The sequence below is a fragment of the Sceloporus occidentalis genome, unplaced genomic scaffold (genome assembly GCF_023333645.1).
Source record: "Sceloporus occidentalis isolate IW3139 unplaced genomic scaffold, rSceOcc1.0.p SCAF_21, whole genome shotgun sequence".
NCBI lineage: Eukaryota > Metazoa > Chordata > Lepidosauria > Squamata > Phrynosomatidae > Sceloporus > Sceloporus occidentalis.
In genome coordinates, this window is record NW_028317001.1 from 673,538 (window position 1) to 817,716 (window position 144,179).

Here is a 144,179-nt window from a genome sequence, read left to right on the forward strand (position 1 = left end):
CTGCGACAAGCCTCCTACAGGCCCTCACTGCTTTCCTGGAGCAACAGCGCAAGGCACCTCAACGTCCACCAAAATCACCATCACCACCTGCCCGGCCTCCCGCCGGTGAGCCAGCGGAATTATCGGCTTCACCCCCTCCTCCAGCTTTGGACAGCCAGGCAATGGCAAGTTTTTCGCGCATCGTTTCCGAGTTCATGCAGCGGATGGACCAGCGCGAGCGAGGAAGACAACGTAGATGAACTCGTGAAGAGACATCTAGAGCCAGTACGGCTAGATCGAGCTCTTCATCCAGCAGCAGCTCCTCGGGTTCTAGCTCCTCCTCTTCATCCTCGACATCCTCGTCCAGTTCCAGATCATCCCATAGATCTTCAGGACATAAGAAGAGGTCCAAAAGAAAGAAGCGCAACAAGAAGAGCCGTAGGCGCGACAACAGAGTGGCCAATACAGGGGGTGGTGAGTCCTCCATACCACGGGGAAGACAGGACTATTGGGTTGCAGGTGCTGATATCCCAGGCATGCCGGCCTGGGCTGCCAGACGCAGGTCGAGCCGTCAGGGGATAGAAGGGGTCTGGGTCGACGGTCAAGCTCCTCCCTTCCCACTCCCAGCCAGGGGCGATACCTATCCAGGCCTTCACCTTCCCAAGTCCACCAGAAAGCGGATTCTTAAGGGGAAATATGTTGATGTTTTCTCCCTTTTGGAGCCCCTGGGTGAGGAGGCCGCCTCCCCATCACGGAAAAAAGGTGACAAGAAGCGTAGGCCGCGCCAAGCGGAGCGCAATTTCTCCAATTGGACCGAGGGTTTTTGCACTTTTCTAGGGGTTGTTTCCATGGCTTACCCAGACAGGGCTTGGCATCTAGTTAACCACATGTCCAATGTTCACAAAGCCAGAGCTATAGCTGGCGAGGCAGCCGCCATCGCCTATGATGCTGCCTTCCATAAGCGGGCCTCTGAGAGCAGCATGGATAGGTGGGACCAAACCAACAGCGATGTCTGGCTACTTCGGGTGGGCCCTCACATCAAGGGAAAGTCCGATCCCAAATACTCCAGGTGGGCGTCCAAAAAAGACTCCCGCAGGCTTCTCTGCTGGGAGTTCAATCTAGGTAGATGTGTCAGGTCGGTGTGCAAGTATGACCACTGCTGTGAGGTATGCATGGGCCCTCATGCCAAGCTAGCTTGCACCCACACCTCGGGTGCCCACCAGCCCTTTCGTCAGGGACGCCCCACCCCTGCAGCCTCTGGTAAATGAGACGTTCCCCCCACAACCACCACCGGGGGGTTGGGGGGTCCAAAATGAGCTCCCCAGGGCTGTTCTGTCTCCTTACTCCCTTGCTCCTACACCTGTCCGCCCGGCTGCCTTAATCAAGCTCCTTCAGGGATACCCCCTCTGGGAGTCAGCCAAGTTCCTGGCTGATGGTTTCTCTCTAGGGTTCAGGATTCCTGCCCAGGGCCCCCAGGAGGCTTCTGATGCCCGCAACCTCAAGTCCACCAGGGACATGCCTGAGGTTCTCAAAGCCAAACTGGACAAGGAAATCAAAGCGGGCAGGGTGGCGGGCCCCTTCCCCTCCCCACCCTTCCCTAACCTCAGGGTCTCCCCACTGGGAGTGGTGCCCAAAAAGACTGCCGGTGAATTTCGCCTAATTCACCACCTCTCCTACCCACCAGGTAGGTCCGTCAACGATGCCATCCCGCCCGAGCTGTGCTCGGTCCGCTATGCATCATTCGATCATGCAGTTAGGCTCATCAGATCATGTGGCCGGGGAGCTCTTATGGCTAAGTGTGACATCCAGTCAGCCTTCCGGCTACTCCCTGTCCACCCAGATGATCACTGCCTGCTTGGGTTCCGATTCGAAAACCAATGGTATTTTGATAAGGCAATGCCCATGGGCTGTTCCATCAGCTGTGCGGCATTCGAGACCTTCAGCTCCTTTCTCGAGTGGGAGGTCAAGAGACGGGCCACCTCCCCTTTGGTCACCCACTACTTGGATGACTTCCTTTTCGCAGGCAGGGCGGGTGACACCGGCTGTGCCAAGCTTCTCGCCACCTTCCAGGCCCTCACTGATGAACTAGGGGTCCCTTTGGCATCAGAAAAGACTGAAGGCCCCACCACTTCCCTCTCCTTCCTGGGCATACAGCTAGATTCATTGGCCGGTGTTTCCTGATTGCCCGAGGACAAGCTCCTCAAGCTCCATACACTAATCAAGGCCACCCTGTCGGCCCCTAAGGCGACCCTCAAAGAGATTCAGACCATCCTTGGTCACCTCAATTTCGCCTGTAGGGTGGTCTCACCTGGTAGGGCTTTCTGTGCCAGGCTTGCCAGGGCCACGGCAGGTGTTCGGGCCCCTCACCACCACATCCGCCTTTCCAAGGGTATCAAACAAGACCTCCTCATGTGGGATAGATTTCTTGATCTCTTTAACGGGATTTCCCTTTGGCAGCGCCCATGGGCCCTGGGTCCAGGCCTCCAAATCCATTCCGATGCAGCAGGCAGCCAGGGTTTCGGGGTCTATTTCGAAGGCCACTGGTGCCCCAGCGCTGGCCAGATCACTGGTTGACCAGTGACATCCTGAGGGACCTTACCTTCCTTGAATTCTTTCCCATCTTAGTGGCAGTTCGTTTATGGGGCAGCGAGTTAGCCAATAAAGAGGTTACCTTCTGGTGCGACAACCAGGCGGTTGTCAGGGTCATCAACACCCAAACCTGCAAGTCTGAAAGGGTCATGCTCCTGTTACGCCCTTTTGTGCTCCTTTGTCTCAACAAGAACATCACTTTCAAAGCCTGATTTGTGCCTGGTCTCGATAATAATTTGGCAGATGCCTTGTCTCGTTTTCAAGAGGCCAGGTTCCGGCGGTTGGCACCGGGAGCACACCCCTCTCCCACTCCCTTCCCACAGGAACTATGGAACATTGGAAGTTTGTTGTGACTCAGGGCGTCCTGGCTTCGGTGGCCCCTGCCACCCTCCGAGCCTACGACGGAGCCATCTCCAAGCTACATGCCTTTTTCGGGGCTTCAGGCCTCAGCCCCCACTGGCCTATCCAGACTGAGACAGTCTTACAGTTCCTGGTGTGGCCCCGGGAGACAGGGATCGCTCCTCGCACCATGGCAGTCCACCTGGCGGGGATCTCCTTCTTTTCTAAGGCGAGCGGCGTCCAAGACCCCTGCTCGTCGTTCCTGGTGCGCAGGGCCCTTGAAGGGTGGCGGAGAACGGCCCCCCGGAGGTCTGATGGCAGGAGGCCCATCTGCTTCGAGATCCCCTGCTCCATTTCCACTCACATGAAACATGTCTGCCACTCAAAAGCCGAAGCCAGCCTTTTCCAGACGACATTTGTCACGGCTTTCTTTGGGGCTTTCAGGGTCAGCGAGCTAGTTTCCTCGGCCAAGGTGGGCGGGTCTAATAGATGCTTACAGGTTGGGGACATGGTCTTGGCATCCAAGGCCGTTTTCATAACCCTCCGAATGTCTAAGGGTGACCAGCTGGGAAAAGGGGCCACCATCACCCTATATAAGCTGCGGGGCCACCGCCTGTGCCCTGTGAAAAATCTCCGCAGATACCTGTCATCCCGCACGAACGTGAGGGGCCCACTATTCACCCACGAGGATGGCTCTCCTCTCACTAGGTACCAGTTAGTGTCGGTGCTCCGGATGGCCCTGCGACGAGCTGGTTTACCCGCCATGGAGTTCAGCAGCCACTCTTTCCGCATCGGGGCTGCTACTTCTGCTGCACAGTGCGGGATGACTCAGGACTCTATCAAGAAGCTGGGGAGATGGAGGTCCAGGGCGTTCAAGGGGTACATCCGCCCATGCTTGGACCAGTTTCATGGACTCTTGGGGGGCTCAAATTTAGGTCGAGGGTTGGCGGAAGGCGGCCCTCTCTAGGGTTTGGCCTTCGTGGCGGAAGCATAGGTCTCGGATCTGGTGGGTGTGGTTTACTGTGCTGCGGAGCACAGGATCGGGAGTCATCTCGGGACCAGGGGGTGCTGAGGGAGAGCGATGTCGCCAATGCGGGGGCGACATCGATTCAGCATCCCCCGGTGACAAGAGTGGAAAATGCGCATGGGCGCATAGCCGAAGGGGCGCAAATTCGCGCACCTGGTCGGTTACCCCTCTGTCGTCCCGATGCCTGGTCGTGTCCAGGCATATTCAGTTCATTGACCAACGCGGGTTGGTGGATGACAGATCCGGACCTTATGCTTTTCGGGCCAACCCTCCTTTCAGTTTTGTATAGTTAATAAAGTTGTGGCCAATTTCTGCCAATTGCTTGTCTTAGTGGTCTTTATTTCAGTTGTGGTTGTCTTGGTGGTCCCTATTTTATACAGCCCTGCCCAACTCCACAGCAATGGGCCATTCTCAATCCAGGTAAAGAGCACCTTAACTGATAATAGTCCCATTTCAATCTTTAAGGCAAGGAACTTTAGGCTGAGATCACAATGAGCCAGTCTCAGTTATTCAGGTAAGATGCATGAGCCAGAAGTCACAATGGGCCAGTCGCAATCCTTCAGGTAAGGAGCATCAGACTGAGGTCACAATGGGCCAGTCTCAAAATGGCCGCTGGACCACAAAATGGCTGCCAGAACACAAAATGGCTGCCCCAGCCTCAGCTCTTTGCAGTTGGCAGTTTGAGGCCTTCAAGAAACCCATAATAGAGGATGTAACTGTTAAGGAAAAAGCCACATGGGATATACAGCAAGTGAAATAAAACATGTATGTGAGAGTCAGAGTGACTCAGCAGAATCCAATGGAGAACCACACAGGTGTGAATGGTAATACAATTAACAAGTACTGAGTGCCAAGGACAAGAAATGCATAGTGAATAATTGGACACACCTGACAATTGTAAAGTGGTCAAGGCTGAGATGATGAAATCATTAATTGTAGGATGAACAAAGAGAACCAATGGGAATGATGTACACGCCTACTGGGTGGAAACAGACCACAGTGGGTGGTACCATGCTTTGACTATATTAATGACTATGAATCCCAGTGTGTTTTGTGGGTAGTAGTTGGGTAGTAGAGTGAGGAGTTGAGTATTGTTGTGGAGCTGTGTATATAGTAGAATAAAGTAGATCTTTTATATAAGACTACTGAGTTGTCTGGTGTCTTGGGTGAAGCTACAAGAACCCGCAAGACCCTGGTGAAGAAGGGTGAGGACTTCTGTGGAAGCAAGAGTGAGAAGGCTTGGAGAGTTTGTCGGGGTCTTCAGCCTGTTCTCTGCAACTCTTGCAAAGATATAACAACTGGCCAAAACTGGTCAGTGTGGTGCACAACCAGGTGGTGAGTTCCAGGCCAGAGGTGAAGAGCCACAACTCCCATCATCCCTGACAAGGGTTATGGGCCCAGTCACTGCAGCACCCAGCATCCAGAGATGCTGAAAGTTCCAGAGAGTGGAAGACAGATCAGAGCAAGCTGTTTACGCTGCACTGATAAGCTCCGTGAGTAACTCCTCCTGTGTTTTGATTAAGCCCGTAAGGGGTCAGCTGTGCAGACTCAGAAGGACTGTGTCAATTGAGTCACTGCACAAATTAAAATGGAGATTTTGAAGTTTAGTATATTGAATAGAAGCAACTACTCCACCTGGAAGATTTATGCCCAGTCTCTGCTTGTGAAAGAAAGTTTGTGGGCAAGTGTTCAAGCTGGGTTGCCAGCTGATGCTAACGCAGCTACGAAAGAGAAAGATAGTAAAGCCTTTCCTAATGCTGGAAGAAGACTTAATTAACGATGTTAGAGATAAGGAAACCGCCAAAGATGTGTGGGACACTCTGCAGAAACTACACACTCCTTCGACTGCCTTTGCAAAAATGCTATGGTCAAAAAGAATTTATAGGCAGAAAATGGAAAAGGGCCAATGTGTAATACAGCATTTGAAAAAGATGCAAGATTTATTTGTCCAGGCTGAGCTAAGAGGTGTGGAAATTAATAGACAACAGCAGTGTTATATCTTGATAGAGTCCCTAGACCCTACTTGGGGCAACATCACTAATGCTTTGCAGAACTTACCGGCTGAAGAATTAACGAGAGACTTAGTTGTGGCCAGAATTCTGGAAGAAAACCAGAGGAGACAGTCTGAGAGAAATGACGCAGCAACTTCCAAGACTGTGCCAAGAGAGCAAGCCAAGCCTGATGTGCGTGGGCTGGACCAGGCAGCTTCTTCGAGGGAGCAATGGAGGTGTTTTTACTGTAAAAAGATAGGACATTTGCAGAGGCAATGCAAGCTTTTGGCAGCTGATAGAAGCAAGCAAGAGAGCAGGTGGCAACCTCGGCACGACCAGAGGAAGAAGCAGTCCAAGCCACCATTTTTGAAGGACAATAGAAATAATAATAAGGTGTTTGCCACCATGGTCAAAGAAAAACAAAAAGCAAACTCTAAATGGCTTGTAGATTCAGGAGCTTCGACCTCCATGTGTAATAACATTAACTTAATTAGTGAAAGGAAGCCAGCCAATGTAAATGCAGTAGTTTTGGCTGATGGGAATGAGCTTAGTACTGTAAATCAAATGGGAACAGTTTACATTCCAGGGTTGAAAGAAAACTTTAATGATGTTTTGTATGTTAAAGAATTAGAAAACAACTTGTTATCAGTGAGTAGATTAACAGACAGAGACTACATAGTCACATTTGAAAAGAACTTGTGTAAAATAACTTTGAATGGGGAACTGTGTGGCATAGGCTTAAAGAAAGATAAGCTTTATTTTCTGGAAGAGAATGTTGATAAGTACAAGATAGAGAATGCTAATACTATAGATAATGTTCCGTTGCACAAAGACTGCATACATGAGCTGCACAGAAAATTTGGCCATGCAAGTTTCAAGTGTTTAAAGAATTTAATAAGCATGTGTCCAGATCTGAAAGTGGCAGAATATAAAAATCATTTAGACTGTACTGTATGTAACCAAGTCAAGGTCAGAGCATATCCAGTTGCTAAGAAGTCTAAAAGGATTGCTCAAAGACCATTTCAATATGTACATGCTGATGTAGCCCAAGCTAATTGTTTGTCACTAGGGGGAAGCAAATATTTCCTGGTTATTGTTGATAGATTTTCAAGATTTGCATATGTAAGAATACTGAAAAATAAGTCAGAAGCTGGGCAAAATTTAAAAGCATGGGTCAGGATGATAGAAAGAAGGTTTGATAGCCAAGTTGGGACTATTATCACAGATAGAGGTGGCGAATTTTTAAATAACCAACTGTACAATTGGTTCCAGAAGGTGGGGATAAGACATGAAACCACAAATCCTGCTTGTCCAAGTGAGGATGGTTTAGCAGAGAGAAAAATCCAAGACATAAAAAGGATTTCTGCTTGCCTGATGGCAGATGCAGGAGTTGGAGAAAGCTTCTGGGGTGAAGCAACCCTGGCTGCCATACATATAAGCAATAGACTGTACCATTCTGAGATTGAAGACATTCCCTACAGAGTTTTGTATGGGAGAGTGCCAAATTTCAAGTATTTAAGAGTTTTTGGTCAATTTGCACATGTGTACATTCCTGCCTGTTTCAGAAGGAAAGGAGAAGCTAAAAGCAAAAGGCTAATGTTCCTAGGTTATTCAGGGAACAGTTACAAATTTCTCATGAGAGGAAAAGAGATACAGTACTCCAGGTCTGCAAATTTTGAGAGACATGCTGGCTGGGACAAGCTGCATGCCAACAAAGAAGTGTTCTTGAGGTTAGGCAGCTCAAGTGAGCAGCAAGCCCAGACTGAACCAACTTCAGGAAACGGAGGGGTTTCAGTCAAGCCAGAAGCCTCTACTAGCAGTAGTGGTAGTACCTCAGATGAGGAGTCACAAACAAGACCAGTTACCACTAGAATGACAGAGGACAAGAGGTTTAGCAAAAAGACAACATCTACTAGTGCAGACAGTGATGAGGAAAGAGGCAGATCGACAGAATTCGTACCCAGGCGAAGTCACAGAATTAGAAAGTCACCAGATAGATTTGTTGTGACACAGGCAAGAGCTTGTACAGTAGTAGAAGAGCCTGAGAGTTTTGAAGAGATAGAAACCTTTTCTAGGGAAGAACAAGAAAAATGGTGTGAAGCAATGGATAGTGAGTTTAGTTGCTTGGTGAACAAAAATGTGTTTGAAGTTGTAGATAGACCCAAAGATAAGAAAGTGATTGGTTGTAAATGGGTATATAAGATAAAGGAAATGCCTGATGGAAGCATCAAATACAAAGCAAGATTAGTAGCTAAGGGTTTTGCACAACAACAGCATGAGAATTATGACAAGACTTATTCTCCAACAGCAAAGCCAGAAAGTTTGAGAATGGTGTTGGCTGTAGCAGCTAGGAGGAATTTAGTTGTGGAACATTTTGATTTTGAAGAGATATTTATGGAACAGCCACAAGGTTTTGAAGAGAATGGAAGTCAGAAAGTTTATAGATTGAAGAAGGCATTGTATGGTTTAAAACAGAGTGCCAGAGCTTGGAATTTGTGTATTAATGACGAGTTAGTTAAGTTAGGATACAAAAGAAGCGTGGCAGATGCTTGTGTTTATACAAAAGGAGACATAGTGCTAGTGGTTTATGTGGATGACTTGTGCGTGGCAGCAAAGTCAAAACAGGACATAGAGTCAGTAAAGAGAGAATTGTCAGAAAAGTTTGTTTTAAAAGATTTAGGTTTGTTGAAGTCTTATTTAGGCATTAATGTTGAGTGGACACAAGATGGACATTGTTTGTTAAGCCAGAGAAAGAAGATAGAAAACTTGATAGAAAAGTGTGGACTACAGAATGCTAAGACAGTTAGAGCTCCAATGACAACTGGTTTCGTTTCTGAACCAACAACCAGAGATTTTGAAGACAAGACATTTTTCAGGAGCGTAATAGGATCTTTACAATTCATTTCTTGCCACACTAGACCAGACATTGCGTATGCTGTGAACGTTTTATCTAGAAGAGTTTGTGATCCTAAAATTGAGGATTGGACAGCTGTGAAACACTTGTTAAGATACTTGAAGGGGACTCTAGACAAGAAGTTAATCATTAGAAGCAGTAATGCAGATTTAGATTGTTTTGTAGACAGTTCATTTGCTTCAGAATTAGGAGACAAGAAGTCAGTCACAGGAATGATAATCAAATATAGTGAAAGTCCCATAGTGTGGAGAAGTAGGAAACAAACAAACGTGGCATTAAGCACAACTGAAGCAGAGTTTGCAGCTTTGAATGAAATTGTGAACGAGGTACAATGGGTTGAACAACTGTTAATTGACCTAAACGAAAATTTCAGAGTACCAGTAGAAATTCAAGAAGAATCACAATCGTGCATATCAATGGCTGAAACAGAAAGTTTGAAGAACAGAACCAAATATGTGGGAGTAAGATACCAAAATGTAAGAGACATGGTACAAAAAGGAGAAATAGAGTTAAGGTACATAGAGACACAATATAACATTGCAGATTTGTTTACAAAGGCACTAACAGTGGAGAAACATGAAAGGCTGACACAAATGGTCGGAATGACAATGTAAGTCACATACAATATTTTATTTCGGAGGGGATTGTTAAGGGAAAAGCCACATGGGATATACAGTAAGTGAAATAAAACATGTATGTGAGAGTCAGAGTGACTCAGCAGAAGCCAATGGAGAACCACACAGGTGTGAATGGTAATACAATTAACAAGTACTGAGTGCAAAGGACAAGAAATGCATAGTGAATAATTGGACACACCTGACAATTGTAAAGTGGTCAAGGCTGAGATGATGAAATCATTAATTGTAGGATGAACAAAGAGAACCAATGGGAATGATGTACACGCCTACTGGGTGGAAACAGACCACAGTGGGTGGTACCATGCTTTGACTATATTAATGACTATGGATCCCATTGTATTGTGTGGGTAGTAGAGTGAGGAGTTGAGTATTGTTGTGGAGCTGTGTATATAGTAGAATAAAGTAGATCTTTTATATAAGACTACTGAGTTGTCTGGTGTCTTGGGTGAAGCTACAAGAACCAGCAGGACCCTGGTGAAGAAGGGTGAAGACTTCTGTGGAAGCAAGAGTGAGAAGGCTTGGAGAGTTTGTCGGGGTCTTCAGCCTGTTCTCTGCAACTCTTGCAAAGATTTAACAACTGGCCAAAACTGGTCAGCGTGGTGCACAACCAGGTGGTGAGTTCCAGGCCAGAGGTGAAGAGCCACAACTCCCATCATCCCTGACAGTAACATCCCTAAAGTCAGAAGTGACCCCAAACAGGATTTCCCAGCCTTAAGAATACCCAAAAGTTTTCCTGATGCTCTAATATAGAGACTCCCTGAGATAGTCAGTATTCGCAAGCAAAGGAGGGCCAAGAGAGCCCTGGAGAGCCTTGCCTTGGGGTGGCTCTGGATCTCTGGTGCCGCAAGAAACTACAAATCCCAGGATTCCACAGGAAGGAGCCAGGAGAGTTAACACAGTTTCGAACTGGAATATTTCTGCAGTGCAGATACAGCCTGAGCTGGTTGTAAAAGGGTCGAAGCACCCAAGTCTGGTTTTTACCCTCTTAATCATGGTTTTACTTTCAAGAAATAACCTCTTTTTTCTGTCTAATCCTTACTTTTGTTGTTGTTTCTTTGTGTCTATATTTGTTTGTTTTATTCTTGGTAATGTGAGATGGTCTGTTTTGTCAACTTCATGAGTAAAAATCTCTTAGTAAGTAAGAAAACTGGGGAGGCTTTTAAAACCTCCCAAAGGAGCTGCTTTTGGCCTTTTTTCTAAGAGGGGGCAGTCTTCCTCTTAGAAGCCAAAGCCCAATGTTTGTGAAGAAGAAGAATCAGGCTTGTATTAATACTATCCTCCCCATTTCTGATCCCTTTTAAAACCCATGTTCCCCAGAAGGAGCAGAGCTGTGTAATATGAAAACCCTCTCTGAAAAGAGACACAAAAGACACACAAAGGGACACACTTCCTTCCTTTTGACCCAAGGAGCCTGGCTTCCTTATCACTCTAAAGCTTCAGGGAGAGAAAGACAAGCCAATGGTCAGAGGAGGTTCTGGAACATTATTCCCCACAGTCACAAGCAGCACACAAAATGGCTGCCAGAAAACAAAATGGCTGCCAGAAAACAAAATGGCTGCCAGAAAACAAAATGGCCACCAGAAAACAAAATGGCTGCCAGAATGCAAAATGTGAGTCTGGGGCAGGCAGGGGCAGGGTCTTCTAGCTGCTCTGCCCCCATTGGCCAGGCTCGAGAAGAGGCGGAGCTTCAGCTTCTCTATTTAGCTCTATGCGTGGAAGAGTGAGCGAGGAGAGGAGCAGAGTGTCCTAGAGAGAAAGAGAGAGACAGACAGACAGGGAGGGTCAGCAGAGAGACAAGGCCTGGAACCACTAGGCTTCACTGCTGCACTGAGGGCTGGCTGGGCCTGGCTTGGGTCTACTGCTGCTGATGCTTTCCTTTGGCCACTGCCACTAAGGTGGGGAGGAAGGAGGCCCAGCAGTCCTTCTAGGCATGGGCCACTCTCTCTGAAGGTGGGAGAGTGGGACTCCCCAAAAGGGATTTTAATGCTTTTAATGGTGGCTCTCATGCTATGATGATGATGATGATGATGATGATGATGATGATGATTGATGATGATATTATCAGACCTGCGGGGCAGAGGATGGAGCTGCTGCCACACCTTAATCATCATTAATGCCACCTTCCTGGGCGTTCTTGATGTGCCCCACCGTAATGGCCATGGCTCTGTCTTATGGAACTCTAGGAATGTTCTTTTGGCTTGGCATTTTAAGTGTTGTTAAGGTTTGGAAATCCTGTTTGGGGTCCCTTCCGACTTTGGGGCCCTTTCATCCTCTATTATGGCTTCCCTGAAGGCCTCAAACTGACCACTGCCAAGCACTGAGCCAGAGGCGGCCATTTTGTGTTCCGGAGGCCATTTTGTGTCCCGGCGGCCATTTTGTGTTCTGGAGGCCATTTTGTGTTCCGGAGGCCATTTTGTGTTCCGGAGGCCATTTTGTGTTCTGGAGGCCATTTTGTGTTCCGGAGGCCATTTTGTGTCCCGGCGGCCATTTTGTGTTCTGGAGGCCATTTTGTGTTCCGGAGGCCATTTTGTGTCCCGGAGGCCATTTTGTGTTCCGGAGGCCATTTTGTGTTCCGGAGGCCATTTTGTGTTCCGGAGGCCATTTTGTGTCCCGGAGGCTATTTTGTGTTCCGGAGGCCATTTTGTGTTCTGGAGGCCATTTTGTGTTCCGGACGCCATTTTGTGCTGCTTGTGACTCAGTTGAGCAGAGGCCTCTCTTTCTCTCCTGAGGCTCCAGAGCCAGGAGGAAGCCAGGCTTTTTGGGCCAAAAGGAAGGAAGTGTGTCCCTTTGTGTGTCTTTTGTGTCTCTTTTCAGAGAGGGTTTTCATATTACACAGCTCTGCTCCTTCTGGGGAACATGGGTTTTAAAAGGCATCAGAAATGGGGAGGATAGTTTTAATACAAGCCTTATTATCATTATTCTTCACAAACATTGGGCTTTGACTACTATCCCTGTTTTTAATAACTGTTTCAATAACTGTCCAATAATTTTAAATAACTATCCAGTAATTTAATGGCATTTTGTTTTGGATGGGAGTGTTAGGGTTAGGGTTTGGCAGATCATGAAACATGTTTTTATTGTATTGTATGGATATTTTTATTGTAAGCTGCTAAAAGGTGGCCATTCTTGTGTAGTAATTGTCTTGTGATTAACTCCCACAACAGCCTTGTAAGGTAGGCTTCGTAGGCTCCTAGGGCTGGAAGGGAGCCCCAAGGGCCAAACAGTCAGCCCCATTCTGCCCTCCAAGTCCTCCGAAAAGATGGCCATCCAGCCAGAGACTCCCCCAATGCTCTTTGAGGCAGCGTCTCCCATAGATTTGCTCACAGGTCATGGAGGTCCACAGTCCCATGGGAACCAGTTCTTTCCACCCCACTTTGGGAAAGGAGACCCCCTCAGCCCCCTGGACTCACTCCTTCCACTCATTCCTAGAATGGCTGGGACTCAGAGGGGTTCCTAGGCATTGCCACCTTCTGCTCTCCATGGCCATTGGCACTGACCTTTCCCCATTGCCTTTCCTCCCTCAGCCCTGTGGACCTCCTCCTCCTTCGCACTCAGAGCAACCCTTCTCTACGGTTGAGGAGACAGCCTCTGACCCAGGGAAGCTCTGGCAATAAAGGACTGCAGGAGAGGGCTGCAGGAATCAGGGTCTTTGCAGTGAAGGTAGGCCTTTATTCCTGGAGCTGAAAGAGGACCTTTGTTTAAATGTTTCAGTCCAGGATTGTGTGGAAGGGTTGCAGTTGAGAGAGTGAGCCATGCTTTGCAGGTATAAAGCCCCAAATTCAGTCTCTGGCAGCATTGTCCTCCCAGAAGGTGGAAGTTGGATTTCCAGACCCCAGACGCACAGTGCGCCAGTGAGTCCTTTGTGTGGGGACTGTGTGTGTACATGTTGTTTACTAGAGCTTTGTGAGATATTTCTTTCACTGGGTTTATAAAATGAATTTCCATAGGTCTTCACATCCCCAAAACTAGCATAGACCAGGATGCATTCTTCCCTCATAAACCTATACAGAAGAAGCATAAATTAGATATCTAAAACAAAGGAGTTTTGAACCAGCAAACAAGCCAGGAAGATGGCTTGCCAATAAAATAAGGAAGTTGAAACAACGAAAGACGATTACGGAAATAAATAAAGATTCGACATTAACATCTGGCCAAAATAAAATTAAAAAGGTCTTCCAAAAATTCTATGCTAAATTATATAAAGGATCTCAAACGTCTAGAGCCAAAATAGAGGAGTTTTTGGGAAAAGTTAACTCAAAGCCACTTTCAGACCAACAAAGAACTATATTAAATGGACCGATGACAACAGCAGAAATCATGGAAGTAATAAGAAAAAGGGAAAAAAGGGAAAACACCAGGAATGATGGCTTCATCGCCATTTATCATAAAGTATTTGAGGATCGACTGTTAACACCACTCAAATTAACGATAAATGCCATCAAAGGAAAGCATTATCCTGAAACATGGAAACAAGCTAATATAACTTTGCGGTTAAAAGAAGATATAGATGCAACTGAGGTAAAGAGCTAGAGGCTAATTTCCTTATTAAATATGGATTATAAATTATTTTCTATGATTTTGGCCGATAGACTCAAAAAAGTTCTTAAAGACTGGATTCATAAGCACCAATCAGGATTTCTTCCTCACAGAGAAATCAGTGATAACATACGAAACACCTTAAATATAATTGAATATTTAGAAAGGCACAACGGAAAAAAATTTGCACTTTGTCGATTTAGAAAAGGCCTTCGATAACATAGGATGGGATATGTTTATTTGCGACACTTGAAATAATCGAAATAGTAGCTTCTTATTTAAGATAGGGGCAATGTATAAAGATCAAAGAGCCAAACTGTTAACTATAAAAAGAAGAAGAAGAATTTAAGATTTCTAAAGGTACACGGCAAGCTTTCCCACTATCACCCCTTTTGTTCATTCTGATCCTTGAAGTGTGAATAATAGGATAAGATTAGAAAATAAGATCAATGGAATAAAAATTAACATACATTGAGTTTAAAATGAGAGTCTTTGCAGACAACATTTTGTATTCCCTGGAGAACCCAGAAAAGAGCATAAGGGAATTGATGGATGTAATACTGGAATTGGAATATGTTTCGGGACTAAAAGTAAACAGAGACAAAACAACAACAAAAAATAAGGAGGAAAGGAAGAACAAATCCTGGAAGAAATTAGTGGATTTAAAGTGGGAAAGAAAGTTAAATATCTAGGAATAAATTTCACCAATAAAAACGCAGATCAGTTTCACAATAACTATGAGACAATAAGGAAGGAAATCAGAAAAGACCTAGAAATATGGGGGAAATTACACTTATCTCTATTAGGAAAAATATCACTGATCCAAATGAGTTTCCTTCCTGAAATACTGCTTCTGCTTCAAGCGATACCCATCATCCAGAATGAAAAACCATTGACTCTATGGCAAAAGGAATAAAAAAAGAGCCAGGATAAAAACAAAACTACTTTGTGATGACAAAAGTAGAGGAGGGCTGGGTTTACCAAACTGAAAACTTTATGATGCTGCTTGTTGTTTAGTTTGGATTAGAGAATGGTTTATGTTAGAGAATGAACAATTGTTATGTCTGGAGGGTGAACATTTAAGATTTGGGTGGAATGGATCCCGAATTTACGGCAAAGAGAAAGTTCATAAAGAAAGCACAAATCATTTCCTAAGAAAAGCTGTATTGAAGATCTGGGGGGAAAACAAGTGTAGAATATGTCCAAAAATACCTTCATGGTGTTCGTCACATGAGGCACTTTTTGGGAGGAACAGTATCCAGAAAACTCTATGGTTAAGATACAAGGATGTACTGAAAGAATCGCAAGGAAAACTAGAGATCAAACTTAAAGAATCTGGCCTAGATTTTTCAATGGTGTCTTTATCGTCGAATGAGGGAGAGGTTTAAAATAGATGTGAAATGAGAAGGAATACAAAATGAAAAGTGGGAATTGTGGAAGCCATGCTCCATGTTCATTCCATGCCTGATGAGAGTGTTGGAGAAGCATGCAGCTGTGTTCTCTAGCCAGAAGCAAAAGGAAGGCATTCTCCTCTGAGGGCCACTGAGGAGGTCAGGAGGTTTCAGCAGATGATGCGCTCATTTCACATCTAGCGACAGGGACATAGCCAGGGTCCTCTCCAATTCCCATCCCCTGACCCCCCTCCACTCTCACAAGGCATGGAGTGTCAGGACCATGGTGAACAGGTCTGAGGAAATGACAGGCATGTGGCCACTAGGTGGAGCTGTTGTGGAAGTCATTGACAGCTCTAGTGGCAGCATTTAAACAGTGCATCATTGGAATGTTGATGCAACTGTCAACTGTCATTCTCAACTGTCACTGAGGAAGAGTCAGACAGTGTGAGCCTCAGAGTGGGTTGTTACTGGTGTGGATGGTGGATGGTGTCGATGTATATAGTGTTGTACACAGTGGAACTTCTTATATGAATAAAAGCCTGATCTGAGAGAAGATTACAGTGTCTCTGCTCATTGAGAAAGCGACAGGTGTTTCTTCAGCTCACAAGCTACTGACTACAGTCAAGGTGGAGAATCTGGTGCCATACGTTAACGTGTTGCCTCACGTGCTGCGCAACATAGCAACGTCAAAAGCGTTTTAACATGGAGTATCTGTTGTGTAGGGGAGCTGCAGTTAATCTATGCTAGGTCCAGAGGGCTTTGTTTGGTGAAGAGGGAGGAAGGGGATACCCACCTCTGCATTGGCCCAAAGGCATATGTCACCTGCGTATCTCACTAGCAGCATGCTGTTCTCTTTGTCTTGACAAATCAAGCCTAACCCTAGTCTCTTTTCTCAGGAACTTCATCTCAGTCTCCTTCTTCACAGCCTTGGGCCATATTTTGCTGAAAGAGACACGGGTGCAGGGCCACCAGGACAACCTAATGGCCAACACAGAGGCCAAGCAGAGGGAGTTGGGCTCCAAGAGAAAGAGGCTGTCGAAGTACAACAACTCTTTGGTGAGTTGACATCCTGACTATTAGTTTCCTTTGTGTCACTGCTGGGGCTGTTCATGAAAGCGAGCGGAGAACATATTGTTCCAATTTGGCAGAGAAAGTCCTGGTTAATCCTCTGTCACCCCACTTTTTCAGGGGCTTTCAAAAATGTCCTGGTTTCTCTCTCCTCCTCCCACTTTGCCCCTTCTCCTCAGCTGCCTTGGGTTGCTGCAAAGTGACTTCCAAGGAATTTGCACCCCATCAACTCAAAAATGGGGACAGGAGAGGAGATAAGTTGCCAGGGTCTTCCCTTGCCAGGAGGCTGAAGCAAAAGCAAACTGCTGTGCCCTTCCTAGCTTGTGTGATCTTCCTCCTAAACAACCTTGGCCATCCTCAGCACCTTCTGGTGTTGCTTGTCCACATGTGCCTTGCTTTTCCTGTCTGTGAAATGTTGGGGATATGGGAGACCATCTCTGGATCTAAATTGGGGGTGGCCCAGTGGCCTTCAAGTCCAGAATGCTCCCCAGAACTGTTTTTTAAAATGACATTTGCCTCTGAAATGTGGCAAGAAATGGCTAAATGCACCATAATTCTTTTGTGGCTAAATGTACTCTATGTGTTGGGATAGTCAGTATCCTAATCCATCCTCAATATCCCAGCCATGGCCTAAATTATATTGTTTATTACATTGCATGTTATATTGAAAGGATTCAAGACAAACTGATCTGAAAGGCAGTAGCTTTTTGCTTGCTAACAGAATTTAAAGTTTATTTCTGAAGTGATGAAATAACATTTGGGAAGCACCATGTGCTTTCCTCCCCTTTTCTTTGTCACTCTCTGGATGAGGGCTATTTTCTATTTCAGGTGACCTTTGCCGATGTGGCAGTATATTTCTCCAAGGATGAATGGAATCTGTTGACGGCGAAACAGAAACTTTTGTACAATTCTGTAATGATGGACAATTATGAAAATGTGGCTTCTGTAGGTAAGGAACATGAATCCATGGCTCTTTCTATGAAGACTGAGGGTCCTTTCATACTATATTATCATGTCACTAAGGTTCCACTAGAATTATAAAGTCATAGAGTTGGAATAGACCACAAGGGCCATCCAGTTCAATCCCCTTCTGCCATGCAGGAATACACATCCAGCCTCTCTTTAAAGACCTCCAAAGAAGAGGACTCCACCAAACTCTAAGGGAATATATTCCAATGTCAAAGTGCTCTTACTGTCACAAAGTTCCTCCTAAGGTTTAGGTGGAACCTCTTTCAATGTGTCTGGCATCCATTGCGGTGTCTTCTTTTCTCGGTGTCAGCAAAAAGCAAGCCTGCTCCTTGCGCAACAGGACACCCTTTCAAATGTTTAAACATGGAGATCATATCCACTCTTTATCTTCTTTTCTCCAGGCTAAACATAACCAGCTCTCTAAGCTGCTCCTCATAGAGCTTGATGGTTTCCAGACCCTTCACCACTTTGGTGGCACTCCTTTGGACATGCCCCAATTTGTGAACATCCTTTTTGAATTGTGAGGCCCAGAACTGGACACAGGATTATTCCAAATGAGCCTTGACCAAAGCAGAATAGAGTGGCACTATTACTTCTCTTGATCTAGAAACTATTCTTGTATAGAGGCAGCCTAGAATCACATTGGCCTTTGTAGCTGCCTCATCACACTGTTGGCCCATGTTCAACTTGCGGTCTACTAGGAGTCCTAGATCCCTTTCAAGCCTAGATTAATTGTGATAGCAACATCCTGTAGAATATTTGAATCTGTAGTTCAGTGAGGCACTATTGCTCTCCAGGTTCTAAGGATTCTAATAATCCCATCCTAAACCGCCAATTCTAGGATTTTATGGGAAGAAGCCATGGAGATTAATGCTTTTCTCACCCAAATGGTACTCAGCACATCCCTGAGCAAGTTTCCTACCTCTTTTGGCCCCTCTTCCATCCTTTTAAGGCTCTGGAGAGTCTTCTTAGGAGAAAGCCCTCCCTTGGGCCTGCAATGGTTCAGAGAGGGCCCAACAGTGGCAAAATGGCCTCTTCATCCCCAAAAGGATGTTTTGGGATGTTGAGGGGCAAAATATTATTTCATCTCCCCCCGCCCCCCGTAATACAATGTGGGGTTGCCCCTGAGATCTCCTCCAACCCCATCAGTAGTCCATGCCTGTCTTATAGATGTTTTAAGGCTGTTTTAAGGCTGCTCCCTGGCATTTCACCCTCACCAAAATTGGAGTCCAGGTCCCAGCCCTCTTGCTCTGCCTTTGCCAATGAATTATTTGTATATTGATTATCCTGCCTTTCTCAACAAATGGGCCTAAAAGGGATGTCATACTGAGGAGGGAGCTGACTTGTTTTCAGCTGCTCCAGAGACTAGGACCCAGAGCAGTGGATGCAAGCCGCAGGAAAAAGAGATTCCACCTCAACATTTGAAAAAACCTCTTGAGAGTAAGGGCTGTTCGACAGTGGAACACACTCCTTCCTCGGAGTGTAGTGGAGCCTCCTTCCTTGGAGGTCTTTAAACAGAGGCTGGATGGTCTGGGATGCTTCGATTGAGAGTTCCTGCATGGCAGGCGGTTGGACTGGATGGCCCTTGCGGTTTCTTCCAGCTCTATGACTCTATGATCCCTTTTATGCATCACACTCTGTGGGTTTGTGTCTGTAACGGAGAGACGGAGGGAAAGTGAAAAATAGAAAGGCAGGGAAGAGAGGCTGAAAATGAGATGCTGAAGCAGTGCAGATGGGCAAGAGGGAAGTTTGGAGAGCGGAGGGAGAAAGGGAAGGGGATCTGGCAGATGGGAGCCAGGAGGGGAAGGCTGGAGCAAAGCCAGGATCTCCTAGCTCTGTGCGGAGAGGAAGGGACCTCTGGGAAGGGCCAGGAGAGGGGCCTTGGGGATTGGGAGGCAGCCACCAACCTGACAGATTTTAAGAACCGAACCTGTGAGAACCAGCTAAGGTCCTTGTTTTCAAACATATTAAGGGGTTGCATTTAGAAATTATGAGCAATGTCTATGAAGAGAGGAAAGGGCAACACAAAAATGCCTTTTTGTCTAATGTTTCTTTTCCAACCTGAGCTTGCTTAGCTCCATGGGTGATTCCAGAGGCCCTTTGTTACCCGAAATGCTGGAGTCTGGGGAGGACACTCCCAAGTGCTATGCTTTCAGGGGAATTTCATACTTAGCTCAAAGGAGAGATTGGGGCAACAGTGGCCTCGGGACTCATCCCATTCCTGATTCCCCCCCCCCCCCGGTGTTAGGGGGATCCCATCTATTCTCGAGCCCTATTTAAATGAATGGGGCTCCACACGGGCGGCATTAACCCTTATGGGGCATGCCGCCCCTTTTCCCAGTGTGGCTTTTAGTGTATGCTGAAATCCACGTAAGGCGTGCCCGCGTATGACACAGGTGCACTGTACACGCATGCACACACATATAGGTGTCCACACAAACACACAAGAACTAGGTAACAAAGGTGGGAGTGGTGAATAGATGTTAGGATTTGCTAATGGTAATACGTAACCTAGACGGAACTTGATTCCAATTGCTGAGGGTCCACAATGGGGAGAGAAGTCAGTAACTCCCATGGCAAGTGGAGCTGGCGAGTGTAGTGAGGCGTTTAGCAATGTAAACCAACAGAGTGTCTGTCTGCAACTGGACTGCAATATTTATACTGAAATGGTTGCTAGTGGGCAGAAGCCGAGTTTTCTATAAGGTTTAAATCGTTTTAGAAAGTTTCCTGGGTGGGGAAAATATGGTCCAAAATCAAATTGAATGCAATGGGTGCTTGGTGCAAATACCTCAGACATAAGGGATTACCACACCGGTCCTCAGGTCCTTGTTGCTCTGAATTCCAGTTCCGTTCACAAGCCAATATACAGCGCAATGTGAGCATGATGCTCCCAGATGCAGCTCAACAATAACATAGCACAGAATGAAAACAACTTTCCAGATACAGGTATTGGCAATGCACTGGCCACATTTCACACTTAAAAATAAGTCACAGACACAGTTGATTTCATCCGAATCTTTGGAGGTTCTCTATCTTGAGTTGCAATATAATCAAAATATTTGCAAGCTCTCCTCTCTGACTTCCATCATGTTCACCATCTCTTCTATACACAACTCCAATCCAATCCTATCCACAGCAATCCACATGTGTCCTGTATTGTGTATTGGTTGTGATCCATCTCCTGGTGCCACACAGCATGAAGCGTCCTCTGCAGTTGGCTTGCATCATGCCATGTGCTCAGACTCAGGACTCTCTGGCCGTCTCACAGGATATGATGCCACTTTTCAATCAAAATATTTTACACATGTTTAAAGGAATCTTTTTTCAACAGTCTGTATGACTATCTGCTTCAACTGATTACCTCAAGGTAGTTCCCCCACAATCTCTTCTTTGCCAGCTCCTGTGGACAAGGATATAATCGTTTCATGGATTTGGGGCATCTGCAACAGGGTCCTGCTCAGGTCACCCACCCCAACTTTATTAATTTAATATCAAATAGGGAGGTGTGAACGTAGGGCTAAATCTTGGGCTAACACTTTCCTCTCTTAACTCTGATATTCAGTATTGTTTTCCTTCTTTACAGAAGAACTTGTCAGTCATGAGAGAGTCCACACATCACAGAAGCCATACAACTGCCAGCATTGTGGGAAACATTTTGCATACAAGTCGATCCTTCTCATGCATCGGAGAGTCCACACCGGAGAGAAGCCATACAAATGCCAACACTGTGGGAAATGTTTTTGTTTGAAGTCAGTCCTAGTGAGACATCAGAGAATCCACACAGGAGAGAAGCCATACAAATGCCAGCATTGTGGGAAATGTTTTTCTCAGCAGTCCTACCTACTGACACACAAAAGAATCCACACAGGAGAGAAGCCATACAACTGCCAGCATTGTGGGAAATGTTTTTCTTGGCAGTCAAACCTACTGACACACAAAAGAATCCACACAGGAGAGAAGCCATACAAATGCCAGCATTGTGGAACATGTTTTTCTTCTAAGAGAGACTTAGCAAGACACCAGAGAGTCCACACCGGAGAGAAGCCATACAAATGCCAGCATTGTGGGAAATGTTTTTGTTTGAAGTCAGTCCTAGTGAGACATCAGAGAATCCACACCGGAGAGAAGCCATACAACTGCCAGCATTGTGGGAAATGTTTTTCTTGGCAGTCAAACCTACTGACACACAAAAGAATCCACACAGGAGAGAAGCCATACAAATGCCAGCATTGTGGAACATGTTTTTCTTCAAAGAGAGACTTAGCAAGACACCAAAGAGTCCACACCGGAGAGAAGCCATACAAATGCCAACACTGTGGGAAATGTTTTTGTTTGAAGTCAGTCCTAGTGAGACATCAGAGAATCCACACAGGAGAGAAGCCATACAAATGCCAGCATTGTGGGAAATGTTTTTCTCAGCAGTCTTACCTAGTGACACACAAAAGAATCCACACAGGAGAGAAGCCATACAAATGCCAGCATTGTGGAACATGTTTTTCTCGGCAGTCTTACCTACTGACACACCAGAGAGTCCACACAAGAGAGAAGCCATACAAATGCCAGCATTGTGGGAAATGTTTTTATTTGAAGGGAGACTTAGTGAGACATCAGAGAATCCACACCGGAGAGAAGCCATACTAATGCCAACACTGTGGGAAATGTTTTTCTCAGCAGTCCTACCTAGTGACACACAAAAGAATCCACACAGGAGAGAAGCCATACAAATGCCATCATTGTGGAACATGTTTTTCTCGGCAGTGAAACCTACTGTCACACCAGGGAATCCACACAGGAGAGAAGCCACACAAATGCCAGCAGTGTGGGAAATGTTTTTCTTTGAAGGTAAACTTAGTGAGACACCAGCGAATCCACACAAGAGAGAAGCCATACAAATGCCAGCATTGTGGGAAATGTTTTTCTCGGAGGTCAGGCCTATTCAGTCACCAGAGAGGCAGCACAGGAGAGAAGCCACACAAAGCCAAGAAGTGAATGAACATTATTTTTGTAAAGGTGGAATACAAAAATATTTTTTCCATCCAGCGGTGCTAAAAAGCCCATATGAATTTATTTGCACAGTTTCTCTGTCCATATGTCTGTTTATGTTTTAAAGTTATGTTTAGTAAAGTTTAGGTTTTAATTGCTACTAGTATAGATAATTGCTTTGGGTTATAAATTTGGCGGGGGATTATGGGTCGTGGTTTAGGTTAGTTAGATGGGGGGCTGGGGTTTGTTGCGGCTGGCTAGAATAGCAATGATAGCATTCGGAATTTGTGGGATGTTGGCTGAAGAAAGTTGGGGACCTGTAGTAACAGAAAGGGATCCAGTTTCTTCGAATGTCTGGGGCAGGGAGAGATTGTGCGTGTGAGAGGGATGGCAAAGTGGGGGATAGATGGTGGGAATTGTAGGTGGGGGCTAGGTTTGGTAGAAGGTGGAGTTTTAGGTTTGGGGGTTTCAATATATTCTTTGGCTTGGGGAGGGCAGTTCTAGCTTAAACACTGAATTTCTGACTATGTGTTTTAATAAAGTTCTTTGCTATTTCAACAGACTGGACTCTTTGATGCGCAGAAGTTGTGAATTTGCACAAAACGGACCCTTTCTTCTCTCCTCATTCCTCAGCTCCATTCCCAGCCATAAGAACAGCAAAGGCAAACACACACACGAGATACGAGCCGACTTGGATGCCAGCATAATATAATAAGAAAAGATGTATTTCTAGCCCGCTCTATGAAGGAGAATCTGTGCTGGTTTCAACAATAAAATACATCGAGGTTACAATAAAATCCAAAAGAAATCAATCCCCCCCGATCCCAGTACTAAAACTGGATTAAACAATGAGAGTATAAATGTTGGGAGAAAATGCAGAGGTGAACTCAGAGCAATCTTGGAAGCTTGTGAGTAGATAGACAAACTGGCAGACTGGAGCTTTGCCAGGAAACACAGCTGCTAGATTAAAGCACCGTAGGCTGGCTTTTCTCCAAGAGGCACTGTTTATTTTTGGTTGCAAAACATACACGAGAGCTAGACCAACCCCATCCACCAATTACAAAACCCACACTGTACAATGATGATCTGAGCTTATATACACTTTTGCCATGTGGCAATCTAGCTCAACCCCTTCCTGTACAATTTCCTGTGTTACCTGGATTACTGTCCATCATTCCAGATGTCACCGCATATTTACACAAGTGCTATGTGCTGCTCTCTGGCACACTCCGCCACAATCTTGGACAATCCCCTGCTGTCTGGAGCCACAGCTGCAACCAATTCCTGGTTAAGAGCAGCGAGTGTCCATTAGCTTCTCTGCCACATCTGAACATTTTCAATGCTGCTCCATACCTCAACAATAAACACAGTAAAGACATTCCAGTGACTCTGTGAATAAGATCATACTGGATCATTGTGAATCTGTGAGTACTGAGGATGGGGACAAGCTCCTTGGAAGTGTGAAGAAGACAACTTGCCCTCTCAACCCTTGCCTTCCGGGCAAGGAAGCGGGAACTGCGACGGCTAGAGTACCGTTGGCGGAAACACCTTTGCTTAGACGACAAGGCTCTCCTAGACCAACTGTTAGAGGACTACGGAGAGGCAATACGAGCAGCAAAGAATTCGTTCTATGGTGCTCGTATTGCGTCCGCAGAGTCGCGTCCGGCAGAGTTGTTCAGGGTGGTCAGGGAGCTAACTCAGCTCCCTCCCGCCGTGAACCAGATCCTTGAACCTTCTAAGGCCTGCTGTGACCGATTTAACGACTTCTTTGCGGATAAAACCTCTCGGATAAGCGAAGGTCTTGATGCCGACATTCAAGCAGAACCTAGAGTAGAGGTATCCAGAGCCTCCGTGGACTTTATTAAACTGGATCAGTTTGAGTTGGTAAGTACCGATGATGTGGACAAGATCCTCGGAAGTGTCCGGAAGACAACCTGCTCTCTCGATCCCTGTCCCTCGTGGCTTGCGGCCCAGGGGGGACCGGCGGTAACCTTGTTGTTACGCCGGATTATTAATACATCTTTGAGGGAGGGCCAATTTCCATCAGAACTTAAATTGGCCATTATAAAACCTATCTTAAAAAATCCCTCCCTCGACCCCCTGGTTCATAATAATTATCGGCCAGTTTCGCTGCTGCCATTTTTGGGAAAGGTGATCGAGAGGGCGGTTGCAATCCAACTTCAGGCGATCTTGGATGAAACGGATTATCTGGACCCATTTCAAACTGGCTTCCGGGCGGGCTACGGGGTTGAGACGGCCATGGTTGCCTTGGTCGATGATCTCCGTCTGGGCATTGACAGGGGAAGCGTGTCCCTGTTGGTGCTCTTGGACATCTCAGCGGCTTTCGATACCATAGACCATGGTATCCTTCTGGGACGCCTGGCAGAGGTGGGAGTCGGGGGCACTGCGCTCCAGTGGTTCCGCTCCTACCTCACTGGGAGGTCCCAGATGGTGCAGCTGGGAGACGTGTGCTCCGATGAGAGGCCCCTTAAAACCGGGGTCCCTCAAGGAGCCATTCTGTCTCCCATGCTATTTAACATTTACATGAAACTGCTGGGAGAGATCATCCGGAGACATGGGGCGCGGGGTTATCAGTACGCTGATGACACCCAAATCATTTTCTCTATGTCTCCGACTGATGCAGTGACTGGGGATGGGGTCTCTCCTCTCGTGGCGTGCCTGGAGTCAGTAATGGGCTGGATGAGGGAAAACCGACTCAAGCTGAATCCAGAGAAAACGGAGGTACTAGTGATAGGTTCTCCTGGTCCAGGAATGGCGGTGGTTCCACCTGTCCTGAACGGGGTCACGCTCCCTGTGAAGGACTCCGTGCGCAGTCTGGGGGTGCTTCTTGATTCGTCGCTTCACCTGACTGCTCAGGTGAATGCGACGGTCAAGAACACCTGTTATCAGCTGCGGCTTATTCGCCAGCTGCGCCCATACCTGGCCCAGAGGGACCTAGAAACCGTTGTACATGCTCTGGTAACCTCGAGATTGGACTTCTGCAATGTACTCTACATGGGGCAACCCTTATACCAAACCCGGAAACTACAGATGGTGCAAAATATGGCAGCCAGGCTGGTCACTGGTATTTCCAGGACCAGCCATATAACACCGGTGCTGAAAGATCTTCACTGGCTGCCTATTTGTTTCCGGGCCCAATATAAGGCGTTGGTGATTACCTATAAAGCCCTAAATGGCTTGGGTCCAGGATACTTGAAGGACCGCCTCTCCCCATATATTCCGTCCCGCACCCTCAGAACATCCGGGCAGCTATTACTGAAGGTGCCTGGGGCTAGGCTTACTTCCGTCGCAAGGCGGACATTTTCCATCGCCGCCCCGGCCCTTTGGAACACGCTGCCCGTCGAGCTCCGCTCGATTACCTCCCTGGCCCAATTTAAAAGGGAGTTGAAAACCTTTTTCTTCCAGCTAGCATTCCCCGCATAAAAATCCTGTGGACCTCCCTCCTCTTCCGTGGCTATGAGGATGGGCTACTGGGGCTTTAGCTGGTTTTATTTTAATTTTATTCTTGTATATTGTATGGTACCGTTTTTAACCATTGTATGTGTACTGTAATTTTATGTAAACCGCCCTGATCTATGGAAGGTGCGGTATATAAATAAAAGCTTTATTATTATTTATTATTTCATGGCTGGTCATCCAAGGAGGAGATGCTTTGAGGACTCACCTGAGATATATCATAGATGCATCTCTTAGGGAGGGCTATTTTCCATCTTGCTTAAAAGAAGCAGTGATACGGCTGCTTCTGAAAAAGCCCTCCCCAGATCCCTTGGACATGAAGAATTACAGAGCGGTCTCCCGTCTTCCATTTCTCTTCAACTCCAAACAGTCTTGGATGAAACAGATTACCTAGATCCATTTCAACCTGGCTTCAGGATGGGATCCAGAGTCAAGATTGCTATGGTTACCTTAGATGATCTCCGCTTGAGTATCGACAGGGGAAGTGTGACCCTGTTGATGCTTTTGGGCCTCTCAGTGGCTTTTGATACTATTGACCATGGCATCCTTCTGGAACTCCTGAGGGAATTGGGGATCGGGGGCACTGCATTGCAATGCTTCCGGTCCTATTTCTCCAGCAGATTCCAGATGGAGATGCTTGGGGACAGTTGCTCCTCTAGTAGGGATCTTAAATGCAGCGTTCTCCAGGGTGCCATCCTATCCCCAATGCTAGTCAACATCTACATCAAACCGCCAAGAGAGTTCATCCGGAGGCATGGGACGGGTGCTATCTGTATGCTCATGACATCCAGAGATATCTCAGTGTCAAGTAAAGAAGGCATCTCCCTCTGAATGAATGTCACAAAAACCCACTGAGTGACCTTTGGCAAGTCACACTCTTTCAGAGGATGGCCATGGGAAACCCACTCTGAAGGAACCTGCCAAGAAAACCCCTTCAGAGACTCCCATAAGGTCACCATAAGACCTGAAACAACTGGAAGGCAGACACCAAGAACGACATTGGGAAATAAGGGCAAGCCTTGCCTTGGGCAAGTGCAATGACTGGGCTCCAGTCAATGGAGGTCTTCTTCAGGCAGTAAAGGGAGGTTTATGCAAATGCATTGTGACATCACTGCTACGGAAGGCTCTCTTGACCAATCAGAAAGCAAGATAAAGGTTTTTCTGGAAGCTTCCGTGAGAAGGAGATATAAGGCCTGAGAGACCAAGAGACAGTTGGGGGAATTGTGTCGGTCGGAGATCGAGAGTTAAAGAGCGGATCTTGGAAGTTAGTCTCAGAATTGGAAGCTTAGGTTTATTTGTTTTTTTAATAGCTTGTATGAATTGAGCATTATATACTTTCAAATATTGTACCTGCAAGATTCTTAATATCTTGTATGACTTATATTTCAGTTATATTTTGTTGTTTATAATACATACCTCCTTAGAGTATCTACTACTCGGCACTCCTTTTACACGTGTCTTGGCTCGGTTGATGCTTGGAAGATCAGTAAAGAAGTAGAAATAAGGTTCCTTAACCGGTCCCAGTGGAGGTTAAGGGAAACCCTTTGATAATTCACTGGGAGGTGGCAGCATGATTTAAGGAATTAAAGTGCCTTCTGGGCTAAGAGCCATAATGTCTAAATGTCTAATTAACAATTTGTAAGCCACTCTGATAGCCTTTTGGCTGAAGAGAGGGGTGTAAAATATTACTATTATTATTATTATTATTATTATTATTATTATTACAGGGCCGCGGTTTGGCTGCTTGGACCACGGAGATCATCACAGTGAGTCAATTGGAAAAGCACATCTCACTCCAGAAAATAATGGTACTTGAGGAGTTTGCACTCTACGTTTTTCTGTAATAATAGCTACAAACCTGATAATAGCATATGGGACATTTAGATTTTTAAGAGCAACTACTGCAGGTTTAAATGCTGCTTTAAAACCTCTTTCCATCTGCCAGATTTGCGCTTGTTTTGGGGGGAAATGAGAAAGTGTTGGGAGGGAGGGACTGGCAACAGAATTAGGAGATGCATTGCAGGCTATGGGCAATTTGCGGCCAAGTAAGGTCCAAAACACACGGCAGCAATAGTCCAGCTTGAGTGCGCTTTAACTGCCCTGGCCCAGTGTTAGGGAATCCTGGGAATTGGAGTTTATTGTGGCACCAGAGCTCTCTGAAAGAGAAGGCTCAATGTTTCACAAAACTACATTTCCCAGAATTCCCTAGCACTGCTCCAGGGCAGTTAAAGTGGTCCCAGTCCTGCAGCTGGACTGGCCTCCCTGAGCGGTCAAGACCTGAGCTGGTTGTGGATGATGGGCCCTCTTAATATTAATATTAATATCTCTCACTATTGATTGTAATTAAGGAGGGGATCAGGTTCCTCCTTTCAATAGCATCAGGAAAATGTTTAGGTGTTGTTAAGGTTTGGAAATCCTGTTTGGGGACTTTTGTGTCCTCACAGCCATCGGGTGCCATCAGGAAAACCTTCCTGTGTTGTTTAGGTTCAGAAATCCTGTATGGGGTCCCTTCCGACTTTGGGGCCCTTTCATCTGCCATTTTGGGTTCCCTGAAGGCCTCAAACTGCCATCTGCCAAGCACCGAGGCAGAGGCAGCCATTTTGTGTTCAGGCGGCCATTTTGTGTTCTGGCAGCCATTTTGTGCTGCTTGTGACTGTGGGGAATAAGGTTCCAGAACCTTCTCTGAGGCCTCAGTTGAACAGAGGCTTCTCTTCCTCTCCTGAGGCTCCAGAGAGAGAAGGAGGCCAGGCTCCTTGGGCCAAAAGGAAGGAAGTGTGTCTCTTTGTGTGTCTTTTCTGAGAGGGTTTTCTTACACAGCTCTGCTCCTTCTGGGGAACGTGGGTTTTAAAAGGGATCAGAAATTATCCCTTCTAAGATTGTCCCCCAAAAAGGCCAAAAGTAGCTCCTTTGGGAGGTTTTAAAAGTCTCCCCAGTTTTCTTATCAATAGATTTTCAAGGAAGAAGGAAGGAGGCAGACCAGACCATCTCATATTACCAAGAATGATACATACAAACAAACAAACAAATAACAACAAGAAGAATAAGGATTAGACAGAAAAACAAACTTCTTATATTTAAAAAAGCAAAAACATTTTTAACAGGATAAAAATTCAACTTGGGTCCTTTTGCAACTGAAACAGTCTGTATCTGCACTACAGAAATACTTCAGTTCGAAACTGCTTTAACTCTCCTGGCTCCATCCTATGGAATCCTGGGATTTGTAGTTTGTTGTGGCATGAGAGCTCTCTGGCAGAGAAGCCTAAGCGTCCAAAGGTAAAATCCCAGGATTCCATAGCACTGAGTGGTTAAAGCGGTGTCAAAGTGCCTTATTTCTATAGTGCGGATGCAGCCTTCTTGGGAAAGGGGCTGATGCTGGGGAAAAGAGGAGGAATGCATTAGGAAAGGGGGACGGACGGAGGGCCACCTGCAGCTGGACTGGCCTCCCTGAGCGGTCAAGACCTGAGCTGGTTGTGGACGATGGGCATTCTTAATATCAATATGTTTCACTATTGATTGTAATTAAGGAGGGGATCAGGTTCCTCCTTTCAATAGCACCAGTAAAATGTTTAGGTGTTGTTAAGGTTTGGAAATCCTGTTTGGGGACTTTTGTGTCCTCACAGCCATCGGGTGCCATCAGGAAAACCTTTCTGTGTTGTTTAGGTTCAGAAATCCTGTTTGGGGTCCCTTCCGACTTTGGGGCCATTTTGTCCTCCATTTTGGGTTCCCTGAAGGCCTTAAACGGACAACTGCCAAGCACTGAGGCAGAGGCGGCCATTTTGTGTTCAGGCAGCCATTTTGTGTTCTGGCAGCCATTTTGTGCTTCTTGTGATTGTGGGGAATAAGGTTCCGGAACCTTCTCAGAGGCCTCAGTTGAACAGAGGTATCTCTTTCTCTCCTGAGGCTCCAGAGAGAGAAGGAGGCCAGGCTCCTTGGGCCAAAAGGAAGAAAGTGTGTCCCTTTGTGCCTCTGGCCCTCCATTTTGGTGTGAAGGAAGGAAGGAGGGAAGGGAGGGAGGGAGAGGGAAGGAAGGGAGGGAGGAAGGAAGGAAGGAAGGAAGGGAGGGAGGGAGGGAGAAGGAAGGAAGGGGGGAAGGAAAGAAGGGAGGGAGAAGGAAGGGAGGGAGGGAGGGAGGGAGGGAGGGAGGGAGGGAGGGAGGAAGGAAGGAAGGAAGGAAGGAAGGAAGGAAGGGAGGGAGGGAGGGAGGAAGGGAGGGAGGGAGGAAGGGAGGGAGGGAGGGAGGGAGAAGGAAGGAAGGGAGGAAGGAAGGAAGAGAGGGAGAAGGGAGGAAGGAAGGAAGAGAGGGAGAAGGGAGGGAGGGAGGGAGGGAGGGAGGGAGGGAGGAAGGGGCCTGTGGGGGTCTGAGGAAGGCTAGGCAGGGACTCAGGGCCAGTGGGGAGGCTGGGCTTTGGGGGATGGGAGAGAGAGGTGGGAAAGAGACCCTCCTTTTTTGCCCTAGCTGGGGAGGGTCCCACTGGTCCTTGCCTCCCTCTTTGGGAAAGGAGACCCCCTCAGCCCCCTGGACTCACTCCTGCCACTCATTCCTAGAATGGCTGGGACTCAGAGGGGTTCCTAGGCATTGCCACCTTCTGCTCTCTATGGCCATTGGCACTGACCTTTCCCCATTGCCTTCCCTCCCTCAGTCCTGTGGACCTCCTCCTCCTTCGCACTCAGAGCAACCCTTCTCTACGGTTGAGGAGACAGCCTCTGACCCAGGGGAGCTCCGGCAATAAAGGGCTGCAGAAGAGGGCTGCAGGAATCAGGGTCTTTGCAGTGAAGGTAGGCCTTTATTCCTGGAGCTGAAAGAGGACCTTTGTTTAAACGTTTCAGTCCAGGATTGTGTGGAAGGGTTGCAGTTGAGAGAGTGAGCCATGCTTTGCAGGTATAAAGCCCCAAATTCAGTCTCTGGCAGCATTGTCCTCCCAGAAGGTGGAAGTTGGATTTCCAGACCCCAGACGCACAGTGCGCCAGTGAGTCCTTTGTGTGGGGACTGTGTGTGTACATGTTGTTTACTAGAGCTTTGTGAGATATTTGTTTCACTGGGTTTATAAAATGAATTTCCATAGGTCTTCACATCCCCAAAATTAGCATAGACCAGGATGCAATCTTCCCTCATAAACCTATACAGAAGAAGCATAAATTAGATATCTAAAACAAAGGAGTTTTGAACCAGCAAACAAGCCAGGAAGATGGCTTGCCAATAAAATAAGGAAGTTGAAACAACGAAAGACGATTACGGAAATAAACAAAGATTCGACATTAACATCTGGCCAAAATAAAATTAAGAAGGTCTTCCAAAAATTCTATGCTAAATTATATAAAGGATCTCAAACGTCTAGAGCAAAAATAGAGGAGTTTTTGGGAAAAGCTAACTTAAAGCCACTTTCAGACCAACAAAGAACTATATTAAATGGACCGATGACAACAGCAGAAATCATGGAAGTAATAAGAAAAAGGGAAAAAAGGGAAAACACCAGGAATGATGGCTTCATCGCCAGTTATCATAAAGTATTTGAGGATCGACTGTTAACACCGCTCAAATTAACGATAAATGCCATCAAAGGAAAGCATTATCCTGAAACATGGAAACAAGCTAATATAACTTTGCGGTTAAAAGAAGATATAGATGCAACTGAGGTAAAGAGCTATAGGCTAATTTCCTTATTAAATATGGATTATAAATTATTTTCTATGATAGACTCAAAAAGGTTCTTAAAGACTGGATTCACAAGGACTAATCGGGATTTCTCCCCCACAGACAACTCAGTGATAACATACGAAACGTCTTAAATATAATTGAATATTTAGAAAGGCACAACGGAAAAAAATTTGCACTTTGTCGATTTAGAAAAGGCCTTCGATAACATAGGATGGGATATGTCATTTGCGACACTTGAAATAATCGAAATAGTAGCTTCTTATTTAAGATAGGGGCAATGTATAAAGATCAAAGAGCCAAACTGTTAGCTATAAAAAGAAGAAGAAGAATTTAAGATTTCTAAAGGTACACAGCAAGCTTTCCCACTATCACCCCTTTTGTTCATTCTGATCCTTGAAGCGTGAATAATAGGATAAGATTAGAAAATAAGATCAATAGAATAAAAATTAACATACATTGAGGTTAAAATGAGAGTCTTTGCAGACAACATTTTGTATTCCCTGGAGAACCCAGAAAAGAGCATAAGGGAATTGATGGATGTAATAGTGGAATTGGAATATGTTTCGGGACTAAAAGTAAACAGAGACAAAACAACAACAAAAAATATGGAGGAAAGGAAGAACAAATCCTGGAAGAAATTAGTGGATTTAAAGTGGGAAAGAAAGTTAAATATCTAAGAATAAATTTCACCAATAAAAACGCAGATCAGTTTCACAATAACTATGAGACAGTAAGGAAGGAAATCAGAAAAGACCTAGAAATATGGGGGAAATTACACTTATCTCTATTAGGAAAAATATCTCTGATCCAAATGAGTTTCCTTCCTGAAATACTGCTTCTGCTTCAAGCGATACCCATCATCCAGAATGAAAAACCATTGACTCTATGGCAAAAGGAATAAAAAAAGAGCCAGGATAAAAACGAAACTACTTTGTGATGACAAAAGTAGAGGAGGGCTGGGTTTACCAAAAAGAAAACTTTATGATGCTGCTTGTTGTTTAGTTTGGATTAGAGAATGGTTTATGTTAGAGAATGAACAATTGTTATGTCTGGAGGGTGAACATTTAAGATTTGGGTGGAATGGATCCCGAATTTACGGCAAAGAGAAAGTTCATAAAGAAAGCACAAATCATTTCGTAAGAAAAGCTCTGTTGAAGATCTGGGGGGAAAACAAGTGTAGAATATGTCCAAAAATACCTTCATGGTGTTCGCCGCATGAGGCTCTTTTTGGGAGGAACAGTATCCAGAAAACTCTATGGTTAAGATACAAGGATGTACTGAAAGAATCGCAAGGAAAACTAGAGATCAAACTTAAAGAATCTGGCCTAGATTTTTCAATGGTGTCTTTATCGTCAAATGAGGGAGAGGTTTAAAATAGATGTGAAATTAGAAGGAATACAAAATGAAAAGTGGGAATTGTGGAAGCCATGCTCCATGTTCATTCCATGCCTGATGAGAGTGTTGGAGAAGCATGCAGCTGTGTTTCCCTAGCCAGAAGCAAAAGGAAGGCATTCTCCTCTGAGGGCCACTGGGGAGGTCAGGAGGTTTCAGCAGATGATGCGCTCATTTCACATCTAGCGACAGGGACATAGCCAGGGTCCTCTCCAATTCCCATCCCCTGACCCCCCTCCACTCTCACAAGGCATGGAGTGTCAGGACCATGGTGAACAGGTCTGAGGAAATGACAGGCATGTGGCCACTAGGTGGAGCTGTTGTGGAAGTCATTGACAGCTCTAGTGGCAGCATTTAAACAGTGCATCATTGGAATGTTGATGCAACTGTCAACTGTCATTCTCAACTGTCACTGAGGAAGAGTCAGACAGTGTGAGCCTCAGAGTGGGTTGTTACTGGTGTGGATGGTGGATGGTGTCGATGTATCTAGTGTTGTACACAGTGGAACTTGTTATATGAATAAAAGCCTGATCTGAGAGAAGATTACAGTGTCTCTGCTCATTGAGAAAGCGACAGGTGTTTCTTCAGCTCACAAGCTACTGACTACAGTCAAGGTGGAGAATCTGGCGCCACACGTTAACGTGTTGCCTCACGTGCTGCGCAACACAGCAATGTCAAAAGCGTTTAACATGGAGTATCTGTTGTGTAGGGGAGCTGCAGTGAATCTATGCTAGGTCCAGAGGGCTTTGTTTGGTGAAGAGGGAGGAAGGGGATACCCACCTCTGCATTGGCCCAAAGGCATATGTCACCTGCGTATCTCACTAGCAGCATGCTGTTCTCTGTGTCTTGACAAATCAAGCCTAACCCTAGTCTCTTTTCTCAGGAACTTCATCTCAGTCTCCTTCTACACAGCCTTGGGCCATATTTTGCTGAAAGAGACACAGGTGCAGGGCCACCAGGACAACCTAATGGCCAACACAGAGGCCAAGCAGAGGGAGTTGGGCTCCAAGAGGAAGAGGCTGTCGAAGTACAACAACTCTTTGGTGAGTTGACATCCTGACTATTAGTTTCCTTTGTGTCACTGCTGGGGCTGTTCATGAAAGCGAGCGGAGAACATATTGTTCCAATTTGGCAGAGAAAGTCCTGGTTAATCGTCTGTCACCCCACTTTTTCAGGGGCTTTCAAAAATGTCCCGGTTTCTCTCTCCTCCTCCCACTTTGCCCCTTCTCCTCAGCTGCCTTGGGTTGCTGCAAAGTGACTTCCAAGGAATTTGCACCCCATCAACTCAAAAATGGGGACAGGAGAGGAGATAAGTTGCAAGGGTCTTCCCTTGCCAGGAGGCTGAAGCAAAAGCAAACTGCTGTGCCCTTCCTAGCTTGTGTGATCTTCCTCCTAAACAACCTTGGCCATCCTCAGCACCTTCTGGTGTTGCTTGTCCACATGTGCCTTGCTTTTCCTGTCTGTGAAATGTTGGGGATATGGGAGACCATCTCTGGATCTAAATTGGGGGTGGCCCAGTGGCCTTCAAGTCCAGAATGCTCCCCAGAACTGTTTTTTAAAATGACATTTGCCTCTGAAATGTGGCAAGAAATGGCTAAATGCACCATAATTCTTTTGTGGCTAAATGTACTCTATGTGTTGGGATAGTCAGTATCCTAATCCATCCTCAATATCCCAGCCATGGCCTAAATTATATTGTTTATTACATTGTATGTTATATTGAAAGGATTCAAGACAAACTGATCTGAAAGGCAGTAGCTTTTTGCTTGCTAACAGAATTTAAAGTTTATTTCTGAAGTGATGAAATAACATTTGGGAAGCACCATGTGCTTTCCTCCCCTTTTCTTTGTCACTCTCTGGATGAGGGCTATTTTCTATTTCAGGTGACCTTTGCCGATGTGGCAGTATATTTCTCCAAGGATGAATGGAATCTGTTGACGGCGAAACAGAAACTTTTGTACAATTCTGTAATGATGGACAATTATGAAAATGTGGCTTCTGTAGGTAAGGAACCTGAATCCATGGCTCTTTCTATAAAGACTGAGGGCCCTTTCATTATTATCATGTTGCTATGGTTCCACTAGAATTATAGAGTCATAGAGTTGGAATAGACCACAAGGGCCATCCAGTTCAACCCCCTTCTGCCATGCAGGAATACTCATTCAAATCACCCCCAAGAGATGGCCATCCAGTCTCTCTTTAAAGACCTCCAAAGAAGAGGACTCCACCAAACTCTAAGGGAATATATTCCAATGTCAAAGTGCTCTTACTGTCACAAAGTTCCTCCTAATGTTTAGGTGGAACCTCTTTCAATGTGTCTGGCATTCATTGCGGTGTCTCCTTTTCTCGGTGTCAGCAAAAAGGAAGCCTGCTCCTTGCGCAACAGGACACCCTTTCAAATGTTTAAACATGGAGATCATATCCACTCTTTATCTTCTTTTCTCCAGGCTAAACATAACCAGCTCTCTAAGCTGCTCCTCATAGAGCTTGATGGTTTCCAGACCCTTCACCACTTTGGTTGCACTCCTTTGGACATGCTCCAATTTGTCAACATCCTTTTCGAATTGTGAGGCCCAGAACTGGACACAGGATTATTCCAAATGAGCCTTGACCAAAGCAGAATAGAGTGGCACTATTACATCCCTTGTTCTAGAAACTATTCTTGTATAGAGGCAGCCTAGAATCACATTGGCCTTTTTAGCTGCCTCATCACACTGTTGGCCCATGTTCAACTTGCGGTCTACTAGGAGTCCTAGATCCCTTTCAAGCCTAGATTAATTGTGATAGCAACATCCTGTAGAATATTTGAATCTGTAGTTCAGTGAGGCACTATTTCTCTCCAGGATCTAAGGATTCTAATAACCCCATCCTAAACTGCCAATGCTAGGATTTTATGGGAAGAAGCCATGGAGATTAATGCTTTTCTCACCCAAATGGTACTCAGCACATCCCTGAGTAAGTTTCCTACCTCTTTTGGCCCCTCTTCCATCCTTTTAAGGCTCTGGAGAGTCTTCTTAGGGGAAAGCCCCCCTTGGGCCTGCAATGGTTCAGAGAGGGCCCAACAGTGGCAAAATGGCCTCCACTTCCCCAAAGGGATGTTTTGGGATGTTGAGGGGCAAAATATTATTTCATCTCCCCCCCCCCCGGCAATACAATGTGGGGTTGCCCCTGAGATCTCCTCCAACCCCATCAGTAGTCCATGCCTGTCTTATAGATGTTTTAAGGCTGTTTTAAGTCTGCTCCCTGGCATTTCACCGTCACCAAAATTGGAGTCCAGGTTCCAGCCCCCTTGCTCTGCCTTTGCCAATGAATTATTTGTATATTGATTATCATGCCTTTCTCAACAAATGGGCCTAAAAGGGATGTCATACTGAGGAGGGAGCTGACTTGTTTTCAGCTGCTCCAGAGACTAGGAACCGGAGCAGTGGATGCAAGCCGCAGGAAAAGAGATTCCACCTCAACATTTCAAAAAACCTCTTGAGAGTAAGGGCTGTTCGACAGTGGAACACACTCCTTCCTCGGAGTGTAGTGGAGCCTCCTTCCTTGGAGGTCTTTAAACAGAGGCTGGATGGTCTGGGATGCTTCGATTGAGAGTTCCTGCATGGCAGGCGGTTGGACTGGATGGCCCTTGCGGTTTCTTCCAGCTCTATGACTCTATGATCCCTTTTATGCATCACACTCTGTGGGTTTGTGTCTGTAACAGAGAGACGGAGGGAAAGTGAAAAATAGAAAGGCAGGGAAGAGAGGCTGAAAATGAGATGCTGAAGCAGTGCAGATGGGCAAGAGGGAAGGTTGGAGAGCGGAGGGAGAAAGGGAAGGGGATCTGGCAGATGGGAGCCAGGAGGGGAAGGCTGGAGCAAAGCCAGGATCTCCTAGCTCTCTGCGGAGAGGAAGGGACCTCTGGGAAGGGCCAGGAGAGGGGCCTTGGGGATTGGGAGGCAGCCACCAACCTGACAGATTTTAAGAACCGAACCTGTGAGAAGCAGCTCAGGTCCTTGTTTTCAAACATATTAAGGGGTTCCATTTAGAAATTATGAGCAATGTCAAGAGAGGAAAGGGCAACACAAAAATGCCTTTTTGCCTAATGTTTCTTTTCCAACCTGAGCTTGCTTAGCTCCATGGGTGATTCCAGAGGCCCTTTGTTACCCAAAATGCTGGAGGCTGGGGAGGACACTCCCAAGTGCTATGCTTTCAGGGGAATTTCATACTTAGCTCAAAGGAGAGATTGGGGCAACAGTGGCCTCGGGACCCATCCCTTTCCTGATGTCCCCCCTCCCTCCCGGTGTTAGGGGGATCGCATCTATTCTCGAGCCCTATATAAATGAATGGGGCTCCGCACAGGCGCCATTAACCCTTATGGGGCATGCCGCCCCTTTTCCCAGTGTGGCTTTTAGTGTATGCTGAAATCCGCGTAAGGCGTGCCCGCGTATGACGCAGGTGCACTGTACACGCATGCACACACATATAGGTGTTCACACAAACACACAGGAACTAGGTAACAAAGGTGGGAGTGGTGAATAGATGTTAGGCTTTGCTAATGGTAATACATAACCTAGACGGAACTTGATTCCAATTGCTGAGGGTCCACAATGGGGAGAGAAGTCAGTAACTCCCATGGCAAGTGGAGCTGGCGAGTGTAGTGAGGCGTTTAGCAATGTAAACCAACAGAGTGTCTGTCTGCAACTGGACTGCAATATTTATACTGAAATGGTTGCTAGTGGGCATAACCCGAGTTTTCTATAAGGTTTAAATGGTTTTAGAAAGTTTCCTGGGTGGGGAAAATATGGTCCAAAATCAAATTGAATGCAATGGGTGCTTGGTGCCAATACCTCAGACAAAAGGGATTACCACACCAGTCCTCAGGTCCTTGTTGGCTCTGAATTCCAGTCCCATTCACAAGCCAATGTACAGCGCAATGTGAGCACGATGCTCCCAGATGCAGCTCAACAATAACACAGCACAGTATGGAAACAACTTTCCAGATACAGGTATTGGCAATGCACTGGCCACATTTCACACTTAAAAATAAGTCACAGACACAGTTGATTTCATCCGAATCTTTGGAGGTTCTCTATCTTGAGTTGCAATATAATCAAAATATTTGCAAGCTCTCCTCTCTGACTTCCATCATGTTCACCATCTCTTCTATACACAACTCCAATCCAATCCTATCCACAGCAATCCACATGTGTCCTGTATTGTGTATTGGTTGTGATCCATCTCCTGGTGCCACACAGCATGAAGCGTCCTCTGCAGTTGGCTTGCATCATGCCATGTGCTCAGACTCAGGACTCTCTGGCCGTCTCACAGGATATGATGCCACTTTTCAATCAAAATATTTTACACATGTTTAAAGGAATCTTTTTTCAACAGTCTGTATGACTATCTGCTTCAACTGATTACCTCAAGGTAGTTCCCCCACAATCTCTTCTTTGCCAGCTCCTGTGGACAAGGATATAATCGTTTCATGGATTTGGGGCATCTGCAACAGGGTCCTGCTCAGGTCACCCACCCCAACTTTATTAATTTAATGTCAAATAGGGAGGTGTGAACGTAGGGCTAAATCTTGGGCTAACACTTTCCTCTCTTAACTCTGATATTCAGTATTATTTTCCTTCTTTACAGAAGAACTTGTCAGTCATGAGAGAGTCCACACATCAGAGAAGCCATACAACTGCCAGCATTGTGGGAAATGTTTTTGTTTGAAGTCAGTCCTAGTGGCACATCAGAGAGTCCACACAGGAGAGAAGCCGTACAAATGCCAGCATTGTGGGAAATGTTTTTGTTTGAAGTCAGTCCTAGTGGCACATCAGAGAGTCCACACAGGAGAGAAGCCATACAAATGCCAGCATTGTGGGAAATGTTTTTGTTTGAAGTCAGTCCTAGTGGCACATCAGAGAGTCCACACAGGAGAGAAGCCGTACAAATGCCAGCATTGTGGGAAATGTTTTTCTTGGCAGTCAAACCTACTGACACACCAGAGAGTCCACACAGGAGAGAAGCCATACAAATGCCAACATTGTGGGAAATGTTTTTCTCAGCAGTCCTACCTAGTGACACACAAAAGAATCCACACAGGAGAGAAGCCATATAAATGCCAGCAGTGTGGAACATGTTTTTCTTCAAAGAGAGACTTAGCAAGACACCATAGAGTCCACACGGGAGAGAAGCCATACAAATGCCAGCATTGTGGAACATGTTTTTCTCGGCAGTCAAACCTACTGACACACCAGAGAGTCCACACAGGAGAGAAGCCATACAAATGCCAGCATTGTGGGAAATGTTTTTCTCAGCAGGCCTACCTAGTGACACACAAAAGAATCCACACAGGAGAGAAGCCATACAAATGCCAGCATTGTGGGAAATGCTTTTCTTTGAAGGTAAACTTAGTGAGACACCACAGAGTCCACACAGGAGAGAAGCCATACAAATGCCAGCAGTGTGGAAAATGCTTTTCTCGGAGGTCAGGCCTATTCAGTCACCAGAGAGGCAGCACAGGAGAGAAGCCACACAAACCCAAGAAGTGAATGAACATTATTTTTGTAAAGGTGGAATACAAAAACATTTTTTCCATCCAGCGGTGCTAAAAAGCCCATATGAATTAATTTGCACAGTTTCTCTGTCCATATGTCTGTTTATGTTTTAAAGTTATGTTTAGTAAAGTTTAGGTTTTAATTGCTACTAGTATAGATAATTGCTTTGGGTTATAAATTTGGCGGGGGATTATGGGTCGTGGTTTAGGTTAGTTAGATGGGGGGCTGGGGTTTGTTGCGGCTGGCTAGAATAGCAATGATAGCATTCGGAATTTGTGGGATGTTGGCTGAAGAAAGTTGGGGACCTGTAGTAACAGAAAGGGATCCAGTTTCTTCGAATGTCTGGGGCAGGGAGAGATTGTGCGTGTGAGAGGGATGGCAAAGTGGGGGATAGATGGTGGGAATTGTAGGTGGGGGCAAGGTTTGGTAGAAGGTGGAGTTTTAGGTTTGGGGGTTTCAATATATTCTTTGGCTTGGGGAGGGCAGTTCTAGCTTAAACACTGAATTTCTGACTATGTGTTTTAATAAAGTTCTTTGCTATTTCAACAGACTGGACTCTTTGATGCGCAGAAGTTGTGAATTTGCACAAAACGGATCCTTTCTTCTCTCCTCATTCCTCAGCTCCATTCCCAGCCATAAGAACAGCAAAGGCAAACACACACACGAGATACGAGCCGACTTGGATGCCAGCATAATATAATAAGAAAAGATTTATTTCTAGCCCGCTCTATGAAGGAGAATCTGTGCTGGTTTCAACAATAAAATACATCGAGGTGACAATAAAATCCAAAAGAAATCAATCCCCCCCGATCCCAGTACTAAAACTGGATTAAACAATGAGAGTATAAATGTTGGGAGAAAATGCAGAGGTGAACTCAGAGCAATCTTGGAAGCTTGTGAGTAGATAGACAAACTGGCAGACTGGAGCTTTGCCAGGAAACACAACTGCTAGATTAAAGCACCGTAGGCTGGCTTTTCTCCAAGAGGCACTGTTTATTTTTGGTTGCAAAACATACACGAGAGCTAGACCAACCCCATCCACCAATTACAAAACCCACACTGTACAATGATGATCTGAGCTGATATACACTTTTGCCATGTGGCAATCTAGCTCAACCCCTTCCTGTACAATTTCCTGTGTTACCTGTCCATCATTCCAGATGTCACCGCATATTTACACAAGTGCTATGTGCTGCTCTCTGGCACACTCCGCCACAATCTTGGACAATCCCCTGCTGTCTGGAGCCACAGCTGCAACCAATTCCTGGTTAAGAGCAGCGAGTGTCCATTAGCTTCTCTGCCACATCTGAACATTTTCAATGCTGCTCCATACCTCAACAATAAAAACAGTAAAGACATTCCAGTGACTTTGTGAATAAGATCATACTGGATCATTGTGAATCTGTGAGTACTGAGGATGGGGACAAGCTCCTTGGAAGTGTGAAGAAGACAACTTGCCCTCTCAACCCTTGCCTTTCATGGCTGGTCATCCAAGGAGGAGATGCTTTGAGGACTCACCTGAGATATATCATAGATGCATCTCTTAGGGAGGGCTATTTTCCATCTTGCTTAAAAGAAGCAGTGATACGGCTGCTTCTGAAAAAGCCCTCCCCAGATCCCTTGGACATGAAGAATTACAGAGCGGTCTCCCGTCTTCCATTTCTCTTCAACTCCAAACAGTCTTGGATGAAACAGATTACCTAGATCCATTTCAACCTGGCTTCAGGATGGGATACAGAGTCAAGATTGCTATGGTTACCTTAGATGATCTCCGCTTGAGTATCGACAGGGGAAGTGTGACCCTGTTGATGCTTTTCGGCCTCTCAGTGGCTTTTGATACTATTGACCATGTCATCCCTCTGGAACTCCTGAGGGAATTGGGGATCGGGGGCACTGCATTGCAATGCTTCCGGTCCTATTTCTCCAGCAGATTCCAGATGGAGATGCTTGGGGACAGTTGCTCCTCTATGAGGGATCTTAAATGCAGCGTTCTCCAGGGTGCCATCCTATCCCCAATGCTAGTCAACATCTACATCAAACCGCCAAGAGAGTTCATCCGGAGGTATGGGGCGGGTGCTATCTGTATGCTCATGACATCCAGAGATATCTCAGTGTCAAGTAAAGAAGGCATCTCCCTCTGAATGAATGTCTTGAAGCAGTAATGGGCTGGATGAGGAAAAACAGATTGAAACTGAATTCAGATTAAACGGAGGTGTGTATTGTTGGAGGTCCTATTCTCGGTATGGAGGTCTGTTAACCGGTCCTGGATGGAGTCACACTTCCCCTAAAGGACTGTCTTTGCAGTTTAGGGGTGCTCTTGAATCCGTTGCTCCAGATGTCAGCTCAGATAGATAGGATGGCCAAGAGTGCCTGTTATCAGCTTTGGTTGATACGCCAACTGCGTCCCTTCTTGGAACCTGAAGACCTAAACACTATGGTGCATGCGCTGGTAACCTCACGTCTTGACTTCTGTAATGTGCTCTACATAGGGCTACCCTTGTATTAAGTCCGGAAAGTTCAACTAATCCAAAATATGGCTGCCAGAGTGGTCACTGGAAGATCTAGATGTGACCATATAACACCTATACTAAACCATGCCCTATGAGGAACTACCCAGGGAGCTGGGTATGTTTAATCTGGAGAAGGGAAGGTTAAGAGGTGATATGATAGCCCTGTTTAACTATTTGAAGGGGTGTCACATTGAGGAGGGAGCAAGCTTGTTTTCTGCTGCTCCAGAAAACAGGACTTGGAGCAGTGGATGGAAGTTCTAGGAATAGAGATTCTTCTTCGTGGTCTCTGCGAATCATACAAATGGGTTGTACTGCGCCTGCGCAGTGCCTTCGGAAACTTCTGGAATCACTAGGCAAAGTACACTTTGCAACATGTTGAAACTTTTTGGCGGTAACCCCGCCCATCCCCTATAAAGCCTCCGTTCCCGCTCTTTTCCCCAGTTCCTTTTTTCCGCCGCGTTAGCTGCCACTAGGAACTTCGCTCTCTCTCTCGCATAAGGAATCACTGGAAAATTGACCTCGGACCGTTTTTTGACTCTTCTCTGCCTTGCCCTTTCACTGATTTTGGCTATTAAGACCCCGGACTGTTTTTGACCTCGCGCTTGTATCTCCCTCGGCTTGTTTCCTCGCTCGTTACCAACCGGACCGTCTGACTTCGCTCTTCGGATCATGCCATCGGTGCCCTTTAAGAAGTGCTCCGTGTGTGGGGGTAAGATTCCCGGCCAGGATCCCCATTCATCCTGTCTTCTGTGTTTGGGGGAGACTCACGTCCCAGCCTCTTGCGCTTTGTGCAAGTCTCTAACTCCCCAAGCGAGGAAGAATCGGGAGACCAGATTGAAGGCTGCGATTTATACCAAAGTCTTCACTTCGGGGGCAATGTCTTCTGTGGGAGCTTCGTCTTCGACCGCGACTCCCCTGCCGACCCTTGCTGAGACTCCGACTCAGCCGCCACCGGTTGATCCGCCGGCCCTCGCCGTGGATGTTCCATCTGAGTCCCAGGGGCCGTCCGAACAGGTCCCCACGCCTCCTAAGAAGGACAAAAAACATAAGAAGGTCCCTAAGGAGAGCCGGACCGTCGACAAGGACTCGAGCTCCCATAAGGGCTCTGCCTCGAGGTCCTCTGTCCCGAAGGCACCCACTTCTACCACTCCAAAGTCGGGTTCCGCTTCGAGGCCTTCGTCTACCAAGACCTTGACGTCTTCGGGAGCGACTAAGTCTCCAGCTCAAACGGCAGTCCAGGTTTCCTCTAAGAGGCCCCGTTCTTCATCCTTGGATGACGACCATCGAGCACCATTCGTTGGAACGAGACCCGGAGGGCACTCCTGAGGTTCGCTCCGAAGTCCGCTCCGACACCGTACGCAGGCGCTCAGATGCCGACCGTAGGCTGTCGGATACTGTCTCCCGACCATCAGATCCGCGCCTGGCGGCCAAGAGGGCAAGGACCTCGACCTCCAAGACACGTGACACGGATACCAGCCGTGCAGATCGTCCCCTCGATCTAGCCTTGGGAACCCGACCTCTACCCACTTTCCGTCACACTTGTGAGGAGGCTGTCCAACTCCTCTTGGAACCTGCTTCTCCTGCTGGCTCCAGGGATGACCGTCGCTCTCCGACTCCGATGCCTACCCGCACACGTCGGGTTGTGTCTCCGTCCCCATCCAGAGACCCTGAGCCTGAGTATTACTATGACTCTGAAACGGGCAGGTACTATAAACTAGTCCGTCAGGGTGATGTCGAGTCCTTCCTCGAGCACCGAGATCGGAGGCCCAGACCGAGAGCCTCTTCTAGACCCTCCAGGGTATCGGCGTTTTCACCCCGTCGCGTGGAAGCCACTACTGACCCGGACGTCGTGAACCTCGAGTCGGATGAGGAGGCATCTTCCCAGGTCCGTTATCGTCCAAGACACGAGTCACTCTCTTCCCGGGACGATGTCTATCAGTCGGTCAACCAGGATTTTGCCCAGCCAGGTGCAGTTTCCCCGTCCGATGACGTCGGAACCTTTGCAGAACACGTTATTAAAATGAGCAATGCTCTGGACATTAAAATCTCTCAGACCGAGGAGGAAGCGTCGGACCCGATCGAGAGACGAGTCCATGGTAGACTGCCTACCCCACCAGCAATACCTCTTCTTCCCTCCTTAGAGAAGTTGGCCAGGCGCTCTTGGGAGGCCCCTGCATCCACGGCATCTAAAAACAGAAAGATCGAGTCCCTCTATAGGATCTCACCGTCCAACCCGTCTTGGCTGTTTGGCCACCCCAAGCAAAATTCAGCCATTGTTGAGGGCTCGCAACGTGCGTCCACCCCGAAGGCTTCCCTAATGCCCTCGGACAAGGAGGCCAAGAAGATCGACGCCTTCGCTAAAAAGGCTTACTTCTCTTCGGCGTTGGGCATGAGAGTGGCAAATTACAACGCATGCATGGGCGCGTACATCCATTGGCTCATGGAGAAAGTCTCCCCTCTCATACCAGACTTACCTGACGACTCCCAGGCTATCCTATCGGAGGTTCGTGACGAGGCCCACTCGATTGGGGGGTGGCTCATCACCTCAGCCAGACATGCCACTGACTGTTCCGCTAAGTCTATGGCGGCTGCCATAGTGCTCCGCAGACATGCCTGGCTACGGTCTTCAGACCTAAACCAAAATGCTCGCTCCACCATCGAGGACATGCCCTTCGACGAGGACGGCCTCTTCCATCGCGAGACCGATGAGAAGCTTAATTTCAAGTATAGGATGAGAACCGCGGCTAAGAAGCACGGTATGTCTTCTTCCCCCCAGTCATCTTCTCGCAAGCGCTTCACTGCTGTACGCCAGTGGTATGGCCAGGGCCAGAGGCCCTACCAACAGGATCGGCCTTTCCAGCGCCAGGATCAGGCCAGACAGCGCTTTCCGTCCCAGTCTTCCTCATCCTCGGGCCGTCGGTCGGGGCCCAAATACAAAAAGAATTATAGGAGGCAAGATTCGGACCCAAGTAAGAAGAGAAACTGAGGGGACGCAGCGTACTCTGTCGTTTCTCCTGTCCCTTCCTTCCTGGACAGACTGAGGCCTTTTTCTAACACCTGGGCCGCAATCACCACCAATTCTTGGGCCCTCACCATCGCTGTAGGGCTTATGCCCTTGAATTTGAAGAGCTCCCACCAACTGGAGCTATCCTGTCCACACCCCCCTCAGACACCCTTCTCGACGAAGTACGCACCCTTCTCGCCAAAGGCGCCATCTCCACTGTCAATCCCGTCGACACCCCTAGATGTTTCTTCTCCCGTTATTTTACGGTCCCGAAGCCTGACGGAGGAGTCAGGCCTATATTGGACCTTAGACAATTGAATGCTTACCTGTCTTATCGCCGTTTTCGGATGGTAACGCTTGCTTCTATTCTACCTCTGTTGCAGCAGGACCTGTGGTTTGCAACGATCGACTTAAAGGACGCTTATTTCCATGTCAGCATCCGGGAGTCCCACCGCAGGTTCCTGGCGTTTGCCGTCGGGACGGATGCCTACAGATACAACGTCCTTCCCTTCGGCCTATCTACAGCTCCTCGCATCTTCACCAAGTGCATGGCGCCCGTGATAGCTCATCTACATCGCCGCGGCATGAGGGTCTTCCCGTATCTGGACGATTGGCTCTTCGTGGCCCCTTCACGTCAAGAGCTGCAACGGCACACCTCAGAGACACTCGAGCTCTTACGGGACCTGGGACTGGTGGTCAATCTCGAAAAATCCCAACTGCTCCCCACCAAGCAGATAAGGTTCATCGGGTCCATCCTCGACTCAGACAGTTGTACGGCATACCTGCCCCCGGACCGTTTCCAGGCCTTGTGCCGAGCCGTCAGCAGGTGCACCACCCGAAGGCGGGTTATGGCCAGGGACGTCCAGGTGGCTTTGGGCCACATGGCATCAACAACATTCGTCACTCCATGGGCAAGACTTCGTTCTCGACCGCTCCAGTCGTGGTTCCTGTCGGTCTTCGACCTGGAAAGAGACCCCCCTTCTCGCAGACTCACCGTACCAAGACCAGTCATACGCTCCCTCCGTTGGTAGCTCGACTGCCAGAACGTCTGCGTCGGCATGCCCTTTTCGCCGCCCCAGCCAGAGTTGGTGTTGACCACGGATGCATCAGAAGAAGGATGGGGCGCCCACACCCTAGACCTGTGGGCCAAGGGCATCTGGTCCCTAGACGAGAGGGCACTCCACATCAACGCGCTAGAACTGCTGGCGGTGGAAAAGGCCCTAAAAGCTTTCGAGTCCTCACTGTTGGGGAAGGTCATCCAGCTCAGGACAGACAACACCACGGTGATGTACTACCTGAACAAACAAGGAGGCACCAGGTCGCGCACCCTCCTAGACATCACACTCCGACTTTGGGACTGGTGCATCGCCCGGGACATTTTGCTTCAAGCAGTACACTTACCTGGCACCCAGAACTCGCATGCGGACCTACTAAGCAGGTCCCCCTCGTCATGCCACGAGTGGAGACTCCACCCAGAGACTGTACACGACCTCTTTGCCCGATGGGGAACCCCACAGATAGACCTGTTTGCAACCGTGTACAACTCCCATTGTCCCCAGTTCTGCTCCCGGACGCCGGACGACGACTCCCTCGGGGATGCGTTCGGGTTCCGATGGTCGGGGATAGCACTCTACGCCTTTCCCCCCTTCCCGTTGATCACCAGGACGGTCTCCAAGATGGTCTCAGATGCAGCCGACGCGATCCTGATCACGCCTTGGTGGCCGGGACAGCCCTGGTTCCCTTGCCTTCTTCACCTCTCTCGAGCCAACTTTCTCCGGCTCGAGTCCAGGCCAGATCTCCTCACGGTTCAGGGAGGACGGGTTCGACATCCGGACATCGAGACCCTTCCCCTGGTGGCATGGAGAATCCATCCCTAGCCCAGCTACCGGCCTCGGTACGGAATGTCATCTTGGCTGCCCGAAAACCGGCCACCCAAAAGTCCTATAGACTTAAGTGGAACAGATTTCTTCGGTTCCTGTCTGACAGACACCTCTCCCAAGACCAGGTGACTACACCGGTGGTCCTGGAATTCCTGATGTCCCTGATTGATGCGGGCCTCTGTATCACATCTGTTAAGTGCTACCTGTCCGCTATCTGCTCTTCCTTCCAGTTTGACGGCAAGCCTTCTTTTTTCAAGGACCCCCTGGTCAAGGGATTCCTGAGGGGATGCAATAACTTACACCCTCAGGTATCTTTGCCGACTCCGGCTTGGAGCCTCGAGACGGTGTTGGGGGCCTTACAGTCTAAACCATTTGAGCCTCTAGCCACCACTGACATTAGACTTTTAACCTGGAAAACGGTATTTCTGGTGGCTATCACTTCTGCCCGCCGTGCGGGCGAGCTTTGTGCCTTACGCCAAGACCAGCCCTTCCTTAGATTTCACTTGGACAAGGTAGTTCTCAGGACAGATATTACCTTCTTACCCAAGGTTGTTTCCACCTTTCATATGTGCCAGGATATTGTTCTACCCACCCTGGCACCGAGCCCAACTACCGATACCAAGAGGACCCTGCACTCCCTGGACGTCCGTAGGGCCCTAGCCTTTTACCTGGACAGAACTAGGGACTCGAGCCGCTCTGAGAGACTGTTCCAGTGCTACTCGGGGCCGAAGAGAGGACTGCCCGTGTCGGCTCAGAGACTCTCTAAGTGGGTTTCTAGTACTATTGCCCTATCTTATGAGCTCTTGGGCAAACCTTTGCCGACCAGGATTTGCTCCCATGCCACAAGGGCAGTAGTGGCCTCTTCTGCCTTCCTGTCTGGTATTCCTTTGGACGACATTTGTAGGGCTGCTGTATGGTCACAACCTTTGACTTTTATTAAACACTACAGGTTGGACACTAGGGCAAAAAGGGATGCAGCTTTCGGGAGGGCTGTGTTGGTATCAGGACTACATTGATTTGTTTAGCTGTCTACTGTGCTCCATGCAGACGGCACAAACCTAGCCATTCTCGAAGGACTCAATGCTTGGGTTGCATGCCCTCGTTTGGGCTTGTTTCATAAGGTGGGATTTCTTTGCAAGTATATAAACAAACCATCAACTTTTATGCTTGTGTTCAGTTATCCTTTATTGACCATTAATTTATTGGTTCACTGAGGTATCATGACACTCCCGCCTCCGCTGACCTTAGCTTGCCAGTCTCAACCCATTTGTATGATTCGCAGAGACCACGAAGAAGAAGGACAGGTTGCTTACCTGTAACGGTATTTCTTCGAGTGGTCATCTGCAAATACATACAAATCCCGCCCATCCTCCCCTCAGTGTCCTGCTCTGATTGGCTCTTTTTTTGTCGCCTACATGGCGGAAAATTGCGGAACTAGGGAAAAGAGCGGGAACGGAGGCTTTATAGGGGATGGGCGGGGTTACCGCCAAAAAGTTTCAACATGTTGCAAAGTGTACTTTGCCTAGTGATTCCAGAGGTTTCCGAAGGCACTGCGCAGGCGCAGTACAACCCATTTGTATGTATTCGCAGATGACCACTCGAAGAAATACCGTTACAGGTAAGCAACCTGTACTTCCACCTCAACATTAGGAGGAACTTCCTGACAGTAAGGGCTGTTCGACAGTGGAACAAACTCCCTCGGAGTGTACTGGAGTCTCCTTCCTTAGAAGTCTTTAAACAGAGGCTGGATGGCCATCTGTCAGGGATGCTTTGATTGAGAGTTCCTGCATGGCGGGGTAGGACTGGATGGCCCTAGTGGTCTCTTCCAACTCTATGATTCCAGGATTCTATGATTCTGAGATCACAATGGGACAGCCTCAATGCTTCAGGTAAGGAGCACCAGACTGAAATCAAAATGTGCAGACTCAATGCATGAGGGAAGGAGCATCAGCCTTAGGTCACAATGGGCCATTCTCAATCCAGGTAAAGAGCACCTTAACTGATAATAGTCCCATTTCAATCTTTAAGGCAAGGAACTTTAGGCTGAGATCACAATGAGCCAGTCTCAGTTATTCAGGTAAGATGCATGAGCCAGAAGTCACAATGGGCCAGTCGCAATCCTTCAGGTAAGGAGCATCAGACTGAGGTCACAATGGGCCAGTCTCAAAATGGCCGCTGGACCACAAAATGGCTGCCAGAACACAAAATGGCTGCCCCAGCCTCAGCTCTTTGCAGTTGGCAGTTTGAGGCCTTCAAGAAACCCATAATAGAGGATGTAACATCCCTAAAGTCAGAAGTGACCCCAAACAGGATTTCCCAGCCTTAAGAATACCCAAAAGTTTTCCTGATGCTCTAATATAGAGACTCCCTGAGATAGTCAGTATTCGCAAGCAAAGGAGGGGCAAGAGAGCCCTGGAGAGCCTTGCCTTGGGGTGGCTCTGGATCTCTGGTGCCGCAAGAAACTACAAATCCCAGGATTCCACAGGAAGGAGCCAGGAGAGTTAACACAGTTTCGAACTGGAATATTTCTGCAGTGCAGATACAGCCTGAGCTGGTTGTAAAAGGGTCGAAGCACCCAAGTCTGGTTTTTACCCTCTTAATCATGGTTTTACTTTCAAAAAATAAGCTCTTTTTTCTGTCTAATCCTTACTTTTGTTGTTGTTTCTTTGTGTCTATATTTGTTTGTTTTATTCTTGGTAATGTGAGATGGTCTGCTTTGTCAACTTCCTTCATGAGTAAAAATCTCTTAGTAAGTAAGGAAACTGGGGAGGCTTTTAAAACCTCCCAAAGGAGCTGCTTTTGGCCTTTTTTCTAAGAGGGGGCAGTCTTCCTCTTAGAAGCCAAAGCCCAATGTTTGTGAAGAAGAAGAATAAGGCTTGTATTAAAACTATCCTCCCCATTTCTGATCCCTTTTAAAACCCATGTTCCCCAGAAGGAGCAGAGCTGTGTAATATGAAAACCCTCTCTGAAAAGAGACACAAAAGACAACAAAGGGACACACTTCCTTCCTTTTGACCCAAGGAGCCTGACTTCTTTATCACTCTAAAGCTTCAGGGAGAGAAAGAGAAGCCAATGGTCAGAGGAGGTTCTGGAACATTATTCCCCACAGTCACAAGCAGCACACAAAATGGCTGCCAGAAAACAAAATGGCTGCCAGAAAACAAAATGGCCACCAGAAAACAAAATGGCTGCCAGAAAACAAAATGGCCACCAGAAAACAAAATGGCCGCTGGAATGCAAAATGTGAGTCTGGGGCAGGCAGGGGCAGGGTCTTTTAGCTGCTCTGCCCCCATTGGCCAGCCTCGAGAAGAGGCGGAGCTTCAGCTTCTCTATTTAGCTCTATGCGTGGAAGAGTGAGCGAGGAGAGGAGCAGAGTGTCCTAGAGAGAAAGAGAGAGACAGACAGACAGGGAGGGTCAGCAGAGAGACAAGGCCTGGAACCACTAGGCTTCACTGCTGCACTGAGGGCTGGCTGGGCCTGGCTTGGGTCTACTGCTGCTGATGCTTTCCTTTGGCCACTGCCACTAAGGTGGGGAGGAAGGAGGCCCAGCAGTCCTTCTAGGCATGGGCCACTCTCTCTGAAGGTGGGAGAGTGGGACTCCCCAAAAGGGATTTTAATGCTTTTAATGGTGGCTCTCATGCTGTAGTGATGATGATGATGATGATGATGATGATGATGATGATGATGATGATGATGATTGATGATGATATTATCAGACCTTCGGGGCAGAGGATGGAGCTGCTGCCACACCTTAATCATCATTAATGCCACCTTCCTGGGCGTTCTTGATGTGCCCCACCGTAATGGCCATGGCTCTGTCTTATGGAACTCTAGGAATGTTCTTTTGGCTTTGCATTTTAAGTGTTGTTAAGGTTTGGAAATCCTGTTTGGGGTCCCTTCCGACTTTGGGGCCCTTTCATCCTCCATTATGGCTTCCCTGAAGGCCTCAAACTGACAACTGCCAAGCATTGAGCCAGAGGCGGCCATTTTGTGTCCCGGCGGCCATTTTGTGTTCCAGAGGCCATTTTGTGTTCTGGAGGCCATTTTGTGTTCCGGAGACCATTTTGTGTCCCGGCGGCCATTTTGTGTTCCGGAGGCCATTTTGTGTTCCGGAGGCCATTTTGTGCTGCTTGTGACTCAGTTGAGCAGAGGCCTCTCTTTCTCTCCTGAGGCTCCAGAGCCAGGAGGAGGCCAGGCTTTTGGGGCCAAAAGGAAGGAAGTGTGTCCCTTTGTGTGTCTTTTGTGTCTCTTTTCAGAGAGGGTTTTCATATTACACAGCTCTGCTCCTTCTGGGGAACATGGGTTTTAAAAGGGATCAGAAATGGGGAGGATAGTTTTAATACAAGCCTTATTATCATTATTCTTCACAAACATTGGGCTTTGACTACTATCCCTGTTTTTAATAACTGTTTCAATAACTGTCCAATAATTTTAAATAACTATCCAGTAATTTAATGGCATTTTGTTTTGGATGGGAGTGTTAGGGTTAGGGTTTGGCAGATCATGAAACATGTTTTTATTGTATTGTATGGATATTTTTATTGTAAGCTGCTAAAAGGTGGCCATTCTTGTGTAGTAATTGTCTTGTGATTAACTCCCACAACAGCCTTGTAAGGTAGGCTTCGTAGGCTCCTAGGGCTGGAAGGGAGCCCCAAGGGCCAAACAGTCAGCCGCATTCTGCCCTCCAAGTCCTCCGAAGAGATGGCCATCCAGCCAGAGACTCCTCCAATGTTCTTTGAGGCAGCGTCTCCCATAGATTTGCTCACAGGTCATGGAGGTCCACAGTCCCATGGGAACCAGTTCTTTCCACCCCACTTTGGGAAAGGAGACCCCCTCAGCCCCCTGGACTCACTCCTGCCACTCATTCCTAGAATGGCTGGGACTCAGAGGGGTTCCTAGGCATTGCCACCTTCTGCTCTCCATGGCCATTGGCACTGACCTTTCCCCATTGCCTTTCCTCCCTCAGCCCTGTGGACCTCCTCCTCCTTCGCACTCAGAGCAACCCTTCTCTACGGTTGAGGAGACAGCCTCTGACCCAGGGAAGCTCCGGCAATAAAGGACTGCAGGAGAGGGCTGCAGGAATCAGGGTCTTTGCAGTGAAGGTAGGCCTTTATTCCTGGAGCTGAAAGAGGACCTTTGCTTAAATGTTTCAGTCCAGGATTGTGTGGAAGGGTTGCAGTTGAGAGAGTGAGCCATGCTTTGCAGGTATAAAGCCCCAAATGCAGTCTCTGGCAGCATTGTCCTCCCAGAAGGTAGAAGTTGGATTTCCAGACCCCAGACGCACAGTGCGCCAGTGAGTCCTTTGTGTGGGGACTGTGTGTGTACATGTTGTTTACTATAGCTTTGTGAGATATTTGTTTCACTAGGTTTATAAAATGAATTTCCATAGGTCTTCACATCCCCAAAATTAGCATAGTCCAGGATGCAGTCTTCCCTCATAAACCTATACAGAAGAAGCATAAATTAGATATCTAAAACAAAGGAGTTTTGAACCAGCAAACAAGCCAGGAAGATGGCTTGCCAATAAAATAAGAAAGTTGAAACAACGGAACACGATTACGGAAATAAACAAAGATTCGACATTAACATCTGGCCAAAATAAAATTAAGAAGGTCTTCCAAAAATTCTATGCTAAATTATATAAAGGATCTCAAACATCTAGAGCCAAAATAGAGGAGTTTTTGGGAAAAGCTAACTTAAAGCCACTTTCAGACCAACAAAGAACTATATTAAATGGACCGATGACAACAGCAGAAATCATGGAAGTAATAAGAAAAAGGGGGAAAAGGGAAAACACCAGGAATGATGGCTTCATCGCCAGTTATCATAAAGTATTTGAGGATCGACTGTTAACACCACTCAAATTAACGATAAATGCCATCAAAGGAAACCATTATCCTGAAACATGGAAACAAGCTAATATAACTTTGCGGTTAAAAGAAGATATAGATCCAACTGAGGTAAAGAGCTATAGGCTAATTTCCTTTTTAAATATGGATTATAAATTATTTTCTATGATTTTGGCCGATAGACTCAAAAAAGTTCTTAAAGACTGGATTCATAAGCACCAATCAGGGTTTCTTCCTCACAGAGAAATCAGTGATAACATACGAAACACCTTAAATATAATTGAATATTTAGAAAGGCAGAACGGAAAAAACCTTGCACTTATCTTTCTTGATTTAGAAAAGGCCTTCGATAACATAGGATGGGATATGTCATTTGCGACACTTGAAAAAATCGAAATAGGAGCTTCTTATTTAAGATGGATAAAGGCAACGTATAAAGATCAAAGAGCCAAACTAATTGTTAATTATGAAGAAACAGAAGAATTTAAGTTTTCCAGCGATGGAGGTGGAAACATCCTCTAACGTGGGTTGATTCCATCTCTTGCTCCGAAATAGGCAGGAAAAACAGACTTGAAGGAGCCGATGGCACCAGAGGGAGCAACCCCCTCCATCCCTCAGTCTTTTTCCTGCCTCGCTCCGAGTAGGCTGTGTTTTTCCTTTTCTCCTCCTTCTTTGTCTTAAAGACTTTAATATTTCTTCTAATATTTCTTCTATTCTTCTTATATTCATGATCTGTTCTCTCCTGCAAAAAACAGCAATGTTTTTCTTTAGTCTTTCTCTATCCCTTTGCCTCTCTAACGGCTGAAACAAAGCCAGGCAGGGAGAGACAGTTCAGAAGCTGCTGTGCTGTGAGGAAACAAGGCCCAACTCCAGCATTAAAGAAGAAAAAGACAGCCCAGCCATATCTGGCCGAAGGGGCTGAAGGGCCAGAGAGCCCAGGTGTGGCTGGAGGAGGGAGATCCCTCGGTCCTGGACCAGATGCGCTCCGCTGCAATCTCCAACCCCAGGAAGGCGTCTGTGCAGTGAGATGGACATCGCAAAAGGAATTGGCGTGGTGGAGGAGGGAATATTCCCTGTCCTTAACCAAAAGGTGCCACACCGCAGTCACCATCCCTAGAAGGAGTTTGGGCGGTGAGATGGACAACCTGAAAAGACCTTGGCGCGGCTGGAGGAGGAAGAACCACCTGTCCTTGGCCAGATTGCGCCCCACTGCAGACATCAAACCTGGGAAGAGGTTTGGGCAGTGAGAGAGAGACAATAAAAACAGACTTCAAGAGGTGAGTGATGATCCTACTTCTAATCCTAGGTTTGTGGGTTTAGATTTACTCCAGAAGTTTGTTTCTGGCTTACATTGCCAGTTTTCAAAGAGATTTCAGTTATCTCATAAATATGACTGGAGAGTTTGTTTCTGGCTTGCATTGCCAGTTTTAAAAGAGTTTCTGGCTTGCATTGCCAGTTTAAAACAGACCTCACCACAAAAATACAAATGGAGAGTTTGTCTCTGGCTTGCATTGCCAGTTTAAAAGAGACCTCAGTTGCACAGAAGTGCAAATGGAGAGTTTCCTTCCAAAACCAACTTCCGCCGCCTCCTCCTCTCCTTCCTCCATGATCCACTTGGACTAAGGGATCAGAGAGGGTTAACAAAAGGATCTGCCAGGTGTATCATCCCCTAGTTGGATTTTTCAGTCACTCCTTTGGAGAAATTTGCCTAAACAATGTATTTATTGTGCTCCCCTTTTTAAAAGAAGAGGCAAAGCTACAACTTAAGGTGCGGCAGCCATTTTGTTTAAGGACACCAAGTCAAGTCAAAAGAAGAAAGGCCTGCTGCTTCTGCTCCAGTCTGCCTCTCTTAAAACAAAATATTAACTGGAGTTCATTCCTCACAAGAGGAATCTGATCTTAAATATATATATATACCTATATATGTATGTTATATGAAATACAAATAAAAATGAGGGCCCTTCAGTAGCTCCTGAAATCTCTTAGACTTTTGGGGTCTGATGATCTTTTATTATTGCTATATTTGTTTTTATGTTATTATTGTATAAGACAATTAATATATTACAATTTAATGACACCTCGGTGCAATTAAAGCTGTAAGATCCTGATCTTTCTCAAGGGAAGAATGTTTTCCCCGTCCAAACCTGGGCCTTCAACACCAAATACTCCATTTTCATACAGATTTTATGAAGGTCATAAGGCCTCCATAGATTGTTATTGTGAGACCAAATCCAATAGCTCTGTGTGTATATATAGTTACAGCTCACCTCGTTATGGGAATCAGCAGATCCCACTTGTGATTGCCATAGTTTATGCTCAATGAAAGTTGTTTCTCCTGTTTTCATTTTTTCTAGAGCTATGTGTGGCCTACAGCACTTGTTAAAAACAAACAAACAAAAAACACTTGAGGTCAAAATAAAGTTCTGCCAGAACATTAAAAAATGGTTTAGGTTAGTGGCTATTTCAGGAGACACTAGCCTAAATGGGATTTGATACAATCCAAGACCACAATTGGTTTAGTTCCAGTACAACAACAGATTTGATCAAAGAAATTGACACATAGATGTCCATTACAAACAAAATCTGACATTTCCACCTCTTACTGGAAACCAATTGTTTAGAATAAAGTCTCTTGGCTGAGACTAAGGATAACAAAAAGACCTTACCATCTTTTATTAAAAAAAAAAAAAGGTTCTTTCCTATGATATTATTATTATTATTATTATTATTATGATACATTCCTCAAATGAATAATGAAAACAAGGCCCTGACTTTGCTATATTGTCTAGATATGATAATGGAGAGCCCTTAGAGATCAAGATCGCTCCATCTTCTGACTGAGCATTTTGCAGTGTTACTACACAATGGTTAAGATTTTTAAATAACATTTTCGAGGCCACCCATCCACTCCAATTATTCTACAAGAAACGGTCTTGATTTGCCATAAGGCAAAGGTGACTTTTCTTAGACCAGGGCCTTCAATCCTAGAGACACTCTTCAGAGCTGTCTTCACAAAGCTATCAGATAAGAGTGAGATAAGCCTGCCACATTACACCTAAATTCTGTGTCTGTTAATAAGCTTTATCATTTACCTTGACAGGTAATGGCAAAACTACAATTCTAACCAATGGATGACTCATTATAAGCCCTGGGTTTCTCCCGTTTATACTCAAGCCTTACGAGACACACATTCCCTCTCTCTTTCACACACATACATATACAATATACATGTATATATACATACACTAATAAAATGACAGAAAAACGATCATATACAGCATCCTCCTTGGCAATTAGGGCTGCTTCAACTATGTCATTTTCTCAAGGGCTGACCTTATGTGGGCTAAAGATTTTATGAGATACCTCATAATCAGATAAACATAAAATTATATCAAGACAACCTACAAAATACTCAGAATGGCTGCTTTCTCAGCTGATGCCAGGCCAGATATAATACAATTTGACATAAGGCCACAGGCAGCCTCTATATTGGTCAAGAGGCAGATTTTAAATAAAATCAAACAAATAAACTAAACCACAGACATGTGGATGCCTGTTCTAAACAAAATTTGATAATTGATTGGTGATATACTCTTTCAACAATCACTGGATCCAATATTGATAAAAAAATTAATGAAAAGGGAAAATCATTTGCTTTTTCACATAATAATAAAAAATGAGGTCCCTTCATCAGGGACAATCCTCCTTTCCCCCCCATAGATACTTATTTTACAAGAGACAATAGGTTTGGCAGACAGTAGTCTGAGCTTAGTTACCAACCTTACCATCTGTCCCAGGAACTGCTTCACCTGAACCTACAACAACAATGTTCAGTGACAATTCTTGTCAAACAATGACACAAATAGCCCCAGTCCTGGCTGACTGGTGCTAAACGATAGGAGGAAGACTGCAGTCTTTCTTTCATCTTTCATAACAAATTCAGCCAGACCTATGGGTCCTCCCAACTCTAAAAATTTGCTCACATATACATATACCACTCTCATCACTATTTCATTGCTTCCTCAAGATACAGGAAAGCAAAGAGTCATTGGCTGATACCAAAAGCCACAAGACATCTGATCAATATTGGGACAATTAAAAAACTATAAAAACAAAGAGGCTTGTTCCAATCTTCTTTAATTCTACATTTAAAACAATCAAAAACAAAATTTAGAGTGTGGTGCTAGACCTAAAATGGGTCAATTGGTTTATTAAAAACAAACAAACAAACAAAAAACAGGGTCAGACTGGAGATTCTCCAGAAAACCCTGGAGGCACTTCAGCTCCATGATTTTGTGTGTCCCTGTTCTTAGTTGTAGTTGTTTCTGCATCCCAATCCACCTACCTCATCACAATTATCTACACACTGCTTACCAGGGAAAGCTTTTTCCATACAAGGCTCTACCATTCAGTCTGTTGTTTTATTCGGTGACACTCACTACACTGATAGGGACACATTAAAACAGTGAGATCTTCTTGTATACCATAACTTCACAATGTCCTGATCAGATCTGTTTCTCTTCCATAAGATGTAACAGATGTCGAGTTGTGCTTTCCTTCCTATCCAGAAAAGGTTTTCTGCTAACTCATAAAAAGGACAACCTAATTCCATTTCAGAAGCTACAACACTTTGGAGTGGTTGTAGATGCATTGCTGACCAGAGTCTACCTGACCAAACAAAGGGTAAGATCCATGAAGAACACCTTCAAGCAGGTAGGTTGTTCTCAGTTATCTGACCTAGTGTTACTGGCTCACCTACAGTGCCTGATCTGCTTCAATTAATAGTTTGTCATAAACACGAGGAGCCTAGAGTGGTTCCTCTAGCTATTTCAACAATAAATGGCACAGATAAATCACTTGTTCTGACATATACCAAATAAGTTCAAATCCCTTTGAACGGTGGTTGTGCTGCCAATCGAGAAGGATTGTCTGATTTGGCCCCTTAGGGCGATACAAATCATTTTGTTACTCCCAATAAGCAAAATGAATACGACCAACAATCTCTACTCCCCAATATAAATTGGCTTCAATTAAAACCAATAGTGTTTGTTTTCAACCCAACTACTAACAGCTCAATTCTAATTCAAATTGACAAGTTTATATTAAGGGTTCATATACACCAAATGACTGACCCAATCCAGGTCACTGATGACAAAATCAACATTTCTAATAACTTGATTCAAAAAGTGATTTCAACATCTTTTTGTCACAATTAAATTGTGGCTTGTCTTGGATGCATTGTAACATGCTACAAGAAGATTGAGATATCTCTGTTGTGATCAGTGCAGCTACTTCCTCTGCACTACCAACAATCACATCCATCTAAGATAAATGTAGGACATGACATGGCCTTCATCTTCCACATTTACATGCCACCTCTGTTGAGTTGACTTGAATCAAGAAGAGGCTTCCTTTGGAAGACACATCTGGTGGTTCTCACATAAGTGATATGCCTCAGTTCACCCACCCATTGGTTTGGGGAGCTTTGGTAAGTCCCACGTTACAGGATGTTTCCACCTCCATCGCTGGAAAAAGGAACATTGGGTCTTACCTGTGAGATGTTCGTTTTCAGCGATGTAGGTGGAAATATCCTCCCCACCCAGAACTGAGGAGGCTGTTTTCCCTTGACTTTGCAAGGGTGGTTGTTAGTTATTTATTTTTAGTTTGACTTTATGATAGTTTCCATTGATTATACTTAGATTTCCATTAAATGCTCTCTGAGTTTGTTTTCTATCCTCGGCTGTAATATTGACTGAGGGATGGAGGGGGTTGCTCCCTCTGGTGGCGACTCCTTCAAGTCTGTTTTTCCTGCCTATTTCGGAGCAAGAGATAGATTCAACCCACGTTATAGGATGTTTCCACCTACATCGCTGAAAACGAACATCTCACAGGTAAGACCCAATGTTCCTATTGCTAAAGGTACAAGGCAAGCTTTCCCACTATCACCCCTTTTGTTCATTCTGATCCTTGAAGCGTGAATAATGGGATAAGATTAGAAAATAAGATCAATGGAATAAAAATTAACATACATTGAGTTTAAAATGAGAGTCTTTGCAGACAACATTTTGTATTCCCTGGAGAACCCAGAAAAGAGCATAAGGGAATTGATGGATGTAATAGTGGAATTGGAATATGTTTTGGGACTAAAAGTAAACAGAGACAAAACAACAACAAAAAATATGGAGGAAAGGAAGAACAAATCCTGGAAGAAATTAGTGGATTTAAAGTGGGAAAGAAAGTTAAATATCTAGGAATAAATTTCACCAATAAAAACGCAGATCAGTTTCACAATAACTATGAGACAATAAGGAAGGAAATCAGAGAAGACCTAGAAATATGGGGGAAATTACACTTATCTCTATTAGGAAAAATATCACTGATCCAAATGAGTTTCCTTCCTGAAATACTGTTTCTGCTTCAAGCGATACCCATCATCCAGAATGAAAAACCATTGACTCTATGGCAAAAGGAATAAAAAAAGAGCCAGGATAAAAACGAAAATACTTTGTGATGACAAAAGTAGAGGAGGGCTGGGTTTACCAAACTGAAAACTTTATGATGCTGCTTGTTGTTTAGTTTGGATTAGAGAATGGTTTATGTTAGAAAATGAACAATTGTTATGTCTGGAGGGTGAACATTTAAGATTTGGGTGGAATGGATCCCGAATTTACGGCAAAGAGAAAGTTCATAAATAAAGCACAAATCATTTCGTAAGAAAAGCTCTGTTGAAGATCTGGGGGGAAAAGAAGTGTAGAATATGTCCAAAAATACCTTCATGGTGTTCGTCACATGAGGCACTTTTTGGGAGGAACAGTATCCAGAAAACTCTGTGGTTAAGATACAAGGATGTACTGAAAGAATCGCAAGGAAAACTAGAGATCAAACTTAAAGAATCTGGCCAAGATTTTTCAATGGTGTCTTTATCGTCGAATGAGGGAGAGGTTTAAAATAGATGTGAAATTAGAAGGAATACAAAATGAAAAGTGGGAATTGTGGAAGCCATGCTCCATGTTCATTCCATGCCTGATGAGAGTGTTGGAGAAGCATGCAGCTGTGTTTCTCTAGCCAGAAGCAAAAGGAAGGCATTCTCCTCTGAGGGCCACTGGGGAGGTCAGGAGGTTTCAGCAGATGATGCGCTCATTTCACATCTAGCGACAGGGACATAGCCAGGGTCCTCTCCAATTCCCATCCCCTGACCCCCCTCCACTCTCACAAGGCATGGAGTGTCAGGACCATGGTGAACAGGTCTGAGGAAATGACAGGCATGTGGCCACTAGGTGGAGCTGTTGTGGAAGTCATTGACAGCTCTAGTGGCAGCATTTAAACAGTGCATCATTGGAATGTTGATGCAACTGTCAACTGTCATTCTCAACTGTCACTGAGGAAGAGTCAGACAGTGTGAGCCTCAGAGTGGGTTGTTACTGGTGTGGATGGTGGATGTTGTCGATGTATATAGTGTTGTACACAGTGGAACTTCTTATATGAATAAAAGCCTGATCTGAGAGAAGATTACAGTGTCTCTGCTCATTGAGAAAGCGACAGGTGTTTCTTCAGCTCACAAGCTACTGACTACAGTCAAGGTGGAGAATCTGGTGCCATACGTTAACGTGTTGCCTCACGTGCTGCGCAACACAGCAATGTCAAAAGAGTTTAACATGGAGTATCTGTTGTGTAGGGGAGCTGCAGTGAATCTATGCTAGGTCCAGAGGGCTTTGTTTGGTGCAGAGGGAGGAAGGGGATACCCACCTCTGCATTGGCCCAAAGGCATATGTCACCTGCGTATCTCACTAGCAGCATGCTGTTCTCTGTGTCTTGACAAATCAAGCCTAACCCTAGTCTCTTTTCTCAGGAACTTCATCTCAGTCTCCTTCTACACAGCCTTGGGCCATATTTTGCTGAAAGAGACACAGGTGCAGGGCCACCAGGACAACCTAATGGCCAACACAGAGGCCAAGCAGAGGGAGTTGGGCTCCAAGAGAAAGAGGCTGTCGAAGTACAACAACTCTTTGGTGAGTTGACATCCTGACTATTAGTTTCCTTTGTGTCACTGCTGGGGCTGTTCATGAAAGTGAGCGGAGAACATATTGTTCCAATTTGGCAGAGAAAGTCCTGGTTAATCCTCTGTCACCCCACTTTTTCAGGGGCTTTCAAAAATGTACCTGTTTCTCTCTCCTCCTCCCACTTTGCCCCTTCTCCTCAGCTGCCTTGGGTTGCTGCAAAGTGACTTCCAAGGAGTTTGCACCCCATCAACTCAAAAATGGGGACAGGAGAGGAGATAAGTTGCAAGGGTCTTCCCTTGCCAGGAGGCTGAAGCAAAAGCAAACTGCTGTGCCCTTCCTAGCTTGTGTGATCTTCCTCCTAAACAACCTTGGCCATCCTCACCACCTTCTGGTGTTGCTTGTCCACATGTGCCTTGCTTTTCCTGTCTGTGAAATGTTGGGGATATGGGAGACCATCTCTGGATCTAAATTGGGGGTGGCCCAGTGGCCTTCAAGTCCAGAATGCTCCCCAGAACTGTTTTTTAAAATGACATTTGCCTCTGAAATGTGGCAAGAAATGGCTAAATGCACCATAATTCTTTTGTGGCTAAATGTACTCTATGTGTTGGGATAGTCAGTATCCTAATCCATCCTCAATATCCCAGCCATGGCCTAAATTATATTGTTTATTACATTGTATGTTATATTGAAAGGATTCAAGACAAACTGATCTGAAAGGCAGTAGCTTTTTGCTTGCTAACAGAATTTAAAGTTTATTTCTGAAGTGATGAAATAACATTTGGGAAGCACCATGTGCTTTCCTCCCCTTTTCTTTGTCACTCTCTGGATGAGGGCTATTTTCTATTTCAGGTGACCTTTGCCGATGTGGCAGTATATTTCTCCAAGGATGAATGGAATCTGTTGACGGCGAAACAGAAACTTTTGTACAATTCTGTAATGATGGACAATTATGAAAATGTGGCTTCTGTAGGTAAGGAACCTGAATCCATGGCTCTTTCTATAAAGACTGAGGGTCCTTTCATACTATATTATCATGTTGCTAAGGTTCCACTAGAATTATAGAGTCATAGAGTTGGAATAGACCACAAGGGCCATCCAGTTCAATCCCCTTCTGCCGTGCAGGAATACACATCCAGCCTCTCTTTAAAGACCTCCAAAGAAGAGGACTCCACCAAACTCTAAGGGAATATATTCCAATGTCAAAGTGCTCTTACTGTCACAAAGTTCCTGCTAATGTTTAGGTGGAACCTCTTTCAATGTGTCTGGCATCCATTGCGGTGTCTCCTTTTATCGGTGTCAGCAAAAAGCAAGCCTGCTCCTTGCGCAACAGGACACCCTTTCAAATGTTTAAACATGGATATCATATCCACTCTTTATCTTCTTTTCTCCAGGCTAAACATAACCAGCTCTCTAAGCTGCTCCTCATAGAGCTTGATGGTTTCCAGACCCTTCACCACTTTGGTTGCACTGCTTTGGACATGCCCCAATTTGTGAACATCCTTTTTGAATTGTGGGGCCCAGAACTGGACACAGGATTATTCCAAATGAGCCCTGACCAAAGCAGAATAGAGTGGCACTATTACTTCTCTTGATCTAGAAACTATTCTTGTATTGATGCAGCCTAGAATCACATTGGCCTTTGTAGCTGCCTCATCACACTGTTGGCCCATATTCAACTTGCGGTCTACTAGGAGTCCTAGATCCCTTTCAAGCCTAGATTAATTGTGATAGCAACATCCTGTAGAATATTTGAATCTGTAGTTCAGTGAGGCACTATTGCTCTCCAGGCTCTAAGGATTCTAATAACCCCATCCTAAACTGCCAATTCTAGGATTTTATGGGAAGAAGCCATGGAGATTAATGCTTTTCTCACCCAAATGGTACTCAGCACATCCCTGAGCAAGTTTCCTACCTCTTTTGGCCCCTCTTCCATCCTTTTAAGGCTCTGGAGAGTCTTCTTAAGGGAAAGCCCCCCTTGGGCCTGCAATGGCTCAGAGAGGGCCCAACAGTGGCAAAATGGCCTCCACTTCCCCAAAGGGATGTTTTGGGATGTTGAGGGGCAAAATATTATTTCTTCTCCCACCCCCCACCCCCCGGCAATACAATGTGGGGTTGCCCCTGAGATCTCCTCCAACCCCATCAGTAGTCCATGCCTGTCTTATAGATGTTTTAAGGCTGTTTTAAGGCTGCTCCCTGGCACTTCACCCTCACCAAAATTGGAGTCCAGTTCCCAGCCCCCTTGCTCTGCCTTTGCCAATGAATTATTTGTATATTGATTATCCTGCCTTTCTCAACAAATGGGCCTAAAAGGGATGTCATACTGAGGAGGGAGCTGACTTGTTTTCAGCTGCTCCAGAGACTAGGACCCGGAGCAGTGGATGCAAGCTACAGGAAAAGAGATTCCACCTCAACATTTGAAAAAACCTCTTGAGAGTAAGGGCTGTTCGACAGTGGAACACACTCCTTCCTCGGAGTGTAGTGGAGCCTCCTTCCTTGGAGGTCTTTAAACAGAGGCTGGATGGTCTGGGATGCTTCAATAGAGAGTTCCTGCATGGCAGGCGGTTGGACTGGATGGCCCTTGCGGTTTCTTCCAGCTCTATGACTCTATGATCCCTTTTATGCATCACACTCTGTGGGTTTGTGTCTGTAACAGAGAGACGGAGGGAAAGTGAAAAATAGAAAGGCAGGGAAGAGAGGCTGAAAATGAGATGCTGAAGCAGTGCAGATGGGCAAGAGGGAAGGTTGGAGAGCGGAGGGAGAAAGGGAAGGGGATCTGGCAGATGGGAGCCAGGAGGGGAAGGCTGGAGCAAAGCCAGGATCTCCTAGCTCTGTGCGGAGAGGAAGGGACCTCTGGGAAGGGCCAGGAGAGGGGCCTTGGGGATTGGGAGGCAGCCACCAACCTGACAGATTTTAAGAACCGAACCTGTGAGAACCAGCTCAGGTCCTTGTTTTCAAACATATTAAGGGGTCGCATTTAGAAATTATGAGCAATGTCTATGAAGAAAGAGCAACACAAAAATGCCTTTTTGTCTAATGTTTCTTTTCCAACCTGAGCTTGCTTAGCTCCATGGGTGATTCCAGAGGCCCTTTGTTACCCGAAATGCTGGAGGCTGGGGAGGACACTCCCAAGTGCTATGCTTTCAGGGGAATTTCATACTTAGCTCAAAGGAGAGATTGGGGCAACAGTGGCCTCGGGACTCATCCCATTCCTGATCTCCCCCCCCCCCCCCCAGTGTTAGGGGGATCCCATCTATTCTCGAGCCCTATTTAAATGAATGGGGCTCCGCACAGGCGGCATTAACCCTTATGGGGCATGCCGCTCCTTTTCCCAGTGTGGCTTTTAGTGTATGCTGAAATCCACGTAAGGCGTGCCCGCGTATGACACAGGTGCACTGTACACGCATGCACACACATATAGGTGTTCACACAAACACACAGGAACTAGGTAACAAAGGTGGGAGTGGTGAATAGATGTTAGGCTTTGCTAATGGTAATACATAACTTAGACGGAACTTGATTCCAATTGCTGAGGGTCCACAATGGGGAGAGAAGTCAGTAACTCCCATGGCAAGTGGAGCTGGCGAGTGTAGTGAGGCCTTTAGCAATGTAAACCAACAGAGTGTCTGTCTGCAACTGGACTGCAATATTTATACTGAAATTGTTGCTAGTGGGCAGAACCCGAGTTTTCTATAAAGTTTAAATCGTTTTAGAAAGTTTCCTGGGTGGGGAAAATATGGTCCAAAATTAAATTGAATGCAATGGGTGCTTGGTGCAAATACCTCAGACATAAGGGATTACCACACCGATCCTCAGGTCCTTGTTGGCTCTGAATTCCAGTCCCGTTCACAAGCCAATGTACAGCGCAATGTGAGCACGATGCTCCCAGATGCAGCTCAACAATAACACAGCACAGTATGGAAACAACTTTCCAGATACAGGTATTGGCAATGCACTGGCCACATTTCACAATTAAAAATAAGTCACAGACACAGTTGATTTCATCCGAATCTTTGGAGGTTCTCTATCTTGAGTTGCAATATAATCAAAATATTTGCAAGCTCTCCTCTCTGATTTCCATCATGTTCACCATCTCTTCTATACACAACTCCAATCCAATCCTATCCACAGCAATCCACATGTGTCCTGTATTGTGTATTGGTTGTGATCCATCTCCTGGTGCCACACAGCATGAAGCGTCCTCTGCAGTTGGCTTGCATCATGCCATGTGCTCTGACTCAGGACTCTCTGGCCGTCTCACAGGATATGATGCCACTTTTCAATCGAAATATTTTACACATGTTTAAAGGAATCTTTTTTCAACAGTCTGTATGACTATCTGCTTGAACTGATTACCTCAAGGTAGTTCCCCCACAATCTCTTCTTTGCCAGCTCCTGTGAGTAAGGATATAATCGTTTCATGGATTTGGGGCATCTGCAACAGGGTCCTGCTCAGGTCACCCACCCCAACTTTATTAATTTAATATCAAATAGGGAGGTGTGAACGTAGGGCTAAATCTTGGGCTAACACTTTCCTCTCTTAACTCTGATATTCAGTATTATTTTCCTTCTTTACAGAAGAACTTGTCAGTCATGAGAGAGTCCACACATCAGAGAAGCCATACAACTGCCAGCATTGTGGGAAACATTTTGCATACAAGTCGATCCTTCTCATGCATCGGAGAGTCCACACCGGAGAGAAGCCATACAAATGCCAGCATTGTGGGAAATGTTTTTGTTTGAAGTCAGTCCTAGTGGCACATCAGAGAGTCCACAAAGGAGAGAAGCCATACAAATGCCAGCATTGTGGGAAATGTTTTTCTTGGCAGTCAAACCTACTGACACACAAAAGAATCCACACAGGAGAGAAGCCATACAAATGCCAGCATTGTGGGAAATGTTTTTCTCAGCAGTCCCACCTAGTGACACACAAAAGAATCCACACAGGAGAGAAGCCATACAAATGCCAGCATTGTGGAACATGTTTTTCTCGGCTGTCAAACCTACTGACACACCAGCGAATCCACACAGGAGAGAAGCCATACAAATGCCAGCATTGTGGAACATGTTTTTCTTCCAAGAGAGACTTAGCAAGACACCAGAGAGTCCACACAGGAGAGAAGCCATACAAATGCCAGCATTGTGGGAAATGTTTTTGTTTGAAGTCAGTCCTAGTGAGACACCAGAGAGTCCACACAGGAGAGAAGCCTCACAAATGCCAGCAGTGTGGAAAATGCTTTTCTCGGAGGTCAGGCCTATCCAGTCACCAGAGAGGCAGCACAGGAGAGAAGCCACACAAACCCAAGAAGTGAATGAACATTATTTTTGTAAAGGTGGAATACAAAAATATTTTTTCCATCCAGCGGTGCTAAAAAGCCCATATGAATTTATTTGCACAGTTTCTCTGTCCATATGTCTGTTTATGTTTTAAAGTTATGTTTAGTAAAGTTTAGGTTTTAATTGCTACTAGTATAGATAATTGCTTTGGGTTATAAATTTGGCGGGGGATTATGGGTCGTGGTTTAGGTTAGTTAGATGGGGGGCTGGGGTTTGTTGCGGCTGGCTAGAATAGCAATGATAGCATTCGGAATTTGTGGGATGTTGGCTGAAGAAAGTTGGGGACCTGTAGTAACAGAAAGGGATCCAGTTTCTTCGAATGTCTGGGGCAGGGAGAGATTGTGCGTGTGAGAGGGATGGCAAAGTGGGGGATAGATGGTGGGAATTGTAGGTGGGGGCTAGGTTTGGTAGAAGGTGGAGTTTTAGGTTTGGGGGTTTCAATATATTCTTTGGCTTGGGGAGGGCAGTTCTAGCTTAAACACTGAATTTCTGACTATGTGTTTTAATAAAGTTCTTTGCTATTTCAACAGACTGGACTCTTTGATGCGCAGAAGTTGTGAATTTGCACAAAACGGACCCTTTCTTCTCTCCTCATTCCTCAGCTCCATTCCCAGCCATAAGAACAGCAAAGGCAAACACACACACGAGATACGAGCCGACTTGGATGCCAGCATAATATAATAAGAAAAGATTTATTTCTAGCCCGCTCTATGAAGGAGAATCTGTGCTGGTTTCAACAATAAAATACATCGAGGTTACAATAAAATCCAAAAGAAATCAATCCCCCCCCGATCCCAGTACTAAAACTGGACTAAACAATGAGAGTATAAATGTTGGGAGAAAATGCAGAGGTGAACTCAGAGCAATCTTGGAAGCTTGTGAGTAGATAGACAAACTGGCAGACTGGAGCTTTGCCAGGAAACACAACTGCTAGATTAAAGCACCGTAGGCTGGCTTTTCTCCAAGAGGCACTGTTTATTTTTGGTTGCAAAACATACACGAGAGCTAGACCAACCCCATCCACCAATTACAAAACCCACACTGTACAATGATGATCTGAGCTTATATACACTTTTGCCATGTGGCAATCTAGCTCAACCCCTTCCTGTACAATTTCCTGTGTTACCTGGATTACTGTCCATCATTCCAGATGTCACCGCATATTTACACAAGTGCTATGTGCTGCTCTCTGGCACACTCCGCCACAATCTTGGACAATCCCCTGCTGTCTGGAGCCACAGCTGCAACCAATTCCTGGTTAAGAGCAGCGAGTGTCCATTAGCTTCTCTGCCACATCTGAACATTTTCAATGCTGCTCCATACCTCAACAATAAAAACAGTAAAGACATTCCAGTGACTCTGTGAATAAGATCATACTGGATCATTTTGAATCAGTGAGTACTGAAGATGGGGACAAGCTCCTTGGAAGTGTGAAGAAGACAACTTGCCCTCTCAACCCTTGCCTTTCATGGCTGGTCATCCAAGGAGGAGATGCTTTGAGGACTCACCTGAGATATATCATAGATGCATCTCTTAGGGAGGGCTATTTTCCATCTTGCTTAAAAGAAGCAGTGATACGGCTGCTTCTGAAAAAGCCCTCCCCAGATCCCTTGGACATGAAGAATTACAGAGCGGTCTCCCGTCTTCCATTTCTCTTCAACTCCAAACAGTCTTGGATGAAACAGATTACCTAGATCCATTTCAACCTGGCTTCAGGATGGGATACAGAGTCAACCTTGCTATGGTTACCTTAGATGATCTCCGCTTGACTATCGACAGGGGAAGTGTGACCCTGTTGATGCTTTTGGGCCTCTCAGTGGCTTTTGATACTATTGACCATGGCATCCTTCTGGAACTCCTGAGGGAATTGGGGATCGGGGGCACTGCATTGCAATGCTTCTGGTCCTATTTCTCCAGCAGATTCCAGATGGAGATGCTTGGGGACAGTTGCTCCTCTATGAGGGATCTTAAATGCAGCGTTCTCCAGGGTGCCATCCTATCCCCAATGCTAGTCAACATCTACATCAAACTGCCAAGAGAGTTCATCCGGAGGCATGGGGCGGGTGCTTTCTGTATGCTCATGACATCCAGAGGTATCTTAGTGTCAACTAAAGAAGTCATCTCCCTCTGAATGAATGTCTTGAAGCAGTAATGGGCTGGATGAGGAAAAACAGCTTGAAACTGAATTCAGATTCAACGGAGGTGTGTATTGTTGGAGGTCCTATTCTCGGTATGGAGGTCTGTTAACCAGTCCTGGATGGAGTCACACTTCCCCTAAAGGACTGTGTTTGCAGTTTAGGGGTGCTCTTGAATCCGTTGCTCCAGATGTCAGCTCAGATAGATAGGATGGCCAAGAGTGCCTGTTATCAGCTTTGGTTGATACGCCAACTGCGTCCCTTCTTGGAACCTGAAGACCTAAACACTATGGTGCATGCGCTGGTAACCTCACGTCTTGACTTCTGTAATGTGCTCTACATAGGGCTACCCTTGTATTAAGTCCGGAAAGTTCAACTAATCCAAAATATGGCAGCCAGAGTGGTCACTGGAAGATCTAGATGTGACCATATAACACCTATACTAAACCATGCCCTATGAGGAACTACCCAGGGAGCTGGGTATGTTTAATCTGGAGAAGGGAAGGTTTAGAGGTGATATCATAGCCCTGTTTAACTATTTGAAGGGGTGTCACATTGAGGAGGGAGCAAGCTTGTTTTCAGCTGCTCCAGAAAACAGGACTTGGAGCAGTGGATGGAAGCTCTAGGAATAGAGATTCCACCTCAGCGTTAGGAGGAACCTCCTGACAGTAAGGGCTGTTCGACAGTGGAACAAACTCCCTCGGAGGGTGATAGAGTCTCCTTCCTTAGAAGTCTTCAAACAGAGGCTGGATGGCCATCTGTCAGGGATGCTTTGATTGAGAGTTCCTGCATGGCGGGGTAGGACTGGATGGCCCTAGTGGTCTCTTCCAACTCTATGATTCCAGGATTCTATGATTCTGAGATCACAATGGGACAGCCTCAATGCTTCAGGTAAGGAGCACCAGACTGAAATCAAAATGTGCAGACTCAATGCATGAGGGAAGGAGCATCAGCCTTAGGTCACAATGGGCCATTCTCAATCCAGGTAAAGAGCACCTTAACTGATAATAGTCCCATTTCAATCTTTAAGGCAAGGAACTTTAGGCTGAGATCACAATGAGCCAGTCTCAGTTATTCAGGTAAGATGCATGAGCCAGAAGTCACAATGGGCCAGTCGCAATCCTTCAGGTAAGGAGCATCAGACTTAGGTCACAATGGGCCAGTCTCAAAATGGCCGCTGGACCACAAAATGGCTGCCAGAACACAAAATGGCTGCCCCAGCCTCAGCTCTTTGCAGTTGGCAGTTTGAGGCCTTCAAGAAACCCATAATAGAGGATGTAACATCCCTAAAGTCAGAAGTGACCCCAAACAGGATTTCCCAGCCTTAAGAATACCCAAAAGTTTTCCTGATGCTCTAATATAGAGACTCCCTGAGATAGTCAGTATTCGCAAGCAAAGGAGGGCCAAGAGAGCCCTGGAGAGCCTTGCCTTGGGGTGGCTCTGGATCTCTGGTGCCGCAAGAAACTACAAATCCCAGGATTCCACGGGAAGGAGCCAGGAGAGTTAACACAGTTTCGAACTGGAATATTTCTGCAGTGCAGATACAGCCTGAGCTGGTTGTAAAAGGGTCGAAGCACCCAAGTCTGGTTTTTACCCTCTTAATCATGGTTTTACTTTCAAAAAATAAGCTCTTTTTTCTGTCTAATCCTTACTTTTGTTGTTGTTTCTTTGTGTCTATATTTGTTTGTTTTATTCTTGGTAATGTGAGATGGTCTGCTTTGTCAACTTCCTTCATGAGTAAAAATCTCTTAGTAAGTAAGAAAACTGGGGAGGCTTTTAAAACCTCCCAAAGGAGCTGCTTTTGGCCTTTTTTCTAAGAGGGGGCAGTCTTCCTCTTAGAAGCCAAAGCCCAATGTTTGTGAAGAAGAAGAATAAGGCTTGTATTAAAACTATCCTCCCCATTTCTGATCCCTTTTAAAACCCATGTTCCCCAGAAGGAGCAGAGCTGTGTAATATGAAAACCCTCTCTGAAAAGAGACACAAAAGACACACAAAGGGACACACTTCCTTCCTTTTGACCCAAGGAGCCTGGCTTCTTTATCACTCTAAAGCTTCAGGGAGAGAAAGAGAAGCCAATGGTCACAGGAGGTTCTGGAACATTATTCCCCACAGTCACAAGCAGCACACAAAATGGCTGCCAGAAAACAAAATGGCTGCCAGAAAACAAAATGGCCACCAGAAAACAAAATGGCCACCAGAAAACAAAATGGCTGCCAGAATGCAAAATGTGAGTCTGGGGCAGGCAGGGGCAGGGTCTTCTAGCTGCTCTGCCCCCATTGGCCAGCCTCGAGAAGAGGCGGAGCTTCAGCTTCTCTATTTAGCTCTATGCGTGGAAGAGTGAGCGAGGAGAGGAGCAGAGTGTCCTAGAGAGAAAGAGAGAGACAGACAGACAGGGAGGGTCAGCAGAGAGACAAGGCCTGGAACCACTAGGCTTCACTGCTGCACTGAGGGCTGGCTGGGCCTGGCTTGGGTCTACTGCTGCTGATGCTTTCCTTTGGCCACTGCCACTAAGGTGGGGAGGAAGGAGGCCCAGCAGTCCTTCTAGGCATGGGCCACTCTCTCTGAAGGTGGGAGAGTGGGACTCCCCAAAAGGGATTTTAATGCTTTTAATGGTGGCTCTCATGCTGTAGTGATGATGATGATGATGATGATGATGATGATGATGATGATGATGATATCAGACCTGCGGGGCAGAGGATGGAGCTGCTGCCACACCTTAATCCTGGGCGTTCTTGATGTGCCCCACCGTAATGGCCATGGCTCTGTCTTATGGAACTCTAGGAATGTTCTTTTGGCTTGGCATTTTAAGTGTTGTTAAGGTTTGGAAATCCTGTTTGGGGTCCCTTCCGACTTTGGGGCCCTTTCATCCTCCATTATTGCTTCCCTGAAGGCCTCAAACTGACAACTGCCAAGCACTGAGCCAGAGGCGGCCATTTTGTGTTCCGGCGGCCATTTTGTGTTCCGGCGGCCATTTTGTGTTCCGGAGGCCATTTTGTGTTCCGGAGGCCATTTTGTGTTCTGGAGGCCATTTTGTGTTCCGGAGGCCATTTTGTGTTCCGGAGGCAATTTTGTGCTGCTTGTGACTCAGTTGAGCAGAGGCCTCTCTTTCTCTCCTGAGGCTCCAGAGCCAGGAGGAGGCCAGGCTTTTTGGGCCAAAAGGAAGGAAGTGTGTCCCTTTGTGTGTCTTTTGTGTCTCTTTTCAGAGAGGGTTTTCATATTACACAGCTCTGCTCCTTCTGGGGAACTTGGGTTTTAAAAGGGATCAGAAATGGGGAGGATAGTTTTAATACAAGCCTTATTATCATTATTCTTCACAAACATTGGGCTTTGACTACTATCCCTGTTTTTAATAACTGTTTCAATAACTGTCCCATAATTTTAAATAACTATCCAGTAATTTAATGGCATTTTGTTTTGGATGGGAGTGTTAGGGTTAGGGTTTGGCAGATCATGAAACATGTTTTTATTGTATTGTATGAATATTTTTATTGTAAGCTGCTAAAAGGTGGCCATTCTTGTGTAGTAATTGTCTTGTGATTAACTCCCACAACAGCCTTGTAAGGTAGGCTTCGTAGGCTCCTAGGGCTGGAAGGGAGCCCCAAGGGCCAAACAGTCAGCCCCATTCTGCCCTCCAAGTCCTCCGAAGAGATGGCCATCCAGCCAGAGACTCCTCCAATGCTCTTTGAGGCAGCGTCTCCCATACATTTGCTCACAGGTCATGGAGGTCCACAGTCCCATGGGAACCAGTTCTTTCCACCCCACTTTGGGAAAGGAGACCCCCTCAGCCCCCTGGACTCACTCCTGCCACTCATTCCTAGAATGGCTGGGACTCAGAGGGGTTCCTAGGCATTGCCACTTTCTGCTCTCCATGGCCATTGGCACTGACCTTTCCCCATTGCCTTTCCTCCCTCAGCCCTGTGGACCTCCTCCTCCTTCGCACTCAGAGCAACCCTTCTCTATGGTTGAGGAGACAGCCTCTGACCCAGGGAAGCTCCGGCAATAAAGGACTGCAGGAGAGGGCTGCAGGAATCAGGGTCTTTGCAGTGAAGGTAGGCCTTTATTCCTGGAGCTGAAAGAGGACCTTTGTTTAAATGTTTCAGTCCAGGATTGTGTGGAAGGGTTGCAGTTGAGAGAGTGAGCCATGCTTTTCAGGTATAAAGCCCCAAATGCAGTCTCTGGCAGCATTGTCCTCCCAGAAGGTAGAAGTTGGATTTCCAGACCCCAGACGCACAGTGCGCCAGTGAATCCTTTGTGTGGGGACTGTTTGTGTACATGTTGTTTACGAGAGCTTTGTGAGATATTTGTTTCACTGGGTTTATAAAATGAATTTCCATATGTCTTCACATCTCAAAAATTAGCATAGACCAGGATGCAGTCTTCCCTCATAAACCTATACAGAAGAAGCATAAATTAGATATCTAAAACAAAGGAGTTTTGAACCAGCAAACAAGCCAGGAAGATGGCTTGCCAATAAAATAAGGAAGTTGAAACAACGAAACACGATTACAGAAATAAACAAAGATTCGACATTAACATCTGGCCAAAATAAAATTAAGAAGGTCTTCCAAAAATTCTATGCTAAATTATATAAAGGATCTCAAACGTCTAGAGCCAAAATAGAGGAGTTTTGGGGAAAAGCTAACTTAAAGCCACTTTCAGACCAACAAAGAACTATATTAAATGGACCGATGACAACAGCAGAAATCATGGAAGTAATAAGAAAAAGGGAAAAAAGGGAAAACACCAGGAATGATGGCTTCATCGCCAGTTATCATAAAGTATTTGAGGATCGACTGTTAACACCACTGAAATTAACGATAAATGCCATCAAAGGAAACCATTATCCTGAAACATGGAAACAAGCTAATATAACTTTGCGGTTAAAAGAAGATATAGATGCAACTGAGGTAAAGAGCTATAGGCTAATTTCCTTATTAATGTACTGTTGTACACGCTCTGGTAACTTCGAGATTGGACTTCTGCAACGCACTCTACATGGGGCAACCCTTATACCAAACTCGGAAACTGCAGATGGTGCAGAACATGGCAGCCCGGCTGGTCACTGGTGCTCCCAGGACCAGCCATATAACACCGGTCTTAAAGGACCTCCATTGGCTGCCCATCTGTTTCCGAGCTCAATATAAGGCGTTGGTAATTACCTATAAAGCCCTAAATGGCTTGGGCCCAGGATACCTAAAGGACCGCCTCTCCCCGTATATTCCGCCTCGCACCCTCAGATCGACTGGGCAGCAGCTACTGAAGGTGCCTGGGGCTAGGTTAGCCTCCACTTTGCGGAGGACGTTCTCCACAGCTGCCCCAGCCCTTTGGAATGCGCTGCCCATTGAGCTCCGCTCGTCTACCACCCTGGCCCAATTTAGGAAGGACTTAAAAACCTTCCTTTTTCAACAGGCATTCCCCAAATAGATATCCTCTGGGCCTCCCTCCTCTTTTCGTGGCCAAGAGGTTGGGTCATGGGGCTTTTTTAATTTTTTAATTTTTTTTTCCTCTACTGTAGGATTGTGTATTGGATGTTTTTATTGTATTCTTATTGTAATTTTTATTGAAATTGTTTGCTTTTACTGTTGTGAGCCGCCCTGATCGAAGGAAGGGCGGCATACAAATAAAATTTATTATTATTATTATTATTACTATTATTATTATTAAATATGGATTATAAATGATTTTCTATGATTTTGGCCGATAGACTCAAAAAAGTTCTTAAAGACTGGATTCATAAGCACCAATCAGGATTTCTTCCTCACAGAAAAATCAGTGATAACATACGAAACACCTTAAATCTAATTGAATATTTTGAAAGGCAGAACGGAAAACACCTTGCACTTATCTTTCTTGATTTAGAAAAGGCCTTCGATAACATAGGATGGGATATGTTTATTTGCGACACTTGAAATAATCGAAATAGTAGCTTCTTATTCAAGATGGATAAAGGCAACGTATAAAGATCGAAGAGCCAAACTAATTGTTAACTATAAAGAAACAGAAGAATTTAAGATTTCTAAAGGTACAAGGCAAGCTTTCCCACTATCACCCCTTTTGTTCATTCTGATCCTTGAAGTGTGAATAATAGGATAAGATTAGAAAATAAGATCAATAGAATAAAAATTAACATACATTGAGTTTAAAATGAGAGTCTTTGCAGACAACATTTTGTATTCCCTGGAGAACCCAGAAAAGAGCATAAGGGAATTGATGGATGTAATACTGGAATTGGAATATGTTTCGGGACTAAAAGTAAACAGAGACAAAACAACAACAAAAAATATGGAGGAAAGGAAGAATAAATCCTGGAAGAAATTATTGGATTTAAAGTGGGAAAGAAAGTTAAATATCTAGGAATAAATTTCACGTATAAAAACGCAGATCAGTTTCACAATAACTATGAGACAGTAAGGAAGGAAATCAGAAAAGACCTAGAAAAATGGGGGAAATTACACTTATCTCTATTAGGGAAAATATCTCTGATCCAAATGAGTTTCCTTCCTGAAATACTGCTTCTGCTTCAAGCGATACCCATCATCCAGAATGAAAAACCATTGACTCTATGGCAAAAGGAATAAAAAAAGAGCCAGGATAAAAACGAAAATACTTTGTGATGACAAAAGTAGAGGAGGGCAGGGTTTACCAAAAAGAAAACTTTATGATGCTGCTTGTTGTTTAGTTTGGATTAGAGAATGGTTTATGTTAGAGAATGAACAATTGTTATGTCTGGAGGGTGAACATTTAAGATTTGGGTGGAATGGATCCCGAATTTACGGCAAAGAGAAAGTTCATAAAGAAAGCACAAATCATTTCGTAAGAAAAGCTCTGTTGAAGATCTGGGGGGAAAAAAAGTGTAGAATATGTCCAAAAATACCTTCATGGTGTTCGTCACATGAGGCACTTTTTGGGAGGAACAGTATCCAGAAAACTGAATGGTTAAGATACAAGGATGTACTGAAAGAATCGCAAGGAAAACTAGAGATCAAACTTAAAGAATCTGGCCTAGATTTTTCAATGGTGTCTTTATCGTCGAATGAGGGAGAGGTTTAAAATAGATGTGAAATGAGAAGGAATACAAAATGAAAAGTGGGAATTGTGGAAGCCATGCTCCATGTTCATTCCATGCCTGATGAGAGTGTTGGAGAAGCATGCAGCTGTGTTTCTCTAGCCAGAAGCAAAAGGAAGGCATTCTCCTCTGAGGGCCACTGGGAAGGTCAGGAGGTTTCAGCAGATGATGCGCTCATTTCACATCTAGCGACAGGGACATAGCCAGGGTCCTCTCCAATTCCCATCCCCTGACCCCCCTCCACTCTCACAAGGCATGGAGTGTCAGGACCATGGTGAACAGGTCTGAGGAAATGACAGGCATGTGGCCACTAGGTGGAGCTGTTGTGGAAGTCATTGACAGCTCTAGTGGCAGCATTTAAACAGTGCATCATTGGAATGTTGATGCAACTGTCAACTGTCATTCTCAACTGTCACTGAGGAAGAGTCAGACAGTGTGAGCCTCAGAGTGGGTTGTTACTGGTGTGGATGGTGGGTGGTGTCGATGTATATAGTGTTGTACACAGTGGAACTTCTTATATGAATAAAAGCCTGATCTGAGAGAAGATTACAGTGTCTCTGCTCATTGAGAAAGCGACAGGTGTTTCTTCAGCTCACAAGCTACTGACTACAGTCAAGGTGGAGAATCTGGCGCCATACGTTAACGTGTTGCCTCACGTGCTGCGCAACACAGCAATGTCAAAAGCGTTTAACATGGAGTATCTGTTGTGTAGGGGAGCTGCAGTGAATCTATGCTAGGTCCAGAGGGCTTTATTTGGTGAAGAGGGAGGAAGGGGATACCCACCTCTGCATTGGCCCAAAGGCATATGTCACCTGCGTATCTCACTAGCAGCATGCTGTTCTCTGTGTCTTGAAAAATCAAGCCTAACCCTAGTCTCTTTTCCCAGGAACTTCATCTCAGTCTCCTTCTACACAGCCTTGGGCCATATTTTGCTGAAAGAGACACAGGTGCAGGGCCACCAGGACAACCTAATGGCCAACACAGAGGCCAAGCAGAGGGAGTTGGGCTCCAAGAGAAAGAGGCTGTCGAAGTACAACAACTCTTTGGTGAGTTGACATCCTGACTATTAGTTCCCTTTGTGTCACTGCTGGGGCTGTTCATGAAAGCGAGCGGAGAACATATTGTTCCAATTTGGCAGAGAAAGTCCTGGTTAATCCTCTGTCACCCCACTTTTTCAGGGGCTTTCAAAAATGTCCCGGTTTCTCTCTCCTCCTCCCACTTTGCCCCTTCTCCTCAGCTGCCTTGGGTTGCTGCAAAGTGACTTCCAAGGAATTTGCACCCCATCAACTCAAAAATGGGGACAGGAGAAGAGATAAGTTGCCAGGGTCTTCCCTTGCCAGGAGGCTGAAGCAAAAGCAAACTGCTGTGCCCTTCCTAGCTTGTGTGATCTTCCTCCTAAACAACCTTGGCCATCCTCAGCACCTTCTGGTGTTGCTTGTCCACATGTGCCTTGCTTTTCCTGTCTGTGAAATGTTGGGGATATGGGAGACCATCTCTGGATCTAAATTGGGGGTGGCCCAGTGGCCTTCAAGTCCAGAATGCTCCCCAGAACTGTTTTTTAAAATGACATTTGCCTCTGAAATGTGGCAAGAAATGGCTAAATGCACCATAATTCTTTTGTGGCTACATGTACTCTATGTGTTGGGATAGTCAGTATCCTAATCCATCCTCAATATCCCAGCCATGGCCTAAATTATATTGTTTATTACATTGTATGTTATATTGAAAGGATTCAATACAAACTGATCTGAAAGGCAGTAGCTTTTTGCTTGCTAACAGAATTTAAAGTTTATTTCTGAAGTGATGAAATAACATTTGGGAAGCACCATGTGCTTTCCTCCCCTTTTCTTTGTCACTCTTTGGATGAGGGCTATTTTCTATTTCAGGTGACCTTTGCCGATGTGGCAGTATATTTCTCCAAGGATGAATGGAATCTGTTGACGGCGAAACAGAAACTTTTGTACAATTCTGTAATGATGGACAATTATGAAAATGTGGCTTCTGTAGGTAAGGAACCTGAATCCATGGCTCTTTCTATAAAGACTGAGGGTCCTTTCATACTATATTATCATGTTGCTAAGGTTCCACTAGAATTATAGAGTCATAGAGTTGGAATAGACCACAAGGGCCATCCAGTTCAACCCCCTTCTGCCATGCAGGAATACACATTCAAATCACGCCCAAGAGATGGCCATCCAGTCTCTCTTTAAAGACCTCCAAAGAAGAGGACTCCACCAAACTCTAAGGGAGTATATTCCACTGTCAAAGTGCTCTTACTGTCACAAAGTTCCTCCTAAGGTTTAGGTGGAACCTCTTTCCCTGTGCCTTGCATCCATTGCAGTGTCTCCTTTTCTCTGTTGCAGCAAAAGCAAGCCTGCTCCTTGCGCAACATGACACCCTTTCAAATGTTTAAACATGGATATCATATCCACTCTTTATCTTCTTTTCTCCAGGCTAAACATAACCAGCTCTCTAAGCTGCTCCTCATAGAGCTTGATGGTTTCCAGACCCTTCACCACTTTGGTTGCACTCCTTTGGACATGCTCCAATTTGTCAACATCCTTTTTGAATTGTGAGGCCCAGAACTGGACACCGGATTATTCCAAATGAGCCTTGACCAAAGAAGAATAGAGAGGCACTATTACTTCCCTTGTTCTAGAAACTATTCTTGTATTGATGCAGCCTAGAATCACACTGGCCTTTGTAGCTGCCTCATCACACTGTTGGCCCATGTTCAACTTGCGGTCTACTAGGAGTCCTAGATCCCTTTCAAGCCTAGATTAATTGTGATAGCAACATCCTGTAGAATATTTGAATCTGTAGTTCAGTGAGGCACTATTTCTCTCCAGGTTCTAAGGATTCTAATAACCCCATCCTAAACTGCCAATGCTAGGTTTTTATGGGAAGAAGCCATGGAGATTAATGCTTTTCTCACCCAAATGGTACTCAGCACATCCCTGAGCAAGTTTCCTACCTCCTTTGGCCCCTCTTCCATCCTTTTAAGGCTCTGGAGAGTCTTCTTAGGGGAAAGCCCCCCTTGGGCCTGCAATGGCTCAGAGAGGGCCCAACAGTGGCAAAATGGCCTCCACTTCCCCAAAGGGATGTTTTGGGATGTTGAGGGGCAAAATATTATTTCATCTCCCACCCCCCCACCCCCCGGCAATACAATGTGGGGTTGCCCCTGAGATCTCCTCCAACCCCATCAGTAGTCCATGCCTGTCTTATAGATGTTTTAAGGCTGTTCTAAGGCTGCTCCCTGGCATTTCACCCTCACCAAAAATGCCTTTTTGCCTAATGTTTCTTTTCCAACCTGAGCTTGCTTAGCTCCATGGGTGATTCCAGAGGCCCTTTGTTACCCGAAATGCTGGAGGCTGGGGAGGACACTCCCAAGTGCTATGCTTTCAGGGGAATTTCATACTTAGCTCAAAGGAGAGATTGGGGCAACAGTGGCCTCGGGACTCATCCCATTCCTGATCTCCCCCCCCCCCGGTGTTAGGGGGATCCCATCTATTCTCGAGCCCTATTTAAATGAATGGGGCTCCGCACAGGCGGCATTAACCCTTATGGGGCACATCGCCCCTTTTCCCAGTGTGGCTTTTAGTGTATGCTGAAATCCACGTAAGGCGTGCCCGCGTATGACACAGGTGCACTGTACACGCATGCACACACATATAGGTGTTCACACAAACACACAGGAACTAGGTAACAAAGGTGGGAGTGGTGAATAGATGTTAGGATTTGCTAATGGTAATACGTAACCTAGACGGAACTTGATTCCAATTGCTGAGGGTCCTCAATGGGGAGAGAAGTCAATAACTCCCATGGCAAGTGGAGCTGGCGAGTGTAGTGAGGCATTTAGCAATGTTAACCAACAGAGTTTCTGTCTGCAACTGGACTGCAATATTTATACTGAAATGGTTGCTAGTGGGCAGAACCCGAGTTTTCTATAAGGTTTAAATCGTTTTAGAAAGTTTCCTGGGTGGGGAAAATATGGTCCAAAATCAAATTGAATGCATGGGTGCTTGGTGCAAATACCTCAGACATAAGGGATTACCACACCGATCCTCAGGTCCTTGTTGCTCTGAATTCCAGTCCCGTTCACAAGCCAATGTACAACGCAGTGTGAGCATGATGCTCCCAGATGCAGCTCAACAATAACATAGCACAGTATGGAAACAACTTTCCAGATACAGGTATTGGCAATGCACTGGCCACATTTCACACTTAAAAATAAGTCACAGACACAGTTGATTTCATCCGAATCTTTGGAGGTTCTCTATCTTGAGTTGCAATATAATCAAAATATTTGCAAGCTCTCCTCTCTGACTTCCATCATGTTCACCATCTCTTCTATACACAACTCCAATCCAATCCTATCCACAGCAATCCACATGTGTCCTGTATTGTGTATTGGTTGTGATCCATCTCCTGGTGCCACACAGCATGAAGCGTCCTCTGCAGTTGGCTTGCATCATGCCATGTGCTCAGACTCCGGACTCTCTGGCCGTCTCACAGGATATGATGCCACTTTTCAATCCAAATATTTTACACATGTTTAAAGGAATCTTTTTTCAACAGTCTGTATGACTATCTGCTTCTACTGATTACCTCAAGGTAGTTCCCCCACAATCTCTTCTTTGCCAGCTCCTGTGGATAAGGATATAATCGTTTCATGGATTTGGGGCATCTGCAACAGGGTCCTGCTCAGGTCACCCACCCCAACTTTATTAATTTAATATCAAATAGGGAGGTGTGAACGTAGGGCTAAATCTTGGGCTAACACTTTCCTCTCTTAACTCTGATATTCAGTATTATTTTCCTTCTTTACAGAAGAACTTGTCAGTCATGAAAGCGTCCACACATCAGAGAAGCCATACAACTGCCAGCATTGTGGGAAATGTTTTTGTTTGAAGTCAGTCCTAGTGAGACATCAGAGAGTCCACACAGGAGAGAAGCCATACAAATGCCAGCATTGTGGGAAATGTTTTTCTTGGCAGTCAAACCTACTGACACACCAGAGAATCCACACAGGAGAGAAGCCATACAAATGCCAGCATTGTGGGAACTGTTTTTGTTTGAAGTCAGTCCTAGTGGCACATCAGAGGGTCCACACAGGAGAGAAGCCATACAAATGCCAGCATTGTGGGAAATGTTTTTCTCAGCAGTCCTACCTAGTGACACACAAAAGAATCCACACAGGAGAGAAGCCATACAAATGCCAGCATTGTGGGAAATGTTTTTATTGTAAGTCAAACCTATTGTCACACCAGCGAATCCACACAGGAGAGAAGCCATACAAATGCCAGCAGTGTGGAAAATGCTTTTCTCGGAGGTCAGGCCTATTCAGTCACCAGAGAGGCAGCACAGGAGAGAAGCCATACAAATGCCAGCATTGTGGGAAATGTTTTTATTTGAAGGGAAACTTAGTGAGACACCAGAGAATCCACACCGGAGAGAAGCCATACAAATGCCAGCATTGTGGGAAATGTTGTTATTTGAAGGGAGACTTAGTGAGACACCAGAGAATCCACACAGGAGAGAAGCCATACAAATGCCAGCAGTGTGGAAAATGCTTTTCTTTGAAGGTAAACTTAGTGAGACACCAGAGAGTCCACACAGGAGAGAAGCCATACAAATGCCAGCATTGTGGAACATGTTTTTCTCGGCAGTCAAACCTACTGACACACCAGCGAATCCACACAGGAGAGAAGCCATACAAATGCCAGCAGTGTGGAAAATGCTTTTCTTGGAGGTCAGGCCTATTCAGTCACCAGAGAGGCAGCACAGGAGAGAAGCCAGACAAACCCAAGAAGTGAATGAACATTATTTTTGTAAAGGTGGATTACAAAAATATTTTTTCCATCCAGCGGTGCTAAAAAGCCCATATGAATTTATTTGCACAGTTTCTCTGTCCATATGTCTGTTTATGTTTTAAAGTTATGTTTAGTAAAGTTTAGGTTTTAATTGCTACTAGTATAGATAATTGCTTTGGGTTATAAATTTGGCGGGGGATTATGGGTCGTGGTTTAGGTTAGTTAGATGGGGGGCTGGGGTTTGTTGCGGCTGGCTAGAATAGCAATGATAGCATTGGGAATTTGTGGGATGTTGGCTGAAGAAAGTTGGGGACCTGTAGTAACAGAAAGGGATCCAGTTTCTTCGAATGTCTGGGGCAGGGAGAGATTGTGCGTGTGAGAGGGATGGCAAAGTGGGGGATAGATGGTGGGAATTGTAGGTGGGGGCTAGGTTTGGTAGAAGGTGGAGTTTTAGGTTTGGGGGTTTCAATATATTCTTTGGCTTGGGGAGGGCAGTTCTAGCTTAAACACTGAATTTCTGACTATGTGTTTTAATAAAGTTCTTTGCTATTTCAACAGACTGGACTCTTTGATGCGGAGAAGTTGTGAATTTGCACAAAACGGACCCTTTCTTCTCTCCTCATTCCTCAGCTCCATTCCCAGCCATAAGAACAGCAAAGGCAAACACACACACGAGATACGAGCCGACTTGGATGCCAGCATAATATAATAAGAAAAGATTCATTTCTAGTCTGCTCTATGAAGGAGAATCTGTGCTGGTTTCAACAATAAAATACATCGAGGTGACAATAAAATCCAAAAGAAATCAATCCCCCCCGATCCCAGTACTAAAACTGGATTAAACAATGAGAGTATAAATGTTGGGAGAAAATGCAGAGGTGAACTCAGAGCAATCTTGGAAGCTTGTGAGTAGATAGACAAACTGGCAGACTGGAGCTTTGCCAGGAAACACAACTGCTAGATTAAAGCACCGTAGGCTGGCTTTTCTCCAAGAGGCACTGTTTATTTTTGGTTGCAAAACATACACGAGAGCTAGACCAACCCCATCCACCAATTACAAAACCCACACTGTACAATGATGATCTGAGCTTATATACACTTTTGCCATGTGGCAATCTAGCTCAACCCCTTCCTGTACAATTTCCTGTGTTACCTGGATTACTGTCCATCATTACAGATGTCACCGCATATTTACACAAGTGCTATGTGCTGCTCTCTGGCACACTCCGCCACAATCTTGGACAATCCCCTGCTGTCTGGAGCCACAGCTGCAACCAATTCCTGGTTAAGAGCAGCGAGTGTCCATTAGCTTCTCTGCCACATCTGAACATTTTCAATGCTGCTCCATACCTCAACAATAAAAACAGTAAAGACATTCCAGTGACTCTGTGAATAAGATCATACTGGATCATTGTGAATCTGTGAGTACTGAGGATGGGGACAAGCTCCTTGGAAGTGTGAAGAAGACAACTTGCCCTCTCAACCCTTGCCTTTCATGGCTGGTCATCCAAGGAGGAGATGCTTTGAGGACTCACCTGAGATATATCATAGATGCATCTCTTAGGGAGGGTTATTTTCCATCTTGCTTAAAAGAAGCAGTGATACGGCTGCTTCTGAAAAAGCCCTCCCCAGATCCCTTGGACATGAAGAATTACAGAGCGGTCTCCCGTCTTCCATTTCTCTTCAACTCCAAACAGTCTTGGATGAAACAGATTACCTAGATCCATTTCAACCTGGCTTCAGGATGGGATCCAGAGTCAAGATTGCTATGGTTACCTTAGATGATCTCCGCTTGAGTATCGACAGGGGAAGTGTGACCCTGTTGATGCTTTTGGGCCTCTCAGTGGCTTTTGATACTATTGACCATGGCATCCTTCTGGAACTCCTGAGGGAATTGGGGATCGGGGGCACTGCATTGCAATGCTTCCGGTCCTATTTCTCCAGCAGATTCCAGATGGAGATGCTTGGGGACAGTTGCTCCTCTATGAGGGATCTTAAATGCAGCGTTCTCCAGGGTGCCATCCTATCCCCAATGCTAGTCAACGTCTACATCAAACCGCCAAGAGAGTTCATCCGGAGGCATGGGGCGGGTGCTTTCTGTATGCTCATGACATCCAGAGGTATCTTAGTGTCAACTAAAGAAGGCATCTCCCTCTGAATGAATGTCTTGAAGCAGTAATGGGCTGGATGAGGAAAAACAGCTTGAAACTGAATTCAGATTAAACGGAGGTGTGTATTGTTGGAGGTCCTATTCTCGGTATGGAGGTCTGTTAACCGGTCCTGGATGCAGTCACACTTCCCCTAAAGGACTGTCTTTGCAGTTTAGGGGTACTCTTGAGTAGTATATAGGGGTAGCTCCTGTCAAAAAATGATTGATGACCCTTAAGCCCCGCCCCCTTGAATGATTTATGACCTTTAAGCCCTGCCCCTGACCACGCCCCCTTGAATGATTTATGACCTTTTGGGCCCGCCCCTGACCACGCCCCCTAGAATGATTGATGATCCTTTGGCCCCGCCCATGAATCCTCCCGCCAAGAATGATTAATGACCCTTTAGCCCCACCCCTGACCATGCCCCAAGAATGATTTATGACCCTTTGGCCCCGCCCTTGACCCCTCCCCTGACACAAGGGTTCCCATTCACCCCCGCCCTTGAGGTCACGTGCCCCCCTGACCAATGGTTTGATCTCAGGAGAGCCACGTGGTCCACGCTAGCCAACCAGAAGGCTGGCTGAAGAGAGCTCTAGCCTGTATCGAGAAGCGGCCATTCTATGCATGCCCAGACACGTTCTGCGGAGGCAGCATGGAGACGCCGAGCACCCCTCTGCGGTTTGCAGCGCCTTCTACAAACCGGAGAATCAAAACCACCAGAATAACATCCTGGCCAAACTACCAGGGGCCTGTGGGCTTTAGTGACCCTCCCGTACCGTTGAACATTTGGCCTAGAAAGGAATCCAAAGAGCCTGAAAAGACACCCAACATTATGGATTTCATTGACGATTCCTCAGAACTCGAGTGTGATTGCGGTTGCAATTTAAAATCCATTCTCCAGAAGAAGGAGAAGAAGGACGTACCCGACACTCCACAGAGCCCTGATGAACCGGATGGCGCAGGACTTTCGAAACCCGCCGCTCAGATGGAAGAGGTCATGGAAGAGGGAGATCGTGACCCACCCGTAACCTTGAGTATGGCTGACAAAGAGAATTGTGCACCAGAAGATTCTAAGGGGCTTCATGCTTTTTTGGACTCAGAGAAAGCTACAAGGCAGGTAAAAACCCAAACCTTTTTTTTTTAAATTGGGGCTTCATGGATGGAGATCAAAATCAATAATGATTGTTTTTAAATTACAGAGGCCTGGAAGACACAGCTGTCAAGATGTTGCAAAATACATCGAAGGTCCTTGTAATATAAGTTTGCAGCCTACTACTGAATCTGCAGACATCAGAATGCAAAGCCTGGAACCTGCAACAATACCCCCCAGCAAAAGATGGTGGACTATGAAAACTATCTCTAGAAGCGTCATTTTTGTGGTTATAAGAAAATTTGTCGATGCACAATTAGGAAAAAATTGTTCTGCTTGTAAATCTGCTGCACAGCAATCGTTAGAATACCACTCCTGTTTAAAAAGGGATAAAAAGATTCTTTCTAAATATGTGAGAGAGATATGCTGTAAAATCTGCTTTAAAAATTTAATACACATGATCATTGTAGTATCCTACAGTTTAAATCATATGATCTTGACAAAGAAAGGTATTGATTCTATATTAAATACTGTTTTGATTTTAAGTAAATCTGAACATGCTATGGATGTCTTAAAAGCATTATTGAAGCCTTCAGACAAGGCAATTTTACAATATGTAGAAACTGTAATTAAACAAAGACATCTTTCTATGATTTGTAAGGAATAAAGTCCTATATACTGATTGTCTTGAAATAAAAGTCTTGAAATAAAGGCCATTTTGAAAAGCACATTGCAGTTTTGCCTCATTCTCCAAAAATGTTTTTGCCATGGGTTGTCAGATCTGTTTTTGGAGATAAGATTTCCAAAAAGAATGGACCTGTCTTTTGAAATGACATAGGAGACCCTCTGTTTTCCCCAGGAAAACACAACAAAATGAAATGATGTTTGTCCAGTATGTGTTTGTAACATAAATGCGCAAGGAAGGATGTGCAAGAATCTTGACCATTTGTAACAGGGTCTCTTAAATTTATGGCAGGATCTTCTTGAATGTCTGTTTCCTACATTTTAAAGAATCACCACAAGGGATGTTTAATTTTGAGTTATACATATGGTGTGTAAGATAATTTTGAAAAGTAGTGGTCAAATCCTATAAAAAGAGAGGCCTTTTCGGGTTTAAACACAGCAAGTTCCTCGACACTTGACTGTCTGCAGAAAGGTGCTTCGTCTTAAATATACATCTGAAAATTGGGTAAGTATATTTGCCTCTTTCCCTCTCCCTCTCTCTATTTTTCTCTTTCTCTCTGTGTTGCTTTGTTAAAAGTGGTCTCTTCCAACTCTATGATTCTATGATTCTAAGTTTTATAAAAGGTGTCCATGCAGTAACTCTAAAACATAGACAGGACCTGTTTGTGTTTCTCTACTATATGTATGTGTTTCACTAAAATTCATTAATGTGTTTCATAAAAATTAAGTCTGCAAAGATACTTTGCCCCCTCTCTCTCTCTCTCTGTGTGTGTGTGTGTGTGTGTAAAAACATTTTTCTTTTATTCTCTGCTTATTTAAGAGCTGTTTTTAAAGTGCAATGTATTTCATTTAAATTAAGTGTTATTTTGTATAAGGATATTTTTGCCTCTCTGTGTGTTATGCCTAGGTAACAGAACTTTTCTTGTTTCTCTGATTTTGCATTCTGTGTGTCTCTTCTGAGCTCTACAGGCACTCTGTGTGTGCTTAGACAGAGTGACACTGTCTCAGCCTTTTTGTCTCTTCCTCCACTTGAATGTTGTTTCTGCATCCTTCTCTGACAAGCACAGTCTATCTGTCTATATCAAAAGAGGGGCTTGTGAAGGAGTGAACCCTTCCTCCTCTCATCTTTGCTAAAGGCTCTTTGTCTCTGTGTAACTTGCTCCTTTCTGTTTAAATCATTATTATTATTGTATGTGTAATTTTGCTTTCCCATGTGTTGTTCTTCTTAAAAGTTTTTCTAAAATGTGTTATTGCAATAACCCTGTGCAAATATATATATATATATATATATATATATATATTCTGTTAAAGTTAAAATTTCAAAGTTTAAAACATGGGTTTATTCTGAGGCACCCCCCCCCCCCCGATGTTAAAATAACACTGTTCCAAGCATTCATTCTCCCTACATTTTTTTTTAATGAAACAAAATATATCTTGCATTATCAATTTAGTCAGATCAATAATAAACCATAGACAGGTTTTGTGTCATTATGATTATTTGCCTAACTGTTTAAAAGTGTAAACTTTGGCTTTTAACCTCTCTTTCTGTGCTGCTATGATTTAAATAAGTATCATCATTATTATAATTATTACTGTGTGTGTGTGTGTGTGTAACTTGCTCCTTTCTGTTTAAATCATTATTATTATTGTGTGTGTGTGTGTTCATGCATATATATATATATATATATATATATATATATATTCTGATTTAAGGAATGTTTTTAAAGTGCAATGTGTTTTATTTAAATATTTCATTTAAAGGTTTTAAATCACATGGCCCATGCTGATTGAAATGAAAATGTTGCCCTTACACATTCAATATTAGACAGTTTGAAAAATAAAATATAGTGAGGGTGTATTCATTCATTGTCTTCTGATCTAAGTGCCCCTCATCTGTGTGTGTGTGTGTGTGTGTGTGTGTGTGTAAAAATAATTTTCTTTTACTCTCTGCTTATTTAAGAGTTGCTTTTAAAGTGCAATGTATTTCATTTAAATTAAGTGTTATTTTGTATAAGGATATTTTTGCATTCTGTGTGTTTTTTCTGAGCTTTACAATCCTCAACTAGCACTCTGTGTGTGCTTAGACAGAGTGACACTGTCTCAGCCTTTTTGTCTCTTCCTCCATTTGTATGTTGTTTTTTGCATTCTGTGTGTATGTTGTTCTTGTTAAAAGTTTTATAAAATGTGTTCTTTTATTAACTCTGTGCATATTTATATTTCTTTTCATTTATTTTCTGATTTAAGGGATGCTTTTAAAATTAAGCATTCAAAGAGTTTTTCTTTTTTGCAAAGGAACAATGGTTTTATGAGAGAGGCACACCGCCTGCTGTCGGGCCAAATTCACCACAAACACACATTCTTTGTTTTTTACAAAATGACACTGCGCATGATCCCTGGATGTGTACTAACATGTCTCAACATGTTACCCTGAAGATAAGAGGGCGTCATTTCCCCAGGGTGTGACCCAGGAGATGTCCTTGTACATTCAGTGGGACACTACGCGGTTTCTATGCACTGCTGTTGGTAAAAATGTTGTATATGCTTTTCAGATTTATCTCAAATCTTCTGAGACATACATTTTGAAACAAACGCCATGGCATCATCAAAACAAACAGGTAAAGAGGTTTTCTTTCCAAGGTTAACCTTGGAAAATTACAGAGGTCCCAAGATGTGCCTGATGCTAAACTGCACCCCTCCTTTCCTATTAGGAATGGGCATAGAAAAGGCTTGTCAATATGTGGACAGTGATGATTCCGATTTCGGTAAGTTATATTTATATATTTTATAGGAGGAGGGTTAAGGTGTATTATAAAGAACTTACTAATGTGCATCAGTTCTTGCAGCGGGCATCTCTAAACCTCTAAGCACGCCATGAAACCAAGTGAAAATTAAATGATTCTGGCGCGTGTTTTTGAAGACTATCATATATTTCATTTAAAGGTCTGGCTCATTGCATTATTATTATTATTTATTTAATTATTTATTTTCCATGCTTTTTCAGCAGGCAGCTCTAAACTTAAGGACACCATAAGGACAAGTGAACAGGGAGATTTGAAGAATGCAGGTGGGTGTGGGTTTAAGGATATAACATGTATAGTCTCTGAAAGGTCTATGTAATTGCATTATTATTATTATTATTAATATTTATTTTCCATGCTTTTTCAGCAGGCAGCTCTAAACTTAAGGATGCCATAAGGACAAGTGAACAGAGAGATCTGAAGAACGCAGGTGTGTGCGCGTTTAAGAATATAACATGTATAGTCTCTGAAAGGTCTAGTTCATTGCAATATTATTATTATTATTATTTATTTATTTCCCTTGCTCTTTCAGCAGGCAGCTCAAAGATTCTGGACAAGAACTCCATTGAAACTCTGACACCAAGTGGAAAGAAAAGAAAGATTTTTTGGTGAGTATGTGCATTTAAAATCATTATTACTGTACTTGAAATGCCCAATATTTCTTTTACAGGAAAAGATATAATGAGGGAAAAACACCATTTAAATGGTTGCTCTTTCCATGTTTGAATACAGTGTGTGCTACAAATGGAGTAGGGACCCTATTTACTGATACCTTTCTTCTTCTTCTTTAGACAATAAAGTTCAAAAGGGAGAAGACCCTGAGAGCAGACCTCCCAAGAGACAAAAACATGATGAGGATCTTCTTAAAGAATTTGCTTTCAAGTATAAGACAATATATGACTGTTTTATTCATTTACAAAGAGCCGCACAGCAAATGCGGATACATCGCGACACGTTGAATAGGCTTGCAGCTAATTCACAGTGTACACGTGCAGATCTGGAGGCTATTGTGAAGGCCATTAAAAAATACTGTAACTATGTGGTCTGTGGTGACACACCTTTGAAAATGTTCAAGTAGGTGGGGGAAGTTCTAATTGTCAAAAGGGCAGAAAAAGAAAAAAGTCTATCAAAGAAATGAAGTATTGGAGAAAAAGAGCTATTAAAATATTAAACAGGGCAAGAAAGACACTGGTTACATCTAGGAAGGGAGCAAAGAAAAAATGTAAACATAGGGCTTCTCAGGCTGCTGTACAACATTCTGAAGGTTTAGGGGCGCCTCCTGCACCTCCCACTCCTCCACGCCCACGCTCACCTCCACCCCCACCACCAAACAGCCCCGAAGCTGCACCCTTTCCCCCGACCCCACCCCCCTCACCCCCTCCAGTTCAGCCGCTGCCACGCCCTCCAGGCCTGCCTCCAAATAACCTCCAAGGTGAACACCAAAATCTACTTCCAACACCTCCTCCATCTCCAGACCTCCCCCCAGCACCTCCCACCCCTCCACCCCCCGCCCCTCCCACCCCTCCACCCCCCGCCCCTCCTACCCCTCCACCCCCACCCCCACCCCCACCTCCAGAAAATCATGTCTTTGCAGAAAGGGTTAGAGGTTGGGAATGGTTTAACAGGAGGTATCAGGCTATCAATATTGCAGAAGAATTCCGATTTGTCAATTTAGAACATATCAGATCATATTCAGAGGCTATAGCTGCTGTCCATCAGGCTATCCAAGAGGTTCTGGATCGGGCAATTTTTAGAGCGGGGCCTGGGGATTTTATCCAACTAAGACTACAAGATGCAGGTTTAGCAAACCCTCTGTTTTCAGTGCAAAGAGTCAGGGATCTTATGAATGCTGAGGATTTTTTATCTCACATAAGTAACCTCCTGCAGAGTAATATGGACATCTGTGCACAGGGAACACTCCGATTGGTTATTACTATTGTGCGAGCTCCTCAAGGAGGGGGCCGTTCCAGATCTATAGATTCTATACCTTACAGCTCAATTATTGCTAAAAAGAAGCAGCATCTGGTGGATCCTACTAACTTAGGCACTAATTTATGTTTTGCTGCAAGCCTTGTGGCAGTAATGGCTAAGCAGGTTCCCACAGATGTAGAAATGCTGAGAGACGCTGCTAAATTACACCAAGAGCTGGGATGGTCTGACCAGAAAAAAGTATCCCTTAGTGATATTTCATTTGTTGAAGAGCATTTAAAGTGTAACATCCATGTTGCCCTTTACTCTGACAAGGGCTGGGGGCTTTTTAAGACACAGAAAATCCAATATCCAGAAACATACACGGTTTTGCTACATGAAGATCATTTTTATGGGGTCCTCAATGTGAAAGGTCTCTTTGGGAAGAGGAATCTCTGTTTAATATGTAATACTTTAATTTCTCACAAACATTCATGCCTTTCCTATTGCAGAATGTGTAAAGAACGTGATTGTGCTTCTAAAGTAGATGAAATGGAAAGATGTTTTAGGTGTAAGTTGAACTGTAGATCCGGGGCCTGCTTAAGGAAGCACAGAAAACTAGCCTTGGAAGAAAAAGTCAGATGTGACCCTAAAACGTTTTGTGAGAAGTGTGGCCGTTATGTCACATTTGACCATGATAAAAGTGAATGTAGAGGGGTGCTGTGCACACTTTGTTGGGGTCCTATCCTAAAGGATACTAAACATCTGTGCTACATGCACCCTATAAAATACCCAAAAACATCAATCCAGTATATTTTTTTCGATATTGAGACCCACCAGGGTACAGGTGTCCATGTTCCTAATTACTGTTTTGCCAAAGCCTTTGAGGGGGAAACTGTGGAGTGTTTAAAGGATGACGGGGGAATGAGTAAAAAGAAGAATAAGGGTGGTAAGAAAGGAAAAGCTAATCATGCAAATCTGTGTGATGAAAATGAGGTGTTACAGCCTGAGTGGGGCCCTGCAGGACAGACTTGGGAATTTAAGGGGGAGGGTTGCATGTCTGAGTTTATCAAGACATTCATAACTGATGGCAAATTTGGGGGTACCACGTTTATAGCCCACAATTCGAAGGGGTATGATTCCTATTTTGTCCTCCAAGAATTGGTCAAAGAAAAGGTGGATGTTGATATTATTGCTCAAGGGGGTAAACTGATATGTGTAAAAGTGAAAGGTGTAGATCTAAAATTCATTGATTCACTTAGTCACCTACCCATGGCTCTAGCACGACTCCCAAAGGCCCTGGGCTTTGATGAATGTAAGGGATATTTCCCTCATTTTTTCAACACCCCTGAAAACTGGAATTATGTTGGCCCTATGCCTAAACCTGAGGATTATGGTGTGGAAACCATGATGCCTGGGGCAAAGGAGGCTTTTTTAGCATGGTATAAAGACAACAAGACAAAAACCTTTGACATGCAGAAAGAGCTGGCCTTTTATTGCCAGCAAGATGTCAATATTCTGGCACAAGCTTGTACCAAATATAGACATGAGATCATTAATCTGACAAAAGTGTACAAGAAGACAGAAACAGGGGAGAAAGGATGGGTAGCCATAGACCCTTTACAGTACCCGACCCTGGCTAGTGTGTGTTTTGCAATGTACAAGTTTAATTTTCTAGAGGAAGATCAGATTGCAATTCCCCAGCCTGATAGGTACCATAATTATTGCAAGCGATTCTCAACCCCTGCAATCCAATGGCTTTCGTACCTTGAACACAAAGAGAACATTCAGATTCAGCATGCCCTAAATGGTGGAGAAGTAAAAGTCGGCAACTATTATCTTGATGGCTATGCTGTCATAGATAATAAAGAGACAGCCTTTGAATTTAACGGCTGTTACTGGCATGGTTGCCCTTTATGTTATTCTCCAGACGGCTGGAACTCCCTTCTGGGGAATACATTTGAGTTTCTTTACAATGCTACCCAGAAAAAGGCAGCTGAACTGAAAAGCAGAGGGTATGAGGTCCGGTCAATCTGGGAACATCAGTGGACAGCCCAGCAAAAAACAGATGAGCAGCTGAAGCAATTTCTTGCTGAAGCTGAATTTCCACCTGCCTTAGAGGCCAGGGATGCTCTCTTTGGTGGTCGTACAAACGCTATCTGTCTGTACTACAAGCCCAAAGAGGGTGAGGAAATTAAGTATTATGATTTTACCAGTCTGTACCCCTATGTCAACAAAACTAAAGTATATCCTCTTGGACACCCTCAAATCATTTATGAGAATTTTCAACCGCTCTCAGAGTATTTTGGCTTAGCCAAGCTTAAAATACTGCCCCCTCGTGGTTTGTTCTTTCCTGTTTTGCCCAGTAGAATCGGTGGAAAGCTCATGTTTGTACTGTGTGCAACTTGTGCAGAACATCGCCAGCAGGACCCCTGCAATCATACAGATGAGGAAAGGTGTTTGTTGGGAACTTGGTGTACTACAGAGCTGAATGTAGCTATAGAAAAGGGTTACAAGGTGATGAAAATCTATGAAGTGTGGAACTTTCAACGCCGGTCAGGGGGTTTATTTGAAGAATATATTAAATTACATCTTCGCCAGAAACAGGAGGCATCAGGATTTCCCCACTGGTGTGTTACTGAAGAAGACAAAAATAAATACATAGCTGATTTTGAGGAAAAAGAGGGGGTCCTTTTGCGCAAGGAAGAAATTGTTGTTAATCCTGCAAAGCGGCAGATTGCCAAGCTGTTTTTAAATTCTTTGTGGGGGAAATTTGGCCAGAGAACGAACCTGACTAACACACAGGTGGTGAGGGATCCTGATGAATTCTTCAATCTTGTATTCTCTGATGCTTACAATGTTTCGATGTTTGAGTTCATTGATGAAGAGGCTGTTTGTGTGTCCTGGAAAAACTCTGCTGACCGCATAACAACCGCAGGTAGAAAGAATGAGTTCATTGCCTGTTTTACAACAGCTTATGCTAGAACTGAACTTTATTCTTTGTTAGATAAGCTTCAAGAGAGAGTTCTGTACCATGATACAGATAGTGTCATCTTTGTGAGTAGAGAGGGAGAATGGTCCCCCCCTCTTGGGGATCACCTGGGCGATCTCACCAGTGAAATCCCCCCAGATCAACGTATCACAGAATATGTATCAGCTGGACCCAAAACCTACGGGTACAAGCTTTCGGGGGGTACAGCGTGCTTGAAGGTCAAAGGGATCACACTGAATGTTGCTAATTGTGAAAAAATTAATTTTGACAGTCTGAAGGACCTGGTGTTTGACTACACCTCAGACAGAGAGAAAGGAGGTGCTCATGAAATAGTGGTGCAGCAACAAGGGATTGTTAGAAATAAACGTCAGTGGTCTATCCACACAAAAGAGCTAAAGAAAACTCAAAGAGTGGTTTATGACAAGAGAGTGATTACTGAAGGGTTTAAGACTCTCCCTTACGGTTATTGAATATGTCTACGCGGTGGCAACACCCCTTCTCAGCTATTCTAGCAGGACCGAGCAACTGTGGAAAAACTGTCTTTGTAAAAAAGATGTTGGATAACGCTCACAGTCTGTTTTCAGTGCACCCTGAGAAAATTTTGTGGTGTTATAGCTGCTGGCAACCTTTGTACCAAGAACTGCTATGTAAATATCCTTTTATTCAATTTGTAGAGGGTATGCCTGATAATTTTGATAATGAAGATTTGTTACCCCTGAAAAAAATAAAGTTCTTAGTGATAGACGATCTAATGCAGTCTTGTGATACTTCAAATATTGAAAGACCGTTTACAGTCCACGTTCATCACAGGAATCTGAGTGTTTTTTTCATCACACAAAATATTTTCTGCAAGGGAAAAAGCTTCCGGACCATCAGCTTAAATGCAAAATACATGGTGCTGTTTAAAAATCCTAGGGATAAATTACAAATTGCAACTTTAGCTCGTCAGATGTACCCAGGGAACACTAAATTCTTCATGGAAGCCTTTGCGGATGCAACAAGCAAGCCCTTTGGTTACCTGATTATTGATCTGCAGACTAACACGCCAGAAGCTTACAGGTTACGAACGGGCATTTTTCCTCCAGACTGGCCGGTAGTATATACCATGAAGAAAGGTGCCAGTGGTTACAAAAGGCTTCAGCTTTAATTCCCACACCATAATGCTCCCACCACTCCCTTCGGGTCAACATGTCTGGGTGTGTGAAAAGAAACCTTGCGCTCTTAAAACTACTCGTTAAGATGCCCCCACCCCAGAGGAAAGCTTTTTTATGTACAGCCTCAAATGACCTGGTTGCAGCCATCTCAGAAATAGCCCTGAACGCTTTAAAAGGCAACAGTCCCTTATCTCCTCATCAGGTGCGTGTACTGAGAAAGAGGCGCCATCTTATTAAAACTCTGGGTAACAAGCGAGTCTCGCTGAGAAGGAAAAAAGTCTTGGTGAAGCAGTCTGGGGGTTTTCTTGGTCCGCTGTTAAGCTTTGCTGTACCCCTGATAACCAGCCTTTTAACTAGGCAGTAATGGAATATGCAGAAAAGATGTATTTGGTCCCTAGCCATCAGCTAGAACAGTTAAAGGGCTCATCCTCTAAGGATGAAAATATCAGAACTAAGGCCATATATACCCTGGATGCTGAGATGCAGAGGATTCTTCAAAGGACTGACTTAACAGAGTATGAAAAAGCAAAACAATATGACAGTTTGCTTCAAAGGTATTTGACTCATGTCAGACAGAAGGAAACAGAGAAAGAAAACATAAATCTAATTCTGCCTCAAATGCAACAGACCCCTGAAAACGGATTGGCCAACTCCTCTGAACCCCTGTTTCAAGAAATCCTGGAAAGCCTGCCTGCCAGATACAAGAATGCAGCAAGGGTGTTGTTAACCAAAATGAAGCAACACAAGAATATTTCTTCATGGAATGACAAAGGATCCTTTGTCTATAAAGGGGAACCTGTAGCTGGGTCCAATATGCTGGATTTAGTCAAGGGGGTTACTCAGACCCATGCTTTACCAGCCAAACATGTTCCAAAAGGCTGGGATGTTTTCATGAGGGCCATGGCAGAGCTCAATGTCCCAACGTCTGTGGTTGGGCACCATGCCAACAGAGAATTTTTGGACAAGCTAAAGAACCCCAACGATGCCACTCCGGTGCTGTTTCACACCCCCAAGACCTCCCGCAAAGCTTTGAGAAAACAGAGACAGTCTAGTACAGCTAATTGGCTCCATTTATGATTCTCCTGATGCTTTTTCAAAAAGAGAAATAAACAAGTTAAAATTATCACTTAAGTCTACGTTTTTATTTTAGTTAAAAGAAAAACACAAACAAGAAAAATTCTTTAAAATCCTTCCTAGAGGATCTATTTATTGACAAGAACGTTTATGAAAAGCGTTGCAGGTTATACATCCTTGGGCTGGTTGAAACATGTTTGGGACAAGTCTGGGCATGTATGAGACAAGCCTTGGCATGTTCCTCTTTGTTTTTACGTGTTCAACCACCATTTCATCATTTCTTTGCAAGTCGTGAGAATATAATTCTTGAATATTTTTAAGAGTCAGGCCTTTACAGCGATGCTGAAGGAAAAACACACAGTGGTAACCACACACCACAGAGTCTGAGGCTTGCACTGCCCTGGGTTGAAACCTTGTTTTACTGGCATTTTTTCTTAAAAATTTAACGATGGTTTTAGGAAAGAGCGGGTGGTCGGGAGGGAGTCCGTAGGAGTCAAAAAATTCACGGGTATTTTCTTCTGTTAAGTAGATAGCCAACCAGTGTTCTCCAGGGAGATTGTGGGGGTGAGTGTTGATGACTAGACAGACAGGTCTTTGTATCAGCTTCTCTCTAGGGAGCATGTCACACGGGAAGACTCCATAGAACGGCTTTCGAGTATAAGGATTTGAAGAAAGGATGCGGGTTAATTGCACGCTGTCCATGTTACATATAATCATACAAGACGTTTCTCCTGTGATTTATCTCTATCACATTGTCAAAAACACCATATACGATCATATTCACGGTAGTGGGCAGAGGTCTGGCGAACCGGAATTCAGCCCTCAGGTTCCCGGTTTTGATCAACGAATAATGATCTCCGCCGTCTTGGTCTGGGGTAAGGTCAAATGCAAAAAGCGTGTAACCTCTTGCATATTCGTCACGGTTGATTAAAAGAGATCGGTCTTTCATATGCTTGCCTGCTGTCTGCACCAAACTCATGTATTCCCTGACACAGTTTCCATCTTCAAAGTTGGGTTGAAATGGCTTTGTGGGGTTCTGCTCTCCATCCAAATACAGCGCAGCAAAATTGATGTCGTAATGCTTAAAGTTAAAGGGGTTCTTGTTGTAAGTTCCACTGAAGGCGTCGTTGTCCACCAAGCCTATAATCACCTGCTTGGGTAATTGACCCAAAAAGAGATTCTCCTGGTTGGTGACACGGCTGCCTCTCGGGATGCTAAACACTTTCATGCTTACACGGTCCACAGGGTATTTGGCGTTGCATGTCAGCAGAGCTTCTGCATGACCTAGCCGTACTCCCGGTGACACTCTCACCTTCTTCACAAAAAGGGACGCTGATAAAATTTGCAGTTTGTAACTGCTGTCTGCATCATCGGTCATTAAGCAGAAAGGATCTTTGTTGCGTGTGAGTTTGATTTTTACATCCACCCCATTTAGAAGCAGTTTCTCCTGAAAAAATAGGTCTGTGTGGAGATGTCCCAGCAGATCTAGTTTTCTGCTTCCACGTGTCAGGTTTGCTCGTTCAATAAAGCCGTGATTATTCCCCTCCAGATCTGCCGATTCATGCTCTCCAGCGGTATCTTTATAGAACAACCCTGTAGAGAATTGGGTGGCTAGAGTGTCTTCACTGTAGTTCAGCACAGATTCTATGAAAGCACGGTAAGGGTAACAGTTATTGCTCTGGCTGATCAGCCTATCGCCCAAAACCACATCCAGCTGACTAAAAATGGAGGCTATAGGATAGTTCACCAATCCAACTTCGGCAGTTGCAGGAATGTTTGTATTATCATCCTTAGTAATCTTACAGGTTAGATATAAGAGCGTATTATTGAGATCCATATAATCTTCACCATTTCCTGCAATGAAAAAATCTAGCGGCGCAGATTCTGTCAGAGCCGTCAAGGGGGGCACCTCAATATACAAACTTTTCTCGATACTTGTCTGTGTAGGTCCAATACTAAATAGGTCTAATTCAGATTTTGTGCATTCTTCAGATCCGCTGTGGATAAAAGCCATGGTTTTAGTTTAAAATATATCTCTCTTAGACTGTGCGCGAGGCCGACTCCTCCTCTTCCTTACAGCTCTCCGCTTCTGAGTTTTCTTTCTGCTTACACGTTTTCTTTTAAGGGCTCGGGGAGGTCCTATTAACCTCACCCGTGATGCTTTTCTTTTTTGACGATGCCTTCTTTGAATATACATCAGGCCTGAGCCTTCTTGTGGAGTTGTGGGTTTCATTTTATTCATAACTGCCTGAGTAACTTCACCGACCACATCTGTAGCAATATTCTGCATGGCTGTTTTAACATGGGGTTTCATCATGTTCAGACCTCTTTTCAAAAGTAGACCTGCTTTTCTGAAAAGGCTTCTGAAAATCCCGCCAAGCCCAGATCCGTACATTACAGGGGTTCCATGGTACCCTGGAAGACCGTTACCGGCTTGGACCCTGTAATAATCTCTATAAAGGGCAGGGTCACCATATGTTTTCACAAATACCATCTTTAAAGCTTCAGTATTCTCCTGGGGCGGAAATGTAGTTTCACAAGCACCTTACCCGAGCGAAATGGCACTTTTTTGTTCTGGTCCGACTTTATCTCAATGGTGATGGTGTCAATGTGATGCTTACTTACAGGGATGTAGTGAGGCTTATCATAAACAATATTGACACATTCGTCGCTCTGTCCACGTACAGGGATGCAGCGCAACAGTGGGACATAGAAGTCTCCCACGATCTGATGCTCCACTATATCGGTGTACACATATAAGGTGTTGAAACCAGCTGTGATGTCTGCTTTGAAGGGGGGAGTTTTGGTATGACGGTTGGGTACTAATCCTAACATGTTAGCTAGTCTCCCTCCAGCCTGGATTGTGTATGGTCCATTTGTTTTAAGTCTAACCTTTCCGGTCACACGGTCATAATGAAGAAGCGCTTCAGGGGGGTCAGGACCTCTTGATAGCTTACTTGCTGTTCACCGCTATGATCTTTGGAATAGCGGTATATAAATAAAACAAATTATTATTATTATTATTATTATCAGGTTGTTCATAATTTCAAGAAGTACAGGGAGCTCAGAATAATACCCCCGTTGCAGAATGAAGGACCATTTCTTGGTCTCATTGGCAATTTCAAAAGGTGTATTAGTATTGAGATTATTCCAAGTGTGCGGGTACTGTATCTCAGCGAGCCCTACTTCCCACTCCCCGGGAAGTTCCAGGGCTCTTGCTAAAGAGATAGTAAAGCACGAAATTGTGTTCTGTGGAAAAACGGATGCGCTGCTATTACTAGGGAGCAAGATATAAAACCCACTCTCTCCCATTTCCCCCCACCTCTACACAGGTTCACCAACTTCAGAAGCAAGCACCCAACTGTTGAATTTGCTAGGCCAGCCTAACCATTTCACTAGGTATTGTTTTCTCCTACCCCGGCCTTTAGCGTCTAGTATTTTTTCAATCCTGTACGCTTGATCCTCTTTGACATTCACCTTTTGTAACTCTTCAGGGTAAAAGCTTCCAACAACAGGCTCCTCAAGATAATCTTTCAGCAGGTACACAGGTCTCTTTGCAGTTAGGATGACCTGGTCAATAATAAATACTTCTGTGGTGAAATTCTGTTCATATCCTTTGGCAAATATGCCCTTGCTTTTAGAAACCCTCACATGGTCTCCTTTTCTAAGGAGCGGATGCTCCTTTTCTGTTTTGATAGGGGCCCCATATACTGTTTTCCACACGGCTAGAGCATTAGAATCATTGACGTCTGCAGGCCTTGCTTTGATTGTTCGATGAAAACTCTGGTTATAACTTTTTAGAAACAGGGGAAGCATGTCAATATAGGTAAAGGTATTTTTAGCTGTGAAATACCTCCACATCTTTGTTTTTAATGTTCTATTAAATCGTTCCACAACCCCTGCTTTGACTTCATTATTGGTGACAAAATGGTGAATCCCATGATGTTTTAATAGGCTAGTCACAGATTTGTTTAGAAATTCACGGCCCCGATCCGTTTGTAATTTGGCAGGCTTTCTTCCGCTTTGGCTAAAAATAGTGTTAAAAGCACCGGCCACTTCTTTACCAGTTTTGTCCTTTAAAGCCAAAGCCCAGGCAAATTTAGACAGGATATCTATTACTGTTAAAATGTACTTGTAGTCTCTGTTATACTTAGACAACTGTTGCATATCAACCAGATCAGCCTGCCATTGAGAATCCACATTAGACACAACTGTCTTGTTTCTTTTAAAATGCATTTTGGCAGGTCTGTGTAGCGTATAGGCATCTTGGCCAGAAAGCCATTGGGACACCTCCTCTCTTTTAAGATTTTTGTTCTGTATTTTGGCTTCATGAAGTAGGGCATTCACACCCCCAAAGCTCCCAGTTCTCCCTGGAGAATAATATATATCACCCAGAATTTTTTCATGCCCTCCCATTTTCAACTCTAAGGTAAGTATGAACACACTCATGTAATACAAACAACATTTTATTGGTGGAAAGATTAGAAACATATCTACACCTTAGGGATGGGGGAAAGATTTAGGGGCTGTAGACTCTTTCCAGCCTGGTTCTCAGCACCGTCTGCTTGTAGGTCTTCATCCTAAGCCAATAAAGAGAAATAAGAAACGTTTTATTCTTTTAGCAGACAACACACTTGTCTCCCAAATGATAACCAGCCCACTAACTTTTTTTTTTTTTAGATTTTATTAACTTACCGTTAAACTGTAGTAGCCAGAATCCATGCTTTCATTCATAGTTTCTTCCGCATGGGAAGGCTGTGGTGGGTCACGATCTCCCTCTTCCATGACCTCTTCCATCTGAGCGGCGGGTTTCGAAAGTCCTGCGCCATCCAGTTCATCAGGGCTCTGTGGAGTGTCGGGTACGTCCTTCTTCTCCTTCTTCTGGAGAATGGATTTTAAATTGCAAGCGCAATCACACTCGAGTTCTGAGGAATCGTCAATGAAATCCATAATGTTGGGTGTCTTTTCAGGCTCTTTGGATTCCTTTCTAGGCCAAATATTCAACGGTACGGGAGGGTCACTAAAGCCCACAGGCCCCTGGTAGTTTGGCCAGGATGTTATTCTGGTGGTTTTGATTCTCCGGTTTGTAGAAGGCGCTGCAAACCGCAGAGGGGTGCTCGGCGTCTCCATGCTGTCTCCGCAGAACGTGTCTGGGCATGCATAGAATGGCCGCTTCTCGATACAGGCTAGAGCTCTCTTCAGCCAGCCTTCTGGTTGGCTAGCGTGGACCACGTGGCTCTCCTGAGATCAAACCATTGGTCAGGGGGGCACGTGACCTCGAGGGCGGGGGTGAATGGGAACCCTTGGGTCAGGGGAGGGGTCAAGGGCAGGGCCAAAGGGTCATAAATCATTCTTGGGGCATGGTCAGGGGCGAGGCTAAAGGGTCATTAATCATTCTTGGCGGGAGGATTCATGGGCGGGGCCAAAGGGTCATCAATCATTCTAGGGGGCGTGGTCAGGGGCGGGGCTTAAGGGTCATAAATCATTCAAGGGGGCGGGGCTTAAGGGTCATCAATCATTTTTTGACAGGAGCTACCCCTATATACTACTCATGCACCATAGTGTTTAGGTCTTCAGGTTCCAAGAAGGGACGCAGTTGGCGTATCAACCAAAGCTGATAACAGGCACTCTTGGCCATCCTATCTATCTGAGCTGACATCTGGAGCAACGGATTCAAGAGCACCCCTAAACTGCAAAGACAGTCCTTTAGGGGAAGTGTGACTCCATCCAGGACCGGTTTACAGACCTCCATACTGAGAATAGTACCTCCAACAATACACACCTCCGTTTAATCTGAATTCAGTTTCAATCTGTTTTTCCTCATCCAGCCCATTACTGCTTCAAGACATTCATTCAGAGGGAGATGCCTTCTTTAGTTGACACAAAGATACCTCTGGATGTCATGAGCATACAGAAAGCACCTGCCCCATGCCTCCGGATGAACTGGAGGTAATGGGCTGGATGAGGGAAAACAGACTCAGCCTGAATCCAGAGAAAACGGAAGTACTTGTGATAGGTTCTCCTGGTCCTGGGAAGGAGGTTTGTCCACCAGTCCTGAATGGGGTCACGCTCCCTGTGAAGGACTCAGTTCGCAGTTTGGGGGTGCTTCTTGACTCCTTGCTTCACCTGACTCCTCAGGTGGATGCGACAGTTAGCAGCACCTGTTATCAGCTTCGGCTGATACGCCAGCTGCGTCCCTACCTGGACCGGGGGGACCTTGAAACAGTAGTACACGCACTGGTAACCTCTCGACTCGATTTCTGTAATGCGCTCTACATGGGGCAACCCTTGTACCAAACTCGGAAGCTGCAGTTGGTTCAAAATATGGCTGCCAGACTGGTCACTGGCAGCTCCAGGGCCAGCCACATAACACCTGTACTAGCAGATCTGCACTGGCTGCCAATTCGCTTCCGGGCACAATACAAGGTGTTGGTTGTTACCTATAAAGCCCTATATGGCTTGGGCCCAGAGTACTTGAAGGACCGACTCTCCCCATACAATCAGCCCCGCACTCTCAGATCTCGTGGGGAAAAACTTTTGAGTGTTCCCAAGACAAGATACGCAGCGACTGCGCAAAGGGCTTTTTCTGTGGTGGCCCCGCAGTCTTGGAACGCTCTCCCTGAGGAGCTCCGCTTAGCCCCCTCCCTGGAGTCATTTAAGAGAAACCTTAAGACTCATTTATTTCGTCAAGCCTTCCCTCACATGTCCTGACTGTTTTGCTCCTGCATACTATTTATTGTATTTTTATATTGTTTTATTATTTTGATTGATTAATGATGGATTTTAATGATATATAGTAGTATACGATTCTTTTTTTATGAAGGACTTTAGCTGTTAATTTTGATTTTTAAACTCTGATTTTTATTGTATTATATTTATAACCTGTATCGTATTGTATCTTATTCTGTTTGTAAACCGCCGTGATCATAGGAACGGCGGTATATAAATAAATTTCAATCAATTTCAATCAATCAAAAACTCTCTTGGCGGTTTGATGTAGATGTTGACTAGCATTGGGGATAGGATGGCACCCTGGAGAACGCTGCATTTAAGATCCCTCATAGAGGAGCAACTGTCCCCAAGCATCTCCATCTGGAATCTGCTGGAGAAATAGGACCGGAAGCATTGCAATGCAGTGCCCCCGATCCCCAATTCCCTCAGGAGTTCCAGAAGGATGCCATGGTCAATAGTATCAAAAGCCACTGAGAGGCCCACTAGCATCAACAGGGTCACACTTCCCCTGTCGATACTCAAACGGAGATCATCTAAGGTAACCATAGCAATCTTGACTCTGTATCCCATCCTGAAGCCAGGTTGAAATGGATCTAGGTAATCTGTTTCATCCAAGACTGTTTGGAGTTGAAGAGAAATGGAAGACGGGAGACCGCTCTGTAATTCTTCATGTCCAAGGGATCTGGGGAGGGCTTTTTCAGAAGCAGCCGTATCACTGCTTCTTTTAAGCAAGATGGAAAATAGCCCTCCCTAAGAGATGCATCTATGATATATCTCAGGTGAGTCCTCAAAGCATCTCCTCCTTGGATGACCAGCCATGAAAGGCAAGGGTTGAGAGGGCAAGTTGTCTTCTTCACACTTCCAAGGAGCTTGTCCCCATCCTCAGTACTCACAGATTCACAATGATCCAGTATGATCTTATTCACAGAGTCACTGGAATGTCTTTACTGTGTTTATTGTTGAGGTATGGAGCAGCATTGAAAATGTTCAGATGTGGCAGAGAAGCTAATGGACACTCGCTGCTCTTAACCAGGAATTGGTTGCAGCTGTGGCTCCAGACAGCAGGGGATTGTCCAAGATTGTGGCGGAGTGTGCCAGAGAGTAGCACATAGCACTTGTGTAAATATGCTGTGACATCTGGAATGATGGACAGTAATCCAGGTAACACAGGAAATTGTACAGGAAGGGGTTGAGCTAGATTGCCACATGGCAAAAGTGTATATAAGCTCAGATCATCATTGTACAGTGTGGGTTTTGTAATTGGTGGATGGGGTTGGTCTAGCTCTCGTGTATGTTTTGCAACCAAAAATAAACAGTGCCTCTTGGAGAAAAGCCAGCCTACGGTGCTTTAATCTAGCAGTTGTGTTTCCTGGCAAAGCTCCAGTCTGCCAGTTTGTCTATCTACTCACAAGCTTCCAAGATTGCTCTGAGTTCACCTCTGCATTTTCTCCCAACATTTATACTCTCATTGTTTAATCCAGTTTTAGTACTGGGATCGGGGGGGATTGATTTCTTTTGGATTTGATTGTAACCTCGATGTATTTTATTGTTTAAACCAGCACAGATTCTCCTTCATAGAGCGGGCTAGAAATAAATCTTTTCTTATTATATTATGCTGGCATCCAAGTCGGCTCGTATCTCGTGTGTGTGTTTGCCTTTGCTGTTCTTATGGCTGGGAATGGAGCTGAGGAATGAGGAGAGAAGAAAGGGTCCGTTTTGTGCAAATTCACAACTTCTGCGCATCAAAGAGTCCAGTCTGTTGAAATAGTGTGGTGGAAATATTCCTTGTTGAAATAAAAAACTATAGAAAGATGGAGTCACCTTTGTCAGCCAGAGAGATGGTTTTTGAAATAAAGGCTTGGAGTTTAGAGAAACTAGAGCAAAGGAATAAGGAGTGCATCTTGACCTGGATGGAAGCTGGCACCAGTAAAAAGACATAACATAAACTACTGAGATAAGGACACATAGTTGACATTCAGAAGCAAGGTTAGGAGGAAGGCTACAGGAGGGGGTAAGGAGTGATGATGCAGTTTTAATGTATGCATGTATTTCTGTTCTGATTGTAAGAATTCTGGATGTTTAAATTGTAATTAGCCAATCAGGTGTATTGAAGAAGCTTCTTTGTCTTGAATAATATAAAAAGAGCCATTTTGTCTTGTTCGGGGTCTCAGCTTTTGGAACTTGAATTCCACTGAGTTCATTGTTTTCCTTTGTCGACAACTGGAAATAAACTTATGGATTTTCAATTACTAGGTCCTCTTGCCAATCCTATTGCTCTGCCAATCCTAGAAATTTAAGTTTCCTGAAATTTCTGTTACATATTTGGCGAGCCAGCCAGGAGTAAAGGCAAGCAAGAATTGGCAAAGAGTGGAAGAACTTATCTTCCTGCAGGCTCTATGTGTTTTTGGCATTGAGCGGACCCTTGTGAGAAGGCCCTGGCGCCATCCAACATTTTGATTGGAACGGCTGAACATAAGGATTGGCTCAGTGGTAGGAACAGAGTTTAGCCTATGTGAGACCACTTAGTAATTTGAAAATTCACTGGGGGGAAAAGGAAAGGGAAAAAATAGAAAAAGAATCATCTCTTCAGGAACAGGTAAAGTATAAAATACAGGGAAAAGTGCACTAAAAAGGGAGCCTCGTTGACCGGTCCCAATCTTTGGATGCGAGTGGGAGAAAGGACCCCCTCCCTGTGTTAGCTGAGCCAGTAGCAAAGGTTCTGCCCAGAGAAGCCTTCTTGCCAAAACTCAGGAACCGGGCCCCTAGGGAACATAAGCAAGGAACTGGGAACTGAAAGGAGGTAGATTGTGGTGTAAGTATGGATTGCCAAAGTGTGGGATCAGTGTGGAAGTATAAGGCACTTGCTCAGTTGTGCTGGGGTAGTTAATCTACTGATCTCCAAGTGCCAATAAATTGTTTTACCTTTTGTGTGGTGGCAAACCTTTCCCTTCTGTGGTATTTTGTTTTAAATAGCTAGAAGTTAGGTGCTGGTGGAGAGTTGGAGGAGAGCATTGGTCTATTGTGAGTATAAATTATGGTTGTGATATTTTGTTTCATTCTGTCTGGTTGTGGTGGAGGCTCCAGTAAAGACTGTTGAGTTCCAGTAAAGAGTAAAACGTGGGTATATAACGTGTGGAATTTGTCTGTATGTAGTGTCTGAGGTTTGTGGGTTTTGCAATCTGTCCAGTGTGTACTTTTAAATCCTAATCCTATAGTGTTTGCGCCTGTTGAAATTGTGCTTGTGGTCTTTTGTTGTTTTGTGTCTAAGGATGGCTGAGGAAGGTAAAACTCCTTTGGATTACATGGTTGGTCATTTTGATGAATGTTTTAGGAAAGGCATGGGGAAACGTTTGAAAAAGGAGCGATTAATCTTTTTGTGTAAAGATGTTTGGAGTCAGATTTTGCGAAATTGGCCGAGAGAGGGTAGTATAGACATTGACATTGTCTTGCAGTTGTATTCTAAAACATTGGAGCCAGAAAGAGGGTTACTCAATGATTATTTGTATATTTTCTATTGGTATAAGACTGTTTTAAAAAGCCCACCTGGGTTGAATAGTTGCAGAGAATTGGTGTTTAAAAAGGATGAGAGATTAACTAGTATTAAAGAAGCTGTGTTCAAGATTCAGATTGATTTGGCCCAAATTGTGGAAGAGATAGAAAAGATAGAGAGAGACTCTGCAGAGAGAGGTGCAAATCAGGGAAGAAGGCCCCCACATGACAAGAAAAGAGGGTTTTGAATTAGCTTTGTGTGTTAGACAGTGGCCAGGAGCAACCTAGAGGTAGAAACTTGTTGTTTGGGGAAATTGAAATTGTTTAAATTATAAAAATTGGAAATTGCCTTTGTGTATATTGTAGATAAATTTTGGAAAATTGGTGTTTTAACTTGAAGTTTTTATGATTTTAAATGATCAGTGCCTTTGGGAAAGTTCTGCCCTAAATTTGAATGTATACCCATTTAAAGCCAAAGGAAAATCTAAATTGAATATTAAGCCTGTGCCTTCCCAGAGACATTGCAAATTCTTTTGTCGGTGAAAGTTTTAAGAAGATGGGCAGAAATAAGTGCTTTATAGTGGGGGTGTTGTTATGGCATAGTAATCATAAAATAGTGAGTTTTAAGCTTAGCCAGTAAGCTTCAGCTGTGGCCTGATTTTGTGAACTGGACTGTGGTTGGAAGTTATCTAAGAGTGGAGGAAATTGTGAGAAACATAAAAGAAAGTCTTTGAAGGTATGAGGATGTGAAAATGATGGTGTGTGAAAGGAGAAAGCTTAAGCATAATGTTTTGGAAAATGGTTGGAAAATGTTTACAGAGGAAAGTATAAACAAGGTTTGAATTGAAATTGAAGGCTCAAGAATGTTGCAGAAGGTTTGAGTATGTTTAAGTGGCTGAGAAAGATTTAGAAATGGGTTTGGTGCAGATGGACAAGTGGTTTGAGTTCTGGCTGGAGTTAGAGAGAGAAAGGGGGGTTAGGGAAAGCCCACGGTTTGCAGTTTAAAACTTTTCCTTTGGCTAAAGCTAAAGCAATAGTAGAAGCTATGTTGGAAAGAAAACCTGGAATGGAGTTTCGTGTTGCCAATCTGGTGGCTTTCACACCAACATGGGTACTTTTCAGAGCCTTTGGTGTGATTTTGGTGATTGGTTTTAATAGTAATTTTGAAAGTTAAGTATTTGGTGAGTTTTGGCCAAACGTTTGGGGAATTATCTTCGAGGCTTGTTGGCTACACTGTTTGTGAGAGGTTTTTTCCTGGCTGTGGCTAAAGGAGATGGAGCAGCAGCACAGCGTTGTAAGTTGTAAGTTCAAAGCTTGTTTTAAAAATTTCTCTTCCCCTCTGGCTGAGATTTTTGTAGACTATTTTTAAAGGCAAAGGATTTTTTCCCCTTAAGTTCATAGAATAGATGTTGTGCTTTAGACTTAGATGAACAAATAGTAAATGTCTTGTTAAGGGTGATCTATGAAGATGCTTGTTAAAAGAGATTGCATTAAGAGGGTTTGTTTTTCTTTGAGTGGGAAGTGTGTGTGTGTTTGTAGAGAGAGTTCATATCACATGAATAGCAGCCAGACTGGATTCTATCTGACCAGAGAATGCAAGCTTGTCTTTGATATTTTTAAATTTACAGGCAAGCAGCTTTTTGCTCAATGTTTTGTTTTTATTTTCTGGCCTCAAGATGCTCTCATGGGTTTTTAAAATGAAGTTTAAGTTGTGCCTTTGGGAATTTATATATGTTTTTTTAAATGCAATTGTTTTTCATTGTGCTTTTTGGATTTTAAATTATTGACCTGCAATCTTCTGATTGGCAATCCAGCTAAATTATTTTTCCAATTAAAGTTGATAAGATTAGTGTGTTAGGCCTGAATTCTTTTGAAGCCTGGGGAAAAGTTAGGATGTTTTGGTTTTGTAAGGCTACAGCTGTGCTAGGCTGAAACAGTTCTTGCAATCATGAGCATTCGCCTGAGGTCATGCAAACCTGGTTAGAATTGGTTTATTTTTTTATTTTTTGAGTTTTAAGTTGTGATCCATGACTTTCCTGGCCTATTCCCTGGCCTATTGAATCTTCGCTTTTTCTGAATATTGTGTGCTTGTTTTGTACTTATTTCAACTGCTAATTTTTGAGGCCATAGCTTTTGTATTTTTGAGCTCAAAGATGCCTGCAAAGCCTTGCCAATGTCATGTTAAAATGGCTTGTTTTAAATCATTTTTTGTTCCTGGTTTTAATTTTTAATTTTGCTCTTGAATATTTTGATTTGTTTTGATTCTTGATTATTGACTGCAATAATTTTTTTTTGTTTTAAATTTCTGGCCTAAAGTTTTTGAAATGATTTTTTGTTATAACAGACGCTGAGAACTATTTTTATATTTTTAAGTTTTGAGAATGGCCCATCCAAGAGGTTTTTGTATATTGTTTTAGCTTGAATTTTTATTTTTATAATATCTAAATGTATTTTTGAAAGCACCCGAAGTTTCTTTTTGTGATTTTGGAACCCAGAGATCCAGAATATAATTGTTATATTCTGGTTAATTAGTGATTGTCAATTTGATTTACACTCATTGAAATTTATAATTTTTGTTATTTTGAAAAAATAACATGGCGAGCCAGTTGATCCTATGTTGAATTATTATGTGGTTCTGGAATGGAATAAGGAACGATATGAAAGTATTAAAGAGATTGGTATTCTATTATATTGTAGCAAGAGAAAATTTGGAAACACTTTACAAATTCAAATTCTGGTTTCCACTGCCAGACGTAATCAAAATTAATCAAGTTAAATTCAAGCCAGCATGTGTGAAATCGTATCCTAATTCCAAGCTAGAATATATCATTTTGGCCTGAGAGGAGTGACTAAAAAAAAGAGCATCAACTGATTTTTTGAGTCTTGAGTAAAAAGCAAAGAAGTCACTCTATCATAGTTTTGTTTTTCCTGTTCCCTGTTCTGTTGTCAAACTGTTGTGGATTCAAATGAGATAAAGCTGTGAGTACATTGGGTCAGAGTTAAAGTTTCATATTCAGTATGTACATGTAAATGCAGTCTGTAAAATTAAGGTTACATATGTATTAAAAAAAAAAAAGCATTCAAAAGGTCCAAAGATGCAGGCATAGATAAAAACCTAAAGCATAAAGAGCTCAGAATGACCCAAGAATGATCCAGGGATCTGTTGTTAGTTAGAGTTAGCAGTGAGACATAAATTCTAGAAGAGAAATATCTTAGCAAAGCCTATAAGAGGGGAGTTAATGAAATGTGGCTAAAGTATACCTTTAATATATTCATAACATTCTAATAACTTGTCAATTAGTATTTTTCAGGGTTTTTTTGCTTTTCCTTTGCCTGGGAAAAGGGGGGGCACAGACAAGAGGAACGAAGTTTAAGCCCCACTTACAACCGGAAGCTGAGTGGGCTCTACTTCGCCATCAATCAAGAAAAGCTAGGCTGCACCTTTCCAGGACTTCAGGTGCTCTACGCCAGCTCCTCTGAAAGAAAGATATCAAATGCTCTCTATCACCCCTTTTCTCTTTTATGATTTCCTATATGTTTGTTATAAGTGATTACACAAAAATAATAAAAAGAATACACATACAGGTGCATGTCCCATTTTCACACCCCGGAAGCTGAAATGGGCACCACCTTGGACTTCAATCAAGTTTGAGCTGAAGCTCCATCAAAATATTATTTTTTTCAGAGACATTGCCTCTTTTTCTTGTCTATATTCCTTGTTTGTGTTCTCTATTCATGTTTCTGTTTGTTGTCTGAGGTTTTTATAAGTGATTAATGCTAAAAGTGATAAAGTTCAATCATACATATTCTCAAATCAAATCACATCCCAAAACATAAGCCTACATATACATGCACATATGTTCCTGACATAAGCAATAACATATGATTTTCACAATAAAGTTAATAAAGCAACCCTATTGAAAAGAAGAAATAAGGTCATCAAGCTCCATGATCAAAGACATAATTGTGTTTGTCGTCAGGATTCCTATTGTTAACTGTGGAATTGGCATGAAATTCAAGTCAAGCATGGTAAGTTTTTTCTCAGGACGCTCTTTGAAAGGAGGGAGACCTTTATACATCTGGAGATAGTCTTAAAGTGTGAAGGCCAGATCTATTCTGATTAAATGGCATTACACAACAAGAGCTATTCCATAGTTATCTCCCTGAGGAAACGTGAGATGGAAGATGCCCCTGGAGTGGAGGAACATCTGAAACATGGTGGCACCCTGGGCATTCCTATTCTGTTATGAGAGTAGTCCAGAGAAGCATAGTAACAGTTGCTTGGCAAGAGTCTGTAACCAGGCTAAAAATTATAGTTTCTCAATGAGAGGTGATTCTGACAGCAGATACAATATTCTTTATAGTGGAGTTTTCCTATTGAATCATGAAACAAATACACAATACATCACTATTAGAAGATTACTTTGGTGGCAAGAGTAAACTCCAGAGAATCAAAAGTGTCAAAGGGTTAAAAGCAATGAGAATATGTGTGTTTAACTAATGCTATACACTGTCTTTCTGAAATTGGACCGACTGGAAGATGTTATTGCCTGGTGATGGTAAGAATATTAATATTTTGGTAACTGCTAGACAGGTTTGTTTTGTTCTGAGTTTAGAGTGTCATATAAACATAGTTAATAGTTGATAGTATCATGCAATATGAATATTGATGAAACATCAAAAGGGGGGAATGTGGTGGAAATATTCCTTGTTGAAATAAAAAGCTATAGAAAGATGGAGTCACCTTTGTCAGCCAGAGAGATGGTTTTTGAAATAAAGGCTTGGAGTTTAGAGAAACTAGAGCAAAGGAATAAGGAGTGCATCTTGACCTGGATGGAAGCTGGCACCAGTAAAAAGACATAACATAAACTACTGAGATAAGGACACATAGTTGACATTCAGAAGCAAGGTTAGGAGGAAGGCTACAGGAGGGGGTAAGGAGTGATGATGCAGTTTTAATGTATGCATGTATTTCTGTTCTGATTGTAAGAATTCTGTATGTTTAAATTGTAATTAGCCAATCAGGTGTATTGAAGAAGCTTCTTTGTCTTGAATAATATAAAAAGAGCCATTTTGTCTTGTTCGGGGTCTCAGCTTTTGGAACTTGAATTCCACTGAGTTCATTGTTTTCCTTTGTCGACAATTGGAACTAAACTTATGGATTTTCAATTACTAGGTCCTCTTGCCAATCCTATTGCTCTGCAAATCCTAGAAATTTAAGTTTCCTGAAATTTCTGTTACACTGGTACACACGGATATGTTATTTTAAATATCTCTTCTATTTTATAGTGTATCTTGTACCAGAATCTTTTATTTTTAGAACAGGACCACCACATATGCAAATACTGTCCAGTGTTTCTTTGGCATTTCCAACACGTGTTATTACTTAACCTATACATTTTTGCAAGTCTATATGGTGTATAATACCACCTGTTGGAAACCTTTAAATAACTCTCTTTTAGATTTTGTGCAAGAGTAAACTTATTCGTTTTTCTCCATGCGTTTTCCCAATCCTCTAAAGCTATAGGGTGACCTATCTCTCGGGACCATTTAATCATATTTGTTGTGATTGTTTCCTGTTCCGTATTTCTGCTTAACAATAATTTATATAGTTTTGATATTTTGCCTTTGTCTTTTTCCCATAACAGTTTGTCCAATTCGTTCGTATCCTCAGCTTTCTCTTGACACGTCTAAAAACCCCGACATCCTTATTTTTCAGCTCTGAAGAAGCCTCTTTGTAGGTTGAAGAAAAATCTTCCAAAACAGAAATAAGCCTCATAAAATTAGCATTTGTTTTTTCAAAATACATTTCCTTCCAATTCATCTCTTTAATAGCCGATCATTGCTGTTTTCAATAATCATTTGTACATTCTCTTTGGAACACTGAATCAATTGTTCACACATTTGAACACAGGCCGATTTCTCGTTTCTTCTTTTAATCATCGCTAATTTCTCCTGCGGGGTTAAGCTTTGCCTTTGCCTGGCAACGTAAGTGGCTGTAAATATAGAAACACTTCAGATAGTAAATTCCTGCATGTCAACAGAATTTTAATATGTTTAGTAAGATAATTTAAATAAATATTTAATTAAACATTAACTAAGAAAATGAAAATTATTTTGAAATATTATCATGCATCTTTTTAAGATATATGTAATGTAATGTATATATTGCTTACATTCATTAAGAATACTGATAATAAATAAATTTTGTATTATATAAATATCAGGAATATACATAAATAAAAATATAATAAAAATATATAAATATAATGTTAAAAAACTTAGTATATCAGAAATTAATGAAATAATAATTACAGTACAATAAAATAGAAGAATACATCCAGCCAAATGTATAATTTCAAAATGAGTATTTAAAGTATTAAAGTTGTACCTGAAAAAACATACCTGCTATGTTAAACGTAGGTTTTTATTTGATATATTTGATATATCCGATAAAAGTAATACTAATCTAATTTTATATATATATACACTCATATATATATATATATATATATATTTATATATATATCAAATAAATATACATTATATGTATGAATACAATATATATAGTATATGTATTATATACACATATATTTATATATCTAGATTTTATATATATATATATATATATATATATATATATATATATATATATTGAAATAAGAGAAACATCACCATCTTTGCCATTTGTTACAGAATCCTTTTTGAGGCTAAAGAACTACTAGTAAACTTGCTTCAGTGTTGCTCTATGAAGTTTGTCCTGCTGCCTCCTGTCAGAGATAGCTAGACAAGTTTTCCAAACTAACACACCCAGCCTTACGGAGCACCTCTGAACCCATGATTCATGCAATAAATGATCATCACCATGAACAGATCTAGAAACAATAGTGAGCAGCAGAAAATAGGGGTAATTCTCACCACTGGGTTTCACTGGTTGCAGATTGGGAAATTCACATTCATTATCTTCATCTTCAGGACACATATTTACATCTTGGCTATCCTTATGCTGAACATTTGCATTGCTGTTATTTTCAATGTTTTCTCCTATTTGAGTTAGGTCAATGTCATCATTAACTGGTGTCAAGTTGAGCAGAATTGTCCCTGCTTGTGCTTCTGCAAGATGTGCAGCAAAAAATAATTAATATAATATTAATAATAATAATAATATAATAGCAACGTCTTCCTTTTAGAATTTATTTTAATCAAGTATAAGTTTTTTTCTATGCATAATAAAATAAGGACATCATTTAATATATTACTTTGAAATTACTGTGTAATGTTACTGTGCAATAAGTAAAATATATAGAAATATATATATATCTATGAGAAACCTATTGTTGCCTAAAATAAAGTGTTGAAAATGAATTAGGATTAACAGGAATACTAAATGATAAATCTTACCTTGTGAAAATAAATCTTCTGAACCAGCACTGGTGCTCAAATCATCACTTGGCTGGGTATCAGGTGGCATTTCCATAGGTTCATCTGTGTCCTCAAGATGCCTGAACTCAAGGCGGTTCCCACCAGCAGCTCTTTTTGGCTCCACAGAGGCGTCACCAGCAAATATTTCCTCCAGTTCCTTAAAAAATGGGTTATGGCTCCCATACCACTTGTTCTAGATAGTTGAGCAGCTTTTTTATAAGATCTCTTTAGGCTTTTACCCTTCGTCCTACATTCCTGACTACTTCTAGAAAATCCTTTTCTAGAGAGCTGAACTGCTATTTTTTCATAAACACATATGTTTCTGTGACTCTTGTTTAGTTGCATCTGTATATTCTCTTCACCCCAGATAGCAATCAAAGCTCTAGTCTCATCTACTTTCCAACTACATCTTCTCCCACCAACTTTTGCGGTGTCCTCCATGTCTGTTTTGAAAAGTTTAAAATTGGTTTTGCCAAAAGTTGCCAAGGAGGAACACAAGCGGCCGACCTGCAAGCAAGCGTTGTTTTTGAAAAATGGCTCTACGGAGAAGAGAGGGATGAAAAGAGGGAGGAGTATACATAAAAGGTGAGAATTCCACACCTTTGACTCCATCCTAAAACAGGCAATGTCCTAGTTCCTGTTCTTTGTTCTCGTATGAGACAAATGGAGGTACCAAAAGATGCAAATGCTGTCCCTCCCCCCCACCAGAGGCCAAGAGGAAGGTGCGTGTAGGAGCGTGCGCGTGCCCACTCGCACATCCCCCTCCCCGATCTGGAGGAGCTGAAGTGGAGCCGTGCCCTTCGCTTGTAGGCTGCTGTGCTTGTGAACAGAATAGCTCCATTCCCTGACCCTCCCTGGCAAAGCGCGACTTCCGACCCAAAACCCTGCCCTGGCACCGCCCACTTGCTCCTTGCCTCTCCTCACTCACCCGCCCTGCCAAAGCTGCCCTGCCCCGAAAACTTGCCCCTTTCCAAAAACCTCATCAAAACAACAACTCCCAACATTCAAATCTATCTATCTATCTATCTATCTATCTATCTATCTATCTATCCATCCATCCATCCATCCATCTATATGTACACACATATATATATCCCATATGGATAACAATAGCAATACAGTAATGTGTATATATATAGTAGACTCTATCTATCTCTCTCTCTCTCTCTCTATATATATATATATATATATGTATATAGGTAACAATAGCAATACAATAATGTGTATATTTACAGGAAAATATATTAGTCTGTCTATCTATCTATCTATCTATCTATCTATCTATCTATCTATCTATCTAGATAACAATAACAATTCCGTAATGTATTTATATACACAAATCTAACTCTCTCTCTCTCTCTCTCTTTCTCTTTCTCTCTCTCTATCTATCTATCTATCTATCTATCTATCTATCTATCTATCTATCTATAACAATACAGTAATTTGAGGTAGAAAGAATTCTACAACAGAAGAATGAATTACAACATGAAAAAAGATTTTATTGAAAGTAATCATAACAGGCCAACAATAGAAAAACACAAGAAATCACTTGGAAATCAGTTAGTTGTTGTTGTTGTAGAATGCTGACTGGTTCCGGATATTCGGTGGATATTACAGCGATTTGAAGGGAGGGTAGTCTGGGAATTGTAGTCTGCAATATCAAAAGCACACACACACACACATATATTTATAAATATATATACCAATGCCTTTTTTCTGTACTCTATCTCACACACACACACACACATATATATATAGATATACATGTATATAAAAATACACGCATATATATACATTTATATATATACAAATGCTTTTTTCTGTACTATCTCACACACACGCACACACACACACACACACACATATATACACACACACACAGACAAGTAAGTATAGGCAAATAACCACACATATTTTCTTTGTGTGTGTTTGCATGTGCGCGTGTGGGATGCAACTTTTGGGAGAGTGCATACACACACAGACACACATATACATACAATGCATACATATGGTTTGGCAAAATCAATCCATAATAGTGTTACATTACAATTTAAACAGATTAAATAAAAAATGATGATATGCATATAGTCAACATGACATTTAAATACATTTCAGCTGGGGGAATGACAGATGTCAGACAGCAATGTGAAAAAGGTGCATTTGTAATAAATTAAAAATTATACAAATTAAATAAATAATGCGTAGTCAAGCAATCGTTCAGATAACATGTAAATACATTTCAAGCGGGGGGGGGGGGGTTTGACACGTATGACAGATGGCGAGGCCTCCGCTATGCTATTCGGAATTGCGCTATGTGAAAAAAGCCAGAAAAAAATATTAAAATATTAAAAAATACTGATCTTACCTCCGGAGCCGCAGACAAAGGAGGACGACTGATGAGAAAATGGCGACTGCCACGACGGATGGGGGCAAGGCAAGGAGCCAGCCCCCCTCGCGCTTGACTCCTCCCATACAGGTAACCCGAATCACGTATTATCGTTCCCATTTAAAATACATCGATTCCTATCCCGGATTAAAGTAAAATAGTAGGGTTGAACCTTCTATTTTTTTATCCCGCATTAAAGGCATTTAATTCGGTTTAAAAAAAGGAGTCAGATATAAATAGATTTCTAATGGGGACGCATGCGGGGTGATCTAGAACCGTTCTAGGTTTAAATCGGGTTCAAATGGGCACGCCACTTTATGAATTCGCTTCGTAACCCGCGTTATACCCCAGTGGAAACGGCCCCTATATGAACTTTCTCTTTGCCGTAAATTCGGGATCCATTCCACCCAAATCTTAAATGTTCACCCTCCAGACATAACAATTGTTCATTCTCTAACATAAACCATTCTCTAATCCAAACTAAACAACAAGCAGCATCATAAAGTTTTCTTTTTGGTAAATCCAGCCCTCCTCTACTTTTGTCATCACAAAGTATTTTCGTTTTTATCCTGGCTCTTTTTTTATTCCTTTTGCCATAGAGTCAATGGTTTTTCATTCTGGATGATGGGAATCGCTTGAAGCAGAAGCAGTATTTCAGGAAGGAAACTCATTTGGATCAGTGATATTTTTCCTAATAGAGATAAGTGTAATTTCCCCCATATTTCTAGGTCTTTTCTGATTTCCTTCCTTATTGTCTCATAGTTATTGTGAAACTGATCTGCGTTTTTATTGGTGAAATTTATTCCTAGATATTTAACTTTCTTTCCCACTTTAAATCCACTAATTTCTTCCAGGATTTGTTGTTCCTTTCCTCCATATTTTTTGTTGTTGTTTTGTCTCTGTTTACTTTTAGTCCCGAAACATATTCCAATTCCAGTATTACATCCATCAATTCCCTTATGCTCTTTTCTGGGTTCTCCAGGGAATACAAAATGTTGTCTGCAAAGACTCTCATTTTAAACTCAATGTATGTTAATTTTTATTCTATTGATCTTATTTTCTAATCTTATCCTATTATTCACGCTTCAAGGATCAGAATGAACAAAAGGGGTGATAGTGGGAAAGCTTGCCGTGTACCTTTAGAAATCTTAAATTCTTCTTCTTCTTTTTATAGTTAACAGTTTGGCTCTTTGATATTTATACATTGCCCCTATCTTAAATAAGAAGCTACTATTTCGATTATTTCAAGTGTCGCAAATGACATATCCCATCCTATGTTATCGAAGGCCTTTTCGAAATCGACAAAGTGCAAATTTTTTTCCGTTGTGCCTTTCTAAATATTCAATTATATTTAAGACGTTTCGTATGTTATCACTGAGTTGTCTGTGGGGGAGAAATCCCGATTAGTCCTTGTGAATCCAGTCTTTAAGAACCTTTTTGAGTCTATCATAGAAAATAATTTATAATCCATATTTAATAAGGAAATTAGCCCATAGCTCTTTACCTCAGTTGCATCTATATCTTCTTTTAACCGCAAAGTTATATTAGCTTGTTTCCATGTTTCAGGATAATGGTTTCCTTTGATGGCATTCATCGTTAATTTGAGTGGTGTTAACAGTCGATCCTCAAATACTTTATGATAACTGGCGATGAAGCCATCATTCCTGGTGTTTTCCCTTTTTCCCCCTTTTCTTATTACTTCCATGATTTCTGCTGTTGTCATCGGTCCATTTAATATAGTTCTTTGTTGGTCTGAAAGTGGCTTTGAGTTAACTTTTCCCAAAAACTCCTCCATTTTGGCTCTAGACGTTTGAGATCCTTTATATAATTTAGCATAGAATTTTTGGAAGACCTTCTTAATTTTATTTTGGCCAGATGTTAATGTCGAATCTTTCTTTATTTCCGTAATCGTGTTTCGTTGTTTTAACTTCCTTATTTTATTGGCAAGCCATCTTCCTGGCTTGTTTGCTGGTTCAAAACTCCTTTGTTTTAGATATCTAATTTATGCTTCTTCTGTATAGGTTTATGAGGGAAGACTGCATCCTGGTCTATGCTAATTTTGGGGATGTGAAGACCTATGGAAATTCATTTTATAAACCCAGTGAAACAAATATCTCACAAAGCTCTAGTAAACAACATGTACACACACAGTCCCCACACAAAGGACTCACTGGCGCACTGTGCGTCTGGGGTCTGGAAATCCTACTTCCACCTTCTGGGAGGACAATGCTGCCAGAGACTGCATTTGGGGCTTTATACCTGCAAAGCATGGCTCACTCTCTCAACTGCAACCCTTCCACACAATCCTGGACTGAAACATTTAAACAAAGGTCCTCTTTCAGCTCCAGGAATAAAGGCCTACCTTCACTGCAAAGACCCTGATTCCTGCAGCCCTCTTCTGCAGTCCTTTATTGCCGGAGCTTCCCTGGGTCAGAGGCTGTCTCCTCAACCGTAGAGAAGGGTTGCTCTGAGTGCGAAGGAGGAGGAGGTCCACAGGGCTGAGGGAGGAAAGGCAATGGGGAAAGGTCAGTGCCAATGGCCATGGAGAGCAGAAGGTGGCAATGCCTAGGAACCCCTCTGAGTCCCAGCCATTCTAGGAATGAGTGGAAGGAGTGAGTCCAGGGGGCTGAGGGGGTCTCCTTTCCCAAAGAGGGAGGCCAGGACCAGTGGGACCCTCCCCAGCTAGGGCAAAAAGGGAGGGTCTCTTTCCCACCTCTCTCTCCCATCCCCCAAAGCCCAGCCTCCCCACTGGCCCTGAGTCCCTGCCTAGCCTTCCTCAGACCCCCACAGGCCCCTTCCTTCCTTCCTCCCTCCCTCCCTCCCTCCCTCCCTCCCTTCCTTCTCCCTCCCTCCCTCCCTCCCTCCCTTCCTTCCTTCCTTCCTTCCTTCCTTCCTCCCTTCTCCCTCCCTTCCTTCCTTCCTTCCTTCCTTCCTCCCTTCCTTCCTTCCTTCTCCCTCCCTCCCTCCCTCCCTTCCTCCCTCCCTCCCTTCCTTCCTTCCTTCCTCCCTCCCTCCCTTCTCCCTCCCTTCCTTCCTTCCCCCTTCCTTCCTTCTCCCTCCCTCCCTCCCTCCCTTCCTTCCTTCCTTCCTTCCTTCCTCCCTCCCTCCCTCCCTCCCTCCCTTACTTCCTCCTTCCCTCCCTTCCCTCCTTCCTTCCTTCCTTCGCCCCAAAATGGAGGGCCAGAGGCACAAAGGGACACACTTTCTTCCTTTTGCCCCAAGGAGCCTGGCCTCATTCTCTCTCTGGAGCCTCAGGAGAGAAAGAGATACCTCTGTTCAACTGAGGCCTCAGAGAAGGTTCCGGAACCTTATTCCCCACAGTCACAAGCAACACAAAATGGCTGCCAGAACACAAAATGGCCGCCTGAACACAAAATGGCCCCCTCTGCCTCGGTGCTTGGCAGATGGCAGTTTGAGGCCTTCAGGGAACCCAAAATGGCAGATGAAAGGGCCCCAAAGTCGGAAGGGACCCCATACAGGATTTCTGAACCTAAACAACACAGAAAGGTTTTCCTGATGGCACCCGATGGCTGTGAGGACACAAAAGTCCCCAAACAGGATTTCCAAACCTTAACCACACCTAAACATTTTCCTGGTGCTACTGAAAGGAGGAACCTGATCCCCTCCTTAATTACAATCAATAGTGAGAGATATTAATATTAAGAGTGCCCATCGTCCACAACCAGCTCAGGTCTTGACCGCTCAGGGAGGCCAGTCCAGCTGCAGGACTGGGACCACTTTAACTGCCCTGGAGCAGTGCTAGGGAATTCTGGGAAATGTAGTTTTGTGAAACATTGAGCCTTCTCTTTCAGAGAGCTCTGGTGCCACAACAAACTCCAATTCCCAGGATTCCCTAACACTGGGCCAGGGCAGTTAAAGCGCACTCAAGCTGGACTATTGCTGCCGTGTGTTTTGGACCTTACTTGGCCGCAAATTGCCCATAGCCTGCAATGCATCTCCTAATTCTGTTGCCAGTCCCTCCCTCCCAACACTTTCTCATTTCCCCCCAAAACAAGCGCAAATCTGGCAGATGGAAAGAGGTTTTAAAGCAGCATTTAAATCTGCAGTAGTTGCTCTTAAAAATCTAAATGTCCCATATGCTATTATCAGGTTTGTAGCTATTATTACAGAAAAACGTAGAGTGCAAACTCCTCAAGTACCATTATTTTCTGGAGTGAGATGTGCTTTTCCAATTGACTCACTGTGATGATCTCCGTGGTCCAAGCAGCCAAACCGCGGCCCTTTAATAATAATAATAATAATAATAATAATAATAATAATATTTTATACCCCTCTCTTCAGCCAAAAGGCTATCAGAGTGGCTTACAAATTGTTAATTAGACATTTAGACATTATGGCTCTTAGCCCAGAAGGCACTTTAATTCCTTAAATCATGCTGCCACCTCCCAGTGAATTATCAAAGGGTTTCCATTAACCTCCACTGGGACCGGTTAAGGAACCTTATTTCTACTTCTTTACTGATCTTCCAAGCATCAACCGAGCCAAGACACGTGTAAAAGGAGTGCCGAGTAGTAGATACTCTAAGGAGGTATGTATTATAAACCACAAAATATAACTGAAATATAAGTCATACAAGATATTAAGAATCTTGCAGGTACAATATTTGAAAGTATATAATGCTCAATTCATACAAGCTATTAAAAAAACAAATAAACCTAAGCTTCCAATTCTGAGACTAACTTCCAAGATCCGCTCTTTAACTCTCGATCTCCGACCGACACAATTCCCCCAACTGTCTCTTGGTCTCTCAGGCCTTATATCTCCTTCTCACGGAAGCTTCCAGAAAAACCTTTATCTTGCTTTCTGATTGGTCAAGAGAGCCTTCCGTAGCAGTGATGTCACAATGCATTTGCATAAACCTCACTTTACTGCCTGAAGAAGACCTCCATTGACTGGAGCCCAGTCATTGCACTTGCCCAAGGCAAGGCTTGCCCTTATTTCCCAATGTCGTTCTTGGTGTCTGCCTTCCAGTTGTTTCAGGTCTTATGGTGACCTTATGGGAGACTCTGAAGGGGTTTTCTTGGCAGGTTCCCTCAGAGTGGGTTTCCCATGGCCATCCTCTGAAAGAGTGTGACTTGCCAAAGGTCACTCAGTGGGTTTTTGTGACATTCATTCAGAGGGAGATGTCTTCTTTACTTGACACTGAGATACCTCTGGATGTCATGAGCATACAGAAAGCACCCGCCCCATGCCTCCGGATGAACTCTCTTGGCGGTTTGCTGTAGATGTTGACTAGCATTGGGGATAGGATGGCACCCTGGAGAACGCTGCATTTAAGATCCCTCATAGAGGAGCAACTGTCCCCAAGCATCTCCATCTGGAATCTGCTGGAGAAATAGGACCGGAAGCATTGCAATGCAGTGCCCCCGATCCCCAATTCCCTCAGGAGTTCCAGAAGGATGACATGGTCAATAGTATCAAAAGCCACTGAGAGGCCCAAAAGCATCAACAGGGTCACACTTCCCCTGTCGATACTCAAGCGGAGATCATCTAAGGTAACCATAGCAATCTTGACTCTGGATCCCATCCTGAAGCCAGGTTGAAATGGATCTAGGTAATCTGTTTCATCCAAGACTGTTTGGAGTTGAAGAGAAATGGAAGACGGGAGACCGCTCTGTAATTCTTCATGTCCAAGGGATCTGGGGAGGGCTTTTTCAGAAGCAGCCGTATCACTGCTTCTTTTAAGCAAGATGGAAAATAGCCCTCCCTAAGAGATGCATCTATGATATATCTCAGGTGAGTCCTCAAAGCATCTCCTCCTTGGATGACCAGCCATGAAAGGCAAGGGTTGAGAGGGCAAGTTGTCTTCTTCACACTTCCAAGGAGCTTGTCCCCATCCTCAGTACTCACAGATTCACAATGATCCAGTATGATCTTATTCACAGAGTCACTGGAATGTCTTTACTGTTTTTATTGTTGAGGTATGGAGCAGCATTGAAAATGTTCAGATGTGGCAGAGAAGCTAATGGACACTCGCTGCTCTTAACCAGGAATTGGTTGCAGCTGTGGCTCCAGACAGCAGGGGATTGTCCAAGATTGTGGCGGAGTGTGCCAGAGAGCAGCACATAGCACTTGTGTAAATATGCTGTGACATCTGGAATGATGGACAGTAATCCAGGTAACACAGGAAATTGTACAGGAAGGGGTTGAGCTAGATTGCCACATGGCAAAAGTGTATATAAGCTCAGATCATCATTGTACAGTGTGGGTTTTGTAATTGGTGGATGGGGTTGGTCTAGCTCTCGTGTATGTTTTGCAACCAAAAATAAACAGTGCCTCTTGGAGAAAAGCCAGCCTATGGTGCTTTAATCTAGCAGTTGTGTTTCCTGGCAAAGCTCCAGTCTGCCAGTTTGTCTATCTACTCACAAGCTTCCAAGATTGCTCTGAGTTCACCTCTGCATTTTCTCCCAACATTTATACTCTCATTCTTTAATCCAGTTTTAGTACTGGGATCGGGGGGGATTGATTTCTTTTGGATTTGATTGTAACCTCGATGTATTTTATTGTTGAAACCAGCACAGATTCTCCTTCATAGAGCGGGCTAGAAATAAATCTTTTCTTATTATATTATGCTGGCATCCAAGTCGGCTCGTATCTCGTGTGTGTGTTTGCCTTTGCTGTTCTTATGGCTGGGAATGGAGCTGAGGAATGAGGAGAGAAGAAAGGGTCAGTTTTGTTCAAATTCACAACTTCTGCGCATCAAAGAGTCCAGTCTGTTGAAACAGCAAAGAACTTTATTAAAACACATAGTGAGAAATTCAGTCTTTAAGCTAGAACTGCCCTCCCCAAGCCAAAGAATATATTGAAACCCCCAAACCTAAAACTCCACCTTCTACCAAACCTAGCCCCCACCTACAATTCCCACCATCTATCCCCCACTTTGCCATCCCTCTCACACGCACAATCTCTCCCTGCCCCAGACATTCGAAGTAACTGGATCCCTTTCTGTTACTACAGGTCCCCAACTTTCTTCAGCCAACATCCCACAAATTCCGAATGCTATCCTTGCTATTCTAGCCAGCCGCAACAAACCCCAGCCCCCCATCTAACTAACCTAAACCACGACCCATAATCCCCTGCCAAATTTATAACCCAAAGCAATTATCTATACTAGTAGCAATTAAAACCTAAACTTTACTAAACATAACTTTAAAACATAAACAGACATATGGACAGAGAAACTGTGCAAATAAATTCATATGGGCTTTTTAGCACCGCTGGATGGAAAAAATGTTTTTGTATTCCACCTTTACAAAAATAATGTTCATTCACTTCTTGGGTTTGTGTGGCTTCTCTCCTGTGCTGCCTCTCTGGTGACTGAATAGGCCTGACCTCCAAGAAAAGCATTTTCCACACTGCTGGCATTTGTATGGCTTCTCTCCTGTGTGGATTCGCTGGTGTGTCAGTAGGTTTGACTGCCGAGAAAAACATGTTCCACAATGCTGGCATTTGTATGGCTTCTCTCCTGTGTGGACTCTCTGGTGTCTCACTAAGTTTACCTTCAAAGAAAAGCATTTTCCACACTGCTGGCATTTGTATGGCTTCTCTCCTGTGTGGACTCTCTGGTGTGTCAGTAGGTTTGACTTACAATAAAAACATTGCCCACAATGCCGGCATTTGTATGGCTTCTCTCCTGTGTGGACTCTCTGGTGACTGAATAGGCCTGACCTCCAAAAAAAGCATTTTCCACACTGTTGGCATTTGTATGGCTTCTCTCCGGTGTGGATTCGCTGGTGTCTCACTAAGTTTACCTTCAAAGAAAAGCATTTTCCACAATGCTGGCATTTGTATGGCTTCTCTCTTGTGTGGATTCTCTGGTGTCTCAGTAGGTTTGACTGCCGAGAAAAACATGTTCCACAATTCTGGCATTTGTATGGCTTCTCTCCTGTGTGGACTCTCTGATGTGCCACTAGGACTGACTTGAAACAAAAACATTTCCCACAGTGTTGGCATTTGTATGGCTTCTCTCCTGTGTGGACTCTCTGATGTGCCACTAGGACTGACTTCAAACAAAAACATTTCCCACAATGCTGGCATTTGTATGGCTTCTCTCCTGTGTGGACTCTCTGATGTGCCACTAGGACTGACTTGAAACAAAAACATTTCCCACAGTGTTGGCATTTGTATGGCTTCTCTCCTGTGTGGATTCTCTGATGTGCCACTAGGACTGACTTCAAACAAAAACATTTCCCACAATGCTGGCATTTGTATGGCTTCTCTCCGGTGTGGACTCTCCGATGCATGAGAAGGATCGACTTGTATGCAAAATGTTTCCCACAATGCTGGCAGTTGTATGGCTTCTCTGATGTGTGGACTCTCTCATGACTGACAAGTTCTTCTGTAAAGAAGGAAAATAGTACTGAATATCAGAGTTAAGAGAGGAAAGTGTTAGCCCAAGATTTAGCCCTACGTTCACACCTCCCTATTTGATATTAAATTAATAAAGTTGGGGTGGGTGACCTGAGCAGGACCCTGTTGCAGATGCCCCAAATCCATGAAACGATTATATCCTTATCCACAGGAGCTGGCAAAGAAGAGATTGTGGGGGAACTACCTTGAGGTAATCAGTTGAAGCAGATAGTCATACAGACTGTTGAAAAACGATTCCTTTAAATATGTGTAAAATATTTTGATTGAAAAGTGGCATCATATCCTGTGAGACGGCCAGAGAGTCCGGAGTCTGAGCACATGGCGTGATGCAAGCCAACTGCAGAGGACGCTTCATGCTGTGTGGCACCAGGAGATGGATCACAACCAATACACAATACAGGACACATGTGGATTGCTGTGGATAGGATTGGATTGGAGATGTGTATAGAAGAGATGGTGAACATGATGGAAGTCAGAGAGGAGAGCTTGCAAATATTTTGATTATATTGCAACTCAAGATAGAGAACCTCCAAAGATTCGGATGAAATCAACTGTGTCTGTGACTTATTTTTAAGTGTGAAATGTGGCCAGTGCATTGCCAATACCTGTATCTGGAAAGTTGTTTCCATACTGTGCTATGTTATTGTTGAGCTGCATCTGGGAGCATCATGCTCACATTGCGCCGTACATTGGCTTGTGAACGGGACTGGAATTCAGAGCCAACAAGGACCTGAGGATCGGTGTGGTAATCCCTTATGTCTGAGGTATTTGCACCAAGCACCCATTGCATTCAATTTGATTTTGGACCATATTTTCCCCACCCAGGAAACTTTCTAAAACGATTTAAACCTTATAGAAAACTCGGGTTCTGCCCACTAGCAACCATTTCAGTATAAATATTGCAGTCCAGTTGCAGACAGACACGCTGTTGGTTTACATTGCTAAACGCCTCACTACACTCGCCAGCTCCACTTGCCATGGGAGTTACTGACTTCTCTCCCCATTGGGGACCCTCAGCAATTGGAATCAAGTTCCGTCTAGGTTACGTATTACCATTAGCAAAGCCTAACATCTATTCACCACTCCCACCTTTGTTACCTAGTTCTTGTGTGTTTGTGTGAACACCTATATGTGTGTGCATGCGTGTACAGTGCACCTGCGTCATACGCGGGCACGTCTTATGCGGATTTCAGCATACACTAGAAGCCACACTGGGAAAAGGGGCGGCATGCCCCATAAGGGTTAATGCCGCCTGTGCGGAGCCCCATTCATTTAAATAGGGCTCGAGAATAGATGGGATCCCCCTAACACCGGGGGGGGGGGGAGATCAGGAATGGGATGAGTCCCGAGGCCACTGTTGCCCCAATCTCTCCTTTGAGCTAAGTATGAAATTCCCATGAAAGCATAGCACTTGGGAGTGTCCTCCCCAGACTCCAGCATTTCGGGTAACAAAGGGACTCTGGAATCACCCATGGAGCTAAGCAAGCTCAGGTTGGAAAAGAAACATTAGGCAAAAAGGCATTTTTGTGTTGCCCTTTCCTCTCTTCATAGACATTGCTCATAATTTCTAAATGGAACGCCTTAATACGTTTGAAAACCAGGACCTGAGCTGCTTCTCACAGGTTCGGTTCTTAAAATCTGTCAGGTTGGTGGCTGCCTCCCAATCCCCAAGGCCCCTCTCCTGGCCCTTCCCAGAGGTCCCTTCCTCTCCGCACAGAGCTAGGAGATCCTGGCTTTGCTCCAGCCTTCCCCTCCTGGCTCCCATCTGCCAGATCCCCTTCCCTTTCTCCCTCTGCTCTCCACCCTTCCCTCTTGCCCATCTGCACTGCTTCAGCATCTCATTTTCAGCCTCTCTTCCCTGCCTTTCTATTTTTCACTTTCCCTCCGTCTCTCTGTTACAGACACAAACCCACAGAGTGTGATGCATAAAAGGGATCATAGAGTCATAGAGCTGGAAGAAACCGCAAGGGCCATCCAGTCCAACCGCCTGCCATGCAGGAACTCTCAATCGAAGCATCCCAGACCATCCAGCCTCTGTTTAAAGACCTCCAAGGAAGGAGGCTCCACTACACTCCGAGGAAGGAGTGTGTTCCACTGTCGAACAGCCCTTACTCTCAAGAGGTTTTTTCAAATGTTGAGGTGGAATCTCTTTTCCTGCGGCTTGCATCCACTGCTCCGGTTCCTAGTCTCTGGAGCAGCTGAAAACAAGTCAGCTCCCTCCTCAGTATGACATCCCTTTTAGGCCCATTTGTTGAGAAAGGCAGGATAATCAATATACAAATAATTCATTGGCAAAGGCAGAGCAAGGGGGCTGGGACCTGGACTCCAATTTTGGTGAGGGTGAAGTGCCAGGGAGCAGCCTTAAAACAGCCTTAAAACATCTATAAGGCAGGTATGGACTACTGATGGGGTTTGGAGGAGATCTCAGGGGCAACCCCACATTGTATTGTCGGGGGGTGGGGGGGGAGTTGAAATAATATTTTGCTCCTCAACATCCCAAAACATCCCTTTGGGGAAGTGGAGGCCATTTTGCCACTGTTGGGCCCTCTCTGAGCCATTGCAGGCCCAAGGGGGGCTTTCCCCTAAGCAGACTCTCCAGAGCTTTAAAAGGATGGAAGAGGGGCCAAAAGAGGTAGGAAACCTGCTCAGGGATGTGCTGAGTACCATTTGGGTGAGAAAAGCATTAATCTCCAGGGCTTCTTCCCATAAAATCCTAGCATTGGCAGTTTAGGATGGGGTTATTAGAATCCTTAGAACCTGGAGAGAAATAGTGCCTCACTGAACTACAGATTCAAATATTCTACAGGATGTTGCTATCACAATCAATCTAGGCTTGAAAGGGATCTAGGACTCCTAGTAGACCGCAAGTTGAACATGGGCCAACAGTGTGATGAGGCAGCTAAAAAGGCCAATGTGATTCTAGGCTGCCTCTATACAAGAATAGTTTCTAGAACAAGGGAAGTAATAGTGCCACTCTATTCTGCTTTGGTCAAGGCTCATTTGGACTAATCCTGTGTCCAATTCTGGCCCCTCAATTCAAAAAGGATGTTCACAATTTGGGGCATGTCCAAAGGAGTGCCACCAAAGTGGTGAAGGGTCTGGAAACCATCAAGCTCTATGAGGAGCAGCTTAGAGAGCTGGTTATGTTTAGCCTGGAGAAAAGAAGATAAAGAGTGAATATAATATCCATGTTTAAACATTTGAAAGGGTGTCCTGTTGCGCAAAGAGCAGGCTTGCTTTTGCTGCAACAGAGAAAAGGAGACACCGCAATGGATGCAAGGCACAGGGAAAGAGGTTCCACCTAAACCTTAGGAGGAACTTTGTGACAGTAAGAGCACTTTGACAGTGGAATATACTCCCTTAGAGTTTGGTGGAGTCCTCTTCTTTGGAGGTCTTTAAAGGGAGGCTGGATGTGTATTCCTGCATGGCAGAAGGGGATTGAACTGGATGGCCCTTGTGGTCTATTCCAACTCTATGACTCTATAATTCTAGTGGAACCTTTGCAACATGATAATATAGTATGAAAGGGCCCTCAGTCTTTATAGAAAGAGCCATGGATTCAGGTTCCTTACCTACAGAAGCCACATTTTCATAATTGTCCATCATTACAGAATTGTACAAAAGTTTCTGTTTCGCCGTCAACAGATTCCATTCATCCTTGGAGAAATATACTGCCACATCGGCAAAGGTCACCTGAAATAGAAAATAGCCCTCATCCAGAGAGTGACAAAGAAAAGGGGAGGAAAGCACATGGTGCTTCCCAAATGTTATTTCATCACTTCAGAAATAACCTTTAAATTCTGTTAGCAAGCAAAAAGCTACTGCCTTTCAGATCAGTTTGTCTTGAATCCTTTCAATATAACATACAATGTAATAAACAGTATAATTTAGGCCATGGCTGGGATATTGAGGATGGATTAGGATACTGACTATCCCAACACATAGAGTACATTTAGCCACAAAAGAATTATGGTGCATTTAGCCATTTCTTGCCACATTTCACAGGCAAATGTCATTTTAAAAAACAGTTCTGGGGAGCATTCTGGACTTGAAGGCCACTGGGCCACCCCCAATTTAGATCCAGAGATGGTCTCCCATATCCCCAACATTTCACAGACAGGAAAAGCAAGGCACATGTGGACAAGCAACACCAGAAGGTGGTGAGGATGGCCAAGGTTGTTTAGGAGGAAGATCACACAACCTAGGAAGGGCACAGCAGTTTGCTTTTCCTTCAGCCTCCTGGCAAGGGAAGACCCTTGCAACTTATCTCCTCTCCTGTCCCCATTTTTGAGTTGATGGGGTGCAAATTCCTTGGAAGTCACTTTGCAGCAACCCAAGGCAGCTGAGGAGAAGGGGCAAAGTGGGAGGAGGAGAGAGAAACCAGGACATTTTTGAAAGCCCCTGAAAAAGTGGGGTGACAGAGGATTAACCAGGACTTTCTCTGCCAAATTGGAACAATATGTTCTCCGCTCACTTTCATGAAGAACCCCAGCAGTGACACAAAGGAAACTAATAGTCAGGATGTCAACTCACCAAAGAGTTGTTGTACTTCGACAGCCTCTTTTTCTTGGAGCCGAACTCCCTCTGCTTGGCCTCTGTGTTGGCCATTAGGTTGTCCTGCTGGCCCTGCACCTGTGTCTCTTTCAGCAAAATATGGCCCAAGGCTGTGTAGAAGGAGACTGAGATCAAGTTCCTGAGAAAAGAGACTAGGGTTAGGCTTGATTTGTCAAGACACAGAGAACATCATGCTGCTAGTGAGATACGCAGGTGACATATGCCTTTGGGCCAATGCAGAGGTGGGTATCCCCTTCCTCCCTCTTCAACAAACAAAGCCCTCTGGACCTAGCATAGATTCACTGCAGCTCGCCTACACAACAGATACTCCATGTTAAAACGCTTTTGACGTTGCTATGTTGCGCAGCACATAACATCTGGCACCAGATTCTCCACCTTGACTGTAGTCAGTAGCTTGTGAGCTGAAGAAACACCTGTCGCTTTCTCAATGAGCAGAGACACTGTAATCTTCTCTGAGATCAGGCTTTTATTCATATAAGAAGTTCCACTGTGTACAACACTATATACATCGACACCATCCACCATCCACACCAGTAACAACCCACTCTGAGGCTCACACTGTCTGACTCTTCCTCAGTGACAGTTGAGAATGACAGTTGGCAGTTGCATCAACATTCCAATGATGCACTGTTTAAATGCTGCCACTAGAGCTGTCAATGACTTCCACAACAGCTCCACCTAGTGGCCACATGCCTGTCATTTCCTCAGACCTGTTCACCATGGTCCTGACACTCCATGCCTTGTGAGAGTGGAGGGGGGTCAGGGGATGGGAATTGGAGAGGACCCTGGCTATGTCCCTGTCGCTAGATGTGACATGAGCGCATCATCTGCTGAAACCTCCTGACCTCCCCAGTGGCCCTCAGAGGAGAATGCCTTCCTTTTGCTTCTGGCTAGAGAAACACAGCTGCATGCTTCTCCAACACTCTCATCAGGCATGGAATGAACATGGAGCATGGCTTCCACAATTCCCACTTTTCATTTTGTATTCCTTCTCATTTCACATCTACTTTAAACCGCTCCCTTATTCGACGATAAAGACACCATTGAAAAATCTAGGCCAGATTCTTTAAGTTTGATCTCTAGTTTTCCTTGCGATTCTTTCAGTACATCCTTGTATCTTAACCATTGAGTTTTCTGGATACTGTTCCTCCCAAAAAGTGCCTCATGCGGCGAACACCATGAAGGTATTTTTGGACATATTCTACACTTCTTTTCCCCCAAGATCTTCAACAGAGCTTTTCTTACGAAATGATTTGTGCTTTCTTTATGAACGTTCTCTTTGCCGTAAATTCGGGATCCATTCCACCCAAATCTTAAATGTTCACCCTCCAGACATAACAATTGTTCATTCTCTAACATAAACCATTCTCTAATCCAAACTAAACAACAAGCAGCATCATAAAGTTTTCAGTTTGGTAAACCCAGCCCTCCTCAACTTTTGTCATCACAAAGTAGTTTTCTTTTTATCCTGGCTCTTTTTTTATTCCTTTTGCCATAGAGTCAATGGTTTTTCATTCTGGATGATGGGTATCGCTTGAAGCAGAAGCAGTATTTCAGGAAGGAAACATATTTGGATCAGAGATATTTTTCCTAATAGAGATAAGTGTAATTTCCCCCATTTTTCTAGGTCTTTTCTGATTTCCTTCCTTATTGTCTCATAGTTATTGTGAAACTGATCTGCGTTTTTATTGGTGAAATTTATTCCTAGATATTTAACTTTCTTTCCCACTTTAAATCCACTAATTTCTTCCAGGATTTGTTCTTCCTTTCCTCCATATTTTATGTTATTAATGTTGTTTTGTCTCTGTTTACTTTTAGTCCCGAAACATATTCCAATTCCAGTATTACATCCATCAATTCCCTTATGCTCTTTTCTGGGTTCTCCAGGGAATACAAAATGTTGTCTGCAAAGACTCTCATTTTAAACTCAATGTATGTTAATTTTTATTCCATTGAGCTTATTTTCTAATCTTATCCTATTATTCACGCTTCAAGGATCAGAATGAACAAAAGGGGTGATAGTGGGAAAGCTTGCCGTGTACCTTTAGAAATCTTAAATTCTTCTTCTTCTTTTTATAGTTAACAGTTTGGCTCTTTGATCTTTATACATTGCCCCTATCTTAAATAAGAAGCTACTATTTCGATTATTTCAAGTGTCGCAAATGACATATCCCATCCTATGTTATCGAAGGCCTTTTCTAAATCGACAAAGTGCAAATTTTTTTCCGTTGTGCCTTTCTAAATATTCAATTATATTTAAGACGTTTCGTATGTTATCACTGAGTTGTCTGTGGGGGAGAAATCCCGATTACCGTAGTCCTTCTGAATCCAGTCTTTAAGAACCTTTTTGAGTCTATCATAGAAAATAATTTATAATCCATATTTAATAAGGATTTAATAACAGTCGATCCTCAAATACTTTATGATAACTGGCGATGAAGCCATCATTCGTGGTGTTTTCCCTTTTTCCCCTTTTTCTTATTACTTCCATGATTTCTGCTGTTGTCATCGGTCCATTTAATGTAGTTCTTTGTTGGTCTGAAAGTGGCTTTAACTTAGCTTTTCCCAAAAACTCCTCCATTTTGGCTCTAGACGTTTGAGATCCTTTATATAATTTAGCATAGAATTTTTGGAAGACCTTCTTAATTTTATTTTGGCCAGATGTTAATGTCGAATCTTTGTTTATTTCCGTAATCGTGTTTCGTTGTTTCAACTTCCTTATTTTATTGGCAAGCCATCTTCCTGGCTTGTTTGCTGGTTCAAAACTCCTTTGTTTTAGATATCTAATTTATGCTTCTTCTGTATAGGTTTATGAGGGAAGACTGCATCCTGGTCTATGCTAATTTTTGAGATGTGAAGACCTATGGAAATTCATTTTATAAACCCAGTGAAAGAAATATCTCACAAAGCTGTAGTAAACAACATGTACACACACAGTCCCCACACAAAGGACTCACTGGCGCACTGTGCGTCTGGGGTCTGGAAATCCAACTTCCACCTTCTGGGAGGACAATGCTGCCAGAGACTGCATTTGGGGCTTTATACCTGCAAAGCATGGCTCACTCTCTCAACTGCAACCCTTCCACACAATCCTGGACTGAAACATTTAAACAAAGGTCCTCTTTCAGCTCCAGGACTAAAGGCCTACCTTCACTGCAAAGATCCTGATTCCTGGAGCCCTCTCCTGCAGTCCTTTATTGCCGGAGCTTCCCTGGGTCAGAGGCTGTCTCCTCAGCCGTAGAGAAGGGTTGCTCTAAGTGCGAAGGAGGAGGAGGTCCACAGGGCTGAGGGAGGAAAGGCAATGGGGAAAGGTCAGTGCCAATGGCCATGGAGAGCAGAAGGTGGCAATGCCTAGGAACCCCTCTGAGTCCCAGCCATTCTAGGAATGAGTGGAAGGAGTGAGTCCAGGGGGCTGAGGGGGTCTCCTTTCCCAAAGTGGGGTGGAAAGAACTGGTTCCCATGGGACTGTGGACCTCCATGACCTGTGAGCAAATCTATGGGAGACACTGCCTCAAAGAGCATTGGAGGAGTCTCTGGCTGGATGGCCATCTCTTCAGAGGACTTGGAGGGCAGAATGGGGCTGACTGTTTGGCCCTTGGGGCTCCCTTCCAGCCCTAGGAGCCTACGAAGCCTACCTTACAAGGCTGTTGTGGGAGTTAATCACAAGACAATTACTACACAAGAATGGCCACCTTTTAGCAGCTTACAATAAAAATATCCATACAATACAATAAAAACATGTTTCATGATCTGCCAAACCCTAACCCTAACACTCCCATCCAAAACAAAATGCCATTAAATTACTGGATAGTTATTTAAAATTATTGGACAGTTATTGAAACAGTTATTAAAAACAGGGATAGTAGTCAAAGCCCAATGTTTGTGAAGAATAATGATAATAAGGCTTGTATTAAAACTATCCTCCCCATTTCTGACCCCTTTTAAAACCCATGTTCCCCAGAAGGAGCAGAGCTGTGTAATATGAAAACCCTCTCTGAAAAGAGACACAAAAGACACACAAAGGGACACACTTCCTTCCTTTTGGCCCCAAAAGCCTGGCTTCCTCCTGGCTCTGGAGCCTCAGGAGAGAAAGAGAGGCCTCTGCTCAACTGAGTCACAAGCAGCACAAAATGGCCTCCGGAACACAAAATGGCCTCCGGAACACAAAATGGCCTCCGGGACACAAAATGGCCGCCTCTGGCTCAGTGCTTGGCAGTGGTCAGTTTGAGGCCTTCAGGGAAGCCATAATGGAGGATGAAAGGGCCCCAAAGTCGGAAGGGACCCCAAACAGGATTTCCAAACCTTAACAACACTTAAAATGCCAAGCCAAAAGAACATTCCTAGAGTTCCATAAGACAGAGCCATGGCCATTACGGTGGGGCACATCAAGAACGCCCAGGAAGGTGGCATTGATGATGATTAAGGTGTGGCAGCAGCTCCATCCTCTGCCCCGCAGGTCTGATAATATCATCATCATCATCATCATCATCATCATTACCACTACAGCATGAGAGCCACCATTAAAAGCATTAAAATCCCTTTTGGGGAGTCCCACTCTCCCACCTTCAGAGAGAGTGGCCCATGCCTAGAAGGACTGCTGGGCCTCCTTCCTCCCCACCTTAGTGGCAGTGGCCAAAGGAAAGCATCAGCAGCAGTAGACCCAAGCCAGGCCCAGCCAGCCCTCAGTGCAGCAGTGAAGCCTAGTGGTTCCAGGCCTTGTCTCTCTGCTGACCCTCCCTGTCTGTCTGTCTCTCGCTTTCTCTCTAGGACACTCTGCTCCTCTCCTCGCTCACTCTTCCACGCATAGAGCTAAATAGAGAAGCTGAAGCTCCGCCTCTTCTCGAGGCTGGCCAATGGGGGCAGATCAGCTAGAAGACCCTGCCCCTGCCTGCCCCAGACTCACATTTTGCATTCCGGCGGCCATTTTGTTTTCTGGTGGCCATTTTGTTTTCTGGCAGCCATTTTGTTTTCTGGTAGCCATTTTGTTTTCTGGCGGCCATTTTGTTTTCTGGCAGCCATTTTGTTTTCTGGCAGCCATTTTGTGTGCTGCTTGTGACTGTGGGGAATAATGTTCCAGAACCTCCTCTGACCATTGGCTTCTCTTTCTCTCCCTGAAGCTTTAGAGTGATAAGGAAGCCAGGCTCCTTGGGTCAAAAGGAAGGAAGTGTGTCCCTTTGTTGTCTTTTGTGTCTCTTTTCAGAGAGGGTTTTCATATTACACAGCTCTGCTCCTTCTGGGGAACATGGGTTTTAAAAGGGATCAGAAATGGGGAGGATAGTTTTAATACAAGCCTTATTCTTCTTCTTCACAAACATTGGGCTTTGGCTTCTAAGAGGAAGACTGCCCCCTCTTAGAAAAAAAGGCCCAAAGCAGCTCCTTTGGGAGGTTTTAAAAGCCTCCCCAGTTTTCTTACTTACTAAGAGATTTTTACTCATGAAGGAAGTTGACAAAGCAGACCATCTCACATTACCAAGAATAAAACAAACAAATATAGACACAAAGAAACAACAACAAAAGTAAGGATTAGACAGAAAAAAGAGCTTATTTCTTGAAAGTAAAACCATGATTAAGAGGGTAAAAACCAGACTTGGGTGCTTCGACCCTTTTACAACCAGCTCAGGCTGTATCTGCACTGCAGAAATATTCCAGTTCGAAACTGTGTTAACTCTCCTGGCTCCTTCCTGTGGAATCCTGGGATTTGTAGTTTCTTGCGGCACCAGAGATCCAGAGCCACCCCAAGGCAAGGCTCTCCAGGGCTCTCTTGGCCCTCCTTTGCTTGCGAATACTGACTATCTCAGGGAGTCTCTATATTTTATTTATTTGTTTATTTATTTATTTATATCCCTCTCTTTTCCCAGGACTGGGACTCAGAGCAGCTTCACAGCATTAAAAAACAAACAAACAAACAAACAAACAAAAAGTACAATTAAAAACATTACAGAAATAAATAACCAGTTATAACCAGTACCTTGAATTGTGCCCAGAAACAAACTGGCAGCCAATGAAGCTGTTTCAACAGGGGCATTGTATGGTCTCTGTAATCTGCCCCTGTTAACAGCCTGGCAGCGGCTCTTTGAACCAGTTGAATTTTCCGAACACTTTTCAAAGGCAGCCCCATGTAGAGCCCATTACAGTAGTCCAAACTGGATGTAACCAAGGCATGTACCACCGTGGCCAGATCTGGCTTCTCAAGGAACAGGCGCAGTTGGTGCACAAGTTTTAAATGTGCGAAAGCACTCCTGGTCACAGCAGAGACCTGGCCCTCCAGGTTCAAAGCTGAGTCCAAGATTACCCCCAAACTGTGAACCTGTGTCTTCAGGGGGAGTGTGACCCCATCTAACACACACTGGATCCCTATTCCCTGATCTGCCTTCCGACTGACAAGGAGCACCTCTGTCTTGTCTGGATTAAGTTTCAACTTGTTTGCCCTCATCCAGTCCATTACTGAAGACAGACACTGGTTTAGGACCAGGACAGCCTCTTTGGATTGAGGTGGGAAGGAGTAGTAGAGTTGAGTGTCATATTGATGACACACTGCACCCAAAAACTCCGGAAAAGCTCTCCCAGCGGTTTCATGTATATGTTAAACAGCATAGGGGACAACACAGACCCCTGAGGGACCCCACAGGTCAATGGCCAGGGGGTCGAACAGGAGTCCCCCAGCACCACCTTCTGAGTTCACCCCTCCAGGAAGGAACGGAGCCACGGTAGAACAGTACCTCCAAGCCCCATCCCAGAGAGGCGGTCTAGAAGGATATCATGATCAATGGTATCAAAAGCCGCTGAGAGGTCCAGGAGAACCAACAGGGACACACTCCCTCTGTCCAGTTCCCTGATAGATCATCCACCAAGGCGATCAAGGCTGTCTCTGTTCCATAGCCAGGTCTGAAACCAGACTGAAATGGATCTATATAATCCGTTTCATCCAGAAACCCTTGGAGTTAGGAAGCCACCACACGTTCCAGAACCTTGCCCCGAAATGGTACATTAGACACTGGCCGATAGTTTTTCATTATTGTGAGATCCAAGGATGGCTTTTTTAACAGAGGTCTCACAACACCCTCCTTTAGGCAGGATGGAATTCTGCCTTGTTGTAGGGAGGCATTTATTACCTCCTTTACCCACTCAGCCAGTCCCCCTCTGGCCTGTTTAATAAGCCAAGAAGGAAAAGGGTCCAAGACACGTGTGGTGGCTCTTACCTTTCCAAGGGTTCTGTCCACATCATCAGGCTGCACAAGTTGAAAAGGTATCCATTAACACTGGACCGGCAGGAGCCAAGGTTACATCCACTGACACTGTATTAGCTGTAGTATCCAATTCGGAGCGGATCTGAGCGACTTTATCTGCAAAATGTTGAGCAAATTCTTCACAGAGAGTCTTTGAGTGGTCTGCATTTTCTACTTGAGGGTGAGTGTGTAAAAGGCCTCTGACCACTAGGAACAGCTCTGCTGGCCGACTCCTTGCAGATGCAATGCTGGTAGCAAAAAATGATTTCATTGCTGCCCGCATTGCCACAGAGTAAGCTTTCAAATAGGCTCTAGCCCGTATTTGATCACATTCACTCCGCGTCTTCCACCAATGTTGCTCTAATCTCTGTCCCATTCACTTCATCAACATCAAACCCCTAGAGAACCAGGGGGCTGGTTTGGCTCCACTCCCTGAGAGGGGACACTCAGGAGCGATTGTATCCACCGCTCTGGCCATTTCCCCATTCCAAAGGTTGGCCAGGGCTTCAACAGAATCACCTGCTAAGGTGACAGGAGACTCCCCAAGAGCCCTCAGGAATCCATCTGGATCCATCAGCCTCCTGGGGCGGACCATCCTAATCGGCCCCCCACCCCTGCAGAGGCTCTGAGTCCCAGTGAGTCTAAATCTGACCAGATCATGATCTGTCCATGACAGTGCAACTGTGGAGAGTTCTTTCACACCAAGATCATCATCATCCCACCCAGTACAGAACACAAGGTCCAGAGTGTGTCCAGCAGCATGAGTAGGTTCAGATACCACTTGGGAGAGACCCATGGTTGTCATGGAGGCCATGAAGTCCTGAGCCACTCCTGAAAGGGCAGCCTCAGCATGGATGTTGAAGTCCCCCAGTACTAATGGACGTGGGGATTCCAACACCAACCCCAAGACCATCCTGGTTAGCTCAGGAAGGGAGACTGTTGTGCAGCGGGGTGGGCGGTACACCCACAGAATCCCTATTCTGTCCTGCCACCGCCTTTAAATAAACACACTCAGACTCTGTAGACTGTGCCCCATCTGGTCAGGGGGATGGAATCACGATAGACCACTGCAACTCCACCTCCTGCCCCCCAGGCCTCGCCTGCTGTTGCCCAGAGGAACCCGGTGGGCAAAGCTGAGAGAGATTAACTCCTCCAGCCTCATCCAACCAGGTTTTGGTTATACATGCCAGGTCATGTAATAATACGTAGCATAATAATATTTAATATAATTTTATGTATATTGTATAATATTATATTTTGTTTAATTATATATATATATATATATATATATATATATATATATAATATTAAACAAAATATAATATACAATATACATAAAATGCAAGAATTATATTAGGAATAATAATATTATATAATATAAAGTGTATTATATATTATTATGCACAATAATACACTATATATTATATAATATTATTATTGCTAATATAATTATTATATTATATAATATAATATTAGATAATATATAATATATACAATGTACATATATAATATATATTATATAATAATATTATATAGACAGCTGGGAAGGTGATTGACCATTTTGGGTCCTGGGGGTCTCCCAAAATGGTGGAGGCCCCTTTGGCCACCTTTGACCCTCTGGACAATGTCCCCTTCTGACCACCAAGTGACCGGAACACCTGCCGGTCAGTCCTCCTCTCCTGATTGGCCGACAGGACCAGGCTCTTTGTTCCTGCGGCCAACCGTCATCCAGGCAGACATCCTGGAGCAGGTCAGAGGTCCATCAGGCACAGCAGTCATCTTTGTCTGGAGCGGCCTAAACATGGTGCTGGAGCTGTACCTGGACCTCCTCTCCCAGCCCTGCAGAGCGGTCTTCATCTTCGCCAAGAAGAACAATATCCCTTTCATCATCAGGAGCATGGAGATGCTCAAAGGTGGGGGTCCTCCGCCGGGGTCCGCCGGGGCCATCTTTGGCTCCTGAGGTGCTTACACTCCAATTCCAACCATTTGCTTGGTCTTAATTATTTGCTTATTAATTAACCAATATATATATAACCAGGCCAGCTCTTCAGCGAGGAGTTCAACAAGGTCAACATCCTGAGGAAAGTCCCGGTTTTGAAAGACGGAGACTTCGTCCTGGAAGAGAGGTGATATTATTATTGTTATCATTATTAAGACTTTCCCCATTCGAATGAACTACAAATAAAAACAAAAGTTTAATTAAGAGGCTAATAAACATCCCCGTCACCATGTAATCCTCCTCCTCATTTTGCTCAAAGTTCAATGTTTTGCTCAATGAATTCCCCAAAATTGTGAGATGATCTTACAGTTATTATTATTATTATTATTATTATTATTCAGATTTATCCCACTCAAATAAAGTGCAAATAAAAACAAAAGTTTAATTACGATGCTACTAAACGTCCCCGTCATCATGTAATCCTCCTCCTCGTTTTCCTCAAGTTCAGACTTTGGCTTGAGGAATATACTCAAAATGGCGTCTCTTTCCTCTGCATCCGCAGCACGGCCATCCTCCTCTACTTGACACGCAAGTACAACACGCCCAGCCATTGGTATCCGCCGGACATGAAGAAACGGGCGCGAGTCGACGAGTTCCTGGCCTGGCAGCACACCAACATCCGGCCGTGCGCCGCCAAGATCCTCTGGCTCCGGGTGAGCGGCCCCCCAGTCCTCCCACCAACTCCCAGTTGGTTGTTATCGACAGAATCAAAATGATGGCACAAAGCAACGCCCTCAAAAAATGCTGCTCCTCCACTTCACCCTCTCAAAATGGCATCCAGGAAGGAACTTCTTCTGCTCTTCCCTTCCAAAATGGAGGCAACGTTTCCCCAGAATTCCACTAAAAGATGGCAATGAATTGCCCTCCCTTTTTCGTCAATGGGGAGCAATGCTATACAGCCGCCATTTTGAGAAAGACCGTAGACTAAAAAACTATGGGGTGTGTGTGTGTGTGTGTGTGTGTGTGTGTGTGTATAACAGATTGCAAAATTCGCAAGGAAAACATATTTTTGCAATATATATATATATATATATATTACACACACAAACACACACAGACATATATATTTAAAAAACAGATTGCAACGAACCCCGGTCCAACAAACAAACAAACAAATAAACAAATAGAAATGTTAATTTTTTAGGAAATGATTTTTAATTTATTTTTTATTATTTATATTTAAATTTAATTTTATTTCTCATGTTTTTAATTGTGCTGCTTTTAATACTGCCAAGTCCCAGTCCTGGGGAAAGAGCAGCGTACAAATAAATATAATAAATAAATAAGAATGGCTTAATTTCTTTTAAAAATTGACTTCTCATTAATTCATTTATTATTTATACATTATTTCATTTTATTTTTCATGTGTTTCACCATACTGCTTTTAATCCTCTCCCTCCCAGTCCTGGCCAAAGAGCGCAGTACAAATAAATATAATAAATAAATAAATAAATAAATATGAGTACATTATTTAAAGTAATTAATTATTTATTGTTAAATTTAATTTAATTTTTCATACTTTTAATCGTTCTGCTTTTAATGCTGTCAACTCCCAATCCTGGGAAAAGAATGGCTTACAAATAAATATAATTGAATAAATAAATAAGAATGAGTTAATTATTTAAAATTTTTCTATTTATTTATTTATTTATTTATTTATTTATTATTTTTTACATTTTGATTTATTTTTATGTTTTTATCGTATTGCTTTTAAGGCTACAGAACAAGTTATTTAAAATTAATTTACTATTTATTTTTCTATTTAATTTTATTATTTCTTTTTTTTTTCAATTGTACTCCTTTTAATGCAGAGAAGGCCCAGTCCTGCAAAAGAGTGGGATACAAATTAATATAAGAAATACAAATAAATAAATAAATACGAATGAGTTAATTTTTTAAAATTGACTTTTAATTTATATATTGTTCAAAATGGCAGGTGGTGATCCCTCTGTTCCTGGGGCAGCAGATCCCTTCGGAGAAGGTCCAGGATGCCTTGGAGGAGCTGAACATCTCCCTCCAGAAGCTGGACGAGAAGTTCCTCCAGGACCGGCCCTTCATCATCGGCAGTGAGATCTCCCTGGCCGACCTGGTTGCCATTACGGAGCTCATGCAGGCCGGCACTCGCACTCGGGACAAGCTTCCCGAACAAACAAAATGGCCGCCCTGCCTAACGCACGCTTTTTCCTTTTCCACAGCCAATGGGTGCCGGTTGGGATGTCTTTGACGGCCGCCCCAAACTCCTCGAATGGCGCAAGCGTGTGGAGATGGCGCTGGGGAAGGAGCTCTTCATGGAGGCCCATGCGCGCATCCTTAATGCGCAGGAGCTCAAGAACATCACCATCGACCCACCGCTCAAGGCCCAGATGAAGCCCGTCCTCCTCAAGATGCTCAAGTGAACAAAATGGCCGACAGCAGCGGACTCCATCTCTGCCTCAAAACGTCGCTGAGCAGAACCTGCAAATAAAACAGTCAACCAAATTAAAACTGGTCCAAGTCCTATGTTCGAGAGTCAACCTACATTTGACCCAATCCTAAAATAGATAGATAGATAGATAGATAGATAGATAGATAGATAGATAGAATATGACTGTGATGGCCGACGAAAGGAAACAGGACAGTCCCCCCCCCAAAAAAGTGTCTTTCCATTATATAAAAATAAATAAAGAAGTATATTGAATACATATTAAATAAATATAAACAAATAAGAACACAAACGAATGGGAATATAGACAGAAGTGGGGCATAAATACAAACAAATGAATACAAATATATGGATTAAATATTAAATAAATATAAAAAGATGGGAATACAAATGGATGGAAATATAGATAAAAGGGTTTGATTGTACAAAAGTGTGTATACACACACACACACACACACACACACACACCATAATGAATGAATTAATTTTCCCTTTTCTTTCCAAAGGATCATGATCCGCTTCTATCCGATGGAGCCCTGGCAGATCGGGAAGAACGGCACTGTCTTGACTTTCCTCTGATCCAAAGCCCCCCAAAACGCGCCTAAAAACACACACTTAATCCCATAAAAATGATCTTCTCTGAGTCGCGAGTTCGAATCTTAGACTATCCTTTTCCCTTGAGTTTCCTCATGGACCAATGCACTTTTTAATTCAATTAATTTTAATTTCTTGGACTTTTGTCTCTCCAAATCCAGGCCTCATTCTACGGTCATAACACTACTACTTCATTCAGGACCAATTCAACAATAAAACACAATTCCTGATTTTAAAATTGTGGGTTTTTCCTCCTTGTTATGAACATTAAAGGCGTTTCCTCCTCCAAATGTATCATGAACACATCCCCCGGGATTTCCATTAAGAACGTATACCTTTCGAAAAGACCTGCTCCCATACTGGGGATGGAGCAAGCTTGTTTTCTGCTGCTCCAGGGAATAGGGCCCAGAGCAATGGATGCAAAGTACAGCAATAGAAGGAAAGGGATCCCACTTAGAAAAGGTGAAGAAGATTCTGGAAACCATGAAGCCCTATGAGGAAAGACTTAAGGAGCTGGGCATAGAAGAGACAATTCAGGGGTGGCATGTGAAGGGAAGGTGACATGACAGAGCCCTGTTTAAGTGTTTGAAGGGATGCCACACTGAGCAGGGAGCAAGCTTCTTTCCTGCTGCTCCAGAGAACAGGGCCCCCAAGGGCCATCCAGTCCATCCCCTTCTTCTGCCCTGAAGGAATACAGAGAGTCCTAGAGATGGAAGGGACCCCCAAGGGCCTTCCAGTCCTAGAGATGGAAGGGACTCCCAAAGGCCATCCAGTCCAGCCTCTTCTTCTGCCCTGCAGATATACATAGGGTCCTAGAGAGGGAAGGGACCCCCGAGGGCCATCCAGTCCAGCACCTTCTTCTGCCATAAAGGAATACATAGGGTACTAGAGATGGAAGGGACCGCCAAGGGCCATCCAGTCCATACTCTTCTTCTGCCCTGAAGTAAAACAAAGAGTCCTAGAGAGGGAAGGGACCCCCGAGGGCCGTCCAGTCCATCCCCTTCTTCTGCCCTGAAGGAATACATAGGGTCCAAGAGAGGGAAGGGACCCCCAAGGGCCATCCAGTCCATCCCCTTCTTCTGCCCTGAAGGAATACATAGAGTCCTAGAGAGGGAAGGGACCCCCAAGGGCCATCCAGCCCTTCCTCTTCTTCTGCCCTGAAGGAATACATTCTTTTCTGCTGCTCCAGGGAATAGGGCCCAGAGCAATGGATGCAAAGTACAGCAATAGAAGGAAAGGGATCCCACTTAGAAAAGGTGAAGAAGCCCTATGAGGAAAGACTTAAGGAGCTGGGCATAGAAGAGACAATTCAGGGGTGGCATGTGAAGGGAAGGTGACATGACAGAGCCCTGTTTAAGTGTTTGAAGGGATGCCACATTGAGGAGGGAGCAAGCTTCTTTCCTGCTGCTCCAGAGAACAGGCCCAGAAACAATGGATGCAAGCTACATTTTGCATTTTTCATGCTTTCTATTGTTTTAACTTGGACCGTGGTACCTTTTGTTTCGCGCCTTGAATCTCTGTACTGGGAAGAGGACATCAAAATGATAATGATGATAAGGATAATAGACTCTCCCTGCACCACTTGGGAGTGCTCCTGAGGAGGCTGAGAGAGTGTGACTTGGCCAAGGTCTCCATAGAAAATATGTGCCAAAGGAACAATGGGAAATGTGCCTGAAAGAAGAAGTAATGAGGATAAAAGGACAGAGGAGGGAAATGGACGTGAAAGGGACCCAGGAGCCCATCTTCCCAACATTCTGGCCCTCGTCATCATCATCATCATCATCATCATGATGGCACCTTCGAATGACCCTATTCTCACCACGTGGCCATTTCTTCATTGCATTTCATTCACTGAAGTGGAAGAGGATGGCATGGGACACAAGGGAATAAGGAGAAAGAAACACAACATGATTCTTTTTATTTCTAATTTTTTGGTTATTCGATTTTAATTTTTTTAAAAAATGCATTTATGTCGCGGCAGAGAGACGCAGAGACAGGAATGGGGGTGCAAAGCTTCTTAGCTGGCCAGGTCTTGGCCAGCCCCTTTTATTCACATCAGGGTTACATTAGGTTTACATTATCTCATAGTACATCAGAAGGCAATTTGCGGAATCAGGGACCAATGTGTACTCAGGAGAATTCTAATTAGCAAAGGGAACAGGATGTGTACACTGTCTCAGCCGAATCAACATGGGCTTATCCAATTATGGATAAAGCATTGTCAACCAGAAGGTGAGTCATGACCTTGTGGTTTGCCAGCGAGGCCATCACATCCTATTCTCGGTAGACATTGCTATCCTGGGAGGGGGTGCACCCCCTGGGCTTTCCAGGGGATGCCACATCTCCCTCTTTTTTGTTTTTTATGAGCTGGTGTACAGATCCTGCGACCAGCTGCTTTTCTGTGGTTGTCATTGTTCTTTGTAAAAGCCTAGAACACAAAGCAGGAACACATTGGAGGAGACAACAAAACAGGATCATAATACAAAAATGATAATGCCATATACAAGAAGTCTTTTCAGCCAAGGAAGGTCTGGCAAATAGTAAATCAATCAGCTTCATAATCCAGAATATCCAATGTTCTGGTGGACCTGAGTCAGGTAAATCAAGTAGTTCTTCAATCAAATTATTAATGGAACAAGAGTTATCTGACCATTTGAAACAACACATATCTTGACGTCTTCACACAGCAAAAGTGTTCAGTTGGGCTATGGAGGTATATTGTAGTCAGAGGTGGGTGTTACTGCTCTCTGAACCCTGGAAACATCCGAGATAGAAGGGTGTTGGAGAAGAGGAACAAGCCTACTCAGACAGCACTGTGTGCCATCAGACACATTGGCAGGTATAGAATTATAAGTCTGACCGTTACAATTAAAAGACTATCCAGGTGGCAACAAAATATGGATATATATAAATGAAATCTCTTTTCCCAAACATTTTGATCTCCCCTTTGATACCACTGGTCTGAAGGGGCTCCGCTGGTCAAACATAATAAACTAAGTACAACAGTTAATATAGAACTATGGGTTAATACAGCACATGTTTTTGATTTCTTCATATAGCAAAAGTAAATAGTCTATGACTGCTCCATTGTCCAGAATTGCATTTCTAAGTTCACGTTGTTCATCACTTGACATCATGTGGCACAACCTCTTCCCCAAATGACGGGGGTTGCTGGTCCTTTCCGCTGTCTCTGGAAACTGTCAATATCACACCAAGGGCCACAGCAGCAGGGAAAATGAAGAAAAATGTTTCTGTGTTGGAAATAAATAATTAGACAGTGCAATTAAATTATTCCAGGCAAATCAAATACAACAGATATGACCCGGTTCACAACCTTTTTGTGTTGATTGGGGGGGTTGCATTCCCCCTTTTTTGTTTATAGAAGAAGGCTATCCATAGGGAAGAACATAGAAGAATGGCAATAGCAGACTTTAGTAAAGAAGGTAGGATACCAATTTTAGCAAAAATGAGGAAATCTATTTTAGCAAATCCTTTTCTGCAAGCAGACCTATGGAGTACAGGATTAAACCCAACAACAAAAAGGATGAGGCAGAGGAGAAGGAGAGGTTTCCCCCCTCCCAGTAATCCCACTATAGCTAACCCAGATGAAGAGTAAGAGAGACAGATAGACTGTGCTGGTAAGAGAAGCTCTCTCTCTAGGAAACAATGTATAAAAGAAGGAAGCAAAACAACACAAATGGAGGAAGAGTACAAGAAATTCAGACTTATGAGTTGCAAAAGTGTAGCACAAATCCAAACACATTAACAAACAGACAAATGAACAATTTCTAGCTGCAAGAAGACTAGAATCTGTTTCTAAACATGTACCACAATTTAGGTAGATGGGATATGTAGTCCTTTAGCCATGAGAATATAAAGCAACCTAGACAAAACCTTTTTCCTACTTTAGCCAAGACAGTTTTTACAGATAGATTATGCTGACCAGAGTGAGTAGGGTTGCCATAAGTCAGGACCTCCAAACCGGGACAAATGTAGGGCAAATGTAGGACAACCTTT

The 144,179-nt window shown here is 44.1% G+C and overlaps 3 protein-coding genes, 2 long non-coding RNA genes and 2 pseudogenes across 5 annotated transcripts; 3 read left to right on the top strand and 4 right to left on the bottom strand.

Annotated features, from left to right (window-relative positions):
- Positions 1 to 12,939: 12,939 nt before the first annotated feature.
- On the top strand, positions 12,940 to 67,403 carry LOC149301314 (uncharacterized; annotated as a pseudogene).
- Positions 67,404 to 70,405: 3,002 nt separating this feature from the next.
- LOC149301315 (uncharacterized) lies at positions 70,406 to 81,079 on the top strand. Its single transcript, XM_089484267.1, has 4 exons — positions 70,406 to 70,424; positions 76,150 to 76,309; positions 77,150 to 77,270; positions 80,094 to 81,079. Coding segments are annotated over exons 1-4 (1,269 nt in total). The 5' UTR covers positions 70,406 to 70,422.
- A 14,550-nt stretch (positions 81,080 to 95,629) lies between these two features.
- Positions 95,630 to 97,761, bottom strand: LOC149301316 (uncharacterized protein F54H12.2-like). Its single transcript, XM_089484268.1, has 2 exons — positions 97,476 to 97,761; positions 95,630 to 96,780 (listed from the first exon to the last, which is right to left on the bottom strand). The coding sequence occupies exons 1-2, from the start codon at positions 97,759 to 97,761 to the stop codon at positions 95,630 to 95,632; spliced, it is 1,437 nt and encodes a 478-aa protein (XP_089340394.1).
- A 13,154-nt stretch (positions 97,762 to 110,915) lies between these two features.
- Positions 110,916 to 112,727, bottom strand: LOC149301317 (uncharacterized). Its single transcript, XR_016272197.1, has 3 exons — positions 112,549 to 112,727; positions 112,066 to 112,260; positions 110,916 to 111,143 (listed from the first exon to the last, which is right to left on the bottom strand). It is a non-coding gene; the product is annotated as an uncharacterized LOC149301317 (long non-coding RNA).
- A 1,414-nt stretch (positions 112,728 to 114,141) lies between these two features.
- Positions 114,142 to 117,447, bottom strand: LOC149301318 (uncharacterized). Its single transcript, XR_016272200.1, has 3 exons — positions 117,318 to 117,447; positions 114,935 to 115,092; positions 114,142 to 114,220 (listed from the first exon to the last, which is right to left on the bottom strand). It is a non-coding gene; the product is annotated as an uncharacterized LOC149301318 (long non-coding RNA).
- A 17,220-nt stretch (positions 117,448 to 134,667) lies between these two features.
- On the bottom strand, positions 134,668 to 136,060 carry LOC149301319 (uncharacterized; annotated as a pseudogene).
- A 607-nt stretch (positions 136,061 to 136,667) lies between these two features.
- On the top strand, positions 136,668 to 139,760 carry LOC149301320 (glutathione S-transferase theta-1-like). The gene is made up of 5 exons (XM_089483945.1): positions 136,668 to 137,060; positions 137,186 to 137,273; positions 137,649 to 137,799; positions 139,083 to 139,259; positions 139,342 to 139,760. Exons 1-5 carry the CDS (start codon positions 136,772 to 136,774, stop codon positions 139,540 to 139,542), a joined length of 906 nt encoding a protein of 301 aa, XP_089340071.1. The 5' UTR covers positions 136,668 to 136,771; the 3' UTR covers positions 139,543 to 139,760.
- Positions 139,761 to 144,179: the final 4,419 nt, after the last annotated feature.

Bases quoted from the DNA above. Each gene is read 5' to 3' on its own strand.
- LOC149301316 (XM_089484268.1), bottom strand. From the start codon at position 97,761: ATGTTAGGATTAGTACCCAACCGTCATACCAAAACTCCCCCCTTCAAA. The intron at 96,781-97,475 runs GTAAGGTGCTTG...TTTTCATTGCAG, and splicing joins AAAAGTGCCATTTCGCTCGG to GAAATGGTGAAGATTATATG.
- LOC149301320 (XM_089483945.1), top strand. From the start codon at position 136,772: ATGTCCCCTTCTGACCACCAAGTGACCGGAACACCTGCCGGTCAGTCC. The intron at 137,061-137,185 runs GTGGGGGTCCTC...ATATATAACCAG, and splicing joins GAGCATGGAGATGCTCAAAG to GCCAGCTCTTCAGCGAGGAG. The intron at 137,274-137,648 runs GTGATATTATTA...CTGCATCCGCAG, and splicing joins GACTTCGTCCTGGAAGAGAG to CACGGCCATCCTCCTCTACT.
- LOC149301315 (XM_089484267.1), top strand. The intron at 76,310-77,149 runs GTGAGTTGACAT...TTTCTATTTCAG, and splicing joins CGAAGTACAACAACTCTTTG to GTGACCTTTGCCGATGTGGC. The intron at 77,271-80,093 runs GTAAGGAACCTG...CCTTCTTTACAG, and splicing joins TGAAAATGTGGCTTCTGTAG to AAGAACTTGTCAGTCATGAA.